The 128,977-nt window shown below is 40.9% G+C and overlaps 1 protein-coding gene across 2 annotated transcripts; it reads left to right on the forward strand.

The window, feature by feature from the left end:
- The first annotated feature begins 46,120 nt into the window (after positions 1-46,120).
- On the forward strand, positions 46,121-121,264 carry Itga6 (integrin subunit alpha 6). 2 transcript variants are annotated; one of them, XM_047544618.1, is made up of 26 exons: positions 46,121-46,509; positions 79,204-79,328; positions 81,094-81,173; positions 82,851-83,106; positions 84,683-84,814; positions 87,855-88,065; positions 88,840-89,033; positions 89,165-89,253; positions 89,700-89,818; positions 95,210-95,308; positions 95,560-95,621; positions 100,490-100,650; positions 100,828-100,971; positions 102,144-102,259; positions 102,459-102,648; positions 102,740-102,823; positions 102,919-102,998; positions 103,151-103,228; positions 103,317-103,419; positions 105,153-105,326; positions 106,532-106,630; positions 106,723-106,833; positions 106,927-107,025; positions 113,277-113,402; positions 116,421-116,550; positions 119,084-119,222. In XM_047544618.1, the coding sequence occupies exons 1-25, from the start codon at positions 46,328-46,330 to the stop codon at positions 116,526-116,528; spliced, it is 3,222 nt and encodes a 1,073-aa protein (XP_047400574.1). In that variant the 5' UTR covers positions 46,121-46,327; the 3' UTR covers positions 116,529-116,550; positions 119,084-119,222. The 2 variants fall into 2 exon arrangements, with proteins under 2 accessions (XP_047400574.1, XP_047400572.1); XM_047544616.1 differs by lacking the exon at positions 116,421-116,550 and having other exon boundaries at positions 119,084-121,264.
- The last annotated feature ends 7,713 nt before the right edge of the window (positions 121,265-128,977 follow it).

The following is a 128,977-nucleotide window of genomic DNA, read 5'->3' on the forward strand; positions in this document are numbered from 1 at the left end:
ATCACATTTAAGAACAAAAACAGAAGTCTTGCCAATATCCCAAGTCCTTGAAAGAGTAATCGCTCAGTAGCCAAGGATAAATTTACATTGGATGACTCTTTTGGCCTTTCTTTCTAACTGAAATGTATTTATGAATTCAGTGGCTTTCAGTATAATATTATTTCCTTGCTTAGTACAATTAAGCCATGTGTAAGCTCAAAATAGAACCAAATCCTGAATAAATACTGTTTTAAGGCTGATGTAATTTCTTGCTTTTTTGCAAGCTGCAATTGAACATGCATATCTAAGAGACCAGCCATACAGGGGGCCAGCCAATGCATTAGACTTTTAATCTGCTTAATGGGATAAAGGTTAGACATAATTAAATATCTTTGAGCTTGAATCTTTCAGTGCAATAAGTAAATGACTTTGAATTAAATCCATCCAGGGAATAAAATAAAAGCACTTATTAAGGTAGCAATTTTGAAGGAATAACTCTCATGCTAATCAAACTTAAGTTGGTTTGGCACTTGGGCCAAATGTCTAAAAAAATGTAGCAACTTTAGCATCTTTTAGTAATGGCATTCATAAAAAGTGTGGGTAGGAAGATTAATTCCTTCATCTCAGTTTTCTCTGAGCCCCAGGAGTTACCTTTTGGATTTTTGGTTTCCATGTTGTCCTGTGAGTCTCTGGAAGTGGTGGAAGCAAGTGCCTTGAGTGACAAAGGTCAGGCATCCTGCCTCAGACACTGAGGATTCTCCCACATCTGAGAGCTGAAGGGCAGCCAAGACTGCTTTGGGAAGATTATATTGTCCTAGAACAAAGAAGCATGTGGCTCCTGAACTGATGATGGATCTTCCTGGCCAATGGAGCAGAATTCCAGTGAGGTGCTTATAAACATGACATGCTACTGCCTAAGGTCCTATCTAGAGCTACTGTTCTGAGATCCTGATTCCAGTTCAACATGGAATTCTCAGTGCTGGTGAGAGCTGACCTGTCCCTCCTCTTGGCTCCTTTACCTGAGAAGACTGTGGTCTGAACAACTACCTTTGCAAATGTAGCCTTGCATCCAGGCTCAATGCTATTGATCAGAAAACAATTCATCTACCTGCCAGCCATGGGAACGAATTAAGTAGACAAGATTCCTGTGGGTAATTGCAAAAAAGAGTCCAGATTACCTCTGTGGAGAGATCTGCACTGCTGTGGGCAGGGATTAGAAGGCCAAAGGAAGGGAGTGAATGAAGGGGAAAAAGAAAAGGGGCTGGGTCACTATGGCCCTGAGTATATAAAGACAAAAAACATGGCATCACGTGAATGTAACAAGAATATCTACTAGTTGTTCTAATGCCCTTGTCTCTAACGTCTCCTGAGGTCCTTTCTAACCTAAAATTTTCATGTCAGCCATTTCTTTGTTTCTTAGAAATAGATAATGAAAGAGAAAATGGTGGCCAGATCTTTCCCTGCTTCTACTCCTTTCTCTCTCTCTCTCTCTCTCTCTCTCTCTCTCTCTCTCTCTCTGTCCATATACATGTGTTCACACACACACGTGTGTGCATACATGTATACATGTGTACATGCACACACAAACCTACATTTGTGTGTGTATGTGTGTGTGTGTGTGTGTGTGTGTAAACCCTGATATCAGAGCTTGTTTCTGATCCTGTTCTGTATTATAAACATTTTTCTAGATCTCTCCTTTAATAACACTATATTGTCCTTTGTAATTGTGACCTGCGTTCTGTGATCTTTCACCTCCACATTTATTTTCAGCTGCTGATCCTCAACGCTAAGTTTCTAATATTCTACATTTTACTTTCTATCAGCGTATTCTGTATGATGGAATTGGTTTAGGCCCCATACCCATAGAGAGAATGTTTGCTTAACAATAGAGTAGATTTTGTTTCCTTGCTGACTCACTTCAAGCCCTGGCAAGTGGAATGCCTTGGCAGAACCCACTACTGATAACCATCAAAGTTGCCTTATTTGACTGGGGGTTGGATGTGGAGAGTGGACAGAACAAGAAGATGGTGTTTAAGTGGAATGACCAGGCCCTTCCCTCAGCTCATATTATATGAGACAATTCACCTTAAGGAATTATAGGGATATAAGTTTCCCTGAGATCCAGAGGAAGGGAGGCAAGTTCATGAATGACATACTGGGAAGGGGTAGACAGAGCTGCACCTGGAAAGAGTGTGCCCAAGACAAGGGCTCCCCAAGTGGGAACCAAGGGTTGGGCTGTGCCTTTCACCTGCTGGGGAACCCTAGGACTCGACCTTCTACCCACCCTTGGATCAAGTATTTCCTGTGGCCAGTGCTCTGCAATGGCACCATCTTTAAATTCCTGGACATCCTACTTCTGAAATGTTGGCCTTGGGTATTTCCTTAACTTTGCTGGAGAGATAATTCAGCCCAGTCAATCTTTTACAGCATTGCTTTTGAAGAAAGGGAGATGAAACTAGGAAATATGTGTGACAGACTTGATGACAGAGGGTCTCTACTGCCAGGGGTGCCTTAGTTCAAACCAGAGGACACTCTTGCTCCTCCCCTGAAGTCCAAGATACCCATGAAACTCCCCCTGGGTGGGACCCTAAGAGGGTAAGCTAGTACCTTACTTATGAGAACTCAGGCACAAGGACAAACTGAGATTTATTTTGTTAAAATCTACGAGATTTAACTTTAACCTTGACAAATCCTTTTTTCTTTTAAAAAACAGACAAAACTCAAACAGCTGAGCCATTTCATGCCAAAGTTCCCCAAACCCACAAAACCCTTCTGTGCAACTGTTCCCACTGGCAGGACTGTGCCTGGAGGTGATGCCCCTGAAATTCGCATCATCTGCAATTTCTATTTAGAGGCAACCCCCAGACAGAGAAATATTTGCCATAAATTATTACAGCAATGTGACATATGGCTTTTCTGCCACTAAGGTCACACTGCCATGGGCCTCTCACTTCCTCCTCAGCTGCTTGCTCATTCCGCAAGGCTTCCTCAATTTCTGCAGTTCTCCTGGTGTGGAACCGCCTGCCTGACCATTTATCACTTGTAATAACAAGGAGAGTTGTGATCTTTTACATCTCCGTATAGTGGTCTGATTTTTGGAAGTCTTCCCAAACTCCCTGTCCCCTCTGCCTGACCCAGGCCTCTTTTCCTTTCTTAGTGGACATATCCGGAGCTCAGATACAGGGCTGTCCCGCTGCACAGGAGCTTGTAGGTCACAGTGACATCCAACAGATTCATTAGCATAGCAATCGTGGGAGAGAAAAAAGGCTGGGTGATCCTGGTGAATGCCTACTGGCCTTGTTCTAAATCCTCATATAGAATCCTGATAGGCCGGGGAGTGAGCGAGGGATTTGAGGCACTGTTTTGCAAAAGAATTTCAGAGCTACAGCATGGGAATGGAGCCATCAGGATGAAAAACCCTTGCATTGCAAAGCCCTACTGCAAACAAGCTAAGCTCTGTGGAGAGGTCTTAACTAAAATAACAGCATCTGTGGTCCATGGGCTTCCTGGCTTCCCTGCAACAGGTGAAAGTTTTTTTAAATTTTTGAAGGAAACGGAAGGATTGGAAGGATCGATTGCAGATAAAGCCAAGAATTCCTTTTCACTTCTCAATAGCTCTCCTGTGACTTACTCTCTTAGAATACAGAGACTTTTCTCCAGCTGGGTCTTTCAGAACCAGGGAATTTTCCTGCAACCTGCAGACATTTCCATAGATTTTGATGGACTCATGCTGGTTTTCAGGGTGGGAAGAAGAGTGTGTCAATCAAATACAAATCCACTGGAGATGCTTCTCTGGAAGAAGCAAACCTGATTGTGCCTCCCTCATTTCCATTGTTCCCCCAGATGTACCCTGCTCGAGTGGCCTTCCAGATGCCACCTATAGTTGGCTTATACAGTGACCTGCGATTTTTGTCTGTGGACCCCAGCCAGTGTAGTAGTCCGCAGATAATGGAGAGCTATAACATGGAAGGCCTGAACAATGGGTCACCTTGAATGCACAGCCACATTTTAGGAAAAAAAGTCGTGCACAGAAATTTAAGAAATTCAAAATTTAGATAAAAGAACAATAATACTGTGAGACTACAATGAGGGGGGACTGCTTTTTTGCTCTATCTACTTATCTGACTGTACATTCCCCAGAACTCATGGAATTGATATTCTAGAAGTGTCAACTAGAAGATAAGACAAAAACATTTTCTGAATAGTATGCTCCTAGATCAGCCACTTTCTACTCAGAGTGCACATGGCAAGTACTAGATTTGGAACTTTAGAAACAACAACAACAACAAATTACCTTTCCATACTTTGTGACTACATATATTCAAACACCCTAGGAGGTTGCACATTTGCTTTTGAAGTTGCTCAATTTCTTTCTCTTTACAGTTTATTTTGGTGATGAATTGTTGGAGAGAAATGCTAATGATAGCTGCGCTTGCTCCGTACTGGCATTCCTTCCTTAGCACCCTCCCCTGCTTCTTTTGATCAAAGAGCAAACCAAATCTCAAGGGAGGAAAGAGGAGCAGCAAATGCCTGCCACTGGTGTGTCCCTAGGAGGCCCCCAATCACATGCTTCTTAATCAAAAGGAGGAAGAGCTTCTCATGGTCTCCTCACGTTATTGATGCAGGAGAGAGCAATCCCACAAGAGCCCGGAATCGAAGGTATAGGAAGGGAATCGAGTTCAGGAAATGAAAGATCTAAAACTGGGGCAGGAATATAGGGTTAAAAGTTGGTGACAGTTAACAGAAAGGCACTACATGTTCTATTCTTAAGATAAATAACAGGGACAGGAGTATAAGGTCAAAGCTTAAGTTGGAGACAGTTAAAAGAAAAGCACCGCATGCTTTATGCTGAAGATGAATGGTAACCGTCTTCCCAACTAAATCCATTGTTTGAGACAGACAAGAAAACATCAAAACCCAGGAAAGCAGGTCTGATCCCAAACCTTTGACCCAAAGTAACTAGACCCTCATTTTAATACATTTCCATGTTAAAAGATTCCATGTTTCCAGCTAACACAAATTTAGACACATTTTGAACAAAGCAAGCATTTTTGACTGTGTGCAAATTGGCAAAGAGGAGCAAAGAGAGATTGCCCCATATCTTATTGATACATTAATTTCTAACTCCGGAAAATGTACATGTGCTGTTAACCCCTTGACTTCCTGGCTACTTTACCTATGAGGCAACCACATTCCAGTACTAATCAATGCAATAAGTAATTCTTTTGAACCCTCACTTTTTAAACCATCTTTGATTTCTATCCTGCATGAACTAAAGGACCCACTGAACTGGTGACAAAACTTCTCCATGGCTTATTTTGTTACTCCCTCAGAGTGACAGTTTTGTATCGCCCTCTTTGTGGGTACCTGAGCTGTTCTCATCTTTCCTTGGCTCTTTTCGGCATCTCCCACCACCTGTGTAAATGCTCACATATCTTTTTTTTCCCATCAGCCCACAGATCAGGGATGCTCATGTCTTCTGCTTACTCATAGCTCTGGTTCATTCTTGGACTCTCATGCCTCCCTGCTGACTGGTGCTCTTCTCTCCTATACTCAAACTCAACAGGAGACAGAATCTGACTAGCCAGTTTTGACACCAGTAATCCTCTGGATTCCATGCAGGACTACTCACCAGTCTGTAGAGTTCCTGCCTAGACCTTAGCAGGAAGGGGGGGTCTTTCCCCTAGAAGAGGGCTATAGGCTTCTAGCACTTGATGATTCTCTCAGTATGCAAGACAAAGTGTGAAAAGGAAGGAAATTATTTCTATTCCACAACAACCTGAAAGTGCCACTGATCCTGAGGCCCTTGGGAGCCCACCCTTAGCAAGGTCCCTGCTATGTGTTCGCCCATCGACCACAGAAGAGCCTGTATATTGTTGGCCTGAGAAAACTGCCACCCATTATCTGCCTGCCATTTTGTAAAAAAAAAAAAAAAAAGTAAAATCTAACTTTTGCTTAAGGCTATGAATACTAAAATTTGCTGAAGGAAGTGGTGGAAGCTGCATTACTTAAATCCTTTCAAAATTGCCTGAATAAAGCACTTCACTCAGATGCATAGAGAATGGACTGGCGCTGACCCTGCGGGGCATCCAGAGATGACCCCAGAGCTTTTCTTCTGCATCTGGTTTCTATGAAGGAGAAAGGCTAGGGCTGAACCATTGAAACAAAGACATTAAGTTCACACCCCCACCCGCCCCAAGCCCTTTAATCTTTACTTAGGTTCTGATTCCTGATCATTTCCACCAGAGAAGTTTTAAAAGCATCCACGCAGAATGTCACCCCCAAATATTGTAAAATCATCTTCTTATTTTAAAAGCAAGACCTCATTTCAAAAAGGTTTTCCTGTTTCCATTTCTTCTTCCATAATTACTATATATGTCATCAGGAATAGACCTGAATAATTCTCCAGTTCCCTCTGGTGCTTCTGCCTTATAACTGTCAAATACAGTAAAATGTTCCCTTGCATGACTGGCAGTGCCTGTTAGGAAGTAAGGGTTGTTGGCTCTTTGGGATCCAAACAATTATATAACAACTTCTCAGAAAAGAGCTAGTGTCCAGAAAAGTAGCAGCAAAAGGAAAGTGGGCATCTTTTGCAGGAGGTATAGCTCTGCTTCCTTTTCTTCTTTCATTCATTCTTACTTTAGAAAGCAGATAAGGAGGTATTATTTATTGAGAAGGAAGTGTGTGCATTAGCTACCATGGTAACTTATGTTACTATTGGCACTGTCCAGGCCAATTAAGGCCCTTTCATAATGCTCATGTTCTTTCTCTGGCTTGAGAAAGCCACTCAAGTCAGAGACAGATAAGTATCTTACAAGCACTAAGCATCAGGCTTCATATGTCCCTCTATTGACTTTCCTGGAAATCTTGCTGTGAACAATGCAGTTGCATTTACTCCCAAGTCTCTGGGAGGACCCTGGGTCGTGGACTAGTGCCAGGGTAGGGAGAGACCTCCTTTACCAAGGGTCAGCTTTGCCACTGTATCCATCTGCACCTGCTTCCTATTTACTCTGCAGTTAGATTCTGAGCCTCCCTTGTTCGGTTCTATGGATATCATCTTCCCAGGGCTCTTTGCCCAGGCCAATGGTCTCAACTGTCATATCTCTTTGGTGCTAGATAGATCTCACTGCTTCTCTGTGAGATCTATCCATTTATCTATCTACTATTCATCTTTCCATCCATCTATTACCTATTATATACCAGGTGCTGTTTTTGGCTCAGGGATACTGAGATAAATAGGACATGGTTTTTGTCCCTAAGGAACTTACAGTTTAATGGGAAAAGCAGAGAAACCAAAAAGGCCAGTGATTTTATATATGGGCAAATAAAATTTACATGATATGTAAGATTCTCAGGAAAACATTTCATTCCCACTTTTATTGTGCAGATTCCCTGTTCTCTTCACCACTAACTTCAACAAATTAATTGAAATTCTCCCAGGGATATGTGCATATGCATGCCTCAGGTGTCTGGGTTGGGTGGATATGTAGTAAATGCCATCTGGACATGAGGACTCTGCTTGAAGTGGTGAGTGTACAGAGTCACTCTAGAAGGACCCTGTGGAGTTATGCCCCAATCCAGTGATACTAGAAAACACTTTCATTCTTTTCAATTCCCACTTATGCACCTGTGAGTTAACCCTCTCAGTCACTAAGTTTTTATGGTGGGTATCAAACTCTAATTGCCTTATTTATCTTGATACTTACTGTTTCTTCAGTCACTTCTTTGGAGCTTATACAAGGCACCTTAAAACTTGCATTCCGAAACCTACATGAGTTCTTTCTATTGCTTCTTTGGGCAGGCCCCAACCCCATCACTTTACATTTTTTGGGCCATGATGGGTATTGACTGTAATGTAAAATAGGGCAGGAAGAAAGACTACACCAGATTAAAAGGGTAGTCCTACAATTCAGGGGTGTATAGCTGAGTATAGGTATAGGTGGTTGACAGCATAGAGAAAATACACACTCATAGAGGATTTCTAGCAGAGAAAAGCTTGTACGTGTTTAGTGCTTATATTCCTCCAGTATGCTCTAGGACAGCTACATGGGCTGTATATTTCTTATCAGTTGGTGTCCATGCCAAACAGATTGGAAACTACTTCAGTGATTGATAGTGTTAACACAAATAAGTACTCATGGGGCAACTTTAAATGAAGAGTGCCTATATTTTATATATAATCAAGCCTACATATTAGCCTATAATTTTAAAAGCATTTTCTGAGCCACTAAAATCTTTCCTTGGGAGTGTCTCATGGGGACTTCCTTGGGTAAGTACTGGGGACAACCAGGTAAAGCCTTGGGTTTCCCTCCTCTTATCTCCTCTTCTTCAGAGTACTTGCTCTTTTTCCATTGATTTTTTTTTAGAATTTAACCTTTATCTTATTTCTTTTTATGTGGTGCTGAGGATTGAACCCAGTGTTTCACCCACGCTAGGCAAGTGCTCGATCATTGAGCTACAATCCCAGCCCTTCCATTGGGTTTTGAGTAATATTTCTTTTGAAGAAAGTACTCCATTAATTAGAAAGAAGATTAAAATCCTATTTAGAAAAAAAATTTTTAAAAAAATGAAATCCTATTTCAGTTTCATGTTAAGTATAGAATGACAAAACTCTGGTGATATTTCTATGGAGCCACAGGGATGCATAGGAAAGGCACCTAATCTATTCATGGGAGTGTGGCAATTTTTAAGAGTTTCCATAAAAAGTGATTTCTGCGTGGGTATAGGATAGGGTGGGGAAATTGTGTACCTTCAAGGCAGAGGTAGCAGCATGTGGAAAGCCCCAGAGGTAAGATAAAATTTAACTTCTTTAGAAAAGTTGTAAGTCATTCAATATGGATGGAAAGGTAGGCATAAGACAAGCTTGAAGAGGTGAGCTGAGGTCAAACCTACCATCCAGCACATTATGATTTGAATAGGAATTGTCCCCCAATAAGCTCATGTGATATACAACATAGGAATGTTCAGAGGTGAAATGATTAGATTATGAGAACTGTGACCTCATCAGTGGATTAATTCATTTGATGAATTAATATAATTTGAAAGTACTAGTCTACTGAATGGTAACTGTAGGCAGGTAGGGTGTGGCTGGAGGAAGTGGGTCACTGGGAGTGTGCCCTTGGGGAATATAATCTTGTCCCTGGCTCCTTGTGCTCGCTCTCCCTTTGCCTCTTTGCTTCCCAGCCATCATGAGCTGACAGCTTCTTCCACCATTCCCTTCTGCCATGAGGCCCATAACAGCGGAGTTGATTGTTCATGGACTAAACCTCTGAAATTGTGAGCCCCAGATAAACTTTTCCTCCTCTAAGTTGTTCTTGTGAGGTATTTTGGTCACAGTGACAAATACATGGCTGTCACACTGCCTATTCCTCTTTGTCAGTGTCATACCCTTTAATCATTGCTCTGGAACTAGTTGTGCGTCCCAAGTTCTTGAACTTCAAACCCATTGTGGGTACCACATGTTCCTTCCAGTTCATGCAGCATTGCTAAACTTTAACCCCAATCACTTTCTCAGAACACTCTTCCCATATGACCCAGCCTGAGAGACTGGAAGTTGAATCCAGATAGCTCACCTGACATGTGCTATATTGCAGGCCACGTTTACTTATCAACTTTCCAGATTGCTGAGGTCTATCAAAACTGAGGTATAATTTGCATAAACCAAGTGCTGAACTTCTATCAGAATTGGAAATGCCAGAAATTCCCTCTCCTCACATGCTGTTGAGTACCATGATGGCCGCCAACAAGGGAGATGTGGGCTCATCAAGATCATGGAGCCCAGTTCAAAGTCTTTAAGGAGCTGTCTTTTGTGGTAGAGAAACCATCAAACCCTTTACTACTTATTATAGTCTCCAAATTGTTGATTGTGACAAAGCAAGTTTTGTGTACAGGAAACAACCATTTCCCTTCTCCTTTAAAGGACCTAAAAAAATCTGATCTTAGATAAGGCCATAGATAATTACATAAACAATTACTCAGCCTTTGCCTTTTTTTTTCCTTTTAATCCTACAATGGTACTTTAGCAATAATATCAACATTACTATTTCCCTTCAATTTCCACAGTGAATAAAAATAGGAAGAAAACTTAAATATTATAAATCTTTGGTTTTGGGGATTTTCATTAATTGTGAGAAGACACTGTTATGAATTCATTGCTGGTTCCTAATTTGCTAACTATACACGACTAGGCAACTAATCACAAAGTTTACACCCCAAGCAGGGAATGTGATCATTTTATAGTATGTCACTGGATTCATAAATTTCCCATCCAAATGAATCCTTGGAATAAAACCATGTTTTCAGATGTGAACTGTAACTCCAATGTTTAGTTTTGAGTATTTAAATGGAAACTTCTCCCTTGCCATAAGATGTTAAAAGCTTGGCCATTCTCTAAGCAGAGGTGGGCTTTCTAATATACTGTTATTTGGGATAAACGATGGCAATTCTCCGTAAATGTCGCACTGGCTTAACCTATGTCACTTTTCTATGAAAAGTTAGGAATAAAAATAGGACCCATCGATGCAAGCAATAAATAGTTGACAAGTACACAGTGATAGATTTAGACATCCAGGGTTTGGAAATGTGCTGGATAAAAAAGGGGGGAGAGTATCATTTCACCATGGAGAATAAGACTATCATTAACATGGAAAAAAATTCCAGGATTTGAAGTTACTTCAGCAGTTGATTTAAGATGAGCAGTATATGCATTTGTGATATTTTATAATCACAGCAATACATGCTTATAATTTGGGTGTTTAATGCTATAAAATATGCTATGTATAGTAAAGCTTGCTGTACAAAATAATCAAGGCAGAAAGCTTCATTTAATGCCATAAAGCAGTTGTATAATTGTACCTTTTAGTCAATTACACCTATTTACTTCAAAGTAGTAAATTTGATGGCATAAATGCCATCTCTATGCTTCCCTAGGATGTTTTTGTCATTCATTCCCTAGCTAATATTCATTTATTCTAATATTGGTTGAGCACTTACCTACAAAGAACTAAGCCAGTCTGTAAGGCAGGAGGAGTCCAAGATTGGTTAAAGGGGTCTTTGCCCTCCAAGAGGGAAAAACTAGTGGAGTATTTGGTATGCTCTGATCCAAGTGTGCAGAGGAGGAACAGGGGGGAAACGGTTGGGTCTAGATGGACAGAGACCTTGTCTACCAGGTCTTAAAAGATGAGAAGATGTCATGAAGAGAGCACCACATTGAGAATCAGAAGACTTGAGTTTGGTTCCTTGTCCAGCTACTTACTAGGTTTATGACCCTGGGCAATTCTCTTCAACCCCCTGAGTTTTTCTCATCTACTAAGTAGAAATAATAATATCTGTGCAGCCATTCCACAGAATGAGATATTGCCCATGGAGATCTTATATAAAGAGAGCATATATATATTTCCACATTATGGGTATTGTGGCCCATTCCAAGTATTATGGTCACTTCAGGGTTTCATAATGGAGATGAAGAATTGGGAAAGGACTCAGAAGAGATGGATAAGAAGATAAAAAAGGAATAAAACGGGACACCCTACACAACATGTACAATAAACACAGGAAGGGCTCCAGGTGTTTCCTACCGTTACCAAGAACCAAACTAGGCAAAATGGATTTAAATGCCAGCACAAGGAATTTAGATTAGGAATAAGTATGATTTTCTTTCTTCTAAAGAGCTGTTGGAACATCAGAATTCCAGTAAAGGAAGGCTCTGGTTCTCTCCCACTGGGAGAACAAAGTTATCTCATGGTGGGTCACTGTGCAGTGCAGCATATATAAAATAGAATATAAATATGAGAAACACACAGATGATGCATGGCACAACTTAAAATTATTCCTTTAGGGGAAAACCTAAATCCTGAGAATCACATGGGGTTCTACTCATCCTTTTGGGCACAGAACGTGAAAAGATATGCCTTCTCTTCAGACCTCCCTTACTCTTTGTTCCTTTGTAATTTCAGGACCAACCCAACATACAATTGCTTTTTCTCAAGCAGTTGGGTGGATCTCCATTCTTGGTGACATTCCATAACTTCATCCCATGCCATTCAGGCCCAGTGGACAACTGGAATAACACAAGTCTATGAGTGATAGTCCTTACTTCAGAGCGGGTGGTTCAGGGATTCTTGGTACCTGGTTGGCAGGAAGCCTGGAACATTGGGACTATTCGAAATATCAGGGTATTGCAAGAAATCAGACGCATACTCAAAAAGTTACTTGGCAAGGCAGATTTTACTTCTGCAGAATGGTGTGCTACCAAAGAAAATCTGGCAAGCAAGCACACTGGGCAGGAAGTCTGCTAAGGTTTTTATCCCTAAGGCAGCACTGCCCCTTGCTCTGATAGGAGTTCAGGGTTACAATCTATGTGATTGACTAATTTAAAATTGGAGAGGACAAGGGAAAGGGCTCTAGTTTGATTGGATCACCCACTGCACTACAGGCATTATGACTGGAAGACTAAGGACAAAGGGAGATATGTTGCGGGGGGACTCAAAGTGGCTACATTTCAACCACAAGATTTTGTAACTTAAAAATAGCTCCACCTAACTACACATTATGAAATTTAGGTTTTCAATTATAGAAAACACATTTTTGTTACCTACTAGAAAACTCAGACTATAGGTTTAACTTTGACAGAAAAGAGAACATTAATTTTATAGAGCCTAAAGAAAACTGTTTGGTTATTTTCCAGACGCTATATAGTGAACCAGATCCTTCAAAGTGGTGAGTACAAACTTCATCCAGGAAGAAGACAAAGGATAGTTGGCACAACCAGTCCAAACTATTGGACCTGTTCTAGAAAGTTCTTGAACAGACACCATTATTAAAACAGATTTCCATTCCCAAAAGTGATAATAGGCTACAAATGAGCAGAGGCCTACAATGGGTTTGCCAATCTGGCTGGGTGTTCCACCATTACTGTTGCCTCTGCCTTCTTTGACTGTAAGAAGAATAATTCAGGCCCAGAGACTGCACCGATGGGGCTTCTACTTTCCAGTTGTGATGCTGGGGTCAGACTCATTCCTGAAATGGCACTGCTCTTTCTTAAACTTATTTCCCAACATAATTTGGAGTGTGTGCTGCCTTTTTCCACCCTTCATCATTGGGGAGTCTGCCTCTGTATTTGTATAGCCAAGAAGGAAAAATGGCAGTTGTAGGAGGGAGTTTCTGTTGTAACTATCTATTTTTAGTGACTCATAAACTCAATATTCCTTGGTCTGAAGTTGCACAAGCTTGGTCTCAGCCCAAGGGGAAGTTACTTTGGAAAGTTTGAACAAAATCCTCTCCATGGCTGCTTGAGTAGGTAAAGGAGACAGAAATAAATGAACTTTTGAAAAAAAAAGATCTGTAACTTTAGGTAGCATGGAAATGGCCACTAGAATACACCTAGTGTATTCTCATCCAGAGTCCCAGTAGAGGAAGTGCCACTGAACTGAACACTTATGATGCTCCTAAGTAGGGTTTCTTTTGGGCTCAAGAGAGTGGCAGCACCATAAGCCATGGTGGGAGGGCTGGTAGCAGAGCAGTCAGCCGACTAGAGTGTGCTAAGAAAGGAGAAAGAACTGGATTGGAACTTGGGAAACTCCTGGTCTACTCAGATCACCACCTCTAACTAGTTATGTGACCTCTTTTTATCTATTCCTTCTCTGGGGTTCAGTGGCCTTCTCCATCAGATGCAACAGTTAGGTCAGCTCTCCAATAATGCTTTTTCAAGTTCTAATTCTGATCTGGAATAAGAGGATAGCAATATATTTATTCTTGAGAGGAAACAAATGACAGGAAAATTATCTTTACATTGTATAGACATTGCTGATAAGACCAAAGGGCAGGCTTTTTCTGAAGCCCACATGAGGGAGAATTAAAAAGTGGCACTTTTAAAAAGTGATACGAATATATAGATGATTTCTTATTTGTGGAGGGTAGAAGTGCAGGAGAGACCTAAGCTCAAATTTGTCATACAAAAGTTCCATAAGTTTCCCATAAGTAATGCTATTATTCATCAAAGCAGAGGAATATGAAGCACAACTCTTTATTCCAAAAAAATGCAAAAAATAAAAAATTTGTTATATTGTCTCTATTTCATCAACTAATATTTATTGAATATCTATAATATCTACCTTTCCTCTTGGAATGAGAAAGGAAGAGGTAAAAGAAGAACACTGGTGGGACTTGCAACTAGGGGAGCACACTGAACTTGAACCGATATCGTCCATGAAGGACCAGAGCTTTGCTGAGCAAACAGAGTGACCAGACACCTAGATTACATGTTTATGCTTCCCCTGTGTTTCCGGGTTTCAGAAGCAAATCCCCCTGCCAGGCTGACCAGAGAGATGCTGAGGCTCTGTACTGAGACAATTGGCTGGATGCCATCACACCTACATCAACCTTCCCACTTCCTTGCTCTGTCATCCATTCCCATGGGAAGCTCTGAGTTCCCACACATCCTCAGCCAGGAAGGTCAGTGTGGACACATCTGTGGATGGTGGGGTGTGGCTGATAAGCACCAGCTGCTGGACCCTACTTGGCCTGAAGCGCCACATCAGCTCCTGCAGTAAAACCACAGACTCAATCCATAGCCCAATCCAAGCAAGTTTTAGAGAAGGAGAAACATGAATAGTGTGGGGAATTTGATTGGGTTTCTTATCAACCAGGTTTTCTAGACCTGGTGTTGGTACTGCTGCTGTCAGAAGCAATGGAAGAATGGCAGCATCCTTCTTCTGAGGTTTGGCATGATACTATTGAAAGGAGTCCTGAACTTTCATCAGTCAGAGAAATCAATAATGGAGATTTTCTAAAAAATAGAAATCGTTTTGACTCAATATTTAAAAATATTTTAAAATGTGCATGTGTCAATCAGGGTTCTCAAGAAGAACAGAATTAACAGGATATATATATATATATATATATATATATATATATGTATATACATATATATGTAGATATATAGATGTGTGTGTATATGTATAGATAAAAACATATATGATTATCAAAAGGGGATTTATTAGATTGGCTTACATGACCAGAAGCTATATAGTCCCACAGTGGCTGTCTGCAGGCTGGAGAGTTGGAAGAACCAGTAGCTGCTCAGTCTAAGCTAGAGCCTCAGAACTAGAGGGATCAGTGATGCAGTCCCAGTTCAGGTCTGAAAGCCTGGAAACACCCTGGAGAGTCACTGATCAGAGTTCACTTTGGAAGAGTGAAGGAGCTGGAGTCTGATATCCTCAGGTGATTGCAAGAACCATCAAAGAACCCACTCAATAAGAATTGAGCTTAAGACTGCTGCTGCTTCCTTGTTCTTCCAACCTGTGTTCCATTCAGGCCATTGGACTGTGCTGCCTGCACTTAGGGTGGCTCTCTGCCTCAGTTTGCTGTCCCACATGCCAATCATTCTAGAAAGACCCTCATTGACTTACCCAGAAGCCTCTTAATTTTAGGCATCTTTTAATCCAATCAAGTTGACAATTCAGACTAGTCATCACAGCACACATTTGAATTTCTACTGTTAACCAACTTTTAGGTAACCCCCAAGCTGTTGTCCCATGAACCACGCTTTGAATAGCAAGGTTCTACTTTAGTCTCCCCCGTACTCCTCACCAGGGTAGAGTCCTGATCATGAGCCAAGTTGGACCAATGATAATATCTCAACATGGGCCAAGAGCGGTAACATGCCTCTGGGAAAGCCAGCAGCATTTTCACCTTTTTTACAATGAGGGATAGGGGAGTTCAATGTGGAACAGAGAAGGAAAGTTCTGACCTCTCTACCTGATAAAATGTGATCCAGAGCCACATGATTCCCATCTCTCGAAGGGATTGGTCTAAGCAGATGCAGCAGATATGTGGGAGAGGTGGAATAGAGGATGTTGACTATTTTCGAAGTCCTGGCCTTTCCTGTGCTTTTCCTCTGTGAGTACGCAAATTACCTTTTATTGCTTAAAACAGTGGTTCTCATCCAGGTTGCCATTATTAGGATCTGATGCTGGGGACCCTCATCTGAAGATCCTGATTCAGTTGGTCTTGGATAGGATTTAGGCATGGGTTGATTTTAAAGGTCCTCAGGTGAATCTAATGTGCTGCCAAGATAAAGACCTATTGGATTAAGGTGATTCAAGTTGGTTGTCCATCAGCATCCTACAAGGAGGCCTAAAATGGGTTCTCAGGAACCACTCATCTAGGAGAGAAAGCAGACTAAGCAGGAAGGCTGGAGCCAGCTTCTAAGAAGATAGCATCTAACGAGGGCCTGAAGAGGAAGACTGAGGACAATGCTCCAGCCTTCAGTGACCTCTCTACTCCCTATACTCTGTGCCATGAGATACCATCTCTGATTATGTGTAGTGCTCAGTCTTGCTTAGGTCTTTATTTTCAAAGGGCTAGTTCTTGCTCCTTAAATGTAAGAATGCATCTTTTATTTCCTCCAAAGTACCAGTCACAATACCTGCATTTACTGGCATTTCCAAATACAGGAGATTAATTGGTATCCCAGCTCATGCCACCATTGACTGGCCTCATCTTTCAAACCTAAGTTTTCCCAAACTCCGCCTTGACTGGGAAAGTCAAGAAGACTTTAAGTTTCAAGTGCCTAAAGCAATGTGCTAAGTTCTCAGCATGTTTTGGAGGAGGAGGAGGGACAGTTCATCAAGTGCTTATTTTATAGTTCAGACCCACTTGTTAATTCAAGAGAGGATGGAACGTGCCAGCAGTGGGGTATCAAGGAGTTTGTGAACTCTATTCCCACTTTAGTTTTAACAACTTGTTCTCTTGAACTAGAAATAACTGCTAGTAATTTTTTTTTTTTTTTTTTTTTTTTTGGTCCAAGTTCAGGCCCTTTTCTCAGAAACGCTGTTGCCTGTGGAAAACTGACACTCCCTCACAAGTCCTTAACAGCTGTCAGCCCCAAAGCAATAGTAATTATTCTGTAGCCTTTTTGTTAAATTCCGATAATAGTCTCTGCCAGCGCCCAGGAACAGATGCATATTGGAGTTGGCGGAGCTTCATGGAGCTCTCTGGGTGGTATCCTCTCCCCTGCCCTCAGGGGGATGTGCCCTGGAAAGCTTCTAAGAGAACCTTCTCTCGTGGGTGTGTGCCGAGTCCTGGGGAGTGGGTGTAGAGCTCTCTGGGTGAGCCTCAGGGTGGTTCTCCCCGAGCTCAAAGAATCTTAAGCACAATAAGAAGCTGAACTGATGGTCAAACAGACAAGGGCCTTGCCAGGAAAAAATGAACCTGAAAGCTCATTGACATGTAGAAAATCTTTCACAAATGCAAGCACTCTCATTCTTCTTCAGTGTTTTGCATTGATGAAAGTAGTGACATATATAAGATGCCTTCTCTCAAAAGCCCTCTGTGAGGAGTTCAGAGCTTGACTGTGGTCTTTGAGATTTTATTCTGCTACTAACTTGGCCTGTGACATCTGACAATTTGATTAATTTGTCTGGGCCTCAGATTTCTCATGACTGGATATCTACTGTCCATTCTAGCAACATTTTTACAATTCAGCAAATTATTCATTAACTAAGGTCACTAACTTTCAAATAACATGTGGGAAACAAATTACAATTATTGGCAAGAATGGTAAGGGGTGATTTTCAGGTAACTTGAATGTTCAAGAATGTCAGCTCATTTCATTCATGGAGACATGACAGAAATAAAAGACTAATTGGAAAGAAATTGTTACCTCCTAGGTGTAGGCTTGGTATATTTAAATGGATTCCCTTTGGCTTAATGAGATAGAGAATTAATTTTTTGAGCTCAGTTAAGAATGTCTGTTGTGCCCTGTCTCTCTCTCCCTCTTTCCTCTAGGCTTAAAATAATCCTGAAGTGGATTCTCCCAGCACACCTGGGAAAGACATGGGTGTAGGGGTAGGGGTCGGTCACTCAAGTCAATGGCTATTCACTGCAGGGGTAGCAAGGAAATAGGTAAATAGCAAGGGATATCTGCCCTATGTCCCAGGCCATTCTGTAGAGGCAGAATCCAGCCAGGTTTTCCCAGTTGGCTCTGAAATCAGATGCCTCAGTGATCGACATATCATCTGACTCTAAAGGACTGCATGCCAGGGCTAACAGGAACATCTCAAGAGTGTGATAATTCACGCTTCTTGACAAGGTGTCCAAACGCCATCTTCCAGGGTTCTTTCTCATTTGATTGCAGATCTTTCTGCTGATAGGCTGAGATCCCTCAATGTTCTATTGAGGCAAGTTTCTACTTTGTTCATTCCTAGAACATGAAGGATCCAGAATCCATGGTTTGTATATTCCAGGCTCTCATAGTATTTGTGGAGACCTCCCTGTTGCCAGGTATCATGGTATTTTTTAATCATAGATGGCCTTGGACTTACAATAGTTCAACTTAGAATTTTCGACTCTGATTGTGTGAAGGCATCCACACACAACAATTCTGTTTCTCACTTTTAGTACAGTATTTGATAAATTATGAGATATCAAACTCTTTATTATACAGTGGGCTTTGTGTTAGATGAGTTTGTCCAACAGTAGTCTACTCTAAGTGTTCTGAGCACACTAACCTAGGGTGAGCTAAGTTATCATGTCAGTAGGTTAAGTGTATTAAATCGTTTCTGACTTGAGCTTATGATGGGTTTATCAGGACATAGCCCCATCATAAGTAAAGGAGAATCTGTCTCTGTGTGCTTCATCACTTAATAGCCACCTGAATGATAAAGCCGTATTGATCACTGTAGTCAGCAACTAACAGCACAAACTTCTAGCACATTGTAGGTGTTCACTAAATGTTATTTGAATGACAGCTTTACATGGATTACATCACAGACTTTTGGTGATCTTTCAGAAAGAGTGAGACCACCGAGAGTAAAAATATAAAGAACTCCATAGTGTTAGGTTTTCAGTAGGGGGAACATACTCCACTCTATGTTCAGAAACTGTGTTTTCAGTAGAGTCAAATTATTGGTTAAATCCGTGTTCTGTCTTGCACATAGGACTCCAAGGTCTTCTAAGATGAAGTAATCCTCTGATGCCTTAAATATATAGAAGTAAAAAAAACCTGTGTGTTCACGATCTACTCATAAGTACTTGCTAAATGAATGAAAAATGTGTCCCTTAATAAGAGAATATATAGAAATTCCCTTTAACTTTCTTTGAACTCAGTTAATCAAAACAACACAAAACTGTGTCTTTAAATGAGATAACATATACACCTGATATAGTGTGTAGCACATGAATTGTAGCTATTTTTAATATGTTAATATAGATAAGAAAGTGGCATCCAATACAAATCATAGTTAATGCCAAGAACTCCCTCACACTTTTGTTAAATCAAATGCAAATAAAAAACAATGTCTGAAAAATTCTCTAACTAAATATGCAGCATAATTTTTTTCCAAAGCACTTTTTGTTTTGTAGTCTTTATTCTTCAGCAATTCCTTGATATAGCAAGGTAGGAAATAGAATCTTCAATTTGTAAATGGAAAAAATCAGTGGTTTAGGAGCAAGACCTGGGTAGATCCCAGGTCTTCTTGCCCAATCTCTCTTCAGTGACTTCTTTCTGAGCTTGGTAGCCATTAATTCTCCTTTTCACTCTGCTTCATTTTCTTAGCTTTCCACTAAGCCTGGTGAGGATAATAACTATGATGCTGGGCCCCAGAAGTTCCTCTAAAATGGGGCTGGATTAAAGAATGAAGAAGAGAGGGTGTCTTGGTCTGTTTGTGCTGCTGTAACAGATTGGATAGTTTATAATGAACAGAAATGTGTTAGCTTACAGTTTTGGAGTCTGGCAAGCCCAAGGGCTGAATCTGGCAAGGGCCTTCTCAAGACACAATATGACAGTAGGCATCATTTGGTAGCAGGGAAAAAAGAGGCTAAGAGAGAACAACAGAAAAGGGAGTCCACTCCCATGGTAGCAGATTTTATAAAGAACCCACTCCCATTATGACAGCATTATTCCAGTCATCTCTAAAGGTCCCATCTCTCAATATGGTTACATTGGCAATTAAATTTCAACCTGAGTTTGGACGACAAACATTTAAACATAGCAAGAGGGAAAATAACATACATTTCACTACTTAATGATGTCTTCAAAATCTTGAAGAGATTTGACTAATTCCCTCAGAGATCCAGAGGGTCTGGTGGTGTTTTTAGCAACCTTGGTGATTGGGTGGTAGAGGTCTTTTGCCATGGCAGGCATTCCCTCACCATATACCCACCCCTATCCCCACCTCAGAAGTGAGGACCATCCATGCTTAGCCCTCCCATGACCCTCCAAGTCTTGGTTGGGTATAGGTGTGCCTTGATCTTCTCATCTCTCAACTGTGGCATTAATTTAGGGGAAAAAACAGGCGAGGGGTGATGGAGGATGAAGAAAAGGCAAACAGACACATACATAGAGAAAAAGCTGGGATCAGGTGGGTAGCCAACCTCTGAAGAAGTTTGACCCAGAGTTAGCTAGCTGAGCACTTTTGTTATATAGGGTTCATCAAAAGGTTACTTGTGGGAAAGTTTCAACAAGGCAGTAAATCTGAAGGACACAGGACTGGCAAAACAATAGGGTCATCTTGTTTTGCTCAGAATTTTCTATCCCTGGGTGCTGGTGCCTGAGCTCAAGGACCCAACTGATAGAGCTGTGCACCTTTGCACATAGCCTCCTCTGACCAGCATTGCCATAGCAACTGGGCCATCGGAAGTTTCCAGTGCAAATGCAGCCACCAGAAAGTCAGAAAAGACCATGATTCAAATCACTGCTCTCCACATAGGTGGGTCTCTGTGGATCTCCCCACCTCCCTCTATAGGGATTCACCATAGTTTCTCAAGTCAACATTACCCTGGTGTTCCCAAATATGAGCACAAGAGCCTTGCCGGTTTTAGGGGTTATGCTATTTATGGACAGGAAATGACAACTCTCATGAAATGCGTAGAGTCACGTAGAAGCAGGGTCCAAATGAAGATGAGGCAGAATCACACTTGTGCAGGGCTGGACCCATATCTGTCTTCATTTAAAATGTTGATATTTTGTATTAAAATATTGTCTTGCTTTCTGATATTTTTGATGCTCCCTTACTTTTTGACTGAGTCAACAGTGTTTGAATCACTGCCAGGTTAGGTCTAGTTGCTGATGGGTGAGAGCTGATGGAGACCCTGGTGTTTGCATAGTACAGGGAGACATCTAGGCACCCACATGCATTTGTCTTTTTTGAGTTAACACAGATCACAGTGCCTGGCACAGGGTCAGAACTCAACAAGCACAGGACACTTTCTTCCACTCTTGAGGATGGAAACATCTCACAACTTGAGGAAATCTTCTCCATCAGTTAATGTGTTTAAATGGAATGTGAAAGGTGAGTGTGTCTGTGGATCTGTTCTCCACCGACATGGAAGGATTGCTTCCACTTCTCATGGAAGGCAGCTGTTTGCCCACCATCAGATCCCTTAGCACCTTACTCCCCCTGGATCACAGCTCTCTTCCGTTAGCATATCTGTTCACACGTGTCTCCCCCAGGGCTGTGAGGTTCTCTCTGCAGGGATGTGGTCTGACTGTTTCTCCTGAGCACTAAGCACAGAGCCTGGCCTGGACCTGCTCAATAAGTGTTTATGGAGAGAAGGAATAAATTAGACAGTATTTCTGGCACATGCAAATATTTCTGGGAGATACCTTAGTACAGTGCTTTTTGTTAGTATGAACGTTTTGTACTAGAAATTCTTTAAAAATCAAAACCAAGTGCTTTCTATGAATGCTATCTAGCTCTGTCATCCAGTATTTCCATTTGTGAGAGTTCAGTCCAGGTAGCATCTAGCAATTTAGGGAAGGTAACTTTGAGCATCTGATAGCTTTGAGCTGGTTTCACAACAAGTATCTTGGTAGAATGCTGGTCACTTGAAACCACTATTTGGTGACTAAAATCTTTTTTTAATTAATCAGGACCTTCTGGGTTGCAAGTGACAGAATTCAACTCAAATTAGCTCAAGAAAAAATGTGAATTAACTCAAGTAACAAAGAAGTCCCAGGATTGAATAGCAGCTCCTGGGGAGACCTAATCTTTCACTGCTGAAGATGGTTTTGAGCATCCCAGGGCCCATGGGCCTCCTGCTTAGCAACCCCAGGCAAGGAAGAATATCTTGATGTTAACTGCACTAGGAAAGTCCTGAGAAGGGCTGACTGGTGGGGTCCAGATCATGTGCTCCCCCTGAACACATCACTAGGGCCCGAGGCAATGGGAGACCTGAGCTGGGTCTGGGTCATCTTTTCACAGGACAGGTAAGGAAGGGTCAGCTCCACCTTCATTGCACAGCCTGGGCCCCTCACAGGAAAGGGAGGCTCCCTCACTGAAGAATAGGGGTGAGCCTTGGGCAAGCAGAATCATCGGATACCCACTACAGGTCACACGACACGTTACTCTGCACTGTCATATTTGCATATTTTTCATTTAATTTTTATTTTTGCATTCAGTCCCTATAACTTATTCTCACTGAAGTTACTCATTAGAGCAGTTTTATGGTTTGACTTCTATTTCCTCCCTTTGGAAAATCTTTTTAGGCCTTTCCTGAGGCAGCCTATTTTCTTATTTTCTACCCTCTGTCCCTAAATTACTTTTCTTTATTTACTAATGTCTTCCTTTTCATCCTTAGCACCATGATTGGTCTTAACCATGTGGGGTATATCTCAGGCTTCTGGTTACTATCAACGATGTGGAGTGTGTGTGGTTCTGAGTCTTGACCATCTTCCCATGTTACATCTGATAGCTTTGAGCTGGTTTCACAAGCAGCTGTCTCCTTCCACCAGATTGGCTTCCTCTAAGCTCCCAGGTGCATGTGGCCTCAAAGCGGGTGTTTGGTGAAGGGAAGCTTCATGAGCATTTGCCTGTGCTGTTATTTCTGTCTGACATACCTTTGCCAGGGCAATTTCTGCTTGTCTTCTACATGTCTAATCAGGCCTCACTTCCTCCAGGAAGCTCCCTGGTCATTCAGACCAGGCTAAGGACAGGATTCTTTCAAGATCAGCCATTACAGCCACTTATAGTGCCATGTGGACTGCTGGAGTCAGGTTGGATTGGGCAGTCAACTATCACCTGTGCTTGGAGCCCTTCTCTGAATTCCACCACAGCCTGCATACATCCCTACTTGTCTGCATCCCAGTGTTTGCTATGCACTTGTTTGCCTATCTCGCTCTTCCAGTAACCAGGGAGCTCCTTAAAAACAGGGACTGTCTTTCAACTTTCTTTCTAGTGTCTGGAACATACTAGGCTTTATTGAATGTTTGGGGAATGACCCGCCCCTCCACTCAGCTCTTAGGTCCCTGCTGTTCCCAGCATGCACTTCTGTTAGTACACCATTGCCATTGTATGTGCCTCATTTCCCCCATTACATTGTAAAGTTTCTTGCAGTAACTGACTGTGCCTTTATTCATTTCTATTATATGACACCTAGCCCATGCTTGGCATACACAGTAGGTGCTAGATAAGTGTAGAAAATATTCAAAAATCTCTATCTCTTTAAATCCTCCCCACCCACACACTGGGGATTGAACCCAGGGGTGCCATACTATTGAACTATGTCTCCAGCCCTTTTTATTTTTTATATTGAGACAGGGTCTAGGTAAGTTGCTGAGGCTGACCTCAAACTTATGATCCTCCTGCCTCCAGGCTCCAGAATACCTGGAATTATAGGCATGCACCACCTCCCCTGCCTGCATTAACTAAAAAATTTAACCCTTAAGTTTTTATCTCCTGAAGTGCTTGCCTAATTTAGTAAGAATGAAATTCATGTGACTTGTCAGCATTGGTTTGAATGTTCCTTAAATGTCCTCGGATATCAGACAATTAAGTAGCATTTTTAGAATTCTGTTACTCTTGAGAGTAGGAGAAGAACAAATCTGGAGACAATGAGCACAATCTGGGCATCTCGTGTGTCCCACAGCCCTATTAGATCCTGAGATGTGGTTTATTAGGTCACTGTGGAGGGGCCCAAGACTTTGTACTGGTGTCCCAGTTCATCACCCATCAGATTGGTAAGGCAGGTGAATGGATTGGAATTTGGATCCAAAAATGAGTATCTGGCTGCATCAAGTCCACATTTCTAGCAGAGAGCTAGAAATGGATTCAAGTAGACTCTAGAAAGAAGCTAGAGAAAACCCTGAAAGGAGGTACTAGAAAGATTTCCAGAGGCACTGGAATGCAAAGGGCCTTGTCACTGCAAACTTGTGATCGAGTCTAAGAGTAGAAGGGGATCGTTCTGGGCAGAAAGCAGCTGGTGACATGCAGTATCATGCTTGAGGGCTACCACAAACACGCCATGAATGTCAGAGCACAATGTGGACAATGCTCAGCCTGCTAGACAGGAGTTGCTGCTGTCTTCACACTGGGTTCTGAATAGCTCAGATTCTGAGAACAACGCTCTTCCTCATCCTAGAATGAGCCTGAATCAGCTTCAATAAATCTGATTAATAGTGTGTCTGATGCAGTGCAGATAAAGAGGCACAGAGCAAGCCATGGTGACCCTGTGTTTGATTCACACTCACAGGATGGTGGTATGTGCACAGATAAATGAGGGAAGACCAGACGCTCCAGGGAGGAGAGAAGTAGAACGCCTCCAGGTTTTTACAATTCCAATTGGGTTTAGCAGGATTTTTAAATATGGAGAAAACAGATTTGATCCACTTTCCTCTCGGAAAGGGACACTTTCATTCCCAGCCAGCTTACGTCAGAACCCAAGATGAGGTTTTGATAAAACAATGTCTTTATTTCCTATGTATATTTCTTTGTTCCAAAAAGAGCACTAATGTGTTTTCATGTTGGGTTCAAAGAAGAGATTGTCCTGGAAAAATCACAACTCCTTTGGAAGGGCAACCAGGATGTGAAGTCCTTTCACTAAATCTTCATTCTACTAAACTGAGAACTGAATTTCCTGAGCCAGAGCGAGCTCTCTGGCTCAGGTGGTTTTTAATTAAAGCAATTTATATTCAAAGAACGTGCACACTCACACAAAATCAATGAAGAGAGGAAACAGAAAAAAAAAAAAAAACTAATGTAACATAGAAGCACTTACGTGAAAGAGCAAAAACAATTTTTTAAAATTTAATTTTTGTTTAAAATAATTGTGTACATAGCTTCCTCTCATAGAAAACTCAAGATGGACTGCACGCTATTTTCTATTGTCCCCTTCCTCCCTGAGCTACTTCTACAAAATAAGGCTGTTTCATCCTAGGTAAGCTCAGCTCCTTTTTCTTACATTTAAACAAGTATGTGGTTTGAGCGCCAAGTAGAATACATGGAATAATCGGCTGCTGCTTTCCTTCAAGCAACTCAGTGGGAATGAGGTATTAATAAGAGTGTCCCTTGAACAAGCTCTGCCGTTGTGTCATTTCCATGAAGTTGGTCGGCGTATAAATATAACCTCACATTCCTTTATGAAATACATAAATGTAATAAAATAGTTTCTTTGGTTCTTTTCTGGAGGCAGAAGGAGAAAAATGTCAAACTCTCATTGTTCAGTGTTCCTAACAGACCCCTTTTGTAAAACTGGTATGACTTTCCAGCACAAAGTTCTGAACTGCAGATAATAGCTTAAAAGGCTATCTGAACTCACTCTGTTATGTAGATGAAAGAAAGTCTTTAAAATTAATCTATGGCATCTCTGAAGAAAAAAGAAAGGCACTCATCCAACTCATTTCCTTGGGCCAAAGTAGTGAGCAAGCAGAACAAAAATGCCAAAATTCTGCTGCTTAAAAACCAAAGTTAGATGTGGCACAAGTACAGCAGTTTAGCAACCAGATTTTTGCTTCTGACCTGTCACTGTTTGGAAATAGGCAACAGTATGCTATTATTTGATGTTATCACTAAATTAAAAGTTAATGTAAGGCATAGGATTAAATACAATGTAAAGATTAGGAATTGTAACATTGCTGTTTTACAACAAAATATTATTTTATGAGATGCAAATATTTAAAGAGATAAAATAATTATTATTTAAAAATTAGAAAACTACTAGAAAATTGTCTAAACCAAGGGAAGCAACAGAAAAACTATGTCAAAGTAGATGAATATCCTGGGAAACATGAATGACACATCACCAAAGAGGGTCAATTTTATTGATAAAAATGTATCTCCAAATTTATTTATATTTCAACAAACACTACATTAAGGAACTGATTGTAAATATCACCAAAAAAGAGAGAGTTAAAATTTCATATTAATAACATCATTTAAAATGGCATCTGCCACTCGTGGTAGTCAAGTGACAAAATTTGGAAGCACTGGATTATCAGAACTAATAAGCAAAGAGAGAGAGATCAGTTACAAAATCATTATATAAGTTAATACTGTTCCCATATGCAAACAATAAGCTAAATATAATAAAAATACATATCCCATCCAAAGTAAGATATATATACACCATAAAATATACAGTGCCCTCAGTGGTAGGGCACCTGCCTAGCCTGTGTAAGGCCCTGGGTCTGATCCCCAGCATCACAAAAACCAGACAACCAAAAAAAAAAAAAAAAAAAAAAAAAAAAAAAAACCCACAGGACTATGGGCTGCCTGTGTCTGCCCCCTCCTCCCCACTAATCTCCATCTTGATGGTGTTAGAAGGAGAGTGCTCTGGGTGACAAGGGTTCCCATCTCATGAATGGGATTAGTGCCTGTTATGGTTTGGAATATGGGGTGTCTCCCAAAAGCTCCTGTGATAAATCAGGAATATTCTGAGGTAAATGATTAGATTATGAGCACTGTGACCTAAGCAGTCCATTGAGTTTGAATGGACTAACTGGGTCGTAACTCTAGGCAGGTCTGACCTGGCTGAAGGAGGTGGGTCACTGGGGTTGTGCCCTGGAAGGGTGCATCTTCCCAGGCCCTTCTCCTCCCTGTCCGCTTTCTGGCCTCTGTGAGTAGAGCAGCTTTCCTCTCCTGTGCTCTTCGGCCATTGATGCTCAGCCTCACCTTGGGCCCAGAAAGATGAAGCGGCTGACCATGGGCTAAACCTCTGAAACTATGAACCTAAAATAAACTTTTCCCCTCCAAGTGTCTCTTGTCAGGTATTTTTGTCAGAGTCATGAAAAGCGACCACAGCAGTGCCCTTACAAAAGAGACCCCAGGAGGCTAGGCATAGCGCACCCCTTCTACCATGTGAGGACACATCAAGACATTGTCAGGGAGGAGCGGTTGCAAGGAGTATCCGCTCCAGACACTGACTCTTGCTCTTGTGTTTCCTGGCATCTAGAACTCTGAAAAACAAATTTCTACTATTTGTAAGTCACCTGGTTTATATATATATATATTTTTAACAGCAGTTCAAACAGTAAGAGACAGCAATAGAAATAGGCTAGATCTACATTTAGCGGGAAAAACTAATATTTTGTTCATTTATTATTTAATTTATTTCATTTTGGAGAAATGTAAAAGAGGATTTGAATACATGGGGAAAAAAAACCCCACATTTTCACCAGTAAAGATGCAGTATTATTAAATCAACCCTCCAAATTAAGCTCTGATTTTTAACACCATGCTAATTAAAATGCCAATAAAATTTTAGAAAGAACTTGACAAAAATATTCTAATGTGTATTTGAAAAAAATTCACATGTAAGTATCTAGGAAAATCCTGACAAAGTTGAATCATGATATCAGACTTTCCCAGGTTTTAAAATGTATCATAAAGTTATTTTGATTAAAACAGTATGACCTTATAATCCCAGCAGTCTCAGGAGGCTGAAGCAGGAGGATAGCAAGTTCAAAGGCAGCCTCAGTAACTTAACCATACCCTGTCTCAAAATAAAAAATATAAAAATAAAAAGGACTGGGAATGTGGCTCAGTGGCTAAGCACCCCTAGGTTCAATCCCTGATACTGGCAAAACAAAACAAAACAAACAAAAACACAGTATGGTATCATTACAGGAATTGATTAATAGTATGCTGACCCTAACAAACCACCTGGAAGATAGTAGGGGTTCAATGTTTGATGCATGAGTAAAGGAATATATGAAAAAGTGTGTATTTTAAAAGAAAACTTTGAATAATATTAGGAAAATCCATCAATCTTTGGTTGAAAGTTCCTGAAGAGCTACTTTACTGGAGGCACAATAGCACAATCCTCTAGTCCCAGTTATTGAGGAGTTCAGGGTCAGCCTGGGCAACCTATCAAGACTTCATCTATTAAAAAAAAAAAATGGAAATTACTGAGACAATCCCATTATAATAGCTAATATAAGAATGAAAGTTTCTATTTAATAAGACCAAGTCCCAACTAATGCCTTCATTTAGTCTTTCTCAAATTTGATGAATTTATAGACAGGTTTTTAAAACTATTTTTTAGTTGTAGCTGGACACAGTACATTTATTTTATTTTTATGTGGTGTGGAGGATCAAACCCAGGGCCTCACTCATGCTAGGTGAGTGAGCTACTACTGAGCCACAACCCCAGCCCTATAGATTGCTTTTAAAGGAAAAAATTCTGATTAACCCAAATAATGACTCAAATTATTTTTTTGAAGTAGCAATACTTAAATATAAATACAAAATCAGTTATATACTTCTTGGGTCTTTGATTCAAACAAGTATAATACCAAAATATATTTACCAATTAAATATTCATAATTTAAAAATCAATAAAATTCAAATTGGCAAAACTTTATTTTATTCTTTCATAGATTTTAATAATTTTAACTAACTTTTGACATAAAGATGGTGAAATCTCAAGGATGAGGAGGCAATATATATGTCTCTTCTCTTCATTCTTCAGGATGGAAGGAAATTTCCAAAGGGTACAATGCATGAAATTTAACACTGGAAAAATACTTATGAGACTTGTTTAACTGGCTGCATTTAGTACCAGGCACAACACGATGAATATAGAACTGCATAAACTTTTTTAAAAGATTCCTTTGATTTTAACGCATTCTTACTAAAAAATCAGTGAGTAATCTGAAATTCCACAACACATAGGTGAAGGCCACTTACAGTGACCATCTAAGCTTAGCTCCTCTAGCATCTTCACACTTATCCATCAACGTTCTTAGAAGGAGGAAGATTGTACATCTCAGGTTCAGGACAACAAAAAACAAACTTGGTCAGCTAGTTTCTTCATGTCATTCATTATGATCACAATCCTAGTTTGCTGATAGGTTTAATAAAAACTTAAATCCTTTTAATTTTTACTAGTCTTAGGGCCTCTGAGCAGGAGATCATATTGGAAGCAAACTGATTAAACAGCCCCATTAAGTCCACCTCTCAAAGAATCATTGCATAATTCTTACATGTCAATATTCTGAAAGGTTCAAAAAAAGTCTTAGAGAGGAATATCTTTCCTGAATAGCAGGCCACTGTAAAACATGCAATCTGCAAGGATTTACCCAAAACTATACCTGAATTCTTTACTGAACGCATCTTTCCTTTATAAACCAAAAGAAGTGCATTACCTAAAAATTTAAATAACATACTGAGGCATGACATAAACTATTTATGCAATTACACTGTGTATTCGAGATCATGAGATATGTTCACATACCCTTTCTTTTACCCAAAAAGGAAGTAGCAGTACCATCACTATGGGTCAGAAAGAGTTAATGGGGAATTGATGAGCAACACTTTTAAACTGTAATAGGAGGTGTTCTACGGAAACTGAATTGCTGGTGTTGGGATTCATAACAGGAAGACATGTTTTGGTGGTTTCACTTTGCACTGGGTGACTGGATTCTTTTGATGTTGAATATGATGAACCTTTGCTTAAGTCTTCATTGTTATCACTGCTGTTATTTTTTAATTCTTATATTTCTGTTTCTATCCATTGATCCACTGTGTTGATTGTCCAATCTATTCAGTACATTGTCTGGTATAGAGTGCCATGTAGAGTGTGGTCTGGAAGGTTCAGCACCAGTTCTCTTTGAAACACAGATGCAGATAATGAACTCAAGGCAGTATTTGCTTACAAGTTGGTCATCCTGATGGTCCAGAGCACTCTTCTATTACTTTTCTTAGATCATAAAATTTAAAGGAAAGTTCCAAATTTTAAAAACAATTCTTTAAAAAATTTCTTTCAGAATTTGTGAATCTTAGTTTGAGAAGCAATGCCCTAGCTTATTTCATGTAGTATTTGATTTTTTTTCTTTTAAATTCCAGGATAACAGAAATTGGAAAATCTTTGGATTTTAACAAATGATTTTGATCTATATTTCAGCACAATCTTGGGCATGAATCAACTGCTAACATGGAGACTGCTAACTCTGTTCTGCAAATGTATACTTTAAGAAGTACTCCAGGGGCACAGGGAAACTGATGATGATAATTAGCTTAGAGGTCACAGTCATGCCAGAGAGCATTAGGGGTAACCACCCACATCTTGGAGTCTTCAGCTTGCTAACAATCATTCAGGCTTTATCTTTCTTCTGGCTGCTCAGGACTTGTTGGCCACAACGCAGAGGGCCTTGTCTGGGAGTTGTGCTAAATACACACTCCCCGAGCCTCACCCCATGTGTCCTATTCAGCTGCAAAGGGCCTGAGAGGAAACTAATGTCTGAGACCATGAGAGCCAGTCAGGCTGCAAGGTGTTATCCCCTTCTAATTACAGGTCTGCAAGGAGTGGATGCTTACCATGAGAAGCTGAGCTCCTTTCCCAAGTACAGGTGTCCCTCCTTGAACAGCTGCCAGGTGCTCAGCAGCCTGGGGAGCCCTTCAGATAAACAGCACCTGAGGTTACATTGCCTCAACTGTGGCGTGTGGAGGCACAACTCTCAGATATCTGGGCGTGAACTTGACTGAGTCATAGGGAGGTTGGAGAGAGTGTGCCTTTCAATCAGACCAAGTTCAAGCCACCTCCCCACATATCAAGAAAACATTACCCTAGCCATAGTTACTATTGCAACCAAGAGAAATCGCCAGAGAATGCAAAGCACCAGAGAGACTGTGCCAAGTAGATTCATAATAAGAGTTAAATAAGAAAACAGTTAACATTAAATACAGCTTTCCTAAGCTCGAGGTTTTTCAGCAACTCAGCAGAATAGCATTAGAAAATTATTTTAGCTTTATAGTTCTTATTAGTATCTGTAGTAATAGCTGGAGTCCTATTTTTAAATGACTGAATTTGACTTGTTAGCATATTTGGGGTAACCTGCCCAAACCAAACCAGGTACTTATATTATCATCCTGTACTTACATTATTGTCTTTACTTTTGGATTCCCAGGGAAGGGTTTAATACATTATAAAGAGGGAGTCTGACTTGGGATCTTTTTAACATTAGTCAAAGTTTGAAAGTCAAATGCTTATAAACATGTTCCTACATGCACAAAAGGGAGGATGTAAACCAAACTGTTAACAATGATTATCTCAAGGGAGTGGTATCGGACAGGGTGGAAAATGTCACTTTCTGTTTTATACCCTTCTATTGTCCAAGTTTCTTTGTTTAATTATGAGCATGCGACTCATACTTTAACTTTTTAAAAATATAGTTTATTTAGAATAACTTCATTCACTTATGAAAACTCAAACTGGATTCCTACTCACAGAATGATTCAAGGCATATTAGAATAAGATTGTTTGAGCTGACTGAATTCAGGAGGAACTTGTGGAACTAGGCCAACACAGTGTAGAACCTATCCCTGTGAGTAGTTAGGGATGTTATCCTTTCTTTCTTTCTTTTTCTTTTTCTTTCTTTCTTTCTTTCTTTCTTTCTTTCTTTCTTTCTTTCTTTCTTTCTTTCTTTTTTTTTAAATGGTACTGGGGATTGAACCCAGGGGCACTTAGCCACTGAGCCACATCCACATCCATTTTTTGTATTTGATTTAGAGACAGGATCTTGCCGAGTTGCTGAGGCTGGCTTTGAACTCGTAATCCTCCTGCCTTAGCCTCCTGAGCCACTGGGATTACAGGCATACACCACCACAGCCTGCCAAGAGGGGTGTTTTTCAATGTTTGTTTCTCATCCAAATTCCTGGGTTGAGATACTGGGTTGCTTTACTGGGCAGATTGTCAGCCTGTGAATAGAGCCTCAGTGGCAGTGACTGGTGACTGTCATTCCCTATTAAAGCAAAGGACCTCGCCTCAGTGGAAGTATGGCACCAGGACACAGTCATGGAGTAATCTCACCTCTGCCACTGGTTTGCTCTTCAACCTTATGGTTTCTGGGCAGACACATCCATGGTCATGCACCTGTGCAGATTCTGTGGATCCTAGTGTGTTGGGCTATCATTCAGAAGATCATGCTACTTCCGTTCTAATCTGGTTTCTTATGGGAAATACTTGCTAAGATGAAAGAGATTTGCAGTCTGTTTCTGGGTCTCTTCCTTCTCTTTTATGGGTCTTAGTTTCCTCAACTCTATACACACAAGATTGAATTTTGTGTGATCTCTCTTTAGCAAAACACTTCATGACCCCTAAGTGGTCCCTACACTGAAAATTTGAGTCGTGAATACTGTACATTTCCTTTCTCATCCTTTTTTTAAAAGCCCGACTTTTAAAATCACAGCAACTTTGTCAGATATGTAGTCATATGTGTCTATGTCCAATGTCATATGTACTGCGATATGTCAGTCGGAGACAAGTCAACCCAGCTTGCTCTACATGGATAGAAGTGGAGAACTGAGAGCGGAGTTGTGCTCAAGATTGCTCTGAAACATATGAATCTGGGTAAAGATTTCACCTTCAGTGCTCAGCATGCAAACAAGGGGCCTTTGAGCTACTCTTCATCAGCACAGTGTTTTAGAAATAAGGACCACGTTACTTATTTTCCTTTAAATTACAACCTTGCTAGGGGACAGAGCTGTGTATGGTACAGAAGGTACAGGGTGGAACTGTAACTAATATTCTTCAAGTCAAATCATTTCCATTCTTGTGAGGGTCAATGGGAACTACCAAGTGGGCTCCTGAAGTGAGTTGTTGACTCAGTCTTGGCCGACTCCCTCAGGTGTGTAAGCTATCCCCAAGGGGGTCTGGATTCATGTGGTACTACTAGGGATTGAACCCAGGGCTTGCATATGCTAGGCAAATGCTGTACCACTGGGCTATACCCTTAGCCTCTTGCATCACTTCGAAGCAGGGATGTGATTTGATGATGACCTCCCTGTTGCATACTATAATGTGCAAAGAGAGAGCTCAAAGGGACCTTCAGACATCATCTGAAAGGTGGATAGCACCTTGACGACTTCCTCTGACATACTGCCCTGCTTTGCTGACTTTTTCTGCTGTACTCTTTCTATTTCTTCCTTCAAATCTGACTCATGACTTTAATGGCAGCCATGGACGCAAGCATTGTGTATTTCTATCTGCAACTCAGATCCAAAGATGCCACTTAGTCCTATTTGTCAACAATTCCACTTCCAGGTGTTTTCTAAATTTCTCTTTGAAGGCCTCCAGGGCTAACAGTCCTTGGCTGTGTTCTGCAGACTGGTCACAGATTCTTCCTTATGTTTGAAGAAGAGCTTTGATCAAAGCTCATTCCTACTTCTATGAATACGAGATAATTGTGATTTAAAACTTTCCATATTCTTAGAGACAGTAAAAAAAGTCATGCCTTAGCTTTCTTCTCTCTGATCACATGGCATCGATTCCTTGAAGCTTTGATTGTATGTCATACTTTAATAATTTTGATTATTATTGGAACCCTTGCCAGGAGCTCTATATCTCTTTTTAAAATGATGCTGTGTGCTCAAGGAAGACCTGATTTTTCTTTTTCTGGTACTGGAGATTGAACCCAGGGGTGCTCCACTACTGAGCTACATCCCCAGCTCTTTTCATTATTTATTTTGAGACAGGGTCTCACTAAGTTGCCAAGCTGGTTTTGAACATGTGATCTTCCTGCTTCAACCTCCCGACTTGCTGATATTACAGGTGTATGCCACCACACCCAGGAAGCATCTGATTTTTTAAAAGTAGGAAAATACGTAGCTCTTTGAAGATATTTATAGAGTACATTCCTTTACATGTACAGCAGTATTATATCTTTTTTTTAAGCAATGCTTTCATATAGGTAAATTGTTCTTAATTTGAGATGATTCTTCTTTTTCTTTTTGCACTACTTTCATTGGGAATGCAGGGATTCTGCCCAAAAGTAAATGGTTTTTTAAAAGTAAATGAGTTTTGGATTGGATTTTTCTGTTTGCATGGGACTTGTTTTAAGGGTATTTTGAACCAGCTCAGTTTTTGATGCCAGTCTGTGGAATGACTGTGACCCAAGGATGACCCAATACCCTCAGGTCAGGTGTTCACCCATGTCTTCATCTGTACTGGGCACGTGAGGTCATCATTCAAAGAACACAGCCTGGAGTGACAGCTTAGGCACTGATCAATAACATCTTTGGTGCATCATAAATGAACTGAATAATTTTAATAGACCTGTTCTCCTGATTTTCTAAGAGTTCAAGTTTTCATTATATTGCAGAATATTAATAATTTTACTACACATTAAAATTGGGGGCATATTCTCTAACATATTAATCCATCTAATACATGCTGATATTAAATAAGATAGGAAGACTGAACCCCATGTAACTTCCTTCAAAGCATCCCAGGGGGCCAGGTGTGGTGGCACTTGCCTGTAATCCCAGTGGCTTGGGAGACTGAGGCAGGGGGATCAAGAATTCAAAGTCAGCCTCAGCAACTTAGTGAGGTACTAGGCAACTCATTGAGACCCTGTCTCTAAATAAAATACAAAAAAGGACTGGGGATGTGGTTCAATGGTTAAGCACCCCTAGGTTCAATCCCGGGTACCAAAAAGAAAAAGAAAAGGAAAGCATCCCTGGTGGACACTGCCAGTGGAATGCTACTACCTTTGAGTTCAACCCATTAGCCTTAACATTAAGGCACACCAAAATGAAGTCAAAGATCAATACTGGTTCTTTATTGGTAGCTTAAAGAGTCACATGTTCTGGGGAGCAGTTGGTGTGGGGGTCATGCACATAGACTCTGTAGCCAGCCTACTTGTGAAAAAAATCCTGGTTCCCACACTTCTGAGCTGTCTGACTTGGGGACTTATACATCCCTGCTGCTCCTCACTTTTCTTGTGTACAAAATGAGACTACTAAGATTATTTAAGGTACAAGTTACTGTGAAGATTTAAAAATTTAATGAAAGGAAAATGTTTTGAACAGTATCTACCACAGGGTAAGTACCCCACAAATGTCAGTTTTTATTTTCATAATTGATTTTATAACCTTTGTTTAATAGCAATTATATAGCTTAAGCTAGTTTCAGGTGGGATTCTGTGAATTTTACAGTCATAATAAGCTTAATTGAGCAAATACAGATGGATTTCCTGTGTCACTTTCTATCAATCTATGTGGCCATAATTTTATTATAGAAAGAAATTAGACCAGTTGTTATGCCAAGCTTTCTACAGAATTGCATTGGTAATTTTGTCATCTTCACATATATTACTTCATAAATTTTCTGTTATGAATATTTTCAACTGCCTGGGATCAAACTGGAAATGATGGCATGGTTTTTGTTGTCTCCCAGAATATTAGAGATTAAATTAATTTATTCCAATTAAACTTTCCTTAATTCCATACGAAATATTTTACAAAGCTAATTCTTTGAATCTTGCAGTGACATTGCTCTTTGGATTTCCACCCTGTCTTACCTCTGGATACAGTGACTTGAAGCTGTAAGAGAGTCTGGTGAAAAAGATACAACATGAGCTCTTGGATTCAAGTTAATGAACTGCCAAAAGTCTCCTAAACAATGAAATGAGCTGCTGCTAGTGGTCATCTTAACTAAGCAACAAAAGTTCTGCTCCTGAGTCTGTCACAATAAATATATTCCTCTCACTAAGTATACAGATCAGGTTCACTGCCTCTACACAGGCAGTCTCTCGTAACTACTGGTAAACATTTTGATTAGTGAGAAGTGTTTTTACATCTGCTTATTTCAAACACAAGTGCTTTTCTCCTTCTCACAGAAAAATTGGGATAAAGCAAATATCATCAGCCTCATTCACTTCCACTTGCAGTTTCAGCTGGTATGTAAATACAAGGCTCGGAGGACCAGAAAATGTCTTAAATTAACACAGTATTATAACTACATTGGCCAGTGCCAGGGAGTGATGGGAAATTGGCATTCCTAATGGAGCTGTGGTGAATATTCATTTTTCCATCTGGAGACGAAGCATGTACAACTTAGGAGATTGAAAACTGGTGTGACTTAGGTGCTACAACTGCCTAAACTTTGCAAACTTGAAAGTGAAATGAATATTTTAAATGAATATGTTTCTGGTCCAGAGGTGTAGCTCAGTGACTGAGTGCTTGCCTAGCATGCACTAATGGAGCTGTGCATGTGTAATGGCCCTGGGTTCAACTCCCAGCACTGAAAAAAAACCAAGTGTTTTTGTAAAAATATGTAAATAAGAAATAGAACTGAAACTGAGTCCATTTTTCAGAAGTAATGGGGGTACAGCTTGTGAAGAAAAAAAAAAACATTCTTGGGTAGATGATCCACAACTACGTTTTGATCACTATTATAGAGGCCAGAGGAATTTGGAGTTCTCCACTCATTTCTTTTCAGGCTTCCAATTTCAACAGGAGTTGCCAGGATCTCCATAGAAATACGGAATATTGGGGAAATGGAAGGCAATTCAGTAACTCAGAGACACACCTTATGCCATAAATAAAATTCTGAAGTTAGAGCTTGGATTGAAAACCTCCTGGGGATCAACAGCTCGTTCCTTGGTTGGAACTGCTCTTTGAAAATTAACGGGCTTGGCTTTGTATCTCCAACTGTTCTGCACAAATGAACCAAGCTGGGAATCAGTTGGAGTCACTGAAGCTTAACACAACTCCAGCTATTGTTTACATGGCTCCCATGAAACCCCTGTGCCAAACTGATTAGATTTACAGTTCATTCGATAAGCTTGTCTGCTCCTGGCACATAAGGCAGTGAACCTAGAAACTAGAGCTGGAAAGGGAGAAAAACACACAAAACCTTTAATGAACAGAGAGGCTAAGAGACTTTGATGGGGATCATTTAAGTTTTTAGAATGCCTCCCTTGTGCAGGGCTCAGTGTTGAAATGACACTTTGGGATTTACCCTCCTGCTTACTAGAAATGCTGCAAGTGCCATTTTAAAATTCCTTGTGATCATGGGCATGTTGAACACCGATGCAACTAAGTACTGGAAAAGACTCTTTCAAATAAAGATGAAGTGGATCTGGGAGCACGGAGTGGATCTGTGGAAGCCATCACCAACCACACAATGACAGAGTTGCTTTTGTCTCTGGTTCTTCTCCACCAACCCTAAACTAGAAGCTGGGCAAAATGTATAAAACCTACCCCACTGGCACATGCTTTGGACCTATTATTAAGTGTTTGGGAATTAGTCATGAAGTCATGAAATCATCACTCCCACTGATGTCATTTCTCAAAATGAGTCAAAGAGACTCAATAGCTTTGGCAGCCAGGGCTAGTGCGGTGCACTTATTCCCACCGTGAAAATGGCAGAGGAGGTGGCCAGTTAACACCAACCAGCAGAGGAGACACCCTCGTGGAAACTGCTCCATCACAAATGGCCTGAAGCAGTTAAACACAGTTCTGTGGGTCTGGGATTCAGGTAGGGTGTGACCAAGCGATTCCTCTGTTCTATGCAGTGTCAGCAGGAATGACTCCTAACTGGTGACTGGGAAGGTTCCTGGGGTCTAAGATAACTTCACGCTGGTGTGAACAGCTGGAAGGCTAGGCTCAGCTGCACCCCTTCCTCTCCATGTGTTTTCACCATTCCATAGTGGAATTTGGATTTACTAAACAGTGGTTCAGGATCCAAGAATGAGTGTTCTAAGAGTCCCAGGAATAAGCTATAAGGCTTCATATGTTTTAGCCTTGAAAGTCTCAGAATGTCATATTTACTGAATTCAATTGGTCAAGAAAGTCACCAAAGCCAGTTCAGATTCAAAGGTAGACACTACCTTTCAATGAAAGGAATGTAAAAAACATCTGCAGTCATCCTGAATCTACTTCAAATACTTCCTTATAACATGAGAAAAAGAATTCAATATTATAAGTCATTTTCAAATCTCTTGCCCAGTAATAGGGAAAAAAATAGAAGAAAATTCTCAAAATACTTTTATCTCACCCCAAATGACAAAGGGATATTCTTTAATCAGAAATTTTATATTCATTGCCAGGCTTGGTTTTGGTTTCTCTTAGATCATAAATAAACTCTAAGTTTGGTTTTGTTGGTGCCCTCTCTTTTCAACGTGACTTTTAATCCTAGTGTGCTAAAACTGGAACAATCCACTAAAGAGAACATATAACTGAGAGTAATTATACGGCTTTCAAGTGGATACCTCTTGGCTAGAAATTTCACTATCGATCTTGAATAAATCACAGAGAAAATTAATGTTTGTGTAAAATAGTCAGATAAGTGTTGAACTCTGGGACTCACACACTGGCTGCCTGTTCCCTCTTTGCCTCATGGTCTGCCATCTTGTCACAGTGACCATGCTGCATAACTCATCAGACAGGTCCAGTTGTGGCTTTTGATCACATCATATCATTACTGCGGTACAACCACTTATTTCCATCAGTTGTTTTATTTTCATTGCAATAAAAGATGACTTTAATTTTATTTAATACTGTATTATTTTATTTAACACTCTAGTATTCTTCAAGTTCATAGCCTCAGCCTTCTTGCTCTAATACTCATACATACTTTCTCCCAGGAGTCTCTTCTTGAAAGCCTACCTGACATTGAGCTTCTTGCCATCTAGGCATGTGCTATTGAAATGCAGAAAGGATAGGGCGCAGAGACCACCCCATTATTTACTGCTGGGTGGGGTGAGCAGTGAGGGAATGGTTAGGGGAGTCTATCATTTGAACCCTTTCTTTCCTACTTCACGTCTCCTGGTCTTTACTTGGTGGCAATAGGATGAGACACACTGAAGGTGGCAACTCTGTGAGAACCTTGCAACAGCAGATCAAAAAGTAAAACAAATAAATTTCCAATTTAGGGAAATCAGTCCTCTTCGACCCTTGCTGTTTTGCTGAAAGGAATTCTGGATTTGCAACTGAAAGGCACCCTCTCCAATACACACTCACCCTTTCCAGGCTGTTTTAGTCAGCTTTTTCCCTGCTGTGACTAAAAGACCCAACCAGAACAACTGTAGAGGAGGAAAAGTTTATTTAAGGGCTCACAGTTTCAGAGGTCTTAGTCCATAAACAGCCGGCTCCATTCCTCTGGGCTCAAGGTGAGGCTGAACATCATGGCGGAAGAGTGCGGCAAAGGGAAGCAGCTCACATGATGATTAGAAGGCAGAGACTCCATTTGCCAGATACAAAATAAATACCTCAAAGGCACGCCCCCAATAACCCACCTCCTCTAGCCATACCCTACCTGTTGTCAGTTACCACTCAGTTAATCCCATCAGAGGATTAATTCCCGATTGGTTTGACTCTCACAACCCAATCATTTCTCCTCTAAACCTTCTGGAATTGTCTCACGCATGAGTTTTTGGGGAACACTTCACATCCAAACCATAACATACACTCTCTTCAACCTCATCCAGACTCTGTACTAAGAATTTCAACTCTGTATTGTATACTCCACTTCACTTTTTTCTACATATCTTTGTATTATTGGCAGAATTATAACATTTAAGACCTCAAGTCCCAAATTGTGCCTGGCTAATTGGCCTGGATGCAGGGGTTTTCCATTTCTGTGAGAATGACAGATCTGGGTAGTAACTTAGTGAGACCCTAGCTCAAAATGAAAATATAAAAAAAAAAAAAAAAAAAACTGGGGGTGAGCTCAGTGGTAAAACATCTCTGGGTTTTATCCCCCATAACAATGCCCCCCAATACAGATTAAAGCTATTTATAAACACTGAAGACATCGTTAGCTCACTGTAGCCAGCATATAAAGTCTTAGAAAAGTAAATGTAGTTTGGTTATTTACAGAGTGTGAATTAGGAAATTCTAAAAGTTCTCCAAAATCAAAGAGATGACTGTATCCCATACTCTCTTCCCTCCTTTCCAACCCATGTGGCATTTACCCAACTGTTTCTGTAACCAACAGCAACTAGAGGTGGTTGGCTACTTTTGGGAACGTAAACTTCTGGAGCAGTTGGGTAAAGGCTCTTTCCTGGGAGGGTCCAAGGCTGTAAAAATTTCCTTTGGTTCGTGGGACTAGAGAGGGACATGAGTGTCCCCTGGCTCTGCTTCCTGAGTTTTCCAACCTTCTCTAGGCAGGAAAAGCAAGAAGCATGTGTTTACCTCTGAACATCCCAACACAACCGACAAAATGTTGCTGGTGGCTTTTTCCTGCCAGAAAATACATGAGATCAAGATCACACTTTGCGAATGGCCACAATTCCTTGTTTGGGAAGAAGGAAATTTGGTCTCAGAGGACTATTTGTCTGCCAAGGCTGCAGAGGGGTCCGAAGGAGTGGTCTAGGTTATAAAATCAGAAGTCGGGAAATCCTGAATCTTAATTTGGTCAGAGACACTGGCAAGCTCTCTTACGAAAAGTCCCTGCTTTAGTGTCTCTGGACATAAAATGAGGACAATGTCTTTTGCCTTGTGGAGATGCAGCCAATTTAGAATTCCTATAGATTTTTGAAACTGAAATGTGATGTAAGATCAGAGGGCCCATTTCTTTCCTCTGTCACCAGCGAATGTCCAGAAACAACTTTTTGTGTATAGAAATGTTTGGCCCTTCACTTTGGTCATATGGTCTGGGATAGCAAACTCATTGTTATAGGGACATTCTCAGCTATTTGGTGGTCTAAATTTCTGCATTCTTTTTCTCTTTTTTTATTTATTTTATACAGTTCACAGTGTAGAATTTATTACCTTACCTTCAAAGGTTAATGTAATAAATTGTTAATGTATTAATAGAAGAAATCTCTTAAATACCTACAGTGAGTCCCTAAGTAGTCATGCGCAAATGACTTACTTTCTAGATTCAAACATTCTGGAGAAATTTTAAAGTTCAAGGTCTTGTTTCACTATCCAGTAGCATGTTCTCTTATCTAGCCTGTCAATTTCTTTTAAGTAGAATAGGCTGCTTTAATATAGTAGCAAGATGTAATCAATATGATAAAGCCCCAAACAAAATAACAATGATTTTTAAGTTGGCTGTGATTTTGGATCATTCATAGCGTGAATTCTCCCCCTGGCTGGACGAGGATATGTTTGGAAAAGTTCCTCTGCTTTCAACTCTTTCCCCCACCAGGCCTCCTAGCTGGCTGGCCCTCTAAATTGTCTCTTCTGAAGTTATGAGGCTGAGTTTGGAACTCCTGGCTGCTTTTCTAAACACTGGCAAGAGAGAAATTGTTCAGAGCCTGAGTGAAGCACAAAGGTGCTGCTACCCAAACCTCAGGTGCCAAAAAACTGGGACCCCACAGGGACTATTTGCAGGCTATAACCAGAAGGAGTGGTTTATTTGGACCATTTAGATAAAGTGAATGTGGGGCACAAGTGACCTCACTTCCATATTCTCTCCTCCTATGTTTAATTCCCATTACTTAAAGTTGTCTTGTTTCATTTTCTATGTGCTTTACTCTTGTTTTCACAGCTACTATTTCATTTAGCACATATTTAATAGTAGATACTGTGCTACATACCTCACACACATCATCCCTTGGAATCCTTGTAACAACCTGGTGTAAGGATTCTGGCCATTTAACATACTAGAAAACCAAGTCCTGGAGAAGTAGGGTAACTTGCTCTGGTCCTCAGCTGGCAAGCAGATGAGGCTAAGCTACTTTCCTTGAGTGCTTGCCTTGACCGGAACGGACATGTACTCCAGAGATCACTGGTTTAAGACAATTCAAAATCAGTTTGTCTTTTAGTTTTTACAGAAGATTTTTTAAAAATAGAAAGCAAGTAAATGTGTTCCTTAAATAAATTAATTTAAAAATGTAGACTACATGTTTGGCCTTTCAAGATTATATTCTGGGTGGCACAAGATACATATAAACAATCTTCATGTTTGTTTCTAATGATGGTTGGAATGGAAAACCAAATTTGCCAGGTGGAGATTTTATCCCATCCTTGGGAGCTCAGTTTTAAATTTAACTTGATTGATTTAAGGTTTGAATTTATTTCTGGCTGGCCAAATGTGGCTTCCCGGCTTAGAAAAATTCCCTCAAAACAAACTGGAAAAAAGAATCCCACCTAAAATGGCGAGGTGAAACACTCTACATTTTAATGAGCTCATTGTGAGTGAATTAGAAACATTCAAATGCAATTTACTTTAAAATAGATCTGGGTGTTAAAATAAGGGACAGCTGGCAGTTTGGTTTCTTCTGATACAAACCAAAGGAAGGTTTGCCCCTATAAAATGTGCTGGTACTTACAGCACATAAATGTCACCTTTTCTTTCTTTCCTTTTTTTAGACAAAAGCATTAAGGTTCAGTGTGGAAGAGAAAAATCCCTGAACACTTATATAAAGAGACAAATAAAAGAGCAATGTGGGAAAACTTTCTGAAACAAAAACATCTGTCATTGATATGTAAAATCCCTATGTGATACTGTTTACTGTCTTTATCTAGTTCCTAAAACTGTAAGTACAGCATAGCTTAAAATGCATAGCTCATAAAAGTCATATTTTGAAAGTCTACCTAGGTGGAAGTTCAGGTTTTGATACAACATTCTGAGTGCTTTATACCACCTTATACTCCTCAAGGCAAGGTAATTCTGGGGGCAGATCATTCCCACCTCATAGCTGGTAAAATAGAGATATAGATGGATTAAATGGTCACACAGTTAATGTAGAGCAGAGGCAGGATTTGAAGCAAGGAACTTGGATCCCACAGACTATGTGCTAACCACTCTAATATGTGGCCTCTCATTGAAAGCCTCCAGAGATATGTAAAACTGTATAATATAACTGTGGGAAAATAAGAGACACTTCATAGAAACTCAGTACGTTTCTATGTTGCATAAAAGCAATAAATATGATGTTCTTTGCTGTTGATGATGATGAAGTCCCAATAACAGTGAACTTAAGAGCACAACAAAATGGAAAATATATCAGATCCTACATGAGTTTGTCAGCCTTCTCCATGAATGACCAATGCTTTAAAATCACTTGAAAGTTCTCCTACTGAAGGTAAAATATAGATTACACAATTTTCTTTTGAAAAGTATACTGGATTTTTAGAGCACTTTCTTGCAACAGGCTCCTCCTCTTTTTTCTTCTTCTTCTCCCCCCTCCCCACCCCAGAGTATTGGAGATTGAACTCAGGGGTGCTTAGCCACTGAGCCATATCCCCAGTCCTTTTGATTTTTTGTTTTGAGACAAGGTCTTACTAAGTTGCTTAGGGCCTCACTAAGTTGCTGAGGCTGGCTTTGAACTTGAAATCCTCCTGCCTCAGCCTCTATAGCCACTGAGATTACAGGAATGTGCCACTACTATACTGGGCCACACCTTATTATCTATAGCCATGTATACATGTGTGTACATATACACACACATACCACACTCCATGTCCCTATATGGCTAGCACATTTTTATTATCTAGCTATCTCTTCCTTTAGTTGCAAACAAGTATCTTCCTGTCTCAGCTTGCTTCCTTTAAAATCTGTATCTCCCTACACAGGTTTTTAACCTCATACTTCTTAGGGATTTTGATTCTTCCATTTCTGGCCACAGAGACTGACACATGCTCAGTGGATCCTGAACGACTTCTAAATATCCCTTTTATAACACATTTTTGTAAAATACCCAAATCTGTTTTGCCATGGAAATAACAACTGAGTCACAAAACTTGATTGCAATAGTCAGGAAGAGATGACTATCTTCAAAGAGATTGTGTTAGGAGTCTGAGAGTTTGACTTCACTTCAGGTACGTTTGGCAATCTTGGCAGGAGATAGGCAGAAGGTGGGCCTATGGCTGCTAAGTTTTTCATTATGTGATGGACCCAAGGCATACTCCAAAACTCTTCTCATCCTCATTTTCTTTATCTCATCCTCCTCTCTCCCAAGCATCATTTGATTCAGTAGCACTATATGTTTATGATATTTAAATTTAATGTGAGAATTTCAATTTCAGCAGAATCAGTGTTTGAGATCAAGTAGATAACAATGACCATTCATATATCATTTACCAAAAGGAAGTGATGAATACTTCACAGAATTACTCTTAGAAGATACGGATAATTTTTAGGATAGTTAACTGCTGATGTGACATGGGCATACACAATCAAAAGGAGCCCTTCAGTGCTAGGGCTTAAGGTCATGAGGAAATTGGTGAGTCCTGGGAAAGTGAGCAGGGTGGGGGCCGTTGCTCTTGAGGAGCTTGGGGCAAGAGTTTTCTATCAACCAGATAGGAAGTGTTTCAGCTACCACTGCAGCCATGTCACTGGGTGCTGACTGGGTAGCATCCTGCAATGAGTTCATTATGCTCAACCATAATAGCACGAACCATGTGTCTGGAATAGCATGTTTAAGAAGAAAGGCTCACTTGCCACTAATTTGCATGAAAAATCATACTGCAGTTATTTCCTAATGTACTAGATGATCATTTCCAGTAGTTTCCCAACCTTATCAGGATGCATTCGTTAAAACAGTGTGATCTCCAAGATCATCTGCTGCATTTAAGGCCATCATATCCCACTGGACATATTCGACTGGAGTTTCTGATTGGCAAGGAAGTGGTACACACCCCTCATTTACTGAGGGACTCACACTAGCAGCTGCTACCACCTGTGAGGATTCTTGATGATTTTCACACAGCTTTTCTGAGTGATTCAGGCTGTTTCCTTGGTACACATTCTCCTGGAGGTGAGGAAGAATGCACATATAGCTCTAGCTCTTCCCCGGAATTTTGACCTGCTTCTATTTTCAACGCAGGAATGTCAGGTTCCAATGAGGGCATTCCAGAAAGTTTCAGATCAGCACTTTTCAACCTGTTCATGCCACAGATCTCTATGGCAGGTTGCTGTAAAGGACAGACCCCTCTTGGGACAAGGTTTTAGATGTACAAAATAAAATACATGGGTTTACAAAGGAAACCAATCATATTGTAATACATTTAGCAAAACGTTTAAAAAATGTGTGCTATAGATATATATAAGCTTATTTTTTGACATACAAGATCTAGCTGAGGGTTCTTTCTAATAACTATTTAAATACGTGTAACAACTGTAATGTCGAGTAAAAAACTTACAGTTTCTACTGGCAACTAGGTCATTGATACTTATCCTTTTACCACTGTGGTTTGTTGCCTGTATTCATTAATGGAAGGCTAAATGTCAGATGTTGGGGAAAATTAAAAAAGTAATTTTTTTTCTTATTCAAGTTCAGAGCACACCTGAATTAATACTCTTTCCCCTGGTTTTGAACCACTGCTGAATGAAGTCGCCTGAAGTTTGCCTGGGAGAGGCTCTACCCTATGTCCAGGAAGCAGGAACCTTCAGGCCACCCACATTGACCTCGGAGCTGCCCCTTGGCCTGGAAGTTCTCCCCCTAACTAGACCTGGAAATTTAATTTAGGGCTATAAGGAGAGGGCAAGGCCTGAGCTCCTAGGCGCCACTTTGAAACACTCATCCTTTACTGCTGAGAGGTTTCTTCTCAGCAACGGAACACCTGAAAACCAAGTTTGAAATTTCTAACCTCAATGTGACTTCTAGATTCCTGAGTGATATGGGGTAAGGCTAAACTTCAGTTATCTAGTCTGCAAAAATAAAATGTCCACCTAATAGACTGTTAGGATTAAATGAGGTAAGGGCTGTGCTTTGTAAATTGTATAGCACACACTTTGATAAAGTGTGTGTACTATTATTTTTGACGGTTAGGTTTTCGAAGAGTCAAAAAGTATGCAGCTCCAGTCCTCAAGTGTTGGGACACGTTAAGCCCTCCATAAGCCCTTACAGAATGAATGACTGAGTATACATTTGCACGTGGGTCCACAGCTTCAAGAACAGGCTGCTTAAGGCAGAGGCCAGCACACCATCCGCACTTTTCTTTCCTGACAGGTAGTGATATCTTTCTCGCTCAGAGCTGCACCGCAACCACAACTCAAGAGCTTCTCTCCAGAGGGGGCGGCCGGGTGGGGCGTCTCGGCCCCGAGCTCCTCTCCAAGCAGCATCGCTGCTTCGGGGCAGGTGAAGGGCAGTCGGAAAGGCCAGGGGCCTGGCGATCGGCAGCCGCGACTGGTCGGGAAGGTGCCGGCGGCTGGCCGGGCCCAGGGAGCGCGAGGAGGGGCCAGCGGGGTGGGGAGGGGCGGGGCCGGCGTCCTCGTCACTTGATAAAACGCCTGCTAGTCTCCAGAGAACAACGAGCTCATTCAGCGGTCGGGAGCTGCCGGCGAGGGGGAGCGGCAGGACGGAGAGCGCGACCCGTCCCGGGGGTGGGGCCGGGCGAAGTGGCGAGAGGAGGCGAAGGTGGCCGCGGCCGCAGCAGCACGGCAGGCAGCCTCGGACCCGGCCCGGAGCTCCAGGCGGCCGCTGCAGGTCCCTGCTCCCCTCTCCGTGCGCCCGCCCATGGCGGCCGCGGGGCAGCTGTGCCTGCTGTACCTGTCGGCGGGGCTCCTGCCCCGGCTCGGAGCAGCCTTTAATTTGGACACCCGCGAGGACAATGTGATCCGGAAATCTGGGGATCCCGGGAGCCTCTTCGGCTTCTCGCTGGCCATGCACTGGCAGCTACAGCCAGAGGACAAGCGGCTGTGAGTTCCCGGACTCTTCCCACCCCCACCGGGGCGCGGGCCCGCGCGAGGAGGGGCGAGGGCGCGCCCTGTTCCCGCCTGTCGGGAGCCCGCGGGCCGGCCCTATCCTTGCCCCTCCCGGGACTCCGCAGGCCTCAGGGTGCCCCGGGTCCCGGGGGTCGCGAGTAAGCCGCGCCCACCGCCCGCGCGCTCTGCGGCGCACCTCGCGCGGCGCCTCCCCTGTGCAGCCCTGGGAGGAGGAGAACCCGAGGTCGCACCTCGGCGGACGGCGACCCGGGCCCCGGGAGAGTTTACTTTTTAAAAAGAAAACTTAGTGCCTTCTGCGGGTTCTTCCTCCGGGCCTGTTTGTTGGGACCCCAGCAGGTGGCACGCTTTGCTGAGCTTCACGTGTGTGTTTGGTGAAGGGGGTGGGATGTAGGTCGCAGCATCGCTGCTGCGGGGCTGCCGGGAGCGTGGTTCCGGGAGAATCCAGGCCTTTCCCAAACTCGCTGGACGCCGGGTCCCCTCGCGAACTCGCGCGCTCCGCGGAAGTTGGAAAGCCACTTTTCGTAGCGTCCGGCGTGACTTTCCCTTCAGGGGGTACGCTTCTGTAGGGGTACTTTTACTCGCTTTTTTTTTTTTTTCCTTTTGGAAGGTGGGATTAACCAAGCACCTGTTCACAGAACTAGATGAGTTAAGAGAATAAGTCTCTCCGTGTGGAGTGCCTAGCCCCCCACCCGGTCCCCTAATCGATTGTTTGCCGGCACCCGAGACCCGCTCACCCCTGCATTGGGCGGGCTCAGCCGGCCGAGGGGTTAAAGCAAAATGTCCGATCTGAGTTGGGGCTTGGCAAACAAGGTTCGGAATTGACAACCCCCCACCAGGGCTGTGCTCCTCAAAGGAGAAAGTGGAGACCGCGCTCTTAGCCTCTCTTCTTTTTAAAACTGGTTCCCACATGATCTCTTTAGACCGAAGAGGTTGTTCTGGAGCTTAGCCTCTTTAATCGCTGTGGGGCTGCATTCTTGATCCGTGCTATCAAAAAAACGGACTCTAACAACAAAAGGATCCCCTCCCCACCCAGGCCCTTAGTTGAACCCAGGTCCTTCTAGGACCAACGGACCGGAGAAGGCTAAGTGCAGCCACAGCAATGGAGGAGACTTTACTCTCCCTCTTATGGGACTTTGGAGCTGGTGGGAACCTTGATTTCATTGGTTAACATCGTTGGAATTTGTGAACATTGTGTACTTTCGAATCTAAAAGTCGGATTTTTTTTTTTTCTTACAACACCTGCTAGGTAAAGCAGACACACTAGCCGAGGGAGGGGCAGCTGCAGGCAGGTGGTCTGAGTTTGCAGGCCTGGCCAGCTGCATATACCCTGCTTTCTCTCAGAAGTAATTGTTAAGCTGTAAATCTGAAATGAAAGGTGGTTTCTGCTAACTCAGTTAATGGATGACGTTTAGTGTCTTGGAATACTGTGTGAAGCTGTGCTTCCACCCACATGATTTGAACTTGTTAGTGCAGAGGTGACTGTGGGCCAGCAGAGGGAATGCATTCCCCTTGGCATTCTGAGATTGGTGGCTTTCTGGGTATATTTGTCCAAGCACATGTTGTGAAGGGGAAGTACTGGGGCAAGAAATGTCCTTGGGATGGCAATTTGTGCAGTGTGCCTTTAGCTGGAATCTGTCATGAAAGTGAGCGACATGCCTGCTATAACTTGTCACTGCTGCTGGGCTTCCCTGGTATTAGAGCTGCTACAGGCCCTCCTCAGGGTAAGAAGCCTGTGACTGGGACTTGAGGACTTCTAAGAGAAACACTTTTCTTTAGGGCTCACTGAGGAGAGTAGCTGGTCAGACCATCAGATGGGGAAAAGCCCACTTAAGGTGACTATATCTTTCCTTAGAGCCCAGGGGCGGTAACCACACTGTAAGGGGACTATGGTTTATGACTTGTGTTGCCCCACCCTTTCCTAGAGTACTCCAGCTTAAGGAGTAGCAATGGTCCTCCCAAGAGGACCAGCACAGGCATCTCTTATCGTATCCCTTGTCCCCTTTGACAGAAAAGGATGTGGGTAACAGAGCCAGTGAGATTAAGACAACTTCTGGTCAAGTTTCCTAAACTCCGTGGAAAAGATGAATGGGAATATTTCGGGAAACTTGGTGTAGAATGGCCCTTCTTGGCCAATTAGCAGCTGTTCATTTACTTTGAACTTCAGTTTCTTTATCTGTAAAATAAAGATATAATAATGGAGATATTACTGCTTAATAGGGTAGTTAAGAGGATTAAAGGGACATGCAGAATACTCAGTGCCTCCCCAGCAAGGGTACTTGCTGACCAAATGATTGATGTTAATGATAGATTTAAAAGCAGTAACTGTGTTCCCACTGTGTGTTAGGTACTGCATAAGGTCTTCTGACATTCTGTGACTGCATACTACCAAAGGTTATTGTTGCTTGGGTAATTCATGTCTTAAACTCTCACTTTTATGAAACTTAAAGCAGCTTAACATCAATCAATTTAATTAGACTCATAACAAAAGTAAATTTACTGAACAAGTGACTTTGAGATAGAAAATATCACAGATATGTGGGAATATTAGATAAACCCGTTATAGATTTTCATGGTTTAAATTTTCTGCAATGCTATCTCAATATGTAATAACATTCATCTTTAACTCTTGTTAAATTTTATATCAAAATAATACCATGTCTCAGAACCCTTAAACACATTGGATATTCCTAAAGCTTTGGGAGCTATCAAACTGAACGAAATAGTGTGAAACTTCATCCGGAAGCTTCAGATTCTAAAAGATGATCAGGTGGTCACCTGAGTGACTGAGGTCAAGGTCTGAGCACCTTGAGCTCTTTAATTTCTTGTAGGTAGTTAAGGTTGAGTCATCCACATAGGTGGAAAGTACGTGGTGGTGGGGACTGTGGGTATGTGCGTCCTGTGAATCATTCCCCAACTCTTCTGGAGAGGTGGGCCTGTGTGACCACAGTGCAGAACCTAGAAGGAGAAGGAAGTGTCAGTGATTTCAGATGGCTCTCAAGTCTCAACTTCTTCTCTCTCTGATCACCACTGTCACTATTTTTCTGACTCCATGATGTTTGTTCTTGGATTTACTCAGACCTGCAATGTCCTAGCTTTTAAATCACATTTTCTGAACTAAATATCATTTAGTCTCATTCCCTTTACAGATGAAAAAACTAGAAGTTGAAAGTTGTGAAGACTTTTCCAAAGTCTCACAGCAGCTTACACAGAATCTTAACGGATCTGGATTTGAAATTGGTATTTCTGACTCATGCTTATGCCATCTCTAAAAGGAAACGTCAGAAATATCCTTCAGACCTGGAGAAGTTGGCAAGCATTTGAGTTTTGGAAATGTACTATATTGTATTAAACTTCCCATATGGGTCAGAGTTGTCTATTTAAATATTGGTGCCTGGACTCTCTTCCTATTGACCCTTATTCCAACTGGCCATGGATCAAGTTCTAGGACCTTACTTCTGAAAAAGTGCAGGAGAGTGGTACAGGGATCACATTGTGTCCAGGATGTGTACCTAAGCACTTGCTTCCTTGCATTCATTCATTCCTCATAGTGTCATGTGGCACAGGGCCATCTTCAAGGAATTGCTGGGTCACCTTGAGTTCTGAGAGCAGAGAAAAAGCCAAAACAGAAAAGGAGATTTGGAGGAAGTTTTAGGAATCTACAAAAAAGCAGAAATAGGTGGGTTTAATTTTAACACAGGCTGGTGTGAGACCATCCAGGTAATGACAGGTTTGGAAAAAAGTTAAAAGTATTTATGTTGTATGAATAATTTGTAGGGAAAGTCAGGTTAAATGTTCATAGAATAAGATTCTCTGACAAAGAAGCAGTTATTCTGTAATATAGACTATTTAAGCATAACACTATGTTAAGATTTAATTTGTTTTTATAATCAGAGTACTGCATCTATGGCACAAGGTTCCCCAAGGACCTTGGCTTAACATCTTTCTTGGTCAATGAATTCCTGGCATTTCCAAGACAGACACTGGAGACAAATACTATCATATATGCTTGGACAGTGGGGCCAGTTGTGCCTGGAACACTGGTTAGTGCTGAGTGAACCCATCTAAAGAATCTAATCAAATCTCAAGAACCTGTCCTATCCCACAACAACTTCTTCCTCTGATTGTCAATAGCACATGTACCTGACAGTTACGGTGTTTTAACTATTGTCCTTCATCTTCAGGGGATGATCCCCTCTCTCCCATCTGAATTATGGGTTATGTGAGGACAGGAATCTTATGCTCATTTCTTTCCTTGATAGCACCTAGCATGTGCTTTGCAAATACAATGGAGTCATATCATACACTCAATTTAACTTGTGAAATCAACTCTTCTGTTGAAGGTAAAGGAAGGGAGAAGTCCCTTTATTTAACCCTTTGCTGTTCCCCACTTGGGCCTTGGTGTCCATTGTCCCTAGGGTAAGGGAAGCTATAGCTGTAATGCGGAGACACACACAAGAATTGTTGCTTGTTGAGTTTAAGGGTCCTTGTCCCAGCTCAGGGATTTTCATGAGTGATTTTTTTTTTTTTTTTTTTTTTTTTTTTTTTTTTTTTTTTTTAAATTACACTTGGCTTTTGCCCTAGAGGCAGACTTTAGAACTTAACCCCAGAGTCACAGGTTAACCTGCACTGCAGTAGGTATTCAGGATGCCAGGTTGATGGTTACAGTGAGTTTAGTAGAGAAGCAGGGCTGGAGAGTAGCACTCCTGAAAGCAACCTGACTAGGGTATGGGGTCAAATGGGAATAAGCAGGTTAGGGCACTTGTGTATTGATAGTGAACAGTTTAGTTATTCAAGGATAGCAAGGGAATCTTAGATATATTTAACTCTTTAGGTGGAATACTGGGAGACTACTCACCCTTCAGTGGGGGGTCCCAAGAACCACTGAATGGGTGTCTGGAGCCCTGTTTGACATCCCACCAATCTCTTGGGAGGATGGTAAAGATTGAATACTGTAGGAGTGGGTAAGGAGCAATGTAGTCCCCATTGCCTGTTTTCCCCTTTTGGGTTTGGGTACAACTCTACAATCAAATAACTTTATATCTGGAAGGATCCTTAGAACTTCTTAAGTATCATCAGGGTTGCTACTTGGGGACTCTTTAAGAGGTAGGATTCTTGGCTCAGCTCAGATCCGCTCCAAAGTGTGATCTAGGATTCTGTTCCTGCAGTTCAGGTTTGCACTAACCTTTCTGCAGAAGGCAGCATACAGTGTAGTGCGTAAGAACTGAGTCTAGATCAAATCTGATTCTGCCATTTGCTGGCTATGATGTTGTACAGATACCTAAGCTCTTCATGCCACCTTTCCTCAGCTATAAAGCAAGGATAATCATCCTCAGACTAGTTCTGGCCCACAGTAAACCTCTTGGTTCAGTTAAAGAAATGTGGCCATCAAGGCCATAAGAGGGACGTGGCCATGGTGGATTGGGCAGAGTTGTTCTTCTGTCCATGTCCCCCATGTGCCCAGCCTGTGCACTGCGTGTGCTTCCCCCTTTGGGTTTGATTTTGATAATGTTTAAGTGTACAGTTTCCTTTTCTTTAGTTAAGTTACCTTATGTTGGAAAGTACATCTCAGAGGAACTATGCTTATAGCCTTCAGTAGTTACCAAGCAGTAAATAAATCCCAGCGAGGTTTCAGTTTTCAGAGGTGATGAATGGGCAGATGGGTGCACAGGCATGGCGAGATGCCCAGGGGGCCAGAGCCTGGAATACCCTCTGAGGGTGGGTTGGGCAGTCTGGTTTCCAGGACTCCTCAGACCTCTGGCTCTGAAAACACCCCCATTCTATCCCTGGGAGGCTAGGTCTTTTGCTCTCTACTCAGGGCAGAGTTGATGATTTCTTTCCTTCGTCCTTTGCTTGGCATGAATGTATGGTAGGAAGGAGCTCCCTGAAAATAGATCTGATTGTTGGTGGTGAAACTGCCTAAGGTTGGATGATTCGTGGTCAAAGTGTAGAAGTAGTATTTTTCTTAGCAGGTTTGTTAAACTGGCATTTAGGATTGTAAACAGTGGTCTCTTGGAATTGAAGTCAGAGGCTAATTGTTAATTTGTCCTGAAGCAGGGCAGGCAGATGGGCCCTTCCCCAGACTCCATTCCTGTCAGCCTAATAACAGGGTGGAATGACCACTATCTGATCTATTGCTATCTGGCTTTTCTGTTTGGATAAAGGAGGCAAGGCAGTCCCAAATCAGCATGTCAACATCCTGAGGTTGGCAAGGTTGTAGAACACCACCTACCCTGGGCTGGAGTGGAGCAGACCCCGCCCCGCCCCCCACATTCATGCTGGAGTCCGGTCTTGGTTACTGCCGTCAAGTCACTGAATCCCAAAGTGGCAAAAAGACCTTTTAAAAAAAACTTTAAGCTTCTAAACCCAATTGAATGATAAAGAAGACTGTTCTGAACTTGGAGGTAGGGGAGAAGTGACACTAAAAGCAGTCACACAGGGGAAAAACAAGTGATATGAAGCCATGACTATCTTCATGTTTGCCAACCAGCTAGATGTAAGTTGCATGTCATATATTCTGAAGTTCATTTTTTGTGAAAAGCCATGTCAGATATAGTATAAGAAAAAACTTTTAGAGGAATAGGCTTTCTAAACCTGGGAGTATAGAAACAAAATTAAACCGTGGAATAATTTCGAAGGGGCACTTTGGCTTGTGATATAAGGAATAAATGAAACACAGGATAATGCCTGTTTACTCGAGGTCTGTTTGCTTTGCTTGGTGATATCAAGGTCATTCTGGTTTCTTCATTTTGAAAAGCATCTTCATAATGAGGCAGTTTTGTTGTGTGGGTGTCATGAAAATATAATAAACTGTGACATCTTACTCTCTGGGTCTAAAGTGAACTGTAAACCTTCTGAATCAAATACCCACTTGGTTGCAGATCAGAGTTGGTTTTCTGTGGTCCTGAAAAATACCATGAAATAAAATTAACTGAAGGAGCCTAATTGAATTATAGGCAGAGGTGTGGAATGAGGGGGCTGTCACAGCTCTGAGGGGCTCTCCTGTCCCCCTTCTTTCTTGCTAAGGGGAGGGAGAAGTCTTCCTTCACCTATTCCTGCCATGTGTCTGTTGGATGATGGCCAGACCTCCCTTCTACTGGCAGTGCAGTTGCTTCTTTCTTTAGAACAAAGGTATTAAAACATCAAAGTAGAGGAATGGAAATGTTTAGAAATCTCTAAGACTCTGGAGAGATTAGAGATAGGTAGGAAAAAGGCATGGAAGACCTGAGGAGAGGGTGAGCTACAGAGAACTTGTGGATAGTGCTTAAGGAATCCAGCTTTGCTGTGACACAAATCAGCTGGAGTTTTCAAAAAAGGGAAAGTTTAAAGAAGCTCAGATGTGATCAGATGGGCGTTCAGACATTATTCTAGGTAAATGATATTTGTCCCTGAACCCTTGTGACTGCTAGTGATACTAGACCCAGGTGCCAACTTAAGACAATACTTGGAAAGAAGCTGAGAACTGACTTTAAGATTGGGTGTGTTAAGCAGCTTTCTGTTGCTGTGACTAAAAACCTGAGAAAACCAGGTTAAAAGGAGGAAAGGAATTAGGTTTGAGTTTGAGGTCAGTTGGCTCCTTTTATTTATTTTTTTAAATTTACTTATTTTTTTAAATTCCTGTGGTGAGGCAGAACACTGTGGCAGGGGGAACTTGGTAAAGCAAAGCGCTCATCCCATGGTAACCAGAAAACTGGGAGAGGCAGGGGTCAGGGTTCCCAGTACCACTTTCAAGGGCACAGTGACTAACTTCTTTCCACTAGGTTCTACCTCCTACCATTGGTGCCACAGGCTGACCACCAAGTCTTTAGTGTATGGGCCTTTGGAGGACATTTATGATCCAAATCATAACAACCAGGATGATAAGATGCCTTAAATGAACTTGCAAGTGCAGAGATAAATCTGGACTCTGCTGGGCTCTTCTAGATGCTCAAGGACCAGGTACTTAAGGAAGGATGGAGAGATCTGCTGAAGTAGATGCAAAGGCAGAAGGGGATTAGAGAAGCATTTTAATGTTAAAACAAGGTAAGGCCATTTCAAAACCTTATCGGATAAACCAGTTTAGAAAGAGAAGTACTTTCTAATGCTTGCATTGTGTTTAGAATGGGCCCAGGGCTGCTACTGAGGATAAACTGAGAAAGGGCTTGTGAGGGTACAGGAGAGGCTTTCTAGGGACCCTCCCTAGAATGATCCCAGGAGGTGAGCTCTCATGGATGGTGATTCCTGCCCCCACGAAAAGCTTAACAGCCAGGAGCTGTCTGAGAAGGTTTTTCTATATCTTAGGATAAGAAATTGGTCTCTGTAAGATCAGTATTTCTTGATGTGTGCATGTGTATTGACTTATTTGTTTTCCATTTCAATCTAAAAGACATAGGGAGTTTTATTCCTATTTGAACATGAGAGAGAAGTGAAGACTTCGAAGGGACTGTGCTCTAGATTTGCTTCAGAAACCATTGCCAGTTTTTTTTTTTTTTTTCTTTGTAGAAATAGTTAATTCAACAGATATTCACTGAGCATGTGCTGGAGGTGTAGCAGCAAACAAAATAGCATCCCTATGTAGGTTCTGACCAGGAAGATAAACAGCAACAAAATAATAGATGCATAATTTCAGATGGCAATAAATAATACAGAGGGTAATAGAGAAAGGGAAGGGAGTAGGTGGTGGAGAATGGATGGCAATGGGACAGCCAGGAAAGACCTTGATGGGAAGAGCATTCATGGCAAAACGGCAATTGTGGGGGCCTTGTGGAAATAGCAGGCATGCCAGGTCTGTTCAGGAGAACGAGGGGGCCACTAGTCGTCTTGAGAGTAGACTCTGCAGGGCCTAGTGTGTCATTGTATCTTGAAAGAGATGGGAAGACATTGGCAGGTTCTGAGAAGAGTGACATGTTCTGATTTGAATTTCTCTGACCGCTACATTAATGGTGAACTGAGCAAGGACAGAAGTAGTGATACCGATTAAGAGGCTTCTGTAAGCCTCTTAATAAGACAGATAAGAGGGATAGTGTTTGGGACCAAGATAGTAGTAATGACGATAGTAAGTGGTTGGATTCTGGATATGTTGTGAAAGTAGCGTTAGTGGGATTTCCTGTGGATTCCATGGAGGTGAAAGAGGCAGAGAGCAGAAAAGAATGTGTTCAAGGTTTTGGCCTGGGTAGCTAGAAGAATGAAGTCGTATTATGGTTTGGGGAGGGTTTTGGTAAGAGAGAGAGATTTTGGGGGAAGAGCAGGTGTTTTGTTTTAGACAGATTTGAGATGTCTAGACACTCAAGTGGAGTTACTGATGGACAGTTGAATGAGGCTGAAGTTCAGGTGGAAAGGGTGGATCAAGGACAAAAATAGGGGCTTCTATATCTAAAAACAACAAACTGGAAAAAAAAAAGGGCTTCTAGGTTGTATTTAGAATGGTGAACTGAGTGAGAGCACCGAGGACTGTACCCTGGGGCTCCTACGTGTGGGAGTTAGGGAGAGGAGGGCAGCCAGCCCCAGCAAGGGGAGAGGACTAGAAGTGCTATCCTGGAAGCCACCTGACGCAGGTGTTTCTGAGGGGATTGTGGGTCACTAGTGTTAAATGACACTTACCTAGGATTAGTGAGGAGGGCGAGGCTCTTAGCAGAGCATTGGAGGAACCCAGGAGCAAACTGGAGCAGGTTTGTGAGAGGCAGGAGAGGAGACCGCAGGCAAAGAGTGGGAACTCTTGAGTTTGCTGGGGAGGGGAGCAGAGCCAAGGTGCTGGAGGGAAAATGGGGCCAACATGGGAGAAAGTGCCAGTAAGCTGGTTTGTTGAGGATGATTCAGTAGAAAAGGAAAAGTGGATGCAGGAGAGAGTAGAATTTCAGGTGGGATGTCTGTGCAGAGAAGGGAGGATGCACTGGTGGGGCAGTTAGCCTGGCTCCTGATTACAGTCTGAGAAAGGAAGGCTTGTTAAGGCACAGGTCCAGGTAGGGGGATAGATGTCCTGGTGGGAAAATGTGAATTTCTTTGGTTACTTCCAATTTCTCAGTGAAGAATAGGTCAACTACCCTTAAGTTACTCAGTACTTGCATAGAAGTTGGCCTCACAGGACTGAGAGTTTAGTCCTTGAGTCTGACTATGGACTTGAATGCCGACTCCCTCACCTTCTATTGATTTGACATTCTGTTGACTTGTCCTTGTCCATAAAATGGAAGTGCTGGTTACCCTGCCTCAAGGGTTGTGAAGTAAATGTTGTGGGTTATTTAGTAAAATATGAATGTAATTCCTTCACACTAGGGCATTTTTGTAGAACTTGTCTTTACCATCTGGTGGACGGCAGAGGGTTACCCTTTGGGGCCCAGTCAAAGGTTCAGTTTCCCTATGGGAGAGTGCAGTTGGAGTTGGGGGCAGTTCACAGCAGATGGGAGCCCATACTATTGTCTGCTTGAGGAGAGGAAAGGGAAACGTGGGACTTGCAAGGAAAAGGAGAAGCTGGCAATATGTTAAAATTGTTTGACACATTCTATTAAACTATATTTGAACTACAGAGAATCACAATATTTTGTTGCGCAAAGTTCTTGTAAGACTCATTTTGAGGTATGGCAAGAACTTTTCCATGTAGCTGCAGCTGTCTTGACTGGTGCAGTCTCTAAGTGTCCTGCAGAGGGGGTGGACACCAGAGTGCTGAGTGGTGGACGTGCAATAGACAGGGTGGAAGTGAGCACTGGAACTCCATGGCAGGAGAACCTAGTCCTTGCTTCCTGGTCTCACTGGCTCAACTGTCTTTGTGATCCAAGTCCAATGGTCAGTGCATTGATTCAATAAAAATGACCTATGGCCTTACTGAGTTCTCAGGGGTGCAGAAAATGAGACCATGTCAGCATTTTGGGTTCTAAACTACTTCAGTTTTCAGATTCTTCATTCAAGATAAGTGGTATGGACTTGAGGTAAATCTGAATCTGAAAGGAAATGGAATATCTTTGAAATGATGCAAGAGTATGAATAATCAGGATGTCAGCATCCATTCCCCTGGGCGTGTTCAAATATGGAACATCTTCCTGAGATGATATAGTGGTTAATTTTTGTTTTTAAAGCTTATTTCATTCTTGTATAGGATGAAAGATGTGTTTTAATATGAAGCATGAAGTTTTAAAGACATTGCAAGGTAGTCACCCAGTATACACCCACCTCCATCCATCATTGAGTGATTTTTGTGAAAATGAGAAGCACTGACCAGTCTAACCTTATTTCTATGGAAGGAAGACTGAGACAAAGATGTCCAGGGACAGCGAGTTAGTGGCAATATGCAGCCCGCATCCTAGCTATCTGATGCCTAACCCACCCTAAGGCTCTGCCACATACTTGCACCTTTCCGTAAAGCAGCCCATTCTTGGAAGGAAACCTTGGTCTCCTAACCTTGCCCTTCATGAACAATGTTTTTAAATGTCTTCCACATAATGGCCTAGGATAGAAAGAGCAAATATGCAGTCTCTATCACCCCTTCCCCTGCTAATTGGAGGTCCTCCAAATGATTGTAGCACTTTTTTTTTTTAAACTGTGTCTCAGAATTCCTCCTGTCTTCAATGGTCAGCCTCTGCTCACATACAGGTGTTTGCACATGCGGCAGCATCTGCTTGCCCTCTTGGCTCAGCTATACCCCTTGCATGTGGAAGACTTTCTGTAAATTTCTACCTGATGGACAAGACCCCCCATTGGTTTATGAACCTCTAAGAGCCAGGCTACCACCTCCCATTTTGGGTTCAGCTCTAATATCCAGAAATGGATACTCAATGGATATTTGGAGAGCTCTTTCGAGTTGATTTAATTCCTCAAATACATCAAAGACTCCTAGATGATAGGAACTGGGCTAACCACCTTAGAATAATTCTTTACATACGGATACATTTTTTAAAAAAATTGTGGTAAAATATGAAAATTTACAGTTGTTACCACTTCTGAGTGTACAGTGTTAAGCATATTCATATTGTTGTGAGCACCCCAGTACTACTTAAACTTGTTCTGTAGTGCTCAGGAATGATGACCACCATAAGATACTGGTAGGCCAAACTTTAACTCCGCTTAGAATTGTTCTAAATGGTCTATCATCTGAGGTGGATATCCTAACGTAGGCTAGTTGCAATGGAATTAAGTTTAACAAACATGTGGTAGAAATTGAAATTCAGTGTCAGTTTAATGGGTTTTTCCTGATTGATAAAGGACTGCTGCTAGGTGAATTAAATGCTTGTGTTGAATTCCACCTGTGGGTCTTGGGGGGCTCTTCACCAGCATCCTTTGAGAAACCAAAATACATTTTCTTAATAAGTTTTTATTTGTGTTAAAGAGGAAATTGCAATGGCTATAAAGCCTGGCCATCTTAGCTTGTTTCTTACCTCTTGCTACTACTTCTTCCTAAATCTTGGTAGCTATAAAATGAACACAGCAACTTTAGTCACACACTGAATGCTGAAGTTGGGTTTGATGTGACAATGGCACATTTAGGGGTCGAAGTTCAAAAGGAAATGCCTGTTTGTTCAGGGAACACCAATTGCACTAACAGCTGTCCCTTGGTGGTAAGGCCATCTTTAGCTTATCTTGCAAACACTTTCCTTGTTCACTAGCCCTACCCCCACCCTACTTCCTTTGGAGCCATGTTAATCTGTTACCCGGGAGCAGGTTTATTTTTTCTTATTCCTTTTCTGACCTTCATGTCATTGATTTTTTTTTTTTCCAAAGACTAATTTCTCTTTTGCTCAGATCCTGTTGAGGAGTTTAATAGGCTCTTTGTTCTTACTCATATTTTCATGATGAAATTTTAAGGTTGTTTGAGAGCGTCAGAATAGAAATTTACTGAGGGTTTTGGATTTTGAGACCTTTGAAGGCAGTGGGTTGGGTCTGGTTGATCCTTGTTTGCCTATTATGTAGAGCTATAATGTGGAACTAGACACTAGTCTCTTTCAAAAATAAAAATGTGCTTTAAAAGAAAGCAAAACCCAAGACACAGGTGTTCCTATGTGCATGAAGAGAGTAGGGCATATTTTAGTACTACTACCCAGTGAAACTTACCTGAATTTCTTTATTAAAATAATTTACCACCTGCTTATGTTGGGAAGGAAGCCAGGGAATGATCTAGAAAGAGATCAAGAAATAGCAGCCTAGGATTTGTCATAGCCGTGCACCAGCTCCTGATGGCCGTTTGTACAATCCCCTTCATGTCAGTTTTTTCCATTTGGTTTCCCACTCAGACCCCGGACCCACCCTCATTCCTACACAGGGGTCCTCCTAGCCACTGTGTCTGTTTCTATAAAATGTCACCAGGAGCTTAAGCAGATCTGTTCAAGTCCCACTAAATTTGTCTGATCTTTCATCCTGAGAGTTATGAGATAATTATTTCTCAGTGAGGCACTAGACCTGGATTTGCTGTAGGACCACAAATGCAGAAGCATCTGGGTATTCCCCATATTGGTCTCTACCCCCTCTTACCTTTCTGAATTAGGAGTCTTGGTTTGCTCCACACCTCTCATTCACGGCTTTAGAGTCTATGGTAGGCGAGGTCCCTGACTCAGGCTGACTCATTCTTCTGGGTAGACCTGGCTCCTCCCTGCAGGAAGTGGTCACTGCAGGCAGGTTGGGCATCCAAGATGAAGGCCTGGGGACCCCACAGTACTTAGAAGCAGTACTGTCCATGTTTTAGCTTCTAATATTGGAATGTCCCAGAATTGGACTAATTCATTACCTTCCAAAAGGAGGATTTGGGGCTGAGGAGTTCATACTGGATATTTTTCCATAGCTGAGATGTTTTCCAGAATGCTGTCAGTGCCCCAGACTTTCATTGATGGCACCGCATTTTGCACTGCACTTCACTCTTTTGGAAAGCTCGTTTACTCTTTCAGCCACTTGCACTTCCCTTCCTTAATATCTTGCAACCTCTGCCTTGGATTTGCACTTCATTGTCATGCCCAGGTTGCCAGCACAGTGGTGGTGCATAGTAGGTGTGTTTATGCTCCTTAAGTGGGTTGTCATACCTCTCAAATGGGCTATAATTTTTTTTTTTTTTTTTTTTGCCTGAAACTGGCTGCACAAGAGTAGCGAGTATGAGCTTGTTTTGTGCAATTATAAGGTTTACTTCAGGACTTCTGGCCACTGATTTTTACCTCTGCGACTATATGTCATTTCATTTTCTTGGCAAGGCTTGCATTGCATCCATTGTCCATTGACTGATACCATTTTAAAAATTACATTATAAATAGGTGATGTAATTGTATGATACAGATTTAAAAGCCACCAGGAGTTGGAGTGGAAGTCCTCCTCCTATGCTTGGTCTGTAGTCACCCTGTTATTTCTGGAGACAACCATTGCTTTATCAGTTTGTTGTGAATCCTTCAGAGGTACCTACTGTGGATTGGATATGGGTTGTTCCCCAAAGGTTCATGTGTGGAAGGCTTTATCTTTGGTGTGGTTATATTGAGAGATGGTAGGGCCTGTAAGAAGGGGGTCCAGTGGGAGGTCATTAGGTCATGACTTCTGGAGGGATTAATATAGTTCTGTAAGGCTCTGGGTTCAATCCCCAGCTCCACCAAAACACACACACACACACACACACACACACACACACACACACGTATGTTAGTTCCCTTGGGAGTGAATTGTTATAAAACAAATGAGCCTGCCCCCTTGCTCTCTGGCTATTATTTCTTCAGGACTATATGCACCCCGTCACTATCATGAGTTAGTCATGAGTTTTATCAGAGGCCAAACCAAAGGGGCTCCCCCATTTTGGACTTTTAGCCCCTAAAACTGAACTAAATAAACCTCTATTTTGTAAGTATCCAGCTTCAGGCATTTTATTGTAGCAATAGCAAATGGACAAATACATTGCCTATAAATTTATAAGCAAATACATGCATATACATTTTTTACATGTATGGTACGCCAGGCATATTCTTTACCTTATTTTTTTTCTCTTGTCATGTTTTAGAACTTGTTCTATGTTGTAAATAGCTATGTTGTAAATAGTGTATTTTTTTCTTTATTCTTTTTTCTTTGCACTCCTGTGGATTCCACCCAGGACCTTGTGTATGCTAGGCAAATGCTTACCATTGAGCTACACCCCAACACCCCACTTTGTTTTTTAAATCTTACTTTGAGACAGGAGCTCATTAAGTTGCTCAGGCTGACCTGGAACTTGGAATCCTCCTATCTTGGCCTCCTGAGTCACTGGGATTATAGGTGCATGCCACTGTGTCCAGCTGCTTCCTTAAATACATAACATTTAAAGGATGAACCATGATTATTTTAACCAGTCTGGATGTTCGGTAATTTCTGATCCTTAGCTGTTAAAAGCAGTGCTGCAGTGAAGAACTTTGTTCCTCCTGCCTTTCACCGTAGCTAGTGGATCACTTCCTGGTGCTGTGGAGTGCCCAGAGTCATTGTTCCAATGACTGTGGCTGATTCTGGAGGAGCAACTGCTCTCATTCCTCTGTCACCAACTGTGTCCTAGTCATCTGATATTACCACTGACCACTCTACTGGGGGGTTGGTAGAATCTTTTGGACAACTGGGGTTGATGGTGTTATGCCCAAGCTTTTGAGTTCCCGATGGCTTCACTACCTCTACTTGTTAAAATGTACCTGTTAAATTTGGAGTGGCTTGTGGGAATGCATAAAATCATATATAGTGCCTCATCACTGTGTTAGAGTTTACAGAGTTATTTAGCATTATTTTCTTTGATCCTTGCAACACCCCTTGAGAAAATTTTTATAGAATGATTTCAGATAACCCATATTAAAACTCCACTAACAGTGAGTACAGCTGGGACTTGAACCCATCCAGTCTTCTTATAACTCCCTTGTTATTTCTGATTATGGTTTTAGTCTACCAATCTGTTACCAGGCAGATAAGAAGGTGTAAACTTTCTAGAGGTAGTAGTCAATACAAGCAAGTATCACATTATCCCAATAAGAGCAGGCCAAAGGAGGACTAATCCAGTATGTCCCAGTGACATACTAGTATTAGTTGCTAAAATATGGAAATACTTTCATGCAGGCTGGTTAATAACTTTGCCCCCAAATTCTTGCACATCCTTCCCCATTGCCATGGCAACCTTCCCATAGGAACCTCTGCCCCTCCCACCACATAATGTCCCCCACAAACCCAGCAACTTAAAAGGGAAATATCCTACTATGTAAGGAGCCCCTAGGTCATAGCCCTAGTGCCACAGCCACCATCCATGCTGATTAATTGGTTCCCAATCTATATTGGTCCCTAAACATTTTTTTTTAAATCTAAGCGTAGGAATAGAGTAGTAAAGGGAGTTTAAATGTTAACCTCATAACTGCAAATTGCGTTCTTTTCTTGTTCACAGTATTCTATTTATAAATCTAACTTTTAAGAAGCCTGAAAGATCTCATTTGGTTTTGATTTTTGCTTTGCACTTTGCTTTTGTCTTCCTGGCCTATAAAAATCTGAGTAGCTGGAGCTGGTCTGAGGTGTCTGGACCCAAGACTCTGTCTTGTTGCTCCATCATTGGAGCCTCAACCTCATGATCCAAGATGACAGCATCTACATTCTAGACAGTTCATGAAAAGAAAGGAGGGTATAGCCAAAGGCACATGTGCACCACCTTTTAAGGAAGATTCTTGGAAGTAGCACTGTGACACTTCGTCATGCATCCCATTCAGCAGGATCAAGTTGTATGGCATGTCCAGCTGGAAAAAAAGGCTGGGATGAGGCCTTTCTCAGAGTGGCCTTATGCCCAGCTGAAAACTTTTACTATGGAAAAAGGAGAACCAATATTGGGCAACAGCTAGCAGCCCTGGCACAGCTAAGTCTGTTGTTTCAGTTATCTCATTTAGAAAATAAACTATGCGATCATATTAATTTCCTTTTCAAAACACTGAAAAATTTGGATTTCCTAAGTTATTGGAATAATAAAATGGATATGGCGACCTACCAGGTGTGAGCTTGTTAAACATACCTTTTCTCTTCCTGATTTTCATTAAAAATATTTTTGAAAAATGATAAAACTTAAAAATCGTGTTTTCCTTTGCAAATGAGCTATGAGCTACTTGATAACAGCTTTTAAGAAATGAGTCTTTTTTTTACACTATCGATGCTTGTATACGTGGCATATAAAAACCTGCTTGATCACTATATAAGCAAAGATAAAATTAAGAATGATGACTAATTACAAAATAAACTTTATTCTCTTAACAGAAATTTGCTAAGCAACTATTGTGCGCCAAGCAGTTCATGAAGGTCAGTCCCGTGTATACAGCTTCTTGGAGTTAGTCCCTTGAAAGGAAAATTCACTAGAGATTGAACTACTTTGGACAAATGTGATTTGGCAACTGAAAAGTGTCAGGTGTCTGTTAATTAAGAAGCACAGGAAATGGTTAAATGCCACATTTGATAAGGTGTGGCAGTGACTTTGTGAAACTGAAAGAGCAGGGTTGCTTGGAGACGTCTTCAGAACGTGGGTCCTTTTCCTTTTCTCACTGCAGTCGACCGCAGCATTTTAAGTGTAATTCTTTGTCTTACTGGTATGAGTTAGTCAGCTGAAAAACCTTTTAGAGCTAATAATGTTTTTTAAATGAACTGGTTATAGATTTATACCTGAACTTGATAAGCTTTTGTCGAAGTGGCCATCTAAAATACAGGCCAGTGGCTGTTGTGATTTTACCTTGTCAGGAATAATGGTATTCCTTTTCCTTGAGATTTGTAAACTTCTTGTGGGGGAGATCAGTGTTGGTAAACCAAGGTCACACCAAAACTCAATCCCAGAGCGAGAAGGAGTTTTCCCTTCCCGTCCCCTCTTCGTTCTGCTGACCTCACTGGCTCCTATTGGCACTCCATTTCCATAGCTGACATGGATGGTTGCGATTTCACCCCTGCACCCCGTACATGGTAATGATTTCTGAGCGGCGGGAGTCAGAATGTTGTGGATAATAAAAACAGGTTCTGCCTTGGAGGTTCCTTTTTGTAGGAGCGCCAGTGCCCTTAGTCAGGGACACACCTATAGGAAGGTGCTCTGAGTCAGGCAAGAACTAGAACCTGCAGGCACAAATGTCACACTTTTCATAGCCACTGGAACCTGAGTTTAGTTCTAGCATGCTCTGTCAAGGAGACAGGAAGAAAGGACTCTTGTGAAATTTTGGGAAGACCAAGACAAAATTACTGGTCTTGTGATCTAGCTAAAGGCAACAAGTAATTCTTTGGGCTCCTGTGGCATAGATCATAAAGCACTTAATAGATTTTCATTATGACTGACCTCTTATAAATACTTTTTAAAAAGTGATTATTCAGGATTCTCTAGTGATGTTATCAAACCAAGCAGAAAGGCAGACTAGGGATATATATTAGTATAAGATCTGGGAGCCAGGAAGTACTAGGTAGGACTCCTATGTTGTCACTTCCCTGCTGTGTGACCTTGGGCAAAGTACTTGTCCTCTCTGAACTTGGACCCACGTTTGTAAAATGGGTGATGGTATTAGTGTCTATTTAATGAACTCATAGCAGAGTAAGAGTATGGAAGATGATGGCTGTCAGTAGTTCCTTAATAGCTTGTTTGCCCTAATTTTCAGGAAGGGTATGTTTCTCTTGGTAGGGGAATTCTGGGAAAGAATTAGAAATTTTGTTTTTTGAACATGAGGTTGTAGTTCATAGAAAAAGGGAGTCTTAGTCTTGTAATCAACATTCTGTGTAAACATGAAAACTTCAAGCTTGGAGGTGAATGTCTTTGTTCCACTGTGAGTTTTAGCTCGTACTTGCCCAACTGGATCAGCCAGTCAGTGTAGCTAAATAGAGATTTGGTTTTTCTTGACCAAACACCCTTCAGGTTACAAAAACTAGGCCCAGATTCTTGCCTTCAAGGAGTTTGTAGCCTTGTTCAGTGAAAGTGGGAGAAATCCTTGCCAGGGAAGCTCACTTTGGAGAGGGTGAAACTTGAGCTGGGGTCTTGAAGCAGGTTGGTAGGTACAGCTCGTAGTTAGTTGGAGCTTGGGAATCGTCAGTGGGGTGGGGCTGGGTGGCAGAAAGCACGTGAGTAGAGGTGCCTTGGCTCACTCAGGAGGTGAGGGCAGTAGGGACAGCATGGAGTGAGTGACTGGGCCATGGACTGGTGTCACAGGGATGGCTCCAGCTGACCTGGGGAGAAGATGCCACAGCCCTTCAGGGAAGGGCACGGGGCCTGAAGGACTGCCCATGTCGGAATGCCTGAGCCTCTGCTGCTTCTCTCCAACTGCTGAGACGGACTTGAATAAAAATATATGCGAAGGGCTCTAATTGTAGAATATCCTGCAAGTGTGAGGAGTTTGTGCACTGCTTGGGTTTGCTGCCTTCCTTGCCAAGAAAATTCCTGTGATGAATGAGTAGTGTCTTCCCAGAGTTGCACTTGTCCCATCTGTAGAAGGCCAAGGATATGCTGTTTTCAGGGGACAAGAGCACCTGTACCCATGGAGCGAGTAGCATCCTCATGGAGGAAGGAAGAGTGCCAGCGTGAATGTGGGGCAGATCTGGGGAGAGCTTTTAGCTAAGCTCATCAGGAAGGGGCATCTTCAAGGAGGGGGATGGTTGGGTGAGCCCTGAGGGGGACGCAGTAGGCAATGCACATAGACCCAAGGCAAGCGTGCTGTGAACTGAAGAAAGCAGTCACAAGATGATGGGAATGTGGTTAGTGTGCTCAAAAGGATGGAAGGTCTGTGTGGCGGAGTGCACACCTGAGGTGATGAGCCTGCAGAGGCAGGTGCACAGTTCCCCAAGGGCAGTGGCCTGTGGGAAACCACTGGGAGACGGTAACCATATAGTGACTGATGTGACTTGAGATATAGGAAGACCGGCATCTGCTGTGTGGAGGATCCTCTGAGGAGGATGTGAGGGTGGCATAGGAGCAGAAGCAGACAGACCTGTTGGTGTCCAGGTGGGAGCTGGTGGTGGCTCAGATGCTCGTTGGAGCAGAGGAGCCACCGAGAAGTGGTCAGATCCAGAGAAAAACCTGCAGGAAGAACCCATGGAACGCACTGATGCAAGGGCTGTGGGCGTGAGGGAAAGCGGGGAGCCGAGGGCAGTGCTGGGTTTCTGGCCTGAGCGCCTGGGCAGATGGTGTATGGGAATCGCAGGGTGGGGCCTGGCATGGTAGGTGTGCACTGCAGGCGCAGCCGTCTAGTGGGCAGTGGGCGGTTTGAATGTGGAGGTCGGAGAGAGGTGTGGGCTGAAAAGGCATGTTTTGAAAGTCGCCAGTGAATAGGTTTCCAGCCTTAGATGGAATAGGAAAGAGGCTAAGATCCAGTGGAAGAGGAGCAACCAGCGAAGGTGAGGGTAAATCTGCCAGGCATCGACCAAGCTGCGCGTCAGCCTGGCTGTCCTTCCTCCAGCTCTCCAGTCTAATCAGATTAGAAGATCAAAGCCAAACTAGATGTGGGAAGCCACAGAGACAGACCCTCGGACCCCTCTCCTCTTAAATAAGGGAAGTGAGCCCCCAGTTTAAATCTCCTCTTGTGGAATGATTACAGTGGTCACAACATCTACCTCAAAGAATATACGGGCACTGGGACACTCCTGAAGGGTTAGAAAGGCCCCGTGTTACCATTTGAAGGGCCAACAGCCAAGAGGCCCTTCCTGGTGCACACTGTTACTGCCAGCTTTACCCAGGTTTGCTATTGGCCCAGTGTGCTTTGTGTTTTGCCTCAGGGTCACCCCTCCATCATTCCGAGCTGCAGCAAACTCCTCTAACAGTCTAACATTTTCCACTCATAAAATTAGATACCAGAGCAGTGATCCACCCTTCTGCCATTCCACATATTTTTGAAATCACATGGTACTGAAGGCTATGTGTTATCCTGTCTGGTCTTTTCCTCCCTCCATTTTTAGCTGGGTGACTTTATATATTAAGATCATGAAGGAATGTGACATTCTGGTGATTCTACTTAAACATTGTAATGAAATTTGGTGTTGGAATTTAAGTTAGTAGAGAAAGAGGTAGAATATAGCTAACTCTTTGTCTAGTGTCTCTCAGCTGTATGTTTCTTCCTTCCGGGGGTTAATTGATAAGGCCTTCAGAGGTCTCAAATGCAGGCTCATAGTTGATATGTGACCTGTGTAGGTCCTCTCTGAGCCTTCATCCCTATTTCTGTGAAATTCAGAGCTCAGATGAGATCAAGAATGGAGACCAAGGGGGTGGGGGAAGGTAAGATAGTAGACTGAGAGAGACATCATTACCCTATGTACATGTATGACTACATGAATGGTGTGAATCTACATTGTGTACTACCATAGAAATGAAAAGTTGTACCCCATTTGTGTATAGTGAATCAAAATGCAGTCTGTAAAAATAAACATTAAAAAAATTTAAAAAAATAATTGAACATATGCACAAAGATCTACATAAAAGTGTTCATTGAAATATTCTAGTATAGAAGATAGATTAATAAAATAGTAAGCATGATATAAATATATGCCTATTATATGGAAAGATATTTGTGATATAAATGATAATAGTGTTACAAAAAGACTAGGGGTGAGTATTAAATTTTATGAAACATTTTCCCATCACAAGTCAAAACATTCCTACTCCTTTGACCTGTTATGTATAAGTGTATTAATTTCTTAGCACTGTATCATATTAACATCCCTGAAATAAACTGAAGCAGGACAGATCAAGGACCCTTGTTCAAGGTCGCACCCCACCTTGATTGTTATCCGAGGAGCTAACTTCCCTGAAGTCTAAAAGAGCTAGCAGTTTTTCAAAGAGATTGCCTGACCATCCGGAGGAGCATGAGTAAAGATAACTGATAAGGAAAAGCTTCTGTTCAAGGCCCCATCTTAAAAAAAAAAAAAAAAAAAAAAAAAAGGAATGGAGATGGGGGTGCGGGCAGATGGGTAGCAATTTTGCCAGGGGAATGCTGGGTCCAGTTACAGTGCCGACAGTGACATGGGAGGCGTAAATGGCAGGCTTTGCTGCTGGAGGTGGTGCTTGAGTTGAGGGGCGACTTGGGGGCTGGATGTGTCATTCAGGTGTTCTGTCTGGTGGAGTGTAGCTGGGCCCTGGAAGAGAGGGGATGGTAGTGGCACTGGGCCAGCTTCGGATGGTGCTTCTGCTGTATTTTCTCATCTCTGTGTGTCCAAGTGGAGAAACCAAAATGGTCCAATAAAGACAATCAGAAACATGAAGGGACATGTTAGCTTAGTGGAAGAGCACTTGCCTAGCATGCACGAGGCCCTGGGTTTGATGCCCAGCACTGCAGAAAACAAACAACATGCCAGTTTAAAACCAGAAACAGAGTTCAAGTTTCATTTGACAAATTGGATTTCTTCAACCTTCTCTTAACCATTCTCTTGGGCTCGTTTTGGTGCTCACTGTGACCGGTGAGTTACAGGTTAGGGCATCTGCCTTACTCAGAGCTGCCTTGGGAAACCTCTCAGCCCCTCTTTTGGTTTCCCAACACTGTGTGTGTTTCGGGGCAAACTAGTGCAAGGTGAAAACGTTCCTAAGCATTCAGTTTTGAGAGACGTTTTTCTCTGTATGTCTTTTGAATGCATTTGTTAGCAGGCATTGCTGGAAATTAGAGCTACTAGCACCTGTAAGTCCAGGCAGAGTGAGGACGTGGGTTCAGTCACAGCTAGTGCAGAGCAGGCATTTAGTAAGGAGCTTGGGCAATTTTACCGAATGAATGAGTGCGTGGAGTGTTGAAAGGTTGTGCTCTCAAACTGGGAGCTAGCATCTCTGGTCCCCTCTACTTAAAGATTTGCAGGCAGAACTTTATGTTTCAAACAATACTACGTTAACTATAACCTTATGTGAAATTTTAAAAAGTCACAGTACAAATAGAATATACTTTTTAAGGACATGCAAGAGTCTTTGAAGGAGTCTCTGACTCACTGGTATTGGGTCAAGGATAAGGGCGGGGTGTTGGGAGGTTCTGCCCATTTTCCTGTGCTTTTAGAGATATGTTTTTAAAGTTCCAACCCATTTTGTTACCTTATCCCAGATCATTTAAGTATAGTGTATAATTTATGTAACATAATTATATAAAGGTGTAATATTACATAATATATATATGAACCCTAGGTTATGATTTCCAATCTATTTTAATGCATCTGTCATTTCATTGAAATATTCATAGAATTGAAACTTCAGACTTAATGGGTTAAATCTGCTGGGTTGAAGTTATTAAAACTGAATTTTCTTTTATGTGTGTAACCTGCTTGGCTCATTACTCATTGAGTGTCCTTTAAGTGTCAGGCACTGACCTGGGTCCTGGGAAAACAACAGTGAACAGAACAGATATAACCTCTGACTCCGTGGAGGTGACCTTCTGGTGACAGACAAGGACATGGAGCATGGCCACCTGTGGTCATTGTGAGGAAGGAAAAGTAAATGAGAAATAAGAGGTGGGGTCTGGTCTGAAAGGCCTAGGAACATTTCAGGCAGAGACCTGGAGGGTGATAGGAGGATTCCATGGGAGAAAAGAGCCTGTGCAAAGGTCCTGGGTGAGGAGAGAGCGGGAGGAGAGTGAAGAAAGCCCAGTGTGGTAAGAGTGAGAGGGTGGGTCAACCCAGAGTTTGCCCTTCAGAATATGTAGCCTAAAACCTATTTACCAAGGCCATCATCAAATTCAAGTTCTTGGTATTTGAGCAGAATTTAAAGTGAATGAGAGATACTGTTTAGATGTCCTACTGTGGTAGGACAGAATGATGCCCACAAAGAAATCTACGTCCTGACCTGCCAGGCTTATGAGTGTTAGGCTAAACAGTACAGTGAACAGAACAGATGTAACCTCTGACCCCATGGAGGTGACCTTCTGGTAAGGGACAAGGACAGAGGAATTAAGGTTGCCAATTAGTTGACTTTAATTAGGGAAATTATCCTGAATTCTCCAGGTGGGCCTGACACAGACTCAAGGATCTTCATAATGTTGAAGAGGGTGGCAAGAGAAATTGGAAGGTGTTGTGCTGCTGGCTTTGCAGATGGAGGGGACCATGAGGCAAGGACATGGGCAGTTTTGAGGCTGGGGAGGACAAGGAAACAGGTTGTTCTCAAACTTGCAGCCTCGCTGAACCTTGATTTTTAGTCCCAGAGACCTGTGGGTGGACTTCTGACCTAAGGAGCTGTGAGATAAATCAGTGTGTGTTTTAACCCACTGAGTTTGTGGTAACTTGTTCCAGCAGCAATAGAAAATTAACACACCTGCCCAGTGCCACTGCTTATGGCGTAGATAGCCGTTATGCCAGGTCACTTGGTCATAAAGGCCTCTGGTGCTTTCCTTGCTGCTCTGGGCGTGGAGAGTGCCTTTGCAGATCATACCCTCAAGGTAGCTGACCTGTGATCATTCCTCAGTCGATGTTTCCTGAGGGCCTGCCATGTGCCTGACCCTGCTCTTGGGGCTTGGATTAACTCATGGGTAAAAACGGCAAGAAGTGTGCCCTCAAGGAGCCTCAGGCTAGAAACAGCACACCTGACCCACCCAGAGGGCCTGTGAGGATAGGAGTTCGTGTCTCCACGTGAAACCCAACAGTGGAACACAGCAGAGCAGTTGTGACTAGCAGTGACTTTTCCCTGAAAAAGTCTTAACTACTTTTAGGAAAACTAGAACTTAATCCATCTTGTTTATACTTAGGGTCCTTTTAGTTTGTTTTGAAATGACTTTTTAGGACTGTTGAATTAGGACAAACTAATTCAATAAAGTTCACTAAAGCATAGCCCACTACTGCAGGATGTAACTTGGGAATAAAAGTTCTCAGATGTACTTTCTGATCTCCAAATAACTAGTCACCAGAATAAGGGAAATAGTCATTTCATAACTTGAAGACAAATATATGTGTAGTGACTGGAAAGCCTACCACAGGGGCATTAGTCTGACGGATTGCACGGAGGTAGAGGTGCAAGGCTTAGATAAAAGCACCAACGATGCCGCTTCTACCTGCCTCCCCCTACGGCAGGGGAGGAAGACAAAAGGGGAGGGGAGTAAAGGGCAAAACCCCCCAGCAGTCTAGCCAGGCCATCATGTGTGGTGGTGGTAGTGGCCAGGGAGTGGTGGCAAGGTGGGGACATTCAGTAACCCACTCGACCTTGGAGAACAAAGCACAATCTCTTCCTCTGGAAGAGGGGCAGTACTTCTCTCAGTGGGCTCCTGGAGAGTAGGAGTATGTGTGTGTGTGTGTGGCGGGGGCGGGGGCTTATAAGGGCAGTGGAGCTTCAGTGACCAGACAGGCTGCCCTCAGGTAACCTGGTCATGTGGAGACTGACCACTGGACTCCCAGCCAGAACTCATCAGTGCCAGTGTCGCCACAGCCAGACACAACCACACAGATGTATTTGTGAGCAGGACTCACTGTAGAACCGGTCTGCTGTGTCAGTCCCGTTCCACAGTCAGCTCTGTACCTGAGGCTGGGCTGACCCTATCATTTGATTTCCAACCTGGAACATTTTTGAATGAATGGAAAGGGGCGGGGTGAGTGCTGAGCTTTAAACAACAGGTGTGACCAGGGGCTGTCCTGGGGAAACCTGAGTATATGGCCAGTCTGGCTAAGCCCTGGAAGTATTAATTTCACTTGACAGTCTGACGACCAAAAGTGACTCAGTAAAATGTGGGTTTTGTGCAGAAGTGCCCAGGATCCCCAGAAAGAGAAGGATTGGCCCAAGTGCCCTTCCTTCCATGCCTGTCCAAAGCATAGAGAGCTTTCCCATGTTGGGATCCTAAAAAGGTCTTTTCTTCATACCTCTGAATATAAACCAAGATTTATTTTTTTACCCCCAAATTATTGCTTCTTATGTTTGAGTGTTCCACAAAATCCTTCTTAGGGGAGATACTCTCTTGCTTACTTTATTTCAAATGACTAAGTTCTGTTTGTTATAAATGCTGTTGCAAACAGGGCGAAAGACATGCCTCTTCAAACCTAGAGAAATGAGGCTGGGGTGGAAATCTGATTGCTTGAGAAATGACTGAATTTTACTTGTGGGTCCAGATGGCAGACCGGGTGTCCAGGTTTACTTCCAGGATCTTTAATGGCTGAGATCACCAAAGGCAGAAAGCAGATGGAATCTGGCAGATGACCTCAAGGGGACAGAACCACAGTCGGGAGCCCATTGTGTGGGACCTGGGGAGGAGAGGGAGACGGCTGGCTCTGTGATGCTCCCTCTCCCCAGTTGTCCTGTGAGGCGGGGGCTGGGAATGAGGAGTGGGTCTGGAGGCCAGGACATCACGACACCATCATTCCCACCTCTGTAGAGTAGAGATTGCTGGCATTTATCCTCCTGGCCACAAAAGCTTAGAGCCCTTTTTTTTTTTTTTGGCAGTGGGGTGGGTTGAGGGAATGTTCATATGTACATTTTATAAAGGTTAAATTGATTACAATGCACAAGAAGAATGAATTCTTTTAGAGATAGGAAAGACCAACCCATGACACTAAAAAACAACAAAACCAAACCACTCAAACCCCACCCCACCCCAATACCAAGGCTTCTAGTATGAATGATGGCACTGGGAGAATAAAGCCCTCCCTCTGGCATTTGAGGGGTGGTGTCTAGTCTGATGACTGGCTGCCTGTAGTGAATCCCTGGAGCCCAAGGCCCCACCCATAACTCCCTTTCAGAATTCCTGCTTTGGGTGAGACCTACTCAGAAATGGAGTTTTTTGTACAACAGCCAAACAAATAAGGACTGTCAGGCATACAATGAGAGCTAGCAGCATACAGGCAATGGCCAGAGGATCCAGTGGAAAAACTAGAAGAAACTGCAGGATTACACAGAACTTTGGGAAAACTTTCAAAATGCTCAGAATTTTGAGAACATGGTGACTGCACAAAAGTAACAGGATTTGTCATGTAAAAGGCACAATCAGAACAAAGGTGCTTTTATAGTTTACAAATATGACTGCTGAAGTTTAAGTTGTGGGTAAAAACACTGGAAAATAAAGCTGGAAAGAGTATCAGAGCCACAGCGGGGAAGGACAGTCAGACAGAAAGTAGGTTACCCCAGGAGGTCCAACACCTGACATTAACAGAGGTTCTAGAAAGAGAAAATGTAACACTAAGAGGTGTTTCCTGGAAGTTAATGTCCTCAGCCTGCAGTGTGAAATACACGAAGGCTCACACACCACTGTCAAGCTGTCCAGGACACCTGGGGTAAAGTGCAAAGTCGCCCTCAAAGGAATGCGAAGCAGCAGAAATTTCACTGGTCACACTGGATGCCAGAATACAATAGAGCAGGATCATGGCAGGAGAAGTGTCTTCCTCCATGATTGTTACTCCAAACTCTCAACCTGAAATGGGTGGAACAGAATAAAGAGTCAGGGATGGAAGTGCAGTTAGTTCAGTGGTGGAACTCTTGCCTAGCTAGTACAAGGCTCTGAATTCTATCCCCCAAATTATAGAGACTTGGTTTACTTATCATATACTGTTAAGATAATATTTAAAACAAATAATTCAAGTAAGAGGAAAACATGAGATCCCAGGTCAAAGCAGATTACTCCTGGATAGCAGGGAAGGGGGATTAGCTTGACCCTTACAGCAGGCCTTGAAGAGCAATCAGTCCTGTGTAGCAGAAGATTCCAAGACTAAGAGGGTCAAGATGAGGTGTCCATTTAATATAAGGGGTGATTGGGAGCAGAGAGAAGTTGAGACTTAGGTAAAGGCAAACAATGAAAGAAAAAAAAAAACAATGAAAAATACCAAGAAAAGTGGAAGTCATGGTCCAAAGGTGAAGCATATCAAGCAGTTGATAAGATGTAAGAGAAACAAGTGTTTGAACTTGACACTAGGAATGATTTCCTTTGAGATCAGGGGTGTTCAGTACTGGTCTTAGATGGAAAGAGGATAATCTAGGTACAATTTGGTTCAACACTGAATAATATTTAACTGGCTATGTAAAAGTAGATGATTGTGATTAGAAGATATAAGGGGCTCATAGTGTATAAAAGTAGAGTGGACAGATGGTGAAACTTGGAGAAACCAAGAGGAAAGTGTAGGGGAGAGGGTCAAAATGCTGATAGCTTTGACTCACTGGGGAATGGTGATTTTTGTTAAATGTTGAAGGGACAATAGAAGTTTAAGTATTTAAAACTTAGAGTAACAAATAGAACTGAATATAGTTACTAAACAGAGGGTGAAAAGTAACCAGTAAAGTTCTTCCATTTTCTTTTTGTGGGGCAAACCATTATTGCCTAAAGCTAGTAAATTAAGAAATAAACATAATCTAGAGTTAAAAAGAATTAAGTCCAGAATAAAAAGAGATTCACCCAGAAAGTAGAGCTTCACATAATGAGTTTGAAATCTGTTGCTTTCCACCAAAATTTCTTTATTTTTTGTAATTGATGTTTATTACCTAACCAGATATTAAATACTGAGTCTGAAGATGGGTTTAATGTGAGAGGCTGTTACCACAGTAATGCCATCTTCTAATTTTTCAGGTTTTAATTTGGATGAAATAAGGCGACTGTGTTTCATATTATGCAATAATGGTGGCCTTGTTCTAATGAAGTGATATTTCACATTGCCTGGGACAAAGTTGCATAGCTAGAGGCAGAATCTTTAATCCTTGAGGAAATGAATTACTGCCAAAGACAGTAAAGCAAAGATGCTATTGTCCTTAGAGTTTTAAAAGTATCCCAGTGTCTAGAACTAATGATTGAAGTAGCTAGGCAAAAATAATCCAGCTCTCCTTGGGGGAGGGCTTGAGTATATGAATAGGAGGCTGACTGGCTTGGAGATTTGAAATAAATTATTATTAATAGTATGGTGGTGTGTCCTGAATCTTTGTGCCAAGACTTCTAGTCTAGATCCCGAATTTCTGATTCATATCATACCTTCAGTTACTGTCAAGCTGCTGTAGTTAGACTTCCATGCATTTTGTTCTTAGTTTATTTCTTACCTTTAAAGAAGACATTGTGGTTTTGCAAATCAGGTCTTTTCCTTTAATGTGAATTTCCTATATGTTGAAATCTCTAGGCACTTTTTATTTCAGCACAGCTTTAGTGGGGGCAGTGGACCTTTGGCTGTAGGGAAGGCAATCTGGGGAGTGATTTTTCCTATTCCTTTTGGTGTCTGAATTGATCTTCGTTCAAACCCAGATGTTAGCCCTTCGTTTTTATAAATTTTCTTCTTTGACCTGGTGTGGGAATGGACTTATTGGTTGCTATTTTGTTAACTTCCACCACTTCCCTACAAAGGCGTGACTCACATCCCTTGGGTGAATGTAGAGCGGGTACTAGCTCTGGCTTCCTCCATCTGCTCAGGGAGGGTCAGTAATGAGTGTGTTGCTTAAGAGGATGATCTGAACAGAGTGGTTGCAGGAGTTGGCTGGACATCTGGTGTTGCCCAGAGAGCACCTGGTTCTCATAGTGAACTACCTGGGCAGCCTGGGGCCTAGCACTTGGCATCAAAAGGTACTGATTGGAGAGGGAAGAAAGCCAGGATTTGAACAGAAATGGGCTGAGGGTCCCCCTCTGGTGGGCTGTCCCTTTTGTACCTGTACTCAGCTGGTTCAGGAGGTGAATTATGCTGGACAGCTAGACCAGCACCCAGGTCCCAAGTGACTTAGATTATAGGAAGTGAGTGGTTTATTCCCTGGTATCACTGTTTAGACACAGCTCTATTTTTGCTTATTTACTTGTTCCTGCCAGAGATAGCTTTAGCTAATGGACAGTGACCTCCTGCATTTAAGGCTGGTTCCAAACACAATTAAGAGCCCTTGCTTATTGTCTGAGCAGAGAGGGCAGCTTTGGAATTTAAGGCCCTACAGTTGCTGAGTGTTGTTGGGCTTACCATATTCCATCAAGGTGCTGTTTTGCTTTTCTGTGACTTAGATTCTACAGAGTTTAGTGTGGTGGTCCCTGGCAAGGACTGCTGCGGAGCAGGGCGCCCTCTGCTGTCCACATCCACTCTTCCTCCTGCCGCCTGCCAGGGGATTTGCCAAGGGCGGTGAAGCACTTCTCTTCCTGCATCCCAGGTAGAATGCATGGAGGTGGAGCGAGGATGAGCCTGGACTGTGACAGCTAACATTATTCTCCATGGACACATTGCCTGGACTTTGTGGAGTCGTCTCTGAATTTTTCTCTATCCCCCAAACTGCCCTGATACTTTCTTATGTGTCTTCTACTCTCTGCTGTTGTAGCCTCCACATGTAAAACGGGAGGACCTTGTCTGCAGGAGCTTGGCATTGGCACAGGGGAAGTCTTGTCACTAAAGCCCCTGAAACCAGCCAGTGCGTTTGAGTTAAATCCTGTGCTGCCCCTGTGGCCTCCAGGCTAGAGGGAACACGTTGAGGGTTAGAGGTACCAAGGAGAAAAGGGCCAGAGGAAGCCTGGAAGGACTCTCTCTTGAAGTAGACCAACTTCTACCACTTTTGAAATTGCAGGAAACCTCAGATCCCTTGGTCCTTGCAGGGTACCAGAAGGCACAAGAGATAGTGGAAGCCTGGGGCTGTGCTGTTTGCCTTCTGACCCTTCTCCACTGGGCCAGAGTTCTGCCCACCAGGCTGCCCATCCCCAACCCTGTTTTGTCATGCTACTGTGTCCCACTTCTCTGTTTCCTCTAGTGCTTTCCCTCAAATCCTTTGCTTGTTCTGTGCCCCTCACCTGGCCACCTGCAGCTCTGCTGTCATCTCGTGGTGACACTCTTCCCCCCAGCAGGTGTTGATGGTGTCCTCTCATTGTCTCTACCTCCCTGTGGTTCAGTATACTATTTATGAATCCAGTTTCCCCAGACCAAGAGTTTGGGAGGTGGATGCAATTCTGTGTTCGTCCTGGGGGTACTTGGTGGGTGAGCGTTGAATGAGTAAGTGAATGAGTGAGCAAATGAGGTAAATGGAAATAACCAGCCTCCTGCCTACTGGAGGTAGCCCAGGAGCCTCCTTGGGTGTGGGAAACAAGAGGAAGTGGTTAGAGAAGACACAGTAAAAACACTGGGCCTCCTGGGCTGCTTTTTATAGCCTCCTGCCGGCAGTTGGTTACCTTTACCCCTCCTAGTTACAGTAATGCTCTGATTCTTCCTTCCCTCAACTTGTCAGGATTTAGTCTTAAATCTGTCATTATACAGAACAGTTCTGGTTTCAGTGTTTCATTGGTATATGTTGTACCCTTTCAACTAGGTTGTAAAGTCCTTAAAATCCTGAGTTTTGTTTCCTAGGAAGCATTCTAAAGGAATGGAGACATTGCCTCGAGGTAATTTTGTCCCTGGCTACCAATTAGCTGTGAGATCATACAGGCAGACGGATGAACCTCCCACCAGACCTCTGTTTCCCCCTCTGTAAAATCAGAGGGTTGTACACTTAGGGCCTCCAGAGCCAATGTCCCATCTCCTTGCTTACCCCTTTCCATGTCTGGCACAGGTTCCATCCCCACGTGGGATCAGGAACAACACAAATGGGATACAAGTGGGGTGAACCTCTGCAGCCCCTCCTTGTTTCCACCCTCCTGTGAGAAGTTTTCGGCACCAAGGGCACTGACTGGTCTCCAAGTTTCTGCCTCAGTTCTATACCTTGGTGTGTGCTGTTTCCTTCTTTCAAACAGGACAGCTTAGAGGTGGAGACTGGGATGTGGGAGGAAGGGCAGCTCTGGGTCTCCTCACTGAGCCTCCCCAGGCAGGATGTGCCCCCACCCTCAGCCTGGTTTCCAAGTGTACTTGCCTCCTGCTGCACCAGCTGCATTGTATCAGTTTAAAAAAAAAAACATCAAAAACTTTATTGGGTTTGAATTGTGTTTTGTTTTCCTTTTGCACCTGAGTTTGTGGACTCTTGAAGGCCAGGAGTGGCTTGCTTTCTGTTCTGAGGGTTTGTTGTTTGTACATTTCTATTCCCAGCCCTTTCCCAGCCCCAGTCTTATTTCCAGAACTTTCAACCCTTGGTTTTTGTCTGCTCGGCTGTGTGTTCTTTCTGCTTCATGTCCTAGTTGTTTCATTAGTCAGGCAGACCCCAAAGATTATAAACTGATGGTAAGTAAAGAACCCTCTGGCTGTGAAACAGTAAAATTGTAAGGATTGTGTGTTTCAATTAGGAACCCTCTTAACAGGAACACAGGGGGGTCGGGGTGAGGAATATCTCTCTGCCTGGCACTACCCAATGAATCTCTGATACTTTGTGGGAAAACTGATGGTGGTGGAGGAGAGTGCAAGAAGTAACTTAGGAAGACAAAACATCAAGTTTGTACCTTAAATAAATGCAGTTTCTGTTTGTTAATTGCACCCCAATAGAGCTGGGAAGGAAAAAATAATTGGAAAGAGGCCAAGGCTGCAAAAGAGTAATTCAGTTGAGTTGTGTCTTAGGCAAAGTCAGTAGATTAATTGAAGGTCTAGAGTCTAGTCACAGTTACCATTGAAAAGTACTTCGGGAAAGCTCAGGGTCAGGAATTGACCTATCATTGCTTGTTAAATGCGGTGGGACTGTGTTTTCCTTCCAGGGTTGCTGGTGTCAAGGTGCATGTGCCATCCTTGACTCAGGTGCAGAGGTCCTATTCTTGAAAAGTGTCTTAAAAACCAGAATCATACCTGGCAAGAGTTGCTGATACTGTGAGAGACAGGCTTATTTCCCCTTCATTTTGGGCCCCTCTTCCTTTGCCTTACTGTGTTATCCCTTATCTGTGCTGTGTGAACCAGGGCTCTGCTTTTGTTACCCTCTCTGGCTAAGAATTCATGGAACCCCCTGACAAAGAATAATCCCAATAGCTCTGGGTTCTGACAAATTGAATTGTTTAATGCATATTCAACTGAGATCCTCAAATGCTATTTCATCACCAGGTTGCTGGTGGGAGCACCTCGGGCAGAAGCCCTTCCACTGCAGAGGGCCAACAGGACAGGAGGCCTGTACAGCTGTGACATCACCTCCCGAGGACCTTGCACGCGGATTGAATTTGATAATGATGGTGGGTTCTTCTGTGCTTGCTTGGTGTTCATTTGGCCAGCCCAGCCTGCACCCTACTTGATCTTTCCATGAGGAGGGAAAGGAGGGGATACAAGCATTTATTCTTGCAGAGAGGACTTCTGGTCCTGACTTCATTTGCCATGAAAATACTTACTTTCTAACTCATTGGGATGAGGCATTTTTGCTACCTCTTCTAACTCTGGTTCCTTAATTGTTATGGTGTATTGCTATTGCCACCTAGTGCTATTTTGAGGTTCTGCAGGAGGCTGTTGGAAAACTGAATTCATAACAGTAAAGAAAATTTGATGCGTTTATCTTGTACTCAAGCAGCCAAAAGTTATCACTTGCTGTTGGGAATATTTGGGAAAAAGATTTTTAAATTTTTATTATTTTTGGTGGTGCTGGGAATCTAACCCAGGGCCTCACACATACTAGACAAGTGCTCTGCCACTAAGCTTTGTCCCCAACCCTGAAAGACTATTTTAAATATCCGACCAATTTGAGAGCTGATGAACACAGGTAAAATATGTCCTACTGTCTCAGAGACTCATTTTATGAGGACTCTGGGTGTTTAGAAGCTGCCATAATGTAGACCATGTTAACATTTAATTTAACTGGTTGAGCAGAGCCATGAGTGTACTGAGATGCTCCTGCTAAACCTAATTTAATATGCTCAGTCTAAGTAAATACATAGATTCATGCTTATGTTCTCTTCTTTACCTTACAGGTATAGCATTTTTCTTACTGATTCAAAAATAAGTTAATTATAGAAAAACTTATAAAATACATGGACATATAAAGCAAAACAAATTTAAAAACCCCAATAAAATCCACTGGTAACCTCAGTATTTATTTAGACATGATCTTTAATATTTTGGCATTTTTTCTTCTGTCTACTTAATTATTTAGTTTTCATAGTTTTGTAATGACACAGGATTAAAGGTTGTGCATGTGTTCTCATTGAAGGAGGCAGAAATCTGGATTTAGGATCATACCATGTGGGTTTGAATTGATGCTAAAATGACCACATGGTCATTTGTGCTTTCTCTTTTTTCTGATTAATGAGTACATCTTTCTTTTTTGGCACTGATGAAAGTTATCACTTATCAAATGTGAGTTAATCTGGTGCCTTATCTCTCTCTCCAATAAAGAAAAGGATAGTTCATGCTATTGTGTAAAAATGGGAGTACATAGAGAAGCACCCACTTTGTTAGTTTGAATGGCAACAGGACTGGATTGTACATTGTTGCTTTAAGGACTACTCCTTAGCCATACGATTTTCAAATACCTTTCTATATGAAGGGTCTTGGGTTTCAAGGGAGGCAAAGGGGATTGTTGGATAAAATGTAAAATGGGCCATCATATAGAGAGATTTTTTTTTTTTTTTTTTTTTTTTTTTTAGATACTGGGAATTGAACCCAGGGCCTTCTGCATGCGAGGCAAGCACTCTACCAACTGAGCTATATCCCTAGTCCTAGAGAGGTGTCTTTTATGTATAGATTTTTAATTTTTATTATTTTTTGCATTGTGGGGGAATCAAACTCGGGGCCTATGCATTACTAGGCTTCCAGTTTGCCACTGAGATACACTCCTAGCCCCATCTGTTGAATCTTATGAAAGCTTCTTACTAGTGACCATTATTCTGTTTTGAGATGAGAAATCATTTTTCTGCATCAAATAACTGAATTTACTGAATAGCTAGACTTGGAATTAAGGCAATTTGGAAACAGTTTCTTGTATTTTTGATCATCTGTTGCTTTCCACAGCTGACCCTACCTCAGAAAGCAAGGAAGATCAGTGGATGGGTGTCACTGTCCAGAGTCAAGGTCCAGGGGGCAAAGTGGTGGTAAGTGAAGAGAAATGGTTAATTCCACAGTGTTGGAATGCCTGCTATGTGCCAGCACCTGGCTTACAGCAGTGGAAGACACTGGCAGAGCCCCTACCCCTGGGGGGCTGCACATTCTAGCAAACTTCCTACATTTAAGCAGGAATTGATTCAGGTAGAAACCAACTCATCATTGTCCCTGTGCTCTCTGATGTGCTTTGATGAAGGTCATACAAACTTTCACATTCAAAGAGCTTATTAATGAACCTTTACTAAGTATTCCTAAAACTCTAGATGGTCTTAAAACAAAAAAGCGGAACAAAACAAGACATAGTTTCCATCATAGGAATGTGGTAGTTTTCATCAATGAGTTATAAAAAATATGGAAATGATCTTGAAAAGTAATATCAGGTAATTTTAAACTCCTGTTTATTCCAAACATGTGATTCAGTATTTTGTTGCTGAGACCCAAATTCTTGACAAGAACAGCTTAAAGGAGGAAGGTTATTTTGGCTCATGATTTCAGAGGTTCAGTCCATAATTGGTTGACTTCATTGCTTTGGGCCCGAGTAAGGCAGAACATCACAGCAGAAGTGTGTGGCAGAGAAATGCTGCTCAGCTCATGGTGGAAGCTGAGAGAGAGGTGGAGAAGCCAGGGACAAAATATATAACCCCCAAAACCTGCCCCCATCCTCAGGCTACATTCCATGTGCCTGTAGTAACCACTGAGTAATTCATTCAAATTATTAATCCATCAAATGGATTGATCCATTTAATTAGGATGCAGCTCTCATAATCCGATCATTTCATCTCCTACATTAGCTTTTAGGGGGACATCTCATTTCCAAACCATGTAGTAAAGAAAAGAGGGTCTGTTAGATGGCCTTGGGACTGCTTCCAGGTTAAGACATGATGATCTTTTTGTCTCACTTTCAAAATCTGATTGCTACAACAAAATTTATACAGAAACTGAGAAAAATGAGCATTTTAGTGAACACTGAATTTTTCTAGTTAAGAGGTACATTATGGGAAATTGTATTGAATATTTTAAAATATTTTTCAGATACCCAAATCATATTACATAGAATACCTTGTAGAGATTGTAGAAATTATTTCATCTCTTCTGGCAGGGTAATTCTCTCTGCCTTTTTAAAGATAAACATACTCCTGGAAATAATCTCAGAACTTAAGAGTGTACATTAAGACTTATTAGAAGGAAATAGTGTGGGGGGAAAAAGAAAATGTCTTGTTTTAGCTGTGTTTACTTGATTCCTATGAAAACAAATCCATGATTTCTCTCCTCCAGAATGTAATTATTTTCACACTGATGTAGAGGTTTCACAGTCGCTAAAAGTCAATTAAGAAAATGAAGCAGGAAGGTGTTTCTCTTTGTTTATGTGACAGGTAAATTTACAGATAAATTGCCTGTGGAAACACTGGCATTCAATATTTGGATTGAAGCATTATTCTCTGAGTGAGAATAAGCCGAAGTCCTGGTTCTTATATTTTTGTTAATAGACTCTTTATTACCATTCGGGGGAAGATTTGCTGGTTTGGGATCGATCCCAGAAAGAGGACATGTTTAATCATCCTATTTAGAATTGACCTCTTTATTATTAACAGTTTTTTCAACTTGTGGTTTGCTCTAAAGCAAGGTCTATAGATATGAATGGGCTACTTTATTCCATGTGTTTGCAGACATGTGCTCATCGATATGAAAAAAGGCAACATGTTAACACAAAGCAGGAGTCTCGAGACATCTTTGGGAGGTGTTATGTCCTGAGTCAGAATCTTAAGATTGAAGATGATATGGATGGAGGAGACTGGAGTTTTTGTGATGGCCGGTTAAGAGGCCATGAAAAATTTGGTTCTTGCCAGCAAGGTGTAGCAGCTACTTTTACTAAAGACTTTCATTACATTGTGTTTGGAGCCCCGGGTACTTATAACTGGAAAGGTATGGTGTTTGTATTTACAGAAACAGAATGTCTATATGATTCCTGTAATGTGCATCACATTAAGTACATTTTAAATTAGAAGGCATTTTTGTAGTATAAAAATGGATAGGATGTTGAAATCTCTAATATGATTAAGAACAAATAATGAAAATATTTGTTTAAATTTTTTCCCTCTACTAGTTAATATGTTACATTAATGTAAGTAGTTAACTTTTTTCTATAGGACAATAGTAATGAAGTCACTTTTATTTTATTTTTGTTTATTTCATGAAATTAGTTTTCATCTTAAGTGATCTGAAAACTTACAAGAATTAAATGGTGGATGTAAATAATAATTTGAAAAGAGGAAATTTCTTTCATTATATTTCAGAAGACCTTGTTTTACTAATAACAGTAAAGTTCAAGGGTCAGGTAATTGACAGACTGGGGAGTTTTCCCTCAGACAAAAGTTGTTAAATGATATTGTTTATTATAAGGAGTAAAAGGAGACACTGGTAGGAAAAGATAAAAATACCCACATTTTCTGACTGGATATAACTGATTGGTTCCTGTAATAAAGTTTAACTTCTCTGAACAAATTAAGCCACTATAGAAAATTGCTATATAAAAAATGCATCTGATCTGGACATTAAACTTTTTTTGAGAAATTTAAAAATCATGTAACATTTTTATAGTCAAGGAAAACTTAGGAAAAAATTCCCTTTTCCATTAAAAATGTTTTCCAAATTTTAATTGCTATTGTAAGTGATTCTTGAGCACACTATTCTGTGTGTCAGTCATTGTAACCTCAGGAAGTAATTCCCTATTCCCACTCTGTCTCAAGAGTCTTTCATGGGACAGAAATCATTAGGCTGCTTTGAACTAATTGAAATAACATGTTGGATTTAGAAATAGTTTTATTTTAGCAAGAAGAGAGGGGGATGTTTCTCCAAGGTAGAGCACTTGCCTACCATGTGTGAAGCCCTGGGTTCAATCCCCAGAACCATCAAATAAACAGTGAAAAATACCTGCCAATTATGTGTTTTAATTCATGGTAAATATATCTTACCTGTTATCCATTCTGATTTGAAATATTGCCATTCTTAAAAAGTCAAGTATTTACTGTATGAAAACTTTGTAATAACTATAAGAATTTGTTAGAGAAATTTCAGTTCAAGCAATTTAAAGAAATGATCCAATATATTACACTTTTACATTATAGAATAGCAAAATTGATTTAGGATTACAAAGAACATAAAATATCATTTATATCAAGCTCATGTTATCTAAAAATTAGTTTTCTGTAGATTTTGTTGACTAAACACAAACATTACATTTTCCATCTAATTTCATGGCATTATAAAGAAGGTTCATAAAAATGCATGGGGCATTTTTATCAATTATTAGAACAAATTTCATTCACATAAAAATTTACATGAACATGTTTAACAACCTTGAAAGTCACATCTTTCTTTTTCTTTCTCTAAACTTTTCTTCCTATTCTCCATCATAACATGGGGGATGTTTATTAGGAACCATTTGTTTTATTTTGTTTCATCTTCATTTTTTTGTTATTTCACCATCTCATTCCTTTAGGGATTGTTCGAGTAGAGCAAAAGAATAATACTTTTTTTGACATGAACATCTTTGAAGATGGGCCTTATGAAGTTGGTGGAGAGACTGACCATGATGAAAGTCTCGTTCCTGTTCCTGCTAACAGTTATTTAGGTAGGAATGAGTGTAGGTGGCATGCCTACCTTTTCAGACACTGCAATTCTCCTCAGTGAGCCTCCGGGCCCCTGCACTTACAGGCTGAGATAGGCCAAGAGGAGCCAGGGGCCTTGGCTGCAGTTGCTGGAGCTTAATAAGTCTTGGTGGTCTTAAGGTAACCTGACCGCCTGGGAACCTTCTCTTCTGATCAGGGCTCCCTAAAAGTGGGGAGAAAAAAACCTGCAATCACCTAAAATCATCCATTTTCTCACTCGGAAGTCTGTCTCCTGAACGAATGGTGGCCCAAAGAAGGCTGTTCATGTGGCCAAGAGAAAATGTCTGGGTGTTCACAATAGGCTGATCTGCTTTCCCTCTGCCTTTGAAGCCTTTTTCTAGAGATCCTGACTTACAAAGTTACTCTTAAGTGGTAGGTCAAGACCTCCGGGTCCTTCCTCTGTGATTGCCATCCTTTAGGGGTTGGCCCTTGTATCTGGATTGGAGCTCCCATGTCACAGGGCCCTGGCGGGTGGCACAAGGCCTTCTGGGCTGAGGGTGGGCGGGACTGCAAAAGCAACTCGGAGGACCCCCAGATTGTGTCTAAGTGCCAATTCCTTAACTCCTGAAGCTTGTTTGCATTACTAATGGGCGTCCTAAATTATTCCTGTGCATTATGGTAATTACACAAAGGCTTTTAAAAGCTTTAATTCTTGGTATGAGTTGACATAAAGAATAATTACTGTGCATTTCTTGGAAAAAATGTAAAAAAATCTTCTAAACCTGAATAGTAACCTATTTTGAGAAAGACAAAAAGTACCCATATGTTAGAGATATTATTGAAACAATGGAAGGTTTAAAAAGAGGGGAAAACCTAGGGTATAGATACATAAATAATTTGAAACAATTGTGCTAGTAGACATACCCTAAGTTGTACTGAATGTGCACATATGTATGAATGGTACTATTAAATACTTAGATATGTCTTGCTCTTCCCAAAGAAAAACTTGCTATGAAGGTATGAAAGAGGGAAAAATTATGCTTACTGTTTGTGAAAAACTCCTTGTGTGTTATATCTGTAAAATAAGTATTACTGTCCCCTTTTCTCTTAACTGCTGAGTGAGACTGTGGATCAGGAAGCTTAATTTTCTAACTCAAGGCCACACCATAAGTAATCCCTCAGCCAAGACAAGAAACACTCCTGAAAATGATGAAGCTGGGGAGCAGCTAGGCATGTAAATGGTCTGCTGGCATCCTTGCAGGACAGGAAGGGAGCTGGGGGTCAAGGGTTTGTAGCCTTAAGTATTAAACATGGGTTTTCAAGGTGAGTAGCAACAAAAATATTTTATTGGAGGCTATGTTAACCAATAGCCTTTCTTTAGATGCATTATTTAGGGATTATTTATAATGAGGAGTGTTTAATTTTAATCATTCTGGTCAAGAAACCAACATTTTGGCAGTTATGACAGACGCCTATGGATTTTATAAACATAGTTGCTGTCAGACATATGAAAATATGAAGCATTTTTTTAAACACATTTGCCACTTTTAGAGTGGATTTCCTCCAAAGTGAATGTCTGAGAAAGAAATTATTTCATATTACATTTCACTTGTCTGTGCTGTGTGTGAAGCTGTCATTGAAGAGAAGAGTGGGTTTGGGAATACAGTGATCTGCCTGAGGTCTGGGGAGCTGGCGGGGAGGGCAGCTCGCTGGATTTGGTGGCAGGCTCATCAGCCAGCCAGAATGACAGCGGCGCTCCTGCCTCTTACCAAGCATAATGATTTTTTTCTTCAATCTCTTCCGTTCCGTGCATGTGTACAGGCCTGCTGTTTTTGACCAGCATTTCCTATACAGATCCTGATCAGTTTGTTTATAAAACACGGCCTCCCAGGGAGCAGCCTGACACATCCCCCGATGTGATGATGAATAGCTACCTAGGTTTGTGACCTCTGAGATGACAAATAAATTGTCTTGGTCATGGTCATTTAAAAATTTTTTTGATCCATACAGAGCATAAATCTTTTTATTTTCTATTTCATTTCAAGTGAAGCCCACACGAAAAGCATGCCATTGGTTGAGGCTCTGCTGCCAGATGGTTTTCAGAGCTGGATTCAATTATATCACCCTATTCTAAACTTGTGGCTCATCATATTTTTCAACTCACAATTTGAGAACTGCAACAGTAGTGGTGAAGCTTTTCAGAACTAAAGTCCTATAGAAAGGGTGAGCTTATATTTTTCAACATCTGCCTCACCCTTATATAGAAAGATTTTCTTATTTTGAAGAATTTTTATATGGGCGTTTAGTTTTGCTGTCCAGCAAATCTCTGCTTTTGTAATCTGACATCCTATCTGATGCTTTATAATTGGGTATTTTAATGTTTTCTTCTCTTTGAACGAGAATGGAACTGATACCAGTGACACTTTATTCACCTCTATTGTTTCACACAAGGTTCTCAAATACTGTGTATCATCAGTCATGGTTTTGTTTGCATGTTTGTGTTTGAGAACTAAGTTTGTCCAAAATAATGCAGTGCTATCTATGGTCTATTAATGATGCTGGCATTTGTTCTTACCTGATTACCAAGGAGACTGATGAACATGGATTGTGTTCATGTAATGTAGTGATTAATACTTTTACAACAGAACCCTACAGTTTGTGCTCAGCAATGCTACTAGTCAGGTTGTATCCTCTGCATATGATGTAGTGTTCCTGTGATAGCTCAGTATCTGGGTTGCTCTCCTTCTATCAGTTTTAATATTAAAGTAGGGTTTGAACTGATTCTTAAGATTCATGAATACTTCATAATTCAAATGCTAAATAGCATGGGCACTTTTCTTTAAAAGTCTTTAAAACTTACAGAAACCAGAGAAACAGCCCTAGTACTTTGTTCTGTTGTCAAATATCTTAGCTCTATAACTCCCATTATATATATGGTAACTGGGGAGCGGTCAGGAGGAGCCAAGTGGGAAACCAGAAGAAAAGGTAATGATGGAATTTACCGGTGCCATGCACCTCCTGAAATACAGAATTGATGTGAGAGGTTCTATTTTGTTTTTCTAGGCTTTTCTTTGGACTCGGGGAAAGGTATTGTTTCTAAAGATGAGATCACTTTTGTATCTGGTGCTCCAAGAGCCAATCACAGTGGAGCTGTGGTTTTGCTAAAAAGAGACATGAAGTCTGCACATCTTCTCCCTGAGCATATATTTGATGGGGAAGGTCTGGCTTCTTCATTTGGCTATGATGTGGCAGTGGTGGACCTCAACAAAGATGGGTAAGGATGTAGGAGGTGATTTTATATTGTGAATCATGGATGCTTTGACCAACTTCTGTTGTTTTTGAGAATAGCTGTCCTTTAGGTTAGTTGGTATGAAAGATTGTATCTCCCATCAGACTTTTGCCATCCCACCCCATCTTCATCATTTGTATTCATTATCCTACCCAGGGCATAAGATTATACTTTTAATGCTCAGTGTTTACCCATGTCTTGGAAACATGGGTTCATAGAATTAAAACTTGAAAAAAATTTAACTCAGAAAATGACATCTACGTGATACTGTTCTGTGGTTTCATAAGGGGTCCAAGAACATCCAGAATGTCTCCTAGAAAATGGGGATTGGTGACTGGGTGCAGCTCAGTATTGGAGTGTTCACCTAGCATGTACAGGCTCCTGTGTTTAATTCCCAGCGCCACCTGAAAATTAAAAAAAAAAAAAAAAAAGGAACTGGTGACAAAAGTCAATACCTAAATAATCTATGGTAAGCTGGTGCCAGGTAGATGGGTGTGAATATTGGATCTTTGCTGGGAATCCTGCTGTAATGTTTTACCTTGAGGAAGTGATTTTGAGTTTTATCCTCAATAATTTTCTTGGGGTAATTATTACAGGCTACTTTTTCTTTAAAATGTTTTAACCGATGTTACATACAATCTTGATTTGAGGTCTTATTTTGTCTTTTTGTTTGTCTTTAATACTGGGCTGCTTGTCTTCTTCCCAGGCTTGCAGGTCTATTAGCCAATGGTTCATAGTTCTTTCCCCTCATGTCCTTAGGTGGCAGGATATAGTAATTGGAGCCCCACAGTATTTTGACAGAGATGGAGAAGTTGGAGGTGCAGTGTATGTCTACATTAACCAACAAGGCAGATGGAATAATGTCAAGCCAATTCGTCTTAATGGAACCAAAGATTCTATGTTTGGCATTGCAGTAAAAAATATTGGAGATATTAATCAAGATGGCTATCCAGGTAGATAACAAATTGTGAAACAATTATGATTTAATAGGTAGATTATTTGGTTGTTTCAATGAGTGTTTTTATGTCCTCTTATTTTAAAACATTGTATTGGAGTGTTTGTAAAACTGTGGTGTTATCAACAGATATTGCAGTGGGAGCTCCCTATGATGATTTGGGGAAGGTTTTTATCTATCATGGATCCGCAAATGGAATAAATACCAAACCAACCCAGGTAACCTGGATTTCTATAAGTGGAGTCTCAGCAAAAAGCTGATGTTCCAAGACTTTTGGCCTCATAATATAATATTTAAGTTTAAGTGAATTTTTTTACTTACTAGTCTACAATAGTATGAAATTTTCTTTTTTTAAAAAAAGAATGTATTACCGTAGGGAGGATTGATTTCAAATGCTCTGATTGATTTAATATAGTAAAATAGACATAAAAATTTGCTCTTTTATCCTTTGAGATACTATGTAAATCATGAATTTTAAGAAATAAAATGTATGAAATGTTATATGTATATTTGTAATTTATAATTTAATATAACTTACAAGTGAACTCATACTTAAAAAAAAAAAAACAAAAAAACAAAAAAACTTGGGTGTCTTTTTTCAAAGCATAGATAATTGGCTGATTTTGGTGGCCCAGTATCCATTCTGATGTTCTTTGTATTTCAGGTTCTTGAGGGTACAACACCTTATTTTGGATATTCAATTGCTGGAAATATGGACCTTGATAGAAATTCCTATCCTGATGTTGCTGTTGGTTCCCTCTCAGATTCAGTAGCTATTTTCAGGTTTGTTTTCTTTAACTTTGATTAAGAATGTTCTGTAATCAGGTTATACTAAAGTTTTGATCTTTTGAATTGAAATTTGTAATACCTATGCTTAAAGGAAATGGTTTGTATGAATTTTAAAGATATTTTCTTTTCTTTTGAGCTGGGTATAATCATGTCATAAAAATACTTCTGTAAAACGCTGTTCATTTTGAACTAATCGGGAAAAGGTAGGTAAGAATTAGTGAAATATTTTACTCCATAAATACACCTCTGAAACCTTTCTTTTGATGAAAAACAAAACATAATATTTGACAGTACAAAATATGTAAAACAGCTGTTAGGCATCCCATGCCGGGTTCACGGTTTGCTTAACCACACTGTCCTTGGTCATTGACATTGCTTCCCAGTCTCCATCACTATCATGTTACAAGTGGTCACCATCCTTACGTTTGTTCATGCCCTTGATTATTTTCCTGTGACAAACTTCTGAAATTGAAATCACTGTACAGTTGTGAAGACTTGACTCAGTTTCCCTGGCTGACCTCTGGAAAGGCTGTGACTGTGCCCAGCAGCTGCCTTTGAATCTCCTTTCCCCAGAGCTTTCATTGCTATTGAAAATCACTGTTAAAAATTGATTTTTAAAAAATGTTTTATTATAAAAGCAAATTCTTATTTTTTAAATCTTAACACAGAATTATAGCAAGTGTGAGTTCATAAGTATTCCTATCCTCCACAAAACAACTTTTAGCAGTTTTGATTATCTCTGTTTATTTAGAATCTTTAAAGACCACATCACAACTGCTTTTTTCTGGTGTATAAAAATGTCATGTCTTTTGGGTGCTTTTCTTTGTCAATGAAGACACATATACAGACATGTAATGTGACTTAATATTAGTCCATCATATGCAGTCAGTGAATCAGTCCTCAGCTGATAAAAATTTTAGATAGCCTGTGATTTTTATTATAAACAACATACACACACAGTATATTGTTCATGTCTGAGTCATGGGCTCTTGTTTTTTAAGAAAAATTCCTAGAAATAAAACTCCTGGAATACAGGTTTTTTTTTTTTTTTTTTTTTTTTGCATTAGCACATATGCTCTCGGATGAGGTGTTACAATTTCAGTTCATAGAGGGCCTGATTTCTCACAGCCTTACCAGTATTGAACCTAATGCACCTAAGTTTTGCCTGTGTATAAGTGATCTCACCTTTTGATTTAATTTGCATTTTTTGCTAGTGAAAATGAACCATTTGGATGTTTTGTTAACTATTTGTTATTATAGTCATTTTCATTTCTTAAAAAGTAACCTTAGAGAAATGGGTAGTAATGTATGGTGAAACTCTAAATCTGAAAAGCTGCGTCTGTATACTGGGTGCCTTTATTGCCCTGTAGTCTTTTAGAATTCCAGGTATAGAAACAGCCGCCACACCGAAAAGATGATCTCCCAAAGCCCTAGAGATTAGAAGCCAACCCCAGGACAGTTTTTGTTTCTTTGAGATGGGGATCTCATTACATTGCCCATGCTGGTCTTGAACTCCTGGCCTCAAGTGATCCTCCTGCCTCAGCCTCCGAGTAGCTAGAACTATAGATTTGCAACAAAGCATCCAGCTCCCAGGATGCTTCTGAAGAGAGTGTTTTGATACAGTGAAAGAAAAATAATTTTCTGGTTAAATAGCAAGATCTAGGAAAGCCATCTCGTGAAAACTTAAGAACAATAGAAATTAGTTACAGATGGCCAAAGTAGGAGACTTGAAAATAAGTGGCGAAGAATATATGAAGAAGAAACCAAAGTGAACCACGTAAATAATTTAACATGTGACTTGGGAAGGACAGAGCTTGGGGGAGATGATGCTATATTGGTAGTGACTTGTGTTCCCGGTGAGAAAGTCTTGAGAGCCCCTTGACCTTCTGAGCCACCATGCTGGAGAGCAGAGCAGCGTGGCACTGTGTGCTCTCCCAGGTTAATGCACTCGGCAGGGGTTCCCAGCAGTTCTCAGACGGTGCCTTCACGTTTCTCTCTGCTTATACAGGTGTTGGCCTTAAAGTAATTCAACATTTTTAGAAGGTCGACTTTATGACAGTCAACTGTTTTAGCAAGCTTGTTTTTAAAGGCAATTCAAAGTTCTAGTTTGAGGTATAGCCCTCAACTACCAAAGAACACTTGACCTCGTATGCCAAAATCTCATTACCAAGTTTTCCCAATAAGTAGATAACCAAACTTTAGATAAGCATTTTCCTGTCTAGGTGTAATTGATATTTTAATATCCTTACTTTGCTGTCCTCATAAGTAGGTTGGTGATTAAATCCTGTTAACGTGTTCCTCCTTTCCTCATAGATAATGAGAGAGTAAATTTCAAAATCCTTTCATAACAAGAGAACCAATCCTCGTTATTTTTCAAATGAAGAAACTGAGGCCCAGGACTTGATTGAGAGTTTTAAAGCTGGGTCCTTAGAGAACAGAATAGAGCACCTAAATATTTCCAAACTCAGTCCTGGGCATCTTTCCATTAAATTATACTAGTACTTCCGGGTATTTAAACACTGATTAAACGTGAGGCAGACAAGCCAGTAAGATTTGCCTTATGTGTTAGACACATTTTTTCATCACTTGTATATATGGTGTCCTTAAAACTGTGTTGTATGTTTAAAAAACAGAAGTTAAAGTAGGCCTAAGGCAGAAATGTGTTAAAATATTTTAGAATTCATGTCACAGTAATGCATTAATGCTGTGACATGTAAAACACTCTACATCTGTGGCAACTGATTTTAAAATACTTACAAGTAAGGAAAAAAAGTGTAGGTTTTTGCCTTTTAAATATGTTCTCAAAACTCAAGAATATATTGAATTAGTGTCTTAGAAACCAGTAGCTAGCTAAATATAAAGAAAAAAAGGAAAGGAAAATGGAGAAACAGGAAGTGTAGGCAGTATTTGCCCTTTTAGTGGTCCCTGTCTTTGCCCCAATGGATTCGTGCCCTCTCCAGCCCGTACTGTAGATTGAGTCGAACTCACCATTTGGGATTGGAACCCATTTCCCTGTAAAAACACTGTTCTTCAGGATGGCTGGACTTACCACAAGCCCACTAAAAGCAGCCTCGCTGAATCCTCATGAAACCATTGACCTTCTGAGTTCTGGCTGGGGAGTGATGGAAGTGAGGCAGGATCCCCAGTCCACCGTGGACTGGTATTTTTTGTGGTGGTGACAGCCCTGACTCATGGTGACCTCTTTGACTGTCTAGAGCAGGGGAGAATACTTAAGGAGAGAAAAGATGTTTCACATGTTGAGCAGGGCAGAGGTATGATTCCCCACTGCTGAGTGTTTGTGGGCTGGGAGAGAAGGAGAGATGGGAAAAGGTGGAAGGATTTGAGTGTTTGCTCAGTTATTGTGGAGCTGGAGAAGTTGTGTGACTACGCTTTCTTAAGGCTGGGGTGGGATTTTGGTGGGGAGGATGAGGAAGGGCAAATGTTTATAAGAGGGAGATTTAAAAGTTCAGGATTGGCTCTGTTGCTAAAATTCACATACATATGGACTCCTTGATAGCAGCCCAGGTTTAGGTGTATGCTGGTGTAAAATGTGGTGGGAGTGTATTTTGGCAGGATTACCAGAGTTAAAAATTACCTCACCCCAGGAAGAATGACTTTTAATAAATCAGAAGAAGAAATGAAGTAGTGCTGGCAAAAAAAAGTAGAGGAAAAGGAATGCTTTCACTGTGGGTGGAAGTGTAAACTAGTGTCACCATCATGGAGAAACAGTACCCAGGGTTCCTTAAAATAAAAATAGCCTAACAAGGTAGTGCACACCTGCGATTCCAGCTGTTTGGGAAACTGAATGAAGCAGGAGGATCCAAGTTTGAGGCCAGCCTGGACAATGTAGCAAAAACCCTGCCTCAAAACATAAAAATGCCAGTGGTAGGCTGAAACTGTAGCTTGTTGTCAGAGTGCTTGCCTAGCATGTGGAAGGCCCTGGGTTCAACCTCCAGTACCACACACAGGCACAAAAAAGAGTTACAATATGATCTGCAGTCCCACTATTGGGTGTATATCCAAAGGAAATGAAATCAGTATTTCAAAGAGACATCTGCACTTCCATGTTTATTGCAGCAGTATTCACAAGAGCCAAGAAATGAAAACAACCTGTGTCATCAGCTGATGAATGGATAAAGAAAATGTGGCTAGTATATACAATAGAATACTACTCAGCCAATAAAAAAAAAAAGGAAATCCTGTCATTCGCGATTACATGGCTAGAACTGGATATTTTTATGTGTAGTTAAATAAGCCAGGCACAGAAAATTACGTACTGCATGATTCCATTCATGTAGCATCTAAAATAATTGATCTCATGAAAGTTGAGAGTAGGAGGGTGTTACCAGAGGCTGGGGAGCACAGTGGAGAGGGAGGATGGGGAGAAGTTTCTCAGTAGGGACTAAGTTAGTTAGGAGCAAGGAGTTCACATATGTTCTTGCACTGTAGGTTGACTATAAATAATTAAGGTATATTTTATAAAGCTATAAGAAAGGATTTTGAATGTTTTCACCACAAATAAATGATAAATGTTTGAGGAGATTTGTGTACCCTGATTGAAGCATTTCATAGTATACGAGTATCAGAGCATCACATAGGATGCCATAGAATTTTTTATATATTTATGAATTATGTATGTAGAATTATATGTGTGGAATTTTCATATATTTATGTCAGTTTAAATAAATTTAAATAAAAAAGGATTAAATGTACATATTCTTTGACTAAGAAATTCTAGGAATTCTAGCATGTTGGAGGCATGCTAGATGAACTCAAGTGGGTGCATGAGTTTGTGCCATGATATTTGTCAGAACAGAAAGCCTAACAAGAATGAAGCCTACAAATTGGGACCGATTAAATAAAGAACATTGCATTGATATAGTACAGTCATTAGCCATGGAAAAACAACGAATGAGATCTAAGTGTATACATTTGAGAAGACCTCTGAGATGTTAGTGAATGAGGCAAATCAATATATAGAACAATAAGCATGAAAAGCTTCCATTTAGTTGACACTTTATGTATTTTTTACACTTATTAGATATTTGTAACAAACACAGACTGATATATGTCTAGAAGAACATTCAAGGCTACTAGGTTTGACTATGTTAGAGGCATAATATTTGTGCTAAGACTCTGCAACTTGTTGCATGTATTAAGTTTGTAAATTTTAAAATGTATAATATTAAATACTGTATTCTTCAAGTTACCTAAGTTTATATCAACAGCTGTTTGTTTTGATGAGGGGGAGGAAGTCATATGTGCAAACTTTTGCTGTGAGTTTTAGGATGTACCAAGGCAGCTAAAGAGGCCATCTAGTATGTGAATGAATCTCGCCTTCAGGGAAACAAAAGACTGAGCTGTTTTTCACTCCTTTGTCTTCAGGTCCCGGCCTGTGATTAACATAGAGAAAACCATCACAGTAACTCCTAACAGAATTGATCTCCGCCAGAAAACAGTGTGTGGGGCGCCAAGCGGGATATGGTAAGAGTTCCTCCGGGTTCCAGGGAGCCTGGCTCAGTTTCCTCTGCTTTATGATGACCTTGTTGCCCTGGGGAGCTGCAGGGAAGATTAAGGGCATGCTGGGCAAAGGAAAGAGAAATCTGCCCAGTGAGTATATAACATTTTACTCATCAGTGGGCAGCGGGGGGACTGGAGAGCTGGGGAGCGTGTTGTGTTTTTTTCCCCGCTTCAGTAATGCATCTTTTAAGAAATATGTGTTTGATTTTATACAGCCTCAAGGTTAAAGCCTGTTTTGAATATACTGCCAAACCTGCTGGTTATAATCCTTCAATATGTAAGTACCAAGTACATTAAAAAAAATATTCTGTCTCCACCAGATTGAAAGTTCTGCATAAATCACAGAAAAACAAAACTGTGCGGTCCAAAGTGGGTCCATAAATTCTTGTTTAAAGAATTAAGTGTTTCTGTGGTTTCCCCTTTTAATCAAGAGAACGCAGTACAGTGAGGCAGGAAAAACTCTCCATTTGGTCCCCATTTGAATTTTCCAGAGCAGATGGTTTGAGACAGAATGCCTTGAAAAAGTACTTGTATGCTACCACAACGGTTTCCTCCGTTTCTGTCTTTGAAAAGCAGTGTGGAAAATTGGTTTTGTGGTTATGAGGTGGTGGGTGGTGGTTGTAGAAGGAGCCAGAGCAGGGTGTGGCTTCCTTGCCAGTTTATGCTCTCGCCTTCCTGGTCCCCTCTCAGAGGGCAGGACACACAAGCTGTGTATTCCCAAGGCAGCCCCTGCTGGTCTTGAGGGATCAGAGACTGAGGCTCACTTCTGAGGTTCAACAGTATCCCTGACCCCAAGCCCAGGGCAAGTGCCCTAACCTCTGGGTTTTTGTTTTCCATCGTTTAATAGCAATGCCTCTACTAAGAGTGTGGTGGTGACCAAATGAAAATGTGATGAAAGGCAGCTTGTCCTTTGTATTATTCTGCCTCTTTTCTTTGTAATCCAAATAGGATTTTTTGCCACAAATTTTGACATGGCTAATGATGCTGTAAAGTACTGTTGGTAGCTAAGGTCTTCTGTGGTATGGTTTAGTAATAGCTATACCTATAGTTTTGAGCCACCTGATCCAGCTTTAGAGTCTAGGCAAAGTTGTGGGAATTTAAAGAAAATACTTTTCTGCCAGTATGGTGACTCTCGCCTGTAATCCCAGCTCTTAGGGAGTCTGAGACAGGAGGACCACAAGTTCAAGGCCAGCTTCAGTAATTTAGCATAACCCTGTCTCAACATAAAAATAAAATGGGCTGGGGATGTAGCTCAGTGCTTGCTTAGCATTTGTGAGGTCCTAGGTTCAATGCCTAGTACCACAGGGGTGGAGTCTTTTTTCCAAAGAGGAAAAGAATGAGGAAATTTCCATCTGTCAGCTCAGTGTTCTGTAATGTGGACACTACTGAGGGAAGCTTTGGGAAGGACAGGGTCAGTCTGTCCTCATGTCTTTTGCCACCTGAAGTAATCAATTCTTTGAAGTTTTTTTGTTAGTGAAAATATTACTGTTTTTTTGTTTTTGTTTTTGTTTTTTGCGGTGCTGGGGATAGAACCCAGGGCCTTGTGCTTGCAAGGCAAGCCCTCTACCGACTGAGCTATCTCCCCAGCCCTTACTGTTTATTTTCTTTAAAAAAAAAAAAACAAAAAACAAAAAACAAAAAAACCCTTCTAATGTACCAGAATTTAACCTAATTCAAATAAACTAAGCTGGTTCTTTGAAACAGAAACAAATAACCACATTGGGGACTAGGCTGCACAGTAGTGAAGAATCCTCTCACACAGATCATAACTATTTATTTTTTATTTTTTATTTCTTTAATTTTTTTTGATACTGGGGATTGAACCCAGGGGTGCTTAACCTCTGAGCCACATCCCTAACCCTTTCTATTTCTCATTTTTGAGACAAGGTCTTGCTAAGTCATTTAGGGCCTAAGTTGCTGAGGCTGGCCTCAAACTTGTGATCCTCCAGCCTCAGCCTCCTGAGGCATGGTGTGCACCACCATGCCCATTCATAACTGTATTCTTAGGGGTACTTTTAATTCTTATTTAACTTTATCATATAAAGTTTCTTGTAACAGTATTGAATATACCCAGTAAGGAAGTAGAATGAAGATAATGACCTATGATAGCATTCAATAAATTATGAGAAGTAACAGTTTAAATAAACATACTGTTTAACAGTTTTTAGAATGTCTGTCTTTACCCAGTTCTCACTGTTGTAGGCCTGCTTAGCCTTCATCCTTCCAGGTTTTAAGCTGTCCCCAGGTGGTTTCTTCATCTCCCCTTCTGCGTGGCTGCTGCCTGGTCTCTGAAGAGGGACCTGCGGAACTAGTGAGAAGTGCTCTTGATGTGGCACATCCCACTTGTGTGCAGGGGGAGCTGCGGCCTTTCTCTCTGCTCTCCAGGGCGGTCGGCATTTGTTGCACGACTTTTAACAACAAGAAAACGTACACTGTGACTCCTCTGGATCCCTCATCCTCTTGTTATCATTGGTGTTATTCTACCCAAAAGCAGTACCTTACACTTACCCACCTGGAATAATAGGCCTTTTACTTTCTTTGAAATGGATTCAAGAGATAAGAAGCAAGCGATTCTTGGACAGGGAGAGGAAATGGGGAGACATTTTTATTCTGTGCTGATTGTCATCTTTTCTTACCTTCTCAATTTGACTAACAGACGTGAAATCGCATCAGAGCACTCCCTCTCTTAAATTAATCTTTTATGTAAGAGAAATCATAAGCTTTCTTCTAGCTTTAATGCAACATTTGATGCCCTGTGTTTGCTTTGACTGTTCCATTAACCAGGTGCTTACTGATGTCCTGTTATGTTGGAACTTTTTTCTTTGAAGACGTTCAGAGCACACTATTTTTCATTACTTGCACTTCCACATTATTTGGAACTACTAAGTTAAATAGGACTTGCACAAAGCTGCATAACACAAGACATCTAGAACCTCCTCTCAGCATCCCCAAATGTGAGCTTATTATTTGACCAAGATATTTTAACTCACTGGCAGCCTTCAGATGCAGTATTCCATACATACAGATATTTATAACTGAGCTTTAATGATGAGCATTCTGTTTGGCTTCTCCCTCAAAAAAGTCAGCAAAGGTGGCCTGCAGGGATTTTAAGATGAGTGGCTGTCTGGAGGGTTAGAGAAGGTTAGAGTAGGTTTGGTTCATAAACAATTTTAATGCATCCACACCCTCCTGTATTTTTGCTGTGGGGGCAGGTGGTATGTGAGCCTGTGTCTGGTTCATTGTGAAGGTAGAAGGTCACTGATAAAAGGATGGTGTCAAGGCTACAGAGGGCCTCAAATAGAGGAGCATTCCATTTGGAAGCTGTGACTTTTAAGAATTCTTCAGATGGACACAGAAATGACTATTGAAATGGTCAGTGTTTCTAAACTTTGGTCTTATATGTCTGAGTAGCTCTCATTTCGGCATAAGAATAATGTCACTGTGTGTATAGGTGAGGAGCCAGTTACTGCCACTTCTCTTCTATTGGGTACTGTGCTAGTTGCTTGGAATGCAATGGTGAGCAAGACTGATGTGGTTCCTGCCTCTGCTTGGCCCTGCTGTGGAAGACAGGCCACCACAGTGCAGTGGGTGGTGGGGTTGGAGACATGGTGTACTCTGGGGTGCTGTAGGAGGTGTTGGCACAGACTAACTGGAGGAAGCGACATCCAGACTGAGGTCCAAAGGAGGAGTCGGGTTAAGCCAGGGATGGTAGGAAAGGAGGGAATGCAGCCAACTGAGGAAGGGATGGGACCCGTGTAGAAGTCTAGGGGAAGATGAATCCTGGGCATCAAAGCGACTAGGTAAAACTGCCATCTCTTGTGTTTATGGTAGAGTCTTAGAGCTGATGATGCCTCTGTCCCTCACTATATGGCTCCAGCCTCTTTCTTCATCTGCCAAAAAGACTATTAAAATAAATGCTCTAATAAAGGTTTCTTCCAAGCTGAGCATTGCAGTGCACACCTGTAATCCCAATGATGCAGAAGACTGAGCAGGAAGATCACAAGCTCAAGGCCAGCCTAGGCAATTTAGTAAGACCTTGTTTCAAAAGAGAAAAATGAAAAGGACTGGGTAGGTCCAAGGTCCCTTGTGGTTCATCCCCAGTACCAAAAAAATTAAAATTAAGAAAAAATGAAAAAGGTTTCTCCCAACCCTGACATGAATATTAGAATGTCAGTCATTCATTTCCTTCATTTTCTGTGGTGGAGTGTTTTCCTCTGCTGCCTCCAGCCCTTTGCACAGGTTGGTTTGCTTTCCCTGCCAGTGGTTAGTGAGTGCTTAATGAATGTAAGTAATTTAAGTACTAGGCCCTGAAAAACATAGTTAGCAACTACATCCAGTGACCAGATGAAGAATGCATTCCAAAGTCCAGAAATGAGATTTTGATAATCCAAATCCTGGCTTGCCTCCTGGCTCCTTTAGTAGAAGTAATCAAGATCAGGCTGTCCTAGACTGGTGAGGTTGGAAACTAGTTGTTTTGCAGGCAAACAGGCCTTCCAGCCTCTACAAGGAATATCATTTACCATTAATTTTTTTTTTTAAATGAAAAGTGTCACCTGACTCTCAAGACTTTTTATGTCTAATACGTATTATTCTTTTGTTTAGACAACTGTTCTTTATCAGCACGTCTTAAACTTTGATATGTATAAGATCACCTAGGGATGCTGTTAAAATGCAGGTTCTGGTTGAGCTGGCAGGAGATGCTGCTTCCTAGAGACCTTTTTTGAATAGCAAAAGCCTGAGGTCCTTGAAGCACAAACCTTTGAAGGGAAAGAGTCCTGAGGGAGTTTTGGGTGTTTCTAGCTATCCTCAGTATTCTCTGGGTTCCCCAAACCATCCAGAAGCGATTGATTCTTAGTAGCTGCTGTGGGAAGGTTTTGGCTTATTCTCTAGCTCCCCCAGGTGGCCCAGTGGAAATTTAACTTCAAGACATTGCTGGCAGCAGGGGGAAGGAAAGGACATTTTGATTTGAAACATCACAAATCTTTGAAATGTACCTGACCAGGAAATACGGAGAGCAGCAAAGGCAGTGAGAAAAAGTGTTATTCTATGAGGAATTAAAATATTTTAAAAGGAGCTCAACATCCTTGCGGCTGGATGGTGCGCAAATACCCTTTAAGTTAATATGATTTTGTTAACTTTATCTAGCCATTGTGGGCACGCTGGAAGCTGAAAAAGAAAGAAGAAAATCTGGGCTGTCTTCAAGAGTTCAGTTTCGAAACCAAGCTACTGAACCCAAGTACACTCAAGAACTGACTTTGAACAGGCAGAAGCAGCGGGTGTGCATGGAGGAAACCCTCTGGCTGCAGGTGGGGGCTGGGACCATCACTTTGGCTCTTACAGAGGGCAGCAGTTGGGTTTTATGGCCACACACATAGCTTTCGGAAATTGATTCTAGCAACCTAGTAATCAACACACAGTCGTGGTTTAGGAGTCCCCGGCCTGGGTTTTCACCATGGTTAACTGTATCACTGCATGCTTTGCAGGAAAACATCAGAGACAAACTGCGTCCCATCCCCATAACTGCTTCTGTGGAGATCCAGGAACCCAGCTCTCGAAGGCGAGTGAATTCACTTCCAGAAGTTCTTCCAATTCTGAATTCAAACGAACCCAAGACAGCCCACACAGATGTAAGTCTCTGACTATGGTTTTGCCAGAATTGTTGCCATATCATGATACTAAATGCAGTGGAAGCATTGATGACTTTCAAAGTCCCTCCTTTGTATTTAAATCCTTTTTTAATATATGTGAAGTTAATCTCAGAAGACTTGTTTCCCAAATTAGCAATGAATAGAGAAACCTGTGAAATACAATTGGAGGCAAGAGTATTTGTCTTCATTATTTTTGGCCACTATAATTTTTTGAGACTGGCATTGGCAGAGCATTTATTTGCAGATCTTTTTTCCTATAACTGTATGTAGAAAGAAAAACGCATTGTGTTTTACCTTTGGGAACAGTAAGACATAGAAAACAAAATATTGTTAGGATGTTAAAATCATGGAATATCAAAATTCTGCAAGGCAAAGAAGTATTTGCCATGAAATAGTCATTTAGGGTCTAATGCAGCCTAGGCCATCTTAGGAACAAAAATTTACATTATATGGCTTGATGGACACCTCATGGGATCCCCATATGAGGTGGGATCTGTTTGCCTGGGCTTATACTTTTGAATATGTTGTGTGCTTTGATGTTATTGCTTGTTATCAGTCCATATTTCTTGTGTAAATTCCCAGGTTCATAGTTCTGTTAAATATAAAGGAAAGGAGACAGTTTTCCTAATTATTTAGCAATGTGATTATTGAGTTAATTATCAAATACTATGCTAGGAACCCTGCCATCTGCCTTCCTAACCCTAAACTCTCTTCCGTCATCTCCACCGCAGTGCTTATGATACTGGGACCTTCCTCAGCTATCTTACTGTGAGGATCAAGTTTAAATACGTAAACCACGTGTTAGCTGGCACTGTCATTGTTTTTGATAGTTCTTACACGGAGGCTAGAACAGAGGGTATTGATGTCCCCAGTTGACCCGTGATGAAACTTAGATCCTGAAAGGTTCCGTATTGGCCTCAAGTCACACAGCTAAGTAAGTGGCCCAGCCAAGTTTTCTGTGGCTCCACTCACTACCCCCCACTCTGCTGCTTCAGGCTGCCTCCCTGCCTGGCCTGTGTTTTGATAAAGGACCTAGTGGGAATTGAGTATATAGCAAGGTGTGCTTGAATTCTGCCATGGTAATCAGCATGCAGAAAATGGGTTGTATGGGAAACTTTTTCAGACGTCTGTCTGGTTTTGTTTTCCTACAGGTGCACTTCCTAAAAGAGGGATGTGGAGATGACAATGTATGTAATAGCAACCTTAAACTGGAATATAAATTTTGTACCCGAGAAGGAAATCAAGACAAATTTTCGTATCTCCCAATGTAAGAATCACTCTAACAAAACCAACTCAGGTTTCTAGGTGGCCTTTTGTTAAGAAAGGGTTACTGGGACTGGGATTACTGCTCGCTTAGTATGTGCAAGCCTGGGTTTGTTCAATCTCCAGCACTGTCAAAGAAGAAAATACGAGTTACTGTGCATGTATTGATGACTTTCTCTTTTTCTTTGTTGTTTTTTTAATAGTCAGAAAGGCATACCAGAACTAGTTCTAAAAGATCAGAAGGATATTGCTTTGGAAATAACAGTGACAAACAGTCCTTCCAACCCAAGAGATCCCACAAAAGATGGTGATGATGCCCACGAAGCCAAACTCATTGCAACGTTTCCAGACACTTTGACCTATTCTGCTTATAGAGAACTGAGGGCTTTCCCTGTAAGTATTTTCTGAGACTAACTGGGAGGGAAAAACCAACACCATGGGGGCTCTTGATCCTGCTGTGACCTGGGGCATTTTTCTGTTACAGGAAAAACAGTTGAGTTGTGTTGCCAACCAGAATGGCTCACAGGCCGACTGTGAGCTGGGAAATCCTTTTAAAAGAAATTCCAGTGTATGTGATACCTTTACATATTGCGTTTTACAATTCTAAATACCATTTAAGTGCCCATGTGCTTGACCTGCGTTAACAGCTATTTATTTTTTTAGGTAACTTTTTACTTGATTTTAAGTACAACTGAGGTCACCTTCGACACCACAGATCTGGACATTAACCTGCAGTTGGAGACGTAAGTTTACTTCAACCTTCCCATTCAGAATTATTTTATGGAAACTCTGGCAGTCAATGAATTGGCACTGATCTAAGCCATAAAAGAAGTATAATTGAAATGAGAAAACTGACTGTTAAAATAAAACCCTATTGTTTCCTTTTCATTTTCAGAACAAGCAATCAAGATAATTTGGCTTCAATTACAGCTAAAGCAAAAGTGGTTATTGAACTGCTTTTATCGGTCTCTGGGTAAGTGTTTGTGTTTAGCATAACAAATCAATGTTTAAAAGAACCATTTACAATCCTCACTAAAACTGGTGTTTTTTTAATTTAACAGAGTTGCTAAACCTTCCCAGGTGTATTTTGGAGGTACAGTTGTCGGTGAGCAAGCTATGAAATCTGAAGATGAAGTGGGAAGTTTGATAGAATATGAATTCAGGGTAAGTTGGAGCATTTGGGCCTTTTCTTGAACTAGAAGCTAACATATCCTAGATATGGTCCTGAATGTGTAATTTTAATAAGTAATATTAACAAATACTCAGTTAAAAAATGATCTTGCCAGTTTTTAAACAGCACACTGGCTTATAATAAAAATGTCATCTTCCTGATTATAAAACAGTGTCACTCAACATAGGCCTTTGGTTCAGAATCGGGTTCAGTTTAGTCTTCTTCTTACCAAAGAGTTTGGTTTTTTGTTGTTTTTTGTTTTTTGTACTGGGGTGTTGAACTCATGGCTGATGAACCACTGAACCACATTCCCAGCCCTTTTTTATATTTTTATTTAGAGACAGGGTCTCGCTAAGTTGCTTAGGACCTCATTAAGTTGCAGTTCTCCTGGCTCAGCCTCCTGAACTGACTAGAGAGTTTTAATATGTGGTATAAAGTAAAACTTTATTTCCCCCAGAGTCTATAAAAGAAAGAAAAACCTCAGCTGGACATGGTGGCACATGCCCATAATCCTAGCAGTTTGGGAGACTGAGGCAGGAGGATTACAAGTTCGAGACCAGCCTCAGCAATTTAGTGAGACTCTGTCTCAAAAAAAAAAAAAAAAAAAGTAAAGAAAAGGGTCTGTGGCTCTAGGCTGGGCATGGTGGTACATGCTTATAATCCCAGCAGCTCAGAAGGCTGAGGCAGGAGGATCTCTAGTTCCAAGCAGCCTCAGCAATGGTGAGGCACTAAGCAACTCAGTGAATCCCTGTCTCTAAACAAAATACAAAATAGGGCTGGGGATGTGGCTCAATGGTCCAGTGCTCCTGAGTTCAATATCTGATACCCAAAGAAAAAAAGAAAAGGGGATGTGACTGTAGTTAAGTGATGCTGGGTTCAATTCCTGGTAACATCCTTCCTCCACAAAAAAAAAAAAAAAAAAAAAGACAAAGAAAAATCTCAAAATAGTTTATATTTATCTTTAGAATGTGTTAAATGATTTATTTCTTCCTCCCTGTTCAGGTCATCTTTCTTATTGCTCATGGTTGAAAGAATATTCATGTTTGCTTACCTCTTAAAAGCCCAGTTTTGTGATGGCAAGCATAGATTTGGTATATGCTATTAAGGAAAGCTAATGGTTGGCTCTGAACCATTTCAAAGTAGGTGACTCTATGTCCAGTTGCATGAACATAAACAAATGGTATGAAGTCCACTCATGAGTCTAACACTGGTTTTTGTCTGCGTGCTCAACTCGCATTCCTGAAAGCATAGTGAATGTTGAGGTGAAAGTCTGGAATAGCAAAAATGAGCCCACCCTTGACTCTAGGAGGACGAAGAGAGTGAATTCTCCACTGGTTTCTCTTAGTCTTACATAAATCGTTGAGACAGGACCTGGAGGTGCTTATGATCTCTTTTCAGGTGTGGCTAGAAAAGAAGTCCACAAATGCATGCAGGACTTTACCCTGGGCTTGTTGAGGACATGGCAGACCAGCACTGCTGATGCTGTTGTAGACAGTAGTTGTTCCTGGATTAAATTAGCAATCTCTTTGACCTTTTGTCTCCCCACTATTAACAGTAATATTTAAGCACAAATCTATATTTTGCACACCCTATCAATAGTCCACTTTTGGAACCTTAATGTAGAATTATGACAAATGTTTTAGCTTTTTTCTCTTGGCAACAGGAGATGCTCTTAATTTTACATTGAAAGGATTTCATTGGGATAATATGTATTATTTTCTAACAGGTGATTAACTTAGGAAAACCTCTTAAAAACCTTGGCACAGCAACCTTGAATATTCAGTGGCCGAAAGAAATTAGCAATGGCAAATGGTTGCTTTATTTGGTGAAAGTAGAATCCAAAGGATTGGAAAAGATAGTTTGTGAGCCACAAAGTGAAATAAACCTCCTGAACCTAAAGGTATGTTGGGGGGTTTATCTAACATCTCCACGTATGTAAATAATAGAAGCTGACTTTTTAGGGGAAATCATGACTCTCCTTAGGGAACCAGCATTCTAGCATGTTGGCTGTTTCTTTGGTTGTCACAATTTCTCTTTTACAGTAAGGCACCAAGTCACGCTGAGGCATTTTTGCTGATTAGTGACCATTATGGTGTGTAAGGCACTCAGTGCTTATTAGGACAAATGAGTTTTTGTTTTTAACAACCCAAAATATGATATAAGGAGGATTGGGACATGTTCCTGAGGAGTGGGCCAGCCAATATTAATCCCACAGAGGATCATTAGGAACTCATCACCAAAGATACTGGCACCTTAGCAAATGACTTGGAAAGCTTTTCATTTTTTTTTTTTAAATCACATCCCACCCTCTTTATCCCCCTCTCTACTGCTGCACACTTATGTAACTGGCATTATTTATGTTCCAGCTTGATGAAGATTGGCATTGTCAGTGCTGCCTGTTTCTTTCATTTTAAATTCTTAGGCGACTGGGTGTAAGTGTTCTTAGTTATAGGATGATAATGCACTCCTTTACTCATCAAAACAAAATGGCCCATCATTCCTGATCTTCCTTGCAGGTTGAGTAGCCCTAATACAAAAATTTATAATCCAAAATGCTCCAAAATCTGAAACACTTCTGGTCTTAAGTATTTCAGATAAGGGAAATCCAGCCTGCATAAAGAAAATCAATTTAAAAAACTGACTCATGGCTTAGTTTTCAGGCTCTTTCCTGAATTGATCATATAATGGGTCTTTTTGCTTTTTCTGTTCTTCAGTTTCATTTAGTCATTCCAGATGTGCTGTCTACCATATCTTAGGTACTGAGCTGGGTGCCAGGGACATGGCAACAGAACTGATCCCTGATCTCTGTAGGTTCAGGGTTTGGTGCCACTTGCTCACGTTTTGGTGGGGACACAGAGGAACAAAGGAAGCATTTTTCTTTTCCCTGAGTATAAAGGTCACAGTAAGAATAAAGTACTTAAATAATCCTGTGAATCTATCAGTGAACTTGAAGTTGGGGTGGTCATAACACTAGTTTTACACTTTGGTGGGAGAAGGGTGAATATTAATTGCTGGTTATATGAATTTGGCATTATTTGGGATGTTTGTATGGTGATGAAGAAGAACTATATAAAGTAGAATTGCTTTGGATATAATTCTTTTTAGGAGTCTCACAACTCAAGAAAAAAACGGGAAATTGCTGAAAAACAGATTGATGATAGCAGAAAATTTTCTTTATTTGCTGAAAGAAAATACCAGACCCTGGTGAGTGTTTTTCCAGAGCTGTGAACAGACAGAGGTTGGGGGAAGGGCTTTCCAGGATGGTGGACTCTGACCACATCCTCCTCCCTCTCTAGAACTGCAGCGTAAATGTGAGGTGCGTGAACATCAGGTGCCCACTGCGTGGGCTGGACAGCAAAGCCTCTCTTATTTTGCGCTCAAGGTTATGGAACAGCACGTTTCTAGAGGTATAACCCTGCCATGAGGTCGTCCCTGGGAAGTCACTGCCACCACCCAGGACATCTGTCACTTTCTTAATAATATTCACTGTCCCCCATTAGGAATATGCCAAACTGAACTACTTGGACATTCTCGTGCGGGCTTCTATTGATGTGACTGATGCCGCTGAGAATATCAAGCTGCCACACGCAGGCACACAGGTGAGATGCTCATGGCTTTGCTCCTGCTCAGAGCCCACAACCCGAGGTCACGTTCTTTGGTTTCGTATCCCTTATAACCCTGTTATTCATTAAGAGAAAAGCAGGTCGTCTTAAGGTACTGCCACCCCACTGTATTTGAATAGAGTCATTGAAAAGTTTATTCACCATTCAGCAGGTCCTGTGGCAGATTTGAGAGCTTTGGCTGTTGGGTACACTTGCAACCCTATGGCAACCCAAGTCTGAAGCCATTCCTGATGCTGCAGCCCTTGTTGGAACCCATGCCTACTGTGGCCAGTTGTGGTTACTTGGAAAGACCTCTTCCTATGAATCCAGAACTGAATGTTGTAAAACAAGGCATTGGTTTTGCCCCTTGCAGCAAGTCTAGAATAAGTTCTGTCTCCCATCCATATAACAGCCTTTCCAATAATTGAAAGCAACTTTCCTGCCTCCTTGGACAGGCCTCTCTCACTCTGTTCAGAGAGATCCACCCATTTCTTCAGTCATGCAGGACATAGCCAGAAGGGTTCCTAGCCTCTCCCCTTCCTGGCCCACCCTCGTTGGCAGTGTGATCCCACATGGACAGGGCAGCTGAGCTGTGGTCTGCTCTGTTCAACTTACCCTGGGCCTTTACCTCCCAGCATCTCAACACTATGCTTCTGTCAGTCCAGCCTAAAATGTGGTTTTCAAATGTTTGCTGAGCAGTGTGTTTGAATTTCTGGCAGCTGCAGTTTTTATGTTGTGTTCCGAAATTTCCAGGTGGTTTCATCAGAATTTGTTGTCAAGTTATGTTTCCTGTAGCTTGTCTTTGAGCAGTTTGAAACAAATCTAAATGCATGCATTTAGATGTGTCCTCACATTTTATGTGATTTGCTTCTGGTCCATTGTTTAAATTTGTAATTTTGAATCTTGATCATTTGCTCTCTCAACTTTCTATCCCTGGAAACTATCTTTCAAAACCGAGCTGCATGCCTTCTATGTCTTCATTTGGACAATTAATAAAAATATTGAACAGGACAAGGAACAGAACTCTGGTGAACATCTAATGAGGGGTTCCTTATTGAGTGTCTAGAATCCACATGGACTTCAGATAAATAATTGTGTGCCTGGTGGGAATCACGAAGGGGAATGTTTTGCAAAAGACACCAGAGAAAGGAAGATTGTGAATTACCACTCTTGCATTCATCTGCTGGTTTGCTTATGGAAATGCTCTGGCTTTGGTTATTTATCTAGCTGAAAATTCAGTGAGTCTCCCCTGATCATTCTGGCTTCTGAGATAGTGAGTATCCTAATAATTTATCATTCAAACCAGAATGCATTTATCTTGGACAAATGCTAAACTGGGTAGTTCACTGGGACAAGTGGTATAAACCAGGGCTGATCCAGCTGCACTAGGATCAGTGCATATGGTTACCCTGGTTTTTAGTTACTTCTGCAGGTTGCTTCGGCCTATCTTTCTACATTTCGTCATCAATAAGGCATCTTATGGGAATTTTCAGATAAACCACATTCTCCCTAAGAATTTTTCATCTGCATCTTTGACTGAGGGCAAATGTTAGTATCCTGCAACTCTAAATCAGCAACTCCAAGAATCATAAGAGTTGTTAGAGCTGGAAAAAGGTGAATACTTAGGAGAAAAGAGACTGACATTAATATAATGTCCATAATGTACTAGACACTTTATTTGTTTAGACTTCAGAAGAATACAAAGGTAGACATTGTGCTCACTTTACAAACAAGGATGCAGACTCAAGGGATGTAACTTCAAGTTCTGGATTAAACCCATGAATGATTTCAGGGCTCCTGTCTTTGGTCTCTGTGACACTGGTCACTATTAAGCCCTCAAATCTCAAAATTCAGAAGAGAAAGTAATTCAAGGAAAGTTATTCCACTCTGAGGTCCCATGGGCAGCAAGTGGTACTGAGTCCAGGTCTCAGATCTCAAGAGTCCTTAAGGTGATGAAATTGTGGGCCTGGTGTCCAGCCCTAATGCTGAGACCTAAGTGAAAAGGAGACTGCCTTGTGCATTTTATGTTCTTAGGACTTGGAAGACTCTAATGGGAGGTGGAGTCTTGGCATGATACTACTTTGTTGAATAATTGGTAGATTTGTGAATGGATTACTAGTCTCTTTTATCTAAAGCCTATTTCTTTTGAAAATTGAGACATTTTTCTCATCTCTAGTCTTCTGATACCTCTTCTATTTTCTGTGATTTTTGAGATACAATAGCTCAGATATCATGCCTATACTTTTCTTTAGTATTTTAAGGTGGTTTCTGGGCCTGAAGATTTGAGCTTAATTCAAGTGTCAGACTGTACTTCCTTCTTTATTCCCTTACTTATTATGGGATGCGGTTTCATCTTCATCTTGGTTTCATGTATCCTTTCTAGTCTAAGATCATTTCCTTTGGAGATAGAAGCATAAGAGGTAGTGTATTTGGTCGTCTTTTTGGCATTAACATCAAAACAGTTTCTCATCGCTTTTATTTTAATGCTGCTTTAAAAAGTAACAAGAAAAAGTTTTTTCTTTATTACCCAGTTAATTTCAAGAGTTTTGTATATGTGTCAATAAAACAGTTTTATATTAATACTGTCATAACAGAATCAGAGCAGAAATTACTCAGTTGAACTAGGTAAGAGCTAGTTGAACTAGGTAAGTTCAGCACCTGTTAAGGACACATGTGCCTTCCCTGTGCTAGATGCTAGAAGCAAAGTTCAATAAGATACAGGGTCAAGAATTTCATGATCTGAACAATTGAACCAGGAGAGAATTGTTGAAGTAGGCTAAGGAAGGAGGGAGTGTTAGTTATGGGTGTGTGTATTTCCACTTCATTCCTAGGGAAGCAGGTAGAGAATATCCAGGCTTCCTGGCTTCCAAATATAACAGAATATATGATAGATAAAAATAAATACCTCCAACCAGACGTGGTGGCACATGCTTGTAATCCCAGCAGCCTGGGAGGCTGAGGCAGGAGGATTGCAAAGTTCAAAGCCAGCCCCAGCAACTTAGGGAGGACCTAAGCAACTCAGCAAAACCCCGTCTCTAAATAAAATGTAAAAAAAAAAAAATAGGGGTGGGGATGTGGCTCAGTGGTTAAGCACCCCTGGGTTCAATCCCTGGTACCAAAACAAAAAATAAGTACTCCATTCTTCATGGGAATGAGATTTCCTTTTTTGCCTCTAACTTTAGAGAAGACCTTGAGATATATACCTTTTATAAGGTTGGTTCTTATATGAGAAACATTTACTAAGAGTGGATGGTATCTTTAATAGAGAGCTTTATAAAAGATGAAAAATTACCCTTCAGGTGATTTCTTATTCTGATGTTCAGTAAGAGTGGAGAGCATTACATTATAGAGTAATTCAGCAAAAGTATTTTGGCAGTTAACAAGCTAGTGTAGTCTTTGCACTGCTCACTGATGTGGAATTTAAAGTACCAATAAAGCTTAAGCCCTTTTCCCTTATGGGCATACGATGGGTGAGGTTCATGTGTGCAGGTTGTCTTACTGGAAATGCATAAATTTTAATGAAACCAAAGGAAAAAAGTTGTTTTCGGAGTTGTAATACTCTGTGTAACTTCTAATTATCTTAAGCTGTCATTGTTCATTAGTAACAGTTATGGTGACAAAACAAGATTTCTCAGAGCTAGGAATCACAGCCCACAGTTGGTCTCCCCTTAACTGCAGCCTGCTCCCCACATCCTCCCAGTCCCAGCTGGAGTGCCTACCATGCCAAAAAAAAAAAAACAAAAAACAAAAACCAAAAAACCCTTCAGTTGACAAAGTAAATAAACAATACCATCCTGCTGACTGGGCCTCTTACCTTCCCTATCCCAAATCACACATGTCCTTTAAATGTGTAGCCAGCCCAGATCCTGACTTGAATCTCCAGTCTCTGATACCCAGGGAAATGCTTTGTTTTGTTTCTTATAATATTTAAAGCCTCCCAGTTCTAGTTTGAATGGCGGCCAGACCTGGGGCTTAGTGATTCTGCTGGATTGCAGCCCAGGCCACAAAACCAAAAATTACCTTGTTCAACCCTTATGCTATTGGACAACAACCACTGATGGACATGGTTTCTCCCATCCTGGGCCATTTTAAAGGCACTGGTACACCATGTGATTATTGTAAAGCTGATTCCCTTGTCACAGACCTGTCCCCACTCTCCACTTCCAGATTTACGAGAACTTACTCTTACAAATGAGACTATCCAGTGCCCACCTTGCCCCAAGGACACACTGCACCTTCCCTGTGTTAGGTACTAGGGGAGCAAGGTTAAATGAGGTCCAGCCTAGGCTGGTGGAAGTCATCGTCTTGTGGTCAGCTTGCAGCCCTACCAGTATTTCTTCACTAGTCTCGCTATTTCTTCTTTCTTCTCTCTATGGATGCCCCTGACCTGGACCTGGCAATCTCAAAAAAGGGTTGTTTGGCTTAAACTGAGACATTTGTGAGATGAGAGGAGGGGAAGTGAGCCATAATGTGACCCTGGAGCTGGGAGATTAGGGGAAACCTCATTTAGCACACCAGGAACATGGCAGCTCATGAAGGTGTTAGGCCAGCCTGTTTAGACAGTGTGGTTGGCTGCATACTCTACATGTAATCTCCTGCCTATTAAGTGCTTGTAAGCAGTTCTGCTGCTTTTAAGTACTTTCTGTAAGTCAAATGGGTTGATGAGCTGTATTCTAGTGGAAGGGAGAAGTACTTTAATGAAGAGGTTTTTAAAAATGAGTTATAGTACATTATAGAAGTATTGTAGCCCAGTGTAGACAGACACGCTTTCAGGCAGCATTCAGGGTTCAAGCCTAATACAGAATGCTTGACTTAAAAACGTGTCCTTCAAGTTAAGTACTCCCTAGAGTTTTGTTTACCCTTTGCTTTATAGTTTGGAAATATCAGAAACTTTTAAACCAGAAGCTCTTTAATCATTGTAGCAATTAGAGAGTCTTTTGTGGGCTTTGAAAAATCATGCTTGGCATCACAAAAGTCCATTTGAATTTTAATGGACTTCCTTTAGACATAGTGGACGAATGTGAATGAGTAGTTGCAAATTGCCAAAAGCAGCTCTTTAGGTTTCTGGGTAAATGCTATATTTATTTTATTAGTATTTGTCAACTCTCAAATGTTTAGAGTTTAAGCCAGGTGCAATGACAGTCCTCAGTAGACTAAAACAGAAGAAATGTAAACTCAAGTCCAGCCTCAGAAACTTAATGAGACCCTGTCTCAAAATAAAATATAAAAAGGGCTGAGGATATAGCTCAAGTGGTAGAGCTCCCCTATGTCAATCCACAGTACTGCCAAAAAAACAGTTGAACTTAAACTTTTCATCAGCTATAACTTAAGCTCTAAACTGCCTCAAAATGAATCCAGAGTCTAGCTTGTTCACACACAGATTTGTAGGATTTTGTAGCCATTTCAGGAAATTGTATTGTTTAGGAGAGCCCTCATTTCAATATCCTAAGAAAAAGATAAAATGCCACCTATTATTCATGCAGCTCCATCTCTTTTTATATTTTACATCTTTAAAATCTGAGGCTTGTATGCTAGTTGTGCACAAGCTGACCCTTTTCTTTTCCTTGCCAAAAGGTAATTAAAAAAAAGTGAGAAACTGCCCACCTGTAATCCCAGCAATTTGGGAGCCTGAGACAAATTTAAAGCCAACCTCAGCAATCTAGCTCGACCTTGTTTCAAAATAAAAAATTTAAAAAGGATTGGGAATGTGGCTCAGTAGCTAAGCATCCCTGGGTTCAATCTTGGGTACTAAAAATAACAACAACAAAAGTGATCTTCCTCAAAAAGGTACCAAGTTAAGAGCTGGAGATGCAGCTCAGTGGCAGAGCACTTGCCTAGCAAGTGCAAGGTTCAGTTCCTAGCCAGACAAAAGACCAGGTTATATACTTGAAAGAAGATTAACTGTTTATTGATAATTGTTAAAATAGGGCAATGAATACATGATGGTTCATTATTGTTTTCTCTACCTTTGTTTAATAAAAGTTTTTAAAAGATAAGTTAGCAAAGAAATAATCACTTTGTTAGAGCATAACCTAGCCTTTTCTAGGCGCTAGGGAAAGATCTTCAGGGAATGTCTCTTGGAGCACTGTGATTCCACTATATTAAGGAGGAAGGAGCTTCTACCAGAAAGGCAACTTCTCTCTCCATAGACTGTGTTGTCCTCAATGTGTTCAGAATTAGAACTGTAGACCCCTGGCATTAACCCACATGTCAGTTTACAGCAATTTGCTTTCTTTTATACCCTATAGGTTCGTGTAACTGTGTTTCCCTCAAAAACTGCAGCTCAGTACTCGGGAGTACCTTGGTGGATTATTCTTGTGGCTATTCTTGCTGGGATTTTGATGCTTGCTCTATTAGTGTTTTTACTATGGAAGGTAAGTCGTATCCAGCATTTGAGTTTCCTGATACAAACCTTCAAGTTTTAAAATAGGTGAATTAACATCAATAGTAATTTTTTCTCTTTGCTTCATTTTTCCAACATTTTATAATGAAATTTTTCCAATATATAATAAATTTGAGAGGATTTTAGTGATTACCACACAAGTTTCTTAAATAATAAATTTTGCTGTCTCTTGAATATAATTCAGCATGTTTGGCCAATAACAAATATAAAATTTACTACTTTAGCATTTTCTTCACTTAAGATCAAAGTCTGTATCTGAGCTAAATTGTTGGATAGAAGATTAATATGAATCTGTATTCCTGCTAGTTTCAACTTTTATTAAAAAAAAAATGTTCACAGCAGCCATTGGGATTGGTTACACTTGCAGCTAGACTACGAATAGAAAATACTAAACAGATGAATACCACCATCTCAAAGGTGTCATCGTAGCCTACACCAAACATGAGTGAGGTCTGGGCTCAATGTGATGCTCAGTAGGATTTGGCCTCTTGACTACACATATGATACCTTTCCTTTTTCTCCCCACCTATAAACAATCTATATCATGAAAAGAGTGTATGAGATGGATACAAACCAACCTATAGATTTTGTATTATTCTCAGTGAATATCAGAGATCTCCAGTACCTTATCTGTGATTCCAGATTCCAAAAGGTCTTTAATGACTGATTTACCAGCAAAACATGACATTTTTATTACAGCGGCATTATGTATATAGCATAGTACGTTTCTAAAATGCCCCAAATTCTGGATACCTAAACACATCTGTTCTAGAGGGTTTGGGCTGAATCAGTCACCTCCTAGGATCAAATGGTTCTTTTTTCTTTCCTTAGATCCAAGAGTATAAATGGACAAGGCTTTAAGGATATGCTTACTTTCAAATATCAGGCATCTCTTTTTTACTTTATTCTTCCAAGTAACTTCCTTTTGTCAGTCTGAGATAATTTTCTGAGATGCTCTTAACATGTGATTGATGCCAAGATATCAGCTCATACCAAGACTCCTATTGATGGGGTGTTAGCCAGTTTTATCCCTGATGTTTACCTCAGGCATTATGTTTCTCTGGCAAGCACAAGTAACCCATGTAGGAGTTGCCATGACAGTTATCTCAAAATGAAATTTTGGGTTTGGGGTGGGCTCGTGTTCTCTTGAAAAGGTCACAAAGACAATCTTTTCAGAGCAGATCTTAGTGGCAGTCTTTAATCCTCACTGAGACAAAGCAATGGGTTGAGGGTTAAGAAACCACACTCTGTATAATCTTGGGCAACTCATTTCACCTCCATGGGACTCTGGTTTGCTTCTGCTATTTAAGCAGATTGGACTAGATGATCTCATTGGTTGTTTTTTTTTTTTTTTTTTTTTTTTTTAGCGAGACCCTTAAGAGGACTCTAAAGTAATCAGATAATTTCTCCAAACCCCACGTGAAAGTCATTCTTATTACTCTATATTCTTAAACAATTATTTATTTTTAAAGTCATAGAATGTTAGGGTCAGAAAGAATTCTAGTTCAGTGGCCTTTAATTCTGAGTTTTGTACATCTGCATGGGTGACAAAACTAAGCAGATGAAGATCTCCACTTCAACCAGAGTAGTTCTGGTTTTATCTGCTTTAAATATTGACTTTTGCATAGGATTTTGTTAGGAAATAAAAATCTTCAGCTGATCCATTCACCTTCACTTTTTAGGTAGGAGATATTAAGATTGTAGCTGGCTATGGTGGCATATACCTGTAATCCCAGAGACTCAGGAGGCCATGGCAGGAGGATCCCAAATCCAAGGCCAACTCAGCAGCTTAGTGAGACACCGTCTCGAAAATAAAAAATAAAATAAAAAGAACTGGGGATGTAACTCAGTGGTAAAGTGTCCCTGGGTTCAATCCCCAGTACCAAAAAAAAATGTTGACATGTTGGAGGTAGGACACAAGAATCTTGGTTCCTGGTTTACTCTTCTTCCTACTCTATTTACTAGTACTTATTAAAAGTTGACTGGGCGTGTTCACTATCTATTACATTGGAAGTCATAGATGAATCTCAAGTAATTTAGTTCAGTGCTGCCTAACACAACTTTCTGAATGATGGAAATGTTCTGGAATGGCACAGTCCAGTGTGCTAGCCAGGAGTCACCTGTGGCTGTTGAGTACTTGGAATATGGCTAGTGTAACAGAAGTCCCGAATTTTAAGCTTAAATTTGAATAGTCACATGTAGCTAGTAGCAATCATATCATGAAGAGTGGATCTAGATTTTTACTTTCATTAGTTGGCAGAATTTTCCAGGAAAGATTTGCTCAGCCAAGTTATATTTCAAAGGGCAGTTCCATGACCTTATGGACTAGATAAAAGTAAACAGAAAAAAGTTCTCCATTCTTGAATGAAGGAAATTATAGTAGAAAGTAGAATTAGACTTTTATACTTAGAGTGCCCTAACCTGAGGAACACCGATTCCTGTCATTTAAGGGTTATGTGGTAGTTCAGAATTTGGGAAAATGATAGCAATCATTCTTTCATGACAGTTTATTCGAATTTATATTTTGATTCACCCCACAGATCCAAAGGTCTCATAAAATTTACTGCTAAAGGCAGAGAGTACAGTGTATCTATATTTTATTTGGATTTGTGCTAAATTTTACTTAGGGAATTTATTTTCTAATCTTTGTCTCAATAGACTGTAAAAGTCAATCTTTTGCCCTTCTGGAGTCTATTCTCCTGTGAGAAGAAATCAGCCAAAACTACAATTGTGCATAGATTTTTTTTTCCTTTTTAGAATGACATTTGTCCTCAGGATTTTATCTACAAATAGAAAAAAAGAGTGGATTTGTGTCATCCATGTAACCATTTGACCAGAGACCCACAGTAATAGCACATGTTGAATGCTGTCCCAGGGTAATATGTGCAGTGGCAGCTCACTTCGAAACAGGTTAAAATCTAAGATGTTCTTTTGTTTAGCTCTTATCCACAAAGCTGTAAAATTGACTAAATACCTTGCTTCCTTATAGTGTGGTTTCTTCAAGAGAAATAAGAAAGATCATTATGATGCCACATATCACAAGGCTGAGATCCATGCTCAGCCGTCTGATAAAGAGAGGCTTACTTCTGATGCGTAGTATTGATCTACTTCTGTAATTGGTAATTGATCAATGTTTTTTAATTGCTAGCTGTGGGACCTGCTTATGGTTGTGGTGGCTAACTTAAAGAGCGACAGCTTGCTGTGTGTGTCCCATTAACAGATGTTTCCAAATGTCCACACTGGCTTGCCTTGCTTGGATTTATTTTATTTGTGTCACTTGAAAGTACACAGATTTTTGGGTTTTTTTTTTTTTTTTTTTTAAATGCACAAGAATCTTTTGTTGCAGGTGAGTTATTTTGAGTTCTTGTTAAACATCACCCACAGCAATGAAGAAAATTACAATCTTTGCACACTCAAAAGGAGGTTTAGACCTCCATAGTAGCCCAGTTTGCCCGTGTTGTTAATCTGGTATGTAGCATCCCACTTGGAATTTCAAAGGTGCATAAGAAATCGTCCAGATTTCTTGTCCATTTTGGAATTTCCCAGGGATAGAAGCTTGTGTTGACTGCCTAATAAACCTGTTGCATGTTGGAAACATTGTGTTTCTCTTGACAAAGAGGCTTCCTCACTGTCATCTTTTTGTTCTCCTTGCTATAAAGTGATGGGCAGGCTTGGAATGCTTTTTATGGTTGCTTGGAAATCATTTTATGCTACCTAAGCTTGCAACTTCCTTTCCCTGCGTATCTCCTTCAGGCCAAAGACCATTACAACAAAGAGCAATTATCAGCCTTAGGGGCTTTATGACCAACTTCAGAAAATGGTCCTCTGCCAAAGTAACTTTCTATATACAAAATTCTAGTACAAAAAAAGTTCTGGGTAGTTTTTACTTCAATATGTTGTAATGGAGTTTGACCATATTTCATGCTTATAGAGATTTTATTCTGCCTTGGGTCTCAGTTGATTTTAATTCATGTTTTGCTTTTCTGATTTGTAAAGCCGTAGAAAGAGGAATTGTGGGCAATTCCTTTTTCCATTTCTGTTGGCACAAAAATAAAGGATGATTCCTATAATCCCTTCTCATGACACTGTCACAGTGAATCCCCAGAGTTGCTCTTTTGATTTTACATTTCACCCTTAATTTCCTTTTTTAAAATGGAGCAGGCAGCAATCATATTTTGTGATAGCTAAGTACACTGACTTTTTTGCACAGAATACTAAACGAGTCCATGTAGGAATGATCTAGAATAAAACCTTTTGGTCCATAGGCACATGATTTTTGTCTCGTCCCATGACATTTTTATAGCATGACATCCTTCAACATAAATGTTCTGTTCCTGTTGCTGTCGTGTAATAAACACATTAATCAACCATTCTAAGTATCTTCCTCATCCTTCTAAGCTGCATTTTTAACTTGAAAACATACCTTGAAAAAATCATTTTATGCATTAAAAAGTTCAATCTGATTCAGAATTTCAGGTATATTCTCCACATGTACTTTGGATCAGATTGAATTTTTAAGAGTAAAAAAAAATCTATTCATTATCAATTTAAATGTAAATGCTGTCTTTTTGCAAAAGAAGAAGAAAAGTTAGGGAACGCTCCAAAATTCAGTGTAGGGATACTTTTCTTGAACCCTGTGTGGTACACGATTGATTTTATTGCAGGACACTATTGCATCATGATTTACTGCAGGAACAGCTTAATTAGAAACAACAGCAAATCCAGGCGATGTAAAATACCTTTCAGATAATAAGAAATGTGTTGTGTACTAAAGCCTCAGTGGACAGCAGAACTCTTAAATTGATGTACTGAAACACAATATATTCAAATAGTATTTGTAAAGTGTGACCTGATTTCCATCTTACTAGTGGGAGAAGGGCATGAAATAATTTTTGCTGTTTGTCTATTAAAAATCATTCTTAAAACCATTTAGAAATCTGAAAATTGGATATTTTACATGTGATTTCTTTTAATGGAAGTACTGCTTTACAAACTCTTGTTAGTCAAGAGATACCTTACAGCTTGGCGTGCTAGTGCACACCTGTAATCCTAGCAACTCAGGAGCCTGAGGCAGGAGGATCATATGTTCAAGGCCAGTCCAGGCAATTTAGGGAGACTCTACATTAAAAAACATTTTTTTTAAAGAAGGCTGGGTATCGATACAGCTCAGAGGTAAAGCACCCTTGGGTTCAATTCCTAGTACTAGAAGAGAGGGGAAAAACAACCTATATTGTTGTACAATGTAAAGATCAGATAAAAATGGACTTTTCTTGGGGCTGGAATTGTGGCTCAATGGTAGAGCACTTGCCTAGCATATGTGAAGCACTGGGTTCAATTCTCAGCACCACATATAAATAAAAAAATTAAAAGTCCATCAACAATTAAAAAATTTTTTAAAAAATATTCCCTTTAAGAAATTTAAATTTTAAAAAAATGTATCTTTCTTCCAGTTTTAGAGCTGTTCTCTTATTTCCACTGGCTATTATTTCTTTTCAACCTGCCAGTGCTTTCTTGAAAGAATACAGTGTCTTTTTTCCTTTAGCCCAAAGGTAGATACAGCTGAACAGAAAGCTTAGCCCATTCCCATTTGGTGTAGTTAGTTTTCTTGAGACTGATTAATTTGTGTCTGTTTTTCTCTCCCCGCTTCTCCAGTGTGGATTCTTTAAGCGCTCTAGGTACGATGATAGCGTTCCCCGATACCATGCTGTAAGGATCCGTAAAGAAGAGCGAGAGATCAAAGATGAAAAATACAATGATAATCTTGAAAAAAAACAGTGGGTCACAAAGTGGAATGAAAATGAAAGTTATTCCTAGGGGGCCAGAAAAGCTTCACAGTACCCAAAATGCTTTTTTTTTTTTTTTTTTTTTTCCTTTCTCCAACTCAAATACAAATGGATTTAAGAGCCTGTTCAATACCTGAGGATTAATTTCAGGCTGACTTACACACAGTACGAACCTACAGTTTTAACTGTGGATATTGTTACACAGCCTAAGGCTTCTGTTTTGCACAGCCAAATTTAAGACTGTTGGAATGGATCTTTCTTTAACTGCCTTAATTTAACTTTCTGGGTTGCCTTTGTTTTTGGTGTGACTGACTGACACGCACTGGGGAAGGGCTTGCCCAGGTGCATTCGGGCAACATCCTCCTGGTAATGTAGCACCCACGATCACCTGCGCTAACAGAATGGCCGTCCTAGCCTGCTGCTGTAAGCATCCTTCCTGTAGGATCGGAGAACCTGCAAGTTAAGTGTCCTGCAGCACAAGACTCTGCCAAGAGGGCAGCTGTGTCTCAGTTTAAAGTGCTGTCTAAAATTAAATGTGCAATAGAAGGTGATGTTGCCATCCTGCCCTCTCTCCCTTCCCTAGATAGGACTCCTTGCTCACACCAAATGCACACAGGTTTCCTTCTCACCTTTCACTAAAAACACACAGGTGCAACAGACTTGAATGCTAGTTATACTTGTTTGTGTGTGATATTTATTTTTTCTTCAAACCATTTTGTTATTGACTAACAGGCCAAAGATCCTTCCGGTTGATTTAAACAATCAGAATTAGAACATGGGAGATCATTGGTTGGACCCAAGTTATTTCCTGCAAAAAGAAAATAATCCTTTATAAATATACCAGAAAGTTGTTGTAATAACTTATCTGTAAATTATGACATCTCCTCATGACAACCTCTCCCCCCCAGCTCAAAAGGTTTAAGGAAAAACAATCAACTGTAAGATGTTTAATTCTTACCTGACATCTGATATTATTATGTTTAGTTTAGAGCCCTGTGTGTTATTTCTGAATTTAGTGCTATAACTTTCAGGAACTTGTGGAGAAAATGAGTTTGTTCACTGAACACTAGGGCTTGTTTACTCACTGCTGCAAATACTGTATATTCAGGACTTGAACGAGTTGGTGAGTGCCTATGGTGGATCCAAACCGATCCAGTGTAAGACTACTGAATGAGTATCTGCTACCCAAATGGTGAACCAGTCAGGTGGAACATCATGGCTCTTAACTTTTTAAATGTTATTGGAAACATTTAATTAGTGAGTCAGTTCTATATTTTGTTTCCTTCCCTATCTAAATTTCCAAGATGACTTTGGGACTACTTTAACAAGATCTAAAATTGCTTTTTAATTGTAAAAACTGGTGGGGGTGGGAGGGGAAAGACAGTTATCACTCTGTACATTCAATAGAGATTGAATATATATGAAAGCTGAATTTTAAAAAAAATTGTGCTTTAAAATGTTAAGTTATATGGGGAGCAAGAGCAAACAGGTGCTAATTCATTTGGCAATAGCATAAGCAGTGTTGGGATATTCTAAAAGAACAAAATATAGCTATATATGCCATTGTTGCTTTGGAGTTTTAATTTTTTTTTTCCACAGATCTTACACCCTGAAGATACTAAGGACTTTTTTCTGGTTGTACTTGGAATTTTCATTCATAAAAATTTTATAAATGATGTTTTATTTACAAAACTTTCTCTAAAACAGATCATAACAGTGTTTAAAGTCTATTTCTTGTTTGGATAACATGGAGCCTAACACGCTGGCTTTATAGGATATTAATCCAATATTTTGACAGTGTTTATAAACCTTTGTTATAAAAATGAATGTCCTGAACAGAGGGGGTGGGAGGGTAGTTCAAAACAAACAAGAATGTTTATGGTATTTAAATTTATAGTTGTTAAAAATGTCATCTCAAGTCAAGTCACTGGTCTGTTTGCATTTGATACCTTTTTATACTAACTAGCATTGTAAAAATTATTTCACGATTAGAAAATACCTGTGGATATTTGTATAAAAGTGTGAAATAAATTTTTTATGAAAATGTTCATTCCTTAGTGACACGACATTGTATGTGAACAGACTCTAAAATTGTAAATGACAACCTGAATTGCCTTTCTTATTTCATCAAGCCCACCTAAAGTTTTTGATATTTACTCATGGCGCATATAATCCCAGATCAGCCAAAGATACTAGTACCCAAAGGAGTGCAATGTCAATTTGATTGAGGGTTTTTTTTTTTTTAAATCCTCTTGAATCTGCTGTTTTTGATGTTTTTTTTTTTTTTTTTTTTTTTTTTTTGCGGTACTGGGGATCGAACTCAGGGCCTGGTGCTTGCAAGGCAAGCACTCTACCAGCTGAGCTATCTCCCCAGCCCCATGTTTTTGATGTTTTAAATTTCCTTTTTTATAAGTAACAAAATGGCTTTGTAGGTGGTTCAGTATACCTATAAATGGGAATTGTTGGCATTGATTGATCTGCTTCAAAGGCTTATGTCTATGAAGGATAAGGTATTACTCAGCAATGAGACCATGGCATCAAAAATAAAAGTTCTTATGGCTTGAGTTACTTCCTTTCTAGAATGCATGTGGAATGTGAAAACAGTTCAATTGTGGCATGTCATTAGATTAATTACTGGGACTAGTTTGGCAAAATCAGTCAGAAAACATGTTCTTCACCAGAGCATTTTACTTAGAGAAGTTCCATAAAATCGTTTACAATTTTTAGGGATAAGATCAAGCCTTTTGCTTAAATGAAAACATCTTAATGAGACACTAACCCACGAAAGGATGTTGTGGAGGACAAAGTAGGAATGTGAGTTTAGTTTTAAAAGGAGGGAAGAGTGAAATGCTGTAGGTGGTTGGATTCTGCATGAGTATATCTTCAGGGCTGAGAAAACAAATGTAGAAGAGTTGTTTGGTTAGCTTGTGTAGCATAAAATGAATGATTAAAAGAAGTTCCTCAAGACTGAAGAATGGGGGCAGACCACTTTTATTGAAGAAAAGATGAGGTCCAAAGAAGTGAGGAAAAGGAACTTCAGAATGACCTCAAAAGAGTGCCTATTGTAAAGCTAGTGGACGCCTGTTCTTCCTAGTCAAGGTCAGTGTCAAGTATGCACTTGTACCTTAAAAATCAGGTTTTGCCAGGAGGGAAAGGCATTTCATCCAGCTGTTAGAACTGGGGATTGCTCTTTATTAGGAGCTAAAGCCATGTCTGCAGAGGTATGACCAGCAGACTTTATTTAGGAGGAAAGTCATAAAGGGATGCATGGTCAAATCCTCAAAGGATAAACTAAAACACAAAACACAGCAATAAAATTGGTCCAACCCAGTGCGAAGGAGGACCAGGCACCACAGAGCGCAAATCTAACCAGGTAATGGTTGATGATTACACTGGAGTGAGGGAGTCAAGTGCAGTTTTTATAGCAGTCAGCCAAGCCTAAGTGCCTCAATCTTTTCCCCTCGCCCAGGACCATCTCAGTTATGCTGCTTGTTCCAGGACATGGAAACAGACCCATGTTAGGAGAGCTCAGATAATTTCTCACTGTTCAACCTGGAACATCTCCCCCAGATCTCAAACTATAGGGTTAGAGTGTGGTGCTTTAATTATCTTAAAGCCTATTAGATAAGAATTCAATTCGCCAATGACCAATTCAAGTAGATAGTCTGTCATTGTGAGATGTGGTTTAATCATCGTTTTCCAGTAGGAAGTAAAAAAATGCCTAGGGATGTTAAATTAAGCTCTGGGGATACAAATACCAATAAGACACTAGCCCTGACCTTTTATAGGAAACTTACAATCTAAAACAACAGATGGTACTGACAAGCATAAGTGACTTCACTTTTTATAGAATTAAAAACCTTGAATTAAAATATTAATGGTTGTTATATATAAGATGATCTGATCCTTTATGGGTGAAATTTACCCCTGGAAAATTCCTTTTAATATAAAATTTGAAGTAGACCATCTCAACCTGGGCTACATATTTGAATCACCTAAGGAACATATTTCTCTGCTAAGTCCCAATGCCCAGAATCCTGTCCACACTAACTATCAGAATCTGAGGGTAAGTCCCAGACTTCAGTGCTATTTGAAGCTCCCAACTCAAAGTGCAGCCAGGGTTGAGACCTGCTTTAGATCATTGGATGGCCTGTGTATTAAAAGAGCTCTGCCCATGCAGTGGAAATGCCTCACCTCTGTGGTTCTCCCACTGCACAAGTAACAGGAGCTAAGCAGCTAGAGGTGCTTCTGCCATCCAGACATGAATGACGGGCCCAGATGAGCATGGAGCATGCTGGGAAATACTAACTTCACCTCTTAAGATATAAACCAGGGGAAGTTATTCAAATCTTTGGTCTCATTCCCTTCATCTGTAAAATACGGTTGATAATATCTCTCATTGGTTCTTAAGGAATAAATGAGATAATTTGGAAGTGCTCATGTTACCTATTTTTACTTGTTTATGTAGAATCATAAACTGTTAGGAAGCATGGAAATTAGTTCTTCCTCCTCTCACAGATATGCAAACAGTAACTTTTGTTGTCACTGGAACTCCTCATTAATATGTCAACCCGTGACTTACTAGTAGTTGTTGTAATTACAATCTGCAAGCCCAGATACCCTCTGCTAGCTAAAAATATATGCCATAAGGCAGGGGCCATGGTGTTTCAGGTGATATGCACTTGTAGACTTAGCCACTTGGGAGGCTGAGGTGGGGGGATCTCTTGAGCCCAGGAGTCCATGACCAGCCTAGGCAATACAGTGTAACCCAACTCCTAAGGTGTTCATCCACACGGGTCAGTTCGAACAAGATTGACCTTGTTTCTTGTTAGACACTCAGCCCTTAAGACAATGAGCATATTGTGGGTTATGGTCAAGTGGATTAGGATCAGGTCACTCACAGAAATCCAGTGTGTTACAATCATCACGTAGGTATCTGGACATTGCTATGTACTAATGATTCTTGATTTTTTCCCCCCTGAAATGGAAGAGTTTAAAAAGAGCAGATTATTCTTTTGGATATTTTCTTGAAGTTCTTTACACACTTTCAATTCTTTGTTTCCTCTAGTGGGAAGGCAGGCTGCAGTTTCCTTTGCTGGGCAGAAGATGAAATGTTCACAGAGCCCATCTCACACTAAAGTTACATCATGTTTGTTAGACCAGATTGAAAAATTCCATGTCTGCCTCCACACCCCAAAATTTATTGACTCAAAGACCTATTAAGTGCAAAAATCATTTTTTTTCTCCAGGAAGACTTGTGGAATGTTTGATTCTAAGGTGTCACCAAATCGCTGGTGGAACTGAAGCTCAGGATTCTTACCTGAGGAAGCTAGGGGTGGTTAGGAAGTCTCGATCAGCAGGGTGTTTAAGAACAGTTCTTAAAATTTAAGATGCTAAAAATAACCTGAGGATCACGTTCAGCTGCAGGTTCTGGTTCAGGCAATCTGGAATGGGACTCAGCCTCCTATTTTAATAGGCTCCAGGGACCGGGATGCTGCTGACCCATGAATCACATTTCAGGCATCAAGGATCTCTGCAGCTAAGTTTTCATTCAAGTCCCTCTGTGCCACATTTTACTTGTGTGTCCCAGGCAAGTTTAAATAACTGATGCCTTAATATCCTCATCTGTAAAATGGTATGTGACATCAATAAGTTATAACTTGGGCCACTAGGGAATGTACACTATCCTACTTCTAACATCCTCCAGTGTGTGGATGAAGAGCATCAGAGGCACATGGTATTCTTTGTTGTATCTGAGTTTGACAAGATAGGTGACTTTTGTCTTAGGCTACCCTTGTGAGTCATGCCATCATTACAACTAAATAGGGAACCATGTGCCAGTTCTGGTAGCTGACTCACAGAAGCAGTGATCTGTTGATCTAGTTACAGTGACTCCTCTCAATCAGTTAGCAATAAGACAAGTAAAGTTCAGGCCTGGCTCAAAGAGTTGAGCTTTTGCAATTTGGTATTTCCTTTCCCAAGTGGCAACTATTGTTCCATTTTCCACGTTAAATAATCCAATGACTGTATCCTCTTCTTTGCAACGTTGAGCACTTTCTTAGATAACCTCATCTGTATTATTTGTCTCTTCCCCTTAGAAGTCCCATGAAATGGGGACCTGAATATCTGTTCCCTGTTGTATTTCCAATTGCCTAACATGGGGTCTGCCCAGCACAGCATGGCCTAAGAAAATTATTGAACGAATGAATTCCAGAAAAATAGGCAGCTAAGACATGAAATAGAAGAAATAAAAGGAAATCTGTGCTGAAACTAGACGTCAGACTACCCCCAACAAAATTTTTAAGAGAAAAACCTTATAGCATATGTAGGGAAAAAATAATCTTAGTTGGAATGGACACCTGTTACAAGAACAGATTAATAAAAGAAAAGTTTATTAACATGTAATTTATGTGTATGTGAGAGACCCTGGGAAAATGAGCCATTCTTAAGAGCTACCTTTGAATTTCAGCTTATATAGCATCTTCAACAAAGAACAGTGAATTGAAGTGACAAGGAAAAACACTTTGAGTCAAGGACAGCAAATAAATGGCAGATACAGGCTAGTTGGTGCTGGGGTTGTGACTCAGTGTTAAAGCACTTACCTAGCATGTATGAGGCACTGGGTTTGATTCTCAGTATTGCATATAAATTTAAAGGTTCATTGACAACTAAAAAAAAAAAATTAAAACAAAGGCTAGTTAGTAAAACGATGTAGATTCCTCTGGAATCATCTCTAGGCTGTTACGTATCTAAAGTTGGCTTTAATGATTAACCATTGTTCTCCCTGGTAAAGGGTAGGAAACCTTGTCTTTTGAAATCCATGTCCTGTTTTTAGGCCAATGTATGGAGGGTGGAGAACTCTCCTGGATCTTTTTATCTTCAGTTCAACAGTTCTATACATTTTGGGAAAGTGCATTCTGGTCTTGCACACGTGTATAATTCAGACCTTGCCAAGAGATTTCTTGACCCTCAGGCTTAAGCTCAAATCATTATTGAAATAATTAATTTGGAGGCCATTATATGTAAGGAGTCCCAGGCTTTTGGGTTCCTACATAAGCCAAGTAAAACCTAACCCAGTATAAACAGTAAAACAAAATTGAAGCTTAACCAAGCAGTCTGCCAAATAACCTCAACTAAGTATGTTCTTTCCACTGGAATGATCCAGATAAGCCTATTGATGGAGCATCTTCTTTCATGCCCCTTCAGTGGAACCTGGAACCACATACATTGGAGTTGCCCAATGTATGAATTGCTGTCTGTTCAAAATCTTTACATTTTTAATGTCTAAGTTTATTTTTACTGGGGATTAAACCCAGAGCTTTACACATACCAGGCAAGTGCTCTACCACTGAGGTATGTCCCCAGCCCTGAGTTTTATCTTTTAACATCACCAATTCCCATCTGTCTTAAGTCCAGAGTTCTACTTGTCCCTGTCTATAAATTCTTAGGGCTTTACTACTCCATACTCCCCCCAACCTACCCCCATTTAAGCCTTAGGTACAAATGCTGTCCCGATTGGCTCCAATTTTCCCAGAAAAAAAAAAAAATTCACCTTTTTCCTCCAATTTGCACAAAGGCACAACAGATTCAGTCTCGACAACATTTTACATTTATTTTTTAGTAAATTACTGAATGTGGGCGTTACAAGTAGTGCTCACTGCATGAACCAGCCTTTGCAATCTGCCCCCTCTCCCTCCCCTTTGCTCTGCAAAGTGAATTTCTCCCCTGACTTCCAGCAGAGCTGTTTGTGAGCCTTCCCCTGGGATTGCTCCTTCCACTCCAGCAGCATACCAAAGTACTTACTCCAAATAAAAACCGTGCTTCCCCTAAAACAAATCCTGGTGAATAGATGGCCTCCACACTGGCATGAGTAATGACTCAAATGACTACCCCTTCAAGAAAGCAGGCAAATGTATATAGGAATAAACCGTCCTTTGCTGGAAGGCTAAACATTACATAAAGCAAAACTTTCCAGGGTATCTAACTATCTTGGCAGTTTTACAACTCTGTAAATTGTAGATAACTAATAACAATGCAAATAAATCTGCCAGGTAGAGGGACCACCCTCTTTGGTTCCCCAGGGAAAAGTCAGTTTTGTAGCCTTTGCAAATTCCTTTCTGTATTCCTACTGTTTGACTTCTCCTTTGAACCGATTGTACCTTTTTTTTTTTTTTCTAGTTCCCTCATTAAATTAATGTGTTAAATAAAACTTTTGGCAGGTGTTCATTTTACAGTTGCATGAGAATCTTGATTTTACCTTTGTTTTAGAAAATGATCTTTCTAGTGTATCAAACAGAAGTCTGAGGCAGGAAATGTTAGCACACTGAAAAGGGAAACTGAAGAGTGTTTGGTGAAAGAACTATTTATAGGGATGTGGGCTGAGTTAAGCAGCCAGGGTTGATGAAGCACTCCATTAGCTCAGAGGAAAACTAGTACTATGCGCTCATTGGGCATAGGGAAGGAACTGGAGCCACACAGAGCAACACAAACCGTGGCCTGGCAAGAAGGGGCCAGGGGAATAAACATGACTCTTCTTTCCTCTGAACCCCACAAAGCCAGTATGTAATAGAGACAGGGCAATACAGCCCAGCTTGTTTTCCATCCCCCCCACCCCAATCTTTTGAGTCAAACCAACCCAATATGGATCACAAATTCTCAGTGACTTTAGATAGTCTGGCTATCTAAACAAAATTTTATGAAGTATGAGAGTATGGTTATATATTTATATCTGTATAGATAAGTAATATATCTCCTTAATAGAGTCCCCTACGTTTCTTTCCAGCTTCTGGACCTTAAACCTTTTCACTAAAAAGCAAAAATCAATGGGGGAGAGGGAAGGAAGAAAAGTTTTGACATATCACTTATATATGATCTTATATAGTCATTTTCTGTGTATCAGGTGGAAGCTGAGAGAATACTTTGGAGGAAAGAAAAAAAACTTTATAAAACAGGTGATTTTCTAGAAGAACCTTGGAAAATTCTTATGGCTTCTGCTGGGCCTTTGGGCTTCCACACAGGTGCAAGTTGCCCATTCAGCTGGGCACCTTGCATGCTCATGTGGAAAGCAACAGATTTGCAGAGAGGAGTTGAGAGAACTGGATAATGCTGTGCCTGGGAGAGTAAAAAGAATTTGAGCTTTGGGAGTGATCTAGAAGGAAGGAGAAGAGAAAGAGGAAGGCAGCATGAGAGGTTGAAGTAATGGAAATGGTTGAAGGGCTATTTTAAGGATGTCTAATGTTCAACTTTAAATTGTTTTCTCCCAGAGCTTTGGTAAAGTATGCTTCAAGCAAAACATGTATGTGAGTGATTCTTACAAAATCCTAATAAGGTAATAATCAAAAACAGCAATAGTGATAAAAATATGCCATTTATTAAGTATTTAGTATGTCTTATGCTAACAGTGTTATATGATGTCTCGGTAACCCAGTAAGATGGATATGCTCCTTCCCCCCCACCACGCCCCAGGGTAAATAGATTGAGATGGAGAGGTTAAGAAACTCACACCAGAGCACCTAGCCAGCACAATGCAGAGCTAGAATTTGCAACCAGAACCCAGATTCTTTTCATTATGTTATCATTGGGATATCTAGTTGGGGTCCAATGTCCCAAACCAAGAATTGAGCAAGACACCTAGAAGCAACAGGTAAGGTACAGATTTATTGACAGTGAAAGTGAAAGTAGCACTTGGTACAGCAGAGTGGGCCAAGCAAGAGACAGAGAGAGGCTCAAGGGCCTGTTACCTGGAAGTACTTGTCTTACATGC

Source organism: Sciurus carolinensis, chromosome 3 (genome assembly GCF_902686445.1).
Source record: "Sciurus carolinensis chromosome 3, mSciCar1.2, whole genome shotgun sequence".
In the NCBI taxonomy this organism is placed as follows: Eukaryota; Metazoa; Chordata; class Mammalia; order Rodentia; family Sciuridae; genus Sciurus; species Sciurus carolinensis.

Excerpts from the sequence above, each read along its gene's own strand:
- Itga6 (XM_047544616.1), top strand. The coding sequence starts at position 46,328 with ATGGCGGCCGCGGGGCAGCTGTGCCTGCTGTACCTGTCGGCGGGGCTC. Across the intron at positions 83,107-84,682 it reads GGGTACTTATAACTGGAAAG|GGATTGTTCGAGTAGAGCAA; the intron begins GTATGGTGTTTG and ends TCATTCCTTTAG. Across the intron at positions 102,824-102,918 it reads CTTTTAAAAGAAATTCCAGT|GTAACTTTTTACTTGATTTT; the intron begins GTATGTGATACC and ends TTATTTTTTTAG.